This window comes from Poecilia mexicana, unplaced genomic scaffold, assembly GCF_051168715.1.
Source record: "Poecilia mexicana isolate PSO_F unplaced genomic scaffold, ASM5116871v1 scaffold_2, whole genome shotgun sequence".
NCBI lineage: Eukaryota > Metazoa > Chordata > Actinopteri > Cyprinodontiformes > Poeciliidae > Poecilia > Poecilia mexicana.
The window spans coordinates 52906551-53021203 of record NW_028263371.1 but is presented as its reverse complement, the minus strand read 5'-3'; the positions used below and the strand labels follow the sequence as shown (position 1 = coordinate 53021203).

General features: G+C 39.5%; 5 protein-coding genes and 2 long non-coding RNA genes across 7 annotated transcripts; 3 read left to right on the top strand and 4 right to left on the bottom strand.

The window, feature by feature from the left end:
* Window positions 1–4797: 4797 nt before the first annotated feature.
* Window positions 4798–6195, bottom strand: LOC148160943 (uncharacterized). Its single transcript, XR_015762075.1, has 2 exons — window positions 5959–6195; window positions 4798–5385 (listed from the first exon to the last, which is right to left on the bottom strand). It is a non-coding gene; the product is annotated as an uncharacterized LOC148160943 (long non-coding RNA).
* Window positions 6196–10963: 4768 nt separating this feature from the next.
* On the bottom strand, window positions 10964–13642 carry LOC148160942 (uncharacterized). The gene is made up of 2 exons (XR_015762070.1): window positions 13457–13642; window positions 10964–11308 (listed from the first exon to the last, which is right to left on the bottom strand). It is a non-coding gene; the product is annotated as an uncharacterized LOC148160942 (long non-coding RNA).
* A 6584-nt stretch (window positions 13643–20226) lies between these two features.
* Window positions 20227–63076, bottom strand: LOC148160940 (heat shock 70 kDa protein 12A-like). The gene is made up of 11 exons (XM_088002934.1): window positions 62950–63076; window positions 60840–61184; window positions 54910–55254; window positions 49831–49929; window positions 47995–48315; window positions 47207–47474; window positions 40931–40946; window positions 38816–39037; window positions 38574–38745; window positions 21465–21575; window positions 20227–21038 (listed from the first exon to the last, which is right to left on the bottom strand). Exons 1-11 carry the CDS (start codon window positions 62984–62986, stop codon window positions 20404–20406), a joined length of 2571 nt encoding a protein of 856 aa, XP_087859060.1. The 5' UTR covers window positions 62987–63076; the 3' UTR covers window positions 20227–20403.
* Window positions 30479–31936, top strand: LOC148160941 (zinc finger MYM-type protein 1-like). The gene has a single exon (XM_088002907.1). The coding sequence runs from the start codon at window positions 30494–30496 to the stop codon at window positions 31934–31936; it is 1443 nt and encodes a 480-aa protein (XP_087859033.1). The 5' UTR covers window positions 30479–30493.
* An 8681-nt stretch (window positions 63077–71757) lies between the features above and the next one.
* On the bottom strand, window positions 71758–104677 carry LOC106912979 (heat shock 70 kDa protein 12A-like). Its single transcript, XM_088002929.1, has 10 exons — window positions 104560–104677; window positions 102443–102787; window positions 100041–100385; window positions 95215–95313; window positions 93394–93714; window positions 92587–92873; window positions 91157–91378; window positions 90915–91086; window positions 73007–73117; window positions 71758–72580 (listed from the first exon to the last, which is right to left on the bottom strand). The coding sequence occupies exons 1-10, from the start codon at window positions 104594–104596 to the stop codon at window positions 71946–71948; spliced, it is 2574 nt and encodes an 857-aa protein (XP_087859055.1). The 5' UTR covers window positions 104597–104677; the 3' UTR covers window positions 71758–71945.
* Window positions 82333–83790, top strand: LOC148160939 (zinc finger MYM-type protein 1-like). The gene has a single exon (XM_088002903.1). The coding sequence runs from the start codon at window positions 82348–82350 to the stop codon at window positions 83788–83790; it is 1443 nt and encodes a 480-aa protein (XP_087859029.1). The 5' UTR covers window positions 82333–82347.
* Window positions 104678–109844: 5167 nt separating the features above from the next.
* Window positions 109845–111930, top strand: LOC148160938 (uncharacterized). The gene has a single exon (XM_088002920.1). It carries the CDS (start codon window positions 110168–110170, stop codon window positions 110867–110869), a length of 702 nt encoding a protein of 233 aa, XP_087859046.1. The 5' UTR covers window positions 109845–110167; the 3' UTR covers window positions 110870–111930.
* Window positions 111931–114653: the final 2723 nt, after the last annotated feature.

Sequence of the window (114653 nt, the reverse complement as noted above, 5' to 3'; positions counted from 1 at the left end):
TAATGAAAAATAATCCAAAAGATTAAAGGTCAACAAAAAGTGTTTCCTGGACAACTCAGACACTTTTCCACTGAACGGCTCTAACTGGTACCATCCCGTTCCATCCCAGCCAGGTTCATTCTCCATTAGCTAATGAAGCCTGGCTGTTCTCAGATTGTCGTACCTACTTCAGGCGTTGTTCCAGTGACACTCAGCCAGATATGGCACCAAAGCAATTTGACTGACTTGTGATTATCTCACAGCAAACTCCAGAACAATATAATTTAGCTGTGGATTGTGGACAAGCCGTCTGCTGTCAGAGCTGCTCAGTAACGTAATTATGAGCTTAAGTATGAGCAGTGGCAGGAACACAAGCATTAAATTTTGCAGTGTAATGACTGATTTAGCGTCGCTGCTAGAAGCTCGTTCTCCTGAAGAACAGGCAGAAATAAAGGAGAGAGAAACGGTGAAGCTGTGGTCAGTTTTCTCATGAGGCTGCAGTTTTGCACTGACCATGTGAAACACTGGAAATACGTAATATTAGCTTGTGATGTGAATTTTATTTTCCATTTGGATTTTAAAATAAAATAAAGTTCATGTGTGGCTGTTGGTTTAAACCTTTTGACTAAAGTACCTAAATCCAAAAGGCGACACATTTCAAAAAATAAAGTGCCAGAATGTATTTATCTTTATACAGCAAAATAATAAACTGATCTGAGTCATTATCACTGTTTAGGCTAGCAATGAATTTCTATAGGACAAAATTAAATATTTGGGTTTATTTGAGTCCATCAGCGTCAGAACTTCAAGGTTCTCCATTGCTGAGTGTCGCTGCAAACATCAGAGGAGAGTTTATCACAGATGCTGCTGCTCCTGTAGCGTGGAAGAGAGAAGTGAGATATTTTCCATCAACTCGAACCAGGTTGGCCATTCTCTGACCTGTGGCATCAAAAATTGCTGCCCGCTGGATATTTTGGACCATGTAACCCTAGAGATGGTTGTACATGAAAATCCCAGCGGATCAGCAGTTTCTGAAATACTCAGACCAGCGCGTTTCACCAACAACCAGGTCACGTTCAAAGTCACTTAAATCACCTTTCTTCCTCATTCTGATGTTCCATGTAGATGTAATCAATGGGAGCGTTGAATTGCTGTCATTGTTAGAGAGGAAATGCTATTTATTGTTTTGATTTTTGTAAGGGAACTTTTGGCATCCCTCTGGGTCAGCCAGACCCTCTTTCCCCCTCCTGGTCACTGTCCCATGACTTGGAAAGAATGCTGCTTGGGCAGATTAGAACAACAAGTTATAATTGTTATTCGGCATGTCTGAAACAGAGCAGATGTTGATTTCCAGGAAGTCAGAAATTAATTCTTGATAACCCCAATACACTTCCGATGTAAAACGGTGCCAGAAGTTCCTATGCAAATCAAGAGCAGTAACGCCACTGGTCAAAACTTTCCAACACACATCAGTAGAGATGAGATTCTATAAAAAAGTGATGTCAGAAGCTGAAGTGGAGAGATTTTGGATTGCTGTAAAAATGTGTCTATGACGATGTAATTTCTGTAAGATGTGCAGTAATACATCTCTCACCCGCCGGCCTGAAGCAGTAAGAACCGAGTCCTGTGTGTTATTTCTTTACTTTTGGCTGATTCGACATTTGTGTTAATGAGCAGCTGGACTGGTGTAACACCAGTGGCTGGTTGAGCTTGAAAGCTCCTCCACAGGCTCAAAGTCGTTCAGCATGCTGGTTTTATTCTTATTTTTATCATTATTATTTATTTTTACCAACTATCTTGTCAAATAATTTCCACCTTACATTGTTAAATTCTGAGTTGACAGAGTTGTCATGGAAATTAAGTATACATATAAAAATATACAATTAAGAGTAATTATAAATAATTCACTTGTTTCAAATTAGACATTTTGAAATGTCACATTTGACAAAAAAGTCTTTAAAACCATTCAGAAAATACTCAGAAAAGCTGTTTTTTTTTTTTTTTTTGCAATAATGTTGTTGGAACTTGCAGCACTAAAATGTCAATTTCTGCATGTTGTGGTAAACAGAAGATTATTTTTTTAACATTGTAAAAATGGGGGTTGAATAGAGATGTGGTTGAATGTTGACAAAAAGAAACAGTGAGACACTCATGAAAAGAAATCCATAAGGGATTTTTGCATGCAGACCAACAGCCTGTCTGTAGGAAACACTTTGACTCAAGAATTTTTAAGCAACAGGAAACCGATCTTCAAAGGAAGGAATGTGTTTTTAATGCGGCTACAACAGAAGCTCCAGCAGGGAATTAAAAGGGAAATTTAGGAGGAAAATCCCAGAGGCTGATGACTGATTTCTAAGATATATTTTACTGCAGAATCGGTTTAGATAAAACATTGATGTTTCTCTTACTTTATGAGGAAAAAAAATTCCACACAAGGTTGAATCTGGACTAATTAAAAGAGCATCAATAACCAAAAGGAACCTCATTTGTAAGGATTGATGAAGGTGGAGACAAGGAAAAGTCCAAATGCAAACAGCAACATGATATTGCAGATTTAGTTAGCTCAAAGAATTGATATGAGAGTTCACCAAACTACAGGCACAAGATGCACAAGAATCCTGCACCAGAACAAGGCATGACTAGAACTTAAATACAATGTGGGACAAGATAACTGATCAGGTACCCGGTGAAAAACATGAGCTAAATTAAAAGGGAGAAAATAAAGCTGAGAAACTAAAGCGAGTAAAGGGATAAAAGCAAACAATAAATAAAAGTTGACATCTGAAGGATAGCAGAACCTGCTCAACCTAACAGGACTGAAGCATAGGGATAATCCATCCATCCATACATCAATTTTCTTCCGCTTATCTGGGGTCGGATAGCATAGGGATAATGACAGTCACTGATAATCAACTGTGATGATGTGGATTTTTGTGTTCATTTTGTCCCTGTGTCGGCTTGTCTACCCCGTATTGTCCCCAGCTACCTCCTGTTTCCCTGATTACTCCCTTGTGTATTTAATCTCACCTGTATCACCTGCTCCCCACCGGATCCTTATCACTGTCATGTTTTGAATTGTTCTTTTCTCATACTGTTCCTGCGCGAACAGTGTCTGAGTTCTTTGTCTCATTGCCCAGATGTGCTGCCTGGATTTCTGTTCACTTTTCAGATCATTCTTGTTTGTTTTTTTTTCACTACAACCTGAGTCCCACCATGTCTGTCCTCACCAACAACCACAATTTGCGACAAAGACTAGAGACGAGACTGGATATGAGAACTATGTGAGACTAACTGAAACAAAAATCTAATTTAAATAGAAGACAAATAGACAATTAACCTAAAGAAACAAAACATGACACCTGAACAACTATGAATGCAAACCCACAGACAAATATGATGAAGAATAACAAACTATGGAACACAAAACCCCATGATACCCAACACTTAAACATCATGACATGTTTAAAACCAGAGCTAAGGTTGCAGCTGGAATAAAGAGGCTGAAATTAGGGCTGGTTGTGAAAACTGGACAAATATATTAAAACAGCTTCTACATTGTCAGTCTAAATTAGGCAAAGCAATTCATATGGAGGTATAGTTTTTATAAAATTGATTTAGTCTCAGTTCAACTGACATGACTGATGAAGGTAGATTGCTTTTTCCCTAATAAGGTGGGAACTGGGGAGCTGCACAAAACAGCACTATATAATTCCAATATCGCATCTTTCTTAGTTATTTTCTGCACAGGAAACTAATCACCTCCACTTGATGTGCAATATGTAGGTTCAATACTTCATGATACCAGTCCTACATTATTGGTGTTGTCTCTATACAGTACTTTTAATACCTGCACATAGTCTAAAGTCTTAGACCAGATAAACTGTTAACCAGTTTATTCTACCAACTGGGTAAATGTTTCCTAAGGAAATCCAGCTTGTTGCATGTAGTGGTTCATTTTACAGCCACCTACACACACAGGTATTTATGCAGTTCTGAATTATTATAAACATTGAGGAGACATACGTTGGTCAAGTTGGTAAAATAATATTTTATTCCAAGTCTGTCAGGGGGATTAATAATTTTGAGCATCACTGTTGATTGGAGTGTCAATAAAAACCACATAAGACTGTAACTGACACACTAACTTCTCTAAAACTATAAAAAGGTGCTTTAGGAAAGAACAGAAAGGTTTATATTCAACTTTCCTAAAATGCTGCCATGAGAAATTAGATTACAGTTTGAAATCAAAGAGGTGATAATTTAGTTGCTTTTGAGGGACCTGTATGTTGGGTACCAGGTTGTGGGGATGGTTTTGTTTTCCTTTTCAGCATCACCTACTATCCAGAAGAGGGCGCCAGTGGTTCGGGTTTTGTCAGGAGGGCGTGCTGACAGGTTCAACAGGACGCAACTGATGGATATTACCATCTCCCAGGAGGAGTATATAAGCAGCGGGTTTCCAGCACTTCTCTGTCAGAGTGTTGCCTTTAGTGGGTGCCTACTAGTGACTCTGGAAAAGGTTTCCCAAGTCTTCTGGCCTTGGACTACCTTCTTTGAGGATCCCTCTCTAGCTGGGAGCCTGCTCTGCTCTGCTGTTCCTCGGTGCCTCCACTCAGATCTACCTGTCCGCCCTCCAACGCCGTCAGCCTTCCTACGCCCTCTTCTCTAACACCATTACTTGAACCCACTCCCCTCCGCAGATCCAAAGCCTTATACTACAAGTAAGCACCTAACTATATTCCAGGAGTTTTGTCGTTTTCCACCATTATTCAACTCACCATCTCTCTCCCTTGCTTGCAGCCGCTCTGGAATTTCTGGTCATTGTCATCCTTTCAGTAGCTCTGTCAAATCACTTGTACATATTGTAAATAAACTATTGCATTTACTCCTCCTCTCCGTGTTTCTGCATGTGGGCTCGAAACATAAAACCCACCATGACACTGTAGTGTTAAATGTTTTTTCCTATCAGCAAGTGGGAAGCTATGAAGGCTACAGAGTTTCACCATTAAACCTCAAATAGTGACAGTTGTAAAAGACAGGTGTGTTCATAAAAGACATAAAAACAAACCTGCAGAAGGTTTGTCTGCAGGTCTTTACTTTTTCTTACCATGTTAAGGACATCCCTCTTGAAGTTCTCAAAGAAATAATGTTTCTTTGCTTCTCCTCCTCTCATATTATTAAATGCTGTTTTAGCTTCATAACCAAACTTCATAAATTCTTCATGTTCATCAAACAGGATGCAGGTTGGAGTCTTTGGGGTGTCTAGTCCAAGTCCATAACTCCATCTCTTTATCTGGGTCTCTCCTCCTTCCTGTCTGGGTTTAACATTGAAGGCGTAGCCACTGAATCCTGAACCAAAGTCTATGGCTATGATGGGAGAGTCAGCTTGAACTGGATGTGAGTTAGAATCTGAAAAAAAGAGCATTTAGACTTTTTACAATACGTTATATTAAAATAAAACCACAAATATTTGTCCGTATGTTAAAAAATGTATTCTGTCCTTAAAAAACTAAACTGAAACATTAAAGATTAGTCATTTTAAATTTCATGTGCCCAGGCTGTGTCCCCTCTCATTTAATAATTATGTGAAACAGCCGATGAAATTCTGAACGGATAAGTGAATATGATAAATCGGTCGATGAAAGAATGGTGCTGGTACTCCTAAATATTAAATAATTTATATAAAATTATTTTATATAATAATTTTATTATATAATAATATAATAATATTATATTATATATAATATAATAATATAATATTATATTATTATATTACCTTTTGTTACCTTTTGTAAAATACCTTTTGTTTTGTAGCATTTGTTACAAACACTGTTTCCATTTTTATTACATTACTTTCTTTTAGATGATATTTCTATAACATATTGTAATTCTAAACTTCACAATAATTTGGAATAAAGATCAATTCCTCTAGTTTTAATAATTATATTATTAATATGGGCCACAAATATTTACAATACTGACCTTTGACCTGGAGCAGCACTTCCTTTCTCGTCAGGATTTTCCCCCAGTAATCAAAGACGATGCAGCGGTAGGTGTTTCTATCTCTGTCTGTGGGATTCTTGAGGGTCAAACTGAACTCTCCTGATTTTAGATTTTTCTTCATTTCTGTTCTGTCTTTGTAACGACAGTGTGGTGAGCCTTCAGACCAGCTTTGGTTAAACCGGTAACAGCTGTGGACAGTCCTGTAATCTTTGTCGTACCACATCACTATGACTGCATTAGGCAGACGGACTGCAGTTTTAAATGGCAGCAGAACAGACTCCTCTCCTGAATCCACCTCCACCCTGTAGACTGAGAAACAAACAGATGAGCTGCACTGACAGCAGCAGAACTGATGATGTTGATGTTCACAGTGATGGAGCCTCAGTGATAATCCAGGAGAAAAACACCTCAGTCACAAAGTGGAGCTCAGGATTTAGTGACCAGATGCTGACAGAGGATCCATGTGATCTAAACTTCCTCTCAAAGACTCAGAAGAAAAGATTCACTATCATCCACATGTTGATTCATGAAGAGAAATCACTGATATGTTTCTGCTTTTTACCCAACAGATAAACCACATTACAGTTGTTTTCTGCTGACGGTAATGAAAAACAGTTGACTGATGAGTCAGTTGACCATATCGCCTCGTAGTCTCGCATCACGCTGGTTTGAAATTTTATTATATTTTTGTATTATTTTTCTAGTTACATGATGCATCAAACCATATCAAATGTTTTGTCCACTTAGTCAGCCAGAGCTAATGTGCGCCGCTGCGCAAAGATCAGGAAAACTCGTCCCATAAACTTGAACAAACAAGACAGTTTGATTTAAATACAAAATGCAGTTTTTAAATGAAGGTTTTTATTTTTAAGGGGGAAAAAAATCCAAACCTTCATCTTCCTGTGTAAAAAAGTGATTGATTCCTAAAGCTCATAACTGATTGGTCCGACCTTCTATGAAGTGTTTGTGATAACTTATAAAGAGTTTTTTCCAGCTGAAGAATATTTGTCACTCATCTCTTAACAATTGTTCTAATTCAGCTATACTGGAGAATTTTGAGCATGAACCGTCTTTTTCAGGTCATCTTAATAGGATTTGAGTCAGGACTTTGACTAGGCCACTCCAAATTTTTCATTTGACCTTCAGCCATCCAGAAGTGGATTTTGTGGTGAATTTTAGACAGTTTTTCACACAGGGCCTGGTGGGTTTGGATTTTTTATCCATTATTAATAGCAACCTTAATTTAGAAACTGCATCCTGTGTTATAATATAAAAAGCTGTAAGTAACATAATGAGCCTCTTTCTTAGATGGTAAGTATTACAGAAACAATAAAAGAAAAACAAGAGGCCAAAGCACATAAAGACTGGAAACTCAACATGTTGTTCAATCCAACCCATAATTTTAGAATAATTCACATCAAACCATTTTAAAAATCTTCACCTTTTCTGTATCAGCTCATGGTTTGTTGTCTGAAATCGTCACAATGTGTCTGAGGAAAACTAAAACTCTCAGCATGTAAAACATTTCTATTTATTATGTTGTAAAATTAACTTACCTGACATCAAATTAGGGCTGAAACGATTCCTCGAATGATTCGAGTACCTCGATTACTAAAATTCCTCGAGGAAAATTTACCTGCCTCGAAGCTTCGTTAATTTATGTTTTATTAGTTAGCGCACCGTGTTCCGGCCGGGACTTCATTTGCGTTGCGCGGAGCTCTCACTTCCGCCTCTGAGTTGTTGACAAAAGCTAAGTCTCAGCGGCATAAAGTCCAATCTTCAAGATTGGCCCGTGGGGATTTTATTGATTGATGATAATGCCGACTTTTTTATCGTTTTTGGGGAACCAATAAGCATCCTTAAAATGACTGGGGGAATGCCTGGAGTACTGCAGCATTTCTCCTCCGGGGCTGCTGGTTGAAAGCGAACGGCGGGAAGAGCGCTGAGGTGAGCGGATAGACTGAACAGGGCGGGCGGCTGAGTAGCTGATGCTTACCGTGTAAATGTAGCTTTACCGACGAACCGCACAATAAATTTCATATCCCGGTCTGAAGAAACGGGTGGCGGAGCGCATCGTACATGGCTGGTAGATGAGTTTCTGAGTGTGACCAGTGAAGGTGTCGTAAATATCCCGTATTGCTTCCCCCCGTGTTCGTCCCCCGGTCTAACGGTTCGTCAGTCCGCTGGTCTATTTCCTCCCCTCCACCCCATGTTCGTTCATTCGCCCTCTCCTCCCACTCCAGGCGGCATTTCCCGTATTTTCAAACCCAAAGCGTGACAGGTTAGGTGGCAAGGTGAGTTTAATTAATCTATTAAACTCACTGAAGATGAATACATAAACTAAAAGCTGGATTGTAGACATTTTTATAAGCATATTTGTGAGCCTGCCTCTTTGTTATTAAATTCAATATAATTTCAGATTTTTCTATAACTTTTCTTCTGGTTAACTTAGAAAGTGAGCTATTATTGTTACAGGTTAGTTTTCTAAACTACAAAAAAGCAACTGTTAGGGATGCTCAAATATGAAAAATTGGACTGATATTGATATCTGATAGTAACACCGGTATTATGCCAGATTTACCAATATTTCATTTTATAATTTTTTTTATCCGATTACTCGATTAATCGTAAGAATAATCGATAGATTACTCGATTACTAAAATATTCGTTTACAACAGCCCTACATCAAATAATGTCGGAAATGAAATAAAAGGCCTCCAGAAACAGCAAGAAGAACCAGCAGAACCAGCAGAACTTTGGCCCAAGTTGGAAACTTTCTATGGAGAAACATAAAGACCAAACAGATCTAAGACATGGTGCAGTTTTGTTTTTGTCATGATAGTTTGAAGAATTATGTTAATATATCTCAGTTTCCTTTAAAACTTTGAATTTTAACATTGTTAAAATCTTCTGTTCTATTTTCTTAATGTCATTGAGTGAAGTTATTGTTTGTTGCAAGTCTCCTACATAAAGTGCCTTGAAATAAAACATTACATCACAAAAAAACTGTTTACATAATTTTATAGTTAGTGAAAGTTATTTATAGAATATTTGTTGATAATAAATTTGCTTCAAGGCAACTTACCAAAATAATTTTATTCACATACAGGATGGAAAGTCAGTCGGATACTTTATTGTCCATTAAATATACATAATATTTACTTTTCTCTTCCATCAATAAACCAAAGAATAAATCCTAAAATGCATAAAGATGATAGCCAAAATAAATAATTTCAGAATGTAACCCTGAACACACACAGGTTCATATTCAATAACTTTGAATATTTGTTCAAGTAAAACTTTGTCTGGTTAAATGGACCTTTAGGCAAATATTAAACAGTATTTATTAAGCTCCTATTTCTGTATTAAAATGGCTTCTTTGGTTGAATCTAATATTTTAATCATGAACGTGTTTTCATTAACCACGTTCATCAATCATTGCTATTTATAATCAGTAGTCAGACCACAGTTACTTATCGAAATCACTTTGTGTTACTGTGTGTCACTATCTTCTTTTGGAATTGAATTTTATTTACTCTACGCGTCTTGGTGATTGACCACCATTTCTATGCAATGATATCAGCAGCGACAGAAATGTAAACAATGGAGGGAGCAGGGAGATTAACATTTTGTTGGTGGGAAAACAGGAATTATTTTGAGTTTCTGTCTCCAAGTCCAATTATTATAAGTGACTTTGGGCTTTTTTCCTTCTTTTTTTAAAAAGTTGTTTGCACATTTAATGAGTCGCGGGTTGCGCCTTCTGGGCTTGCTTTTGAATATGAAGTTGCTCATTTGGGCTTCAGAAAGTAACCCTGAACACACACAGGTTCATATTCATAAGCGGAGACTCATAATAAATCCCAGAATTCGTCCATCATTATGGTAGTTTTAGTCAGACTCTCCCTGTCCATCATTTCCCAGATGATCCGTCCCGCTGCGTCTTTGTTATTGTGAAGTTAATTTACTTTTAGGGCCCCTTTGAACTGCTTTATATGGTGAGCGGTAGGACTCGACTCGGTTAGTCAAAACTGTTCTTTGTTTTTTATGACTTTGATTGGTAATGAATGTTCTGCTTACATATACAGCTATTGTTTTTTTAATTTAATTAAATGATTAAATTAATTAAATACAATTAATAAATACAATTGATAGAAATGGGTGGATTATTTTTATATTTAATGGTGCATTTTTTTCCTGCTAAAGCAGCTCAAGTCTATTTTTCTTCCATCCATCCATCCATTTTCTAACACCCTTGTCCCTTGTGGGGTCAGGATGTCCTGGTGCCTCTCCAGCTAACGTTCCGGGCGAGAGGCGAGGTCACCTGGACAGGTTGCCAGTCTGTCACAGGGCAACACAGAGACAGACAGGACAAGCAACCATGCACACACACACTCACACCTGGGGACAATTTAGAGAAACCAATTAATCTAACAGTCATGTTTTTGTGGGAGGAAGCTGGAGTACCCGGAGAGAGCCCACCATGCCAGGGAGAAAATGCAAACTCCATGCAGAAAGACCCTGGAATCGAATCCAGAACCTTCTTGCTGCAAGGCAACACTGCTACCAACTGTACTACTTTGCAGCCCATTTTCCCTAAATGTTAATGATGCACATGACACTTGGTAGTAAAGAACAACTTAGTTTTTTTAATTTTTATTTCCATGCATTTGGCATTATTGGAAACCTCAGACACTTTCAGAATCCGTAAATAACTGGGTATTTTGTGGCCAATGACATTTACCAAACAGCACCACTCTTCTCATTAGGATGAAGAAAGAATGTGAATTAAGAAGCTTATGTTTTATTTCAGGTTGCATTTATGACTGTTAAATGAGTTAAATGAAAAAGTGTGGGAAACACTGGCCTAGAGTCATGGATAAGAGTGAATACATTTTCCACATTTTATGACCTGAATTCAATAATCGGTGGCATGACCCAATACCTTCAGCAATATGATGCGTGTGTCTGTGTGTGTGTTGCTGACCTCTGACATTCAACTGAACATTTGACACCATAATTTCTTCTGTTTCCTGATCCAGGCTGCAGATGTAGATCCCGCTGTCAGAAACTTGAGGTTCACTCAGAGTGAGGCTGAAATCACCAGAGTCCAGAGTATCAGGTCTCATTGATGTTCGTCCTTTGAAAAGCTCATTTTGTCCATCCGGGTCGTCTGCTTCTCGCCGTTGATGGACAATGTTGGGATTAAGATCCAATCGGCTCCATTTCACTGTAACAATCTCCTCTAATCTCTGACTGTACTGACAGGGCAGAACGACAGACGGTTCCCAGTCATCAACCTCCACTTTTACAGTCAACACGTCTTGAGAGGCTGGAAGGACAAATAAAGGGAATACATGTTTTAAATCAGTGTGTTAAAATAAATACAAATTTAATCCTAAACATTTATCTTTTGGCCATTTAATAACCAAATAATCACAACTTACTCCCAGTTTTCTGTATTTCTATTCTGTAGTGCCATGGAGGAATAACAAAAAACTCCAGTGATTGAAATAAAAAAGCCTCACTTTTACAATTTCAGTTCAAGTTAAATTCATCTCACTGCAGTTCTTTATGTGAATAATATATATTGTTAGAGACCAGAGGCAGAGAGAACAGACTCATCTGGTATCAATGTTGCCTTTTTCAATTGTAACAATCAACTCCACTGTTAAATTTTGTTTCTACCTCGACTTTCAGGAAGTATCGTGGTGATAACATAGTTGGGTCATCAGGCATGTAAGGACTATATATCCCATAATCCACTGCATCAACCCACTTTCTGCAGCAAGTTAAAGTTTCAGACAGAAGTTCTGATGTGATGGAAGCTTATATAACTGTAGCCATGTTACAACCAAGAAGATGAACAGCTTCCTGACCAACTTTATCACCTGAACTTTACGCCCCACCTCCTCTTTTCTGTATGCAGATAAAGAGACTTTACTTTGAAACCCAACAAGTTTCCAATTCAAATGCCAGATCATGAAAGCTGCTGTCAGAAACTGACACTGATAACCAGAGAAGAAGACAAGCAGCCGACCAGCTGAGCTCCAACGTTGAGATGCAACTTTATCAAATTCCACTGATGCTCAACTCAGAGCTCAGAAGATGTTCCAGATTTCCAGGTTGAGCTGTTAGCCACTGATAGCTGCTGCTAACTCTTCCATTGATTTGTTTATAGGAGAAGATTCTGGATTGCAGCTTTTTCACAGCTGATCTTTTACAGCAGCAACAGTTTGATCAGGATCAACTTAACTCAGAAAGTTATCTGGTTTATATCACCTGTTCTGAAACCAAAAACCTGAATGTCACAGAGTCTGGTAGGTTTATACAGCACATCTGTCTGAATTAGTTAATTCTGCTTTCTGAAACAGGGTAAAATGATCTTTAACTTCAGTTGTCAAGGTCTGGTGTTCTGTAACTCTCAGATGTTTTCCTGGTCCTCCTCAGAGTTCAGTCAGATTCTCCAGAATCCTAATAATAACCTCTTTATTTGACTGAGGTGTGTTGAAGCAGAACATCTAAAAGTTGCAGAAAATCTGACCTTGAGGTTTATATTAGAAGATCCTTGATCAATCAATCAATCAAATTTTATTTGTATAGCACATTTCAGCAGCAAGGCATTTCAAAGTGCTTTACATAATTAAAATAGAAACAGCATGTGACATTGAATAACAGAGATTTGTTAAAAAATAAAAAAGATGAAAGCATTAAAACCTTCACCCCTTTTAGGACTTCAGTTAATCGCCGATTAACTGGGACTCTAACCCTCTAGGAATTTAGTCAAACACAACGTTTGACAAGGACTCCAACCTTTAGGTTTTTCAGCTCACCTCAGAGTTTTAGTTAGAACGCCATCTAACAAGGGTACTCACTTGATATAAGTCTTTATCTAAGTCATCATCAAGTTTTTATGATTAAGGAGAATCAGATTCTGTTCCTGATAACAGTTTTGTCTCCACACATTTCTGACCATCAACCTAGCAAATTTTTCCATCAGTAAACAAATGCAGTAAAATATATAATAGCCAATCAACAGCAGGTCTACTTTGAAGCTGGTGTCATATTTCAAGCAGCAACAAGTGTGGGAGGGGCAGAGAAGGCAGGCAGAAACAGAGGATCCAGATAAACTGAGAGGCTGCAGCCATGAAGGCTTTAGTTTTACAGAGGAAAAAGTTTGAATGTTAAAATCATCACATTTCCTACAGATGTAACACCACATCATTAATTGATGGTTTATTAATTTCAGAACCAAGACAAAAGTTTATATTGATTAGTTTGAACTGAACTTTCTCTGAATGCTTTTACAATAAAGAGATTCTTTATTTGCCTGATTTTATTTAACCTGATCACCATCAAGGTTCTACATTTTAAAATGTTGCTGTGCTTAAATATACCTGGTAGCTACTTTAGTGACTGGAGAGAAAAAAAACAAACATCAGCTGAATAAATTTAAGTTTAGTGAGGAATCAGATCTTACCGTAAAGTAGGAGCAGAAACACAGCAAACAGCTTCATCTTCCTAAAAATAAAAACACCAAAGTCTCTGCAAAGTGATTTCCTCCAAACTCTCTGAAACCGTTTCTGATGACAAACTGAAAGCAAACTGAAAGTTCACTGCTGTTAGTCAAAGGTCGACCAGTAAAACCAGTTTTTATTGTTCCGGGTTGGATCAGAGCAGCTGGTGGAACATTAACAAACCAAGTCTGGATATAAATGTCAGATTAAATGATGGTTAGATCAACTAGTAAAAACTATAACATAGATGTTGGTGCTGTATAGAGAGACTGATTTGAACTGAATTTAATTTCTTTCACCTCCTGATATTCAGATTTCATCCTATGTGGGATAAAAAATGCAGATATTTATAAAAACATTTGTCTTGGTTCTTTGTGAACAATGTTGGCCTCAAGTCACTGCTGAGTTTTAGTCTAACATGGAATCTCAAAACAGTAAGAAATGAATAGTTTATATATATATATATATATATAAAAAATTAAATATTGAACTAACTGGTACAGGTAACAGACTAACCGGTCACCACAGGATGATTTATTACAAACTGAAATAAATTACAGATCCACTCTTTTTACAGAACCAATAAATATGTAACAAGTGAGATTTATTGGAGAACCAGAACCAAACTTATGGAACTGGAACCACCACAATGGAAGAAACCAGAACTGAACAATGGAAACAAAGGAGCTAAAATACTGAGAGTGACATGGAAACCAGGTGAATTTAATCAAAGAGATAAAAAACAGCAGAGAGCAGAAAAACTGATGGAGGGAGACTAATGAACACAGAGGGAGATGGAAATACAACGGATCTAAAAACCTAAAGAAAACAGAGTCTAACAAGAATTTACAGAGAACAGAAGACAAGAAATAAGTAAAAGAAAATACATGACACAGGAGAAATAAAATACAAGACCTTAACATTAATGAACAACCAAGACATGATCAGAAAGGAAATAAATAAAAAAAAACAAACACAAACACCAGCAGATCATAACAGAAAAACTGCTAGAATATTTACACTGGGTTACAAAATAAAAATTTTTTGGAAGTTGTGTGTTTTTCAACTGAATTGGAACTATTCTGCACTGCTGAATCCAAAAATGAATCAGTTTTTGTTCTAATTTTATTTACATCTTCTGACTAAATTAATGACATTTTTGTGACATTATCAGTTTATTTCTGTTAATATTTCTAATCCAGAAAAGATTTTAGGATGAAAAATTGTTTTCTAACAGAGTAATTAAATGTTACAAACTTGGATTTCTGTAAATAATAAACACTGACCAGGGTAAATACATGTGAACTGACCATTACATATTCAATGTGCTAAATTCTCCACCTCTTTTCTGTCCTGATTTCTCCTCCTGCTTTTCACTCATTGATCAGATTCTCAGGAAACTGATCCAGATGTGTGAACTAGTCCTGTTAGGATTCGGGTCAGTGTGAGTGGTCCTCCCTATAGAGGATCTTCGGAGGAGAGCTCTGACAGGCTGGCGCACCGGCAGCTGATTCCGAATGATTGACTGGTGGACCTTTAAGAAGCTGAGGAACAGTCGCTCATCGCTCGATGGTCCCACTTGTTGGTCAGAGTCTACCCGGAAGCCATACTTTAGATGCTTTTAAGATACTTCGAGTAATTATGTGTCTTCTTTCAGAAAACGACGAGCTGTCGGGATCAAGCCAAGAACCACGCCCGGACATAAAGATCGCCCCTGTCAAAGACCGAACATCTCCGCCTGCTGCTCTCCGCTTCCCTCTCCATCATTGGTCCTCAGAAACGCTGACAGATCCTAGCATTCCCCTCCACGCAACCACCATCCGAAAGACAATCCTGAGCTGAATCGCCTAACCATTCTGTGGAGCATATTTAATTGTACAATTGAACAACATTAAAACTTTCACTGAACAGTGTTTCCGGTCTTGTGTGAAACTTGCATGTGGGTCAAGAGACTAAAATCCAACATGACAAGTCCTGCATTTTGATGCTGATGTTGCTCCATAGCTCAGAAAGTCGACCTGATTGAGAAAAACTAACAACTTTTGGATTCAGCTCATAAAAAAGACCCTGAAACAGTTAAAATCCCCAGACAGTTTCCTGGCTGTTGACCAGTTATTGGACAACAAAAGGCATTAAATCCACTGAATATGAAACAATATGGCTAAAGTATTTCCAGGTAAATGTGTTTCTGAAGATCATACAGGATGAGTGATGTCTAGAAGTAAATCAGTTAAAGTTTAGAAGACAAAGATCATCTTAATGACTCTCCTTCATTACTGCTCTGTAAACACATTTTACCTCAGGTGAGTTTCTGGTTTGATTCCAGGTGAGTTTCTGGTTTGATTCCAGGTGAGTTTCTGGTTTGAGTTCTCTGGAAACACAATGAACAGGAAAAAATGCCAGAAACCAGATCAGCAGGTCCAACACACCCACACTCTCTGCTGTTTGCCAAACTATGAGAACCAGATGCCAAACCCTGACTTGGTGAACTCTGACTGAAACCCTCTTCAAAGATTATTTATTAGATGTGATCAAACAGGAAAACACGTTTCTAGACTAAGATTTGTTTAAATCCAAGGAAAAATTAAACTAATTTTGTTAACTGGGTGATTTTTTGCTCTGATGCCTGGATGTAGAAAATACACTCTGAACTTTGAACAGGAGTTCAGGTGATTATTGTTTATCTGTCATTTTTATAGATGATTTCTGCTTTTAAAAAAATCACAAACTTGACATTTTCAGATATTTAAAGATCCACTGCAGAAATGCTGTAGAGTTTATCCTGTTCTTAACTTGGGAAAAATTAGTCTGATGAAAGTTAGAGAGTCAATTATAGGACTGGAAAAATATAAAACCAGCTGTTAATGTGGCAGAATGAGAAAAAAAAAAACAATACACTTTGATCAATGATTTTTAAAAATATTTATTTTATACATTTAACCTCAATAGTGACACCATGTACAGGTACATCTCAAAGATGAAAATTTCATGAATAAGTAAAAAATTTTTGTCTCTTATTTCAGAAAATGACACTAAAATAGATTCAAACAGAGTGAAATATATCAAGACCTTTTTTGTTATTGATTATTATGATCTATAGATTGTGAAAACACAAAATTAAGTTTTTTAGAAAGTTAAAGATCAATAATGAAATGATATTTAAATGATCATGGATCAATGAAGAATATCAGCCTGTGGTTCTGCTGGGATGTTCAGGAAGTCCAGTTGCTTTGACAACGACCTTCAGGTCAAATACATCGTTGGTTCTGGTGCCTCGTCTTCCTGTTGAGAGAAAATTAACTTACTTTATATAACCCTAATATTTCTGCTGAAAATAATATTTTACTGACCTTCTGTAAAATTCAACCTGTGGATTAATTGGAAATTAATCAGATTAATCAGGATGAATCAATTATTTTAAAAATCCACAACTAATTTAGAAAATGAAATGAAGAATTATTAATTAGAACATACAGACAAAAAAAAACATTTGCAGAAAAACAACAAATTCACAGCAGTAATTAGGGTAAAACTTTGCAAAAAAAAAAAAAAAAAAAGAACATTTTCCATTTAAGATGATCCAAAACTCATCAAGTGGCAGTTTTAGCTTCACCTGGTTTAAATCCTGTAAAATAAAATCTCATATTGAACAACTTTTGCTTTCCAATTATGGAAGTAGTCAGCAGATCAGCACAAAATTAAGTTTCTCACTGTATTGATGTTCAGTCAGACAGAGATTCTCACATGTTCATGTTGTATCGTTTTAGCTGCAGATGTTTTATTTGCTATAAATCAGAAAACATTCTGGAGGTTCTTTAGTGAAAGAGCCTCTAAAATGTTTTATTTCCTAAAAACATTTTAGGAAATAAAATGTTATTTTTGATTGTTTAAAATAAATGTAATTATTTATTTGTAACTAACACATTTCTAATATTGCATGAAAAAGGTATAAGTGGTTAAATAAAAAATCTGCAGAATGTTGCAAATTTTAAAAAATCTGATTAGTCATCAGGATAATTGATTTCTAAAATAATCATTAGTTGCAGCTCTAATTTTCTTTTCAGTTTTCTTATGAGTAGCTTTAATTTCTACATGATGATCAACTTGACTAAAGATCTAAACCTCCACCAGCTGCACTGAGTTCATCCTCAGGTTCATCTGAAGCTTTTCTGTCCTGAAAACTTCCCATCATGCTGCAGGTTTTAATCAGAGCAGATTCCTTCCTGTCAGTCGACCGTTTCACAAACATCCTTCACAGCTGAGAGACTCAGATTCTGGTTCCACATTCAGCCTCAGAGATTCACACAGAAACGACACGTTTGATTCCCAGAGAGCAGATCAGAGTCTGAGATCAGGAGGAAACCATCAGGTGATGAAGCTGCTGGTTGATACATGATGTCTGACTGTAAACAGCTTCAGCTGCTGATCTCACTCTGATCAGTGACCAGCTCTGATCTGGTTCTGGTCATCAGCTCAGATTCTGATAGAAACAGCCAGATGAGACACATTAATGTGATGAAACACATTTAAAGAGCCTCCAGGTGATAATTCTCCATCATGTGAGACTGAATCTCATCTCAGCTCTGAACAGGCTGCAGCAGTTCAGTCTGACTGATGATCCTTCATCTCCATTTCTCTGCAGCAGCCAGAAGAAAACAGGAAAACTGAAACAGACTCTTCATTTCATCACCAACATCAGGAGAACATGCAGCAGAAAGGCCATCAGACTGACCTTTGACCTGGAAGCTGAGATAATCTGCAGCTTGTTTTCACACATGAAGACATTAAAGATGAAGGTGAAGCAGCTCTGACTCCGCCCACCTCAGAGGTCGGAGGTCAAAGCAGCTAAAGGTGAAAGTCAGTGAGCAGGTCTGACCTGATGCAGCAGCAGAGGAACCTGATGAAGCAGCAGCAGGAGGAGAACTTCAGTCCTCTGATCAGATCCTGTTCTTCACTCCAACAAGCCGTTCATTCAGCAGCAGGACTCCTCCTCTTCCTCACTCTCTTCCTCCTGCTGCTCCTCTCAGATCTCCTCTGTCTGTCACAGGAGGAAGAGGAGGAGCTCAGACCATGATGAAGGTCTCTGTTCAGACTCAACTTCTAGCGGCTCTGACGTCATTAAATGTGGCGAAACTTAAACCAAACCATCTTCATCTTTTCTGGTTTCAGTGCGCCATCTAGTGATTAAATGTGTTACTGCAGCTGCTGCCTGCAGGAAATGTTGAGTGGAATAAAAATTAAAAATAAATCAATGTTTTCATCTGTGGTTTATGTATTTTTATCTCAATTTTATCTGAAATAATGTTAATGACCAAAGATTACACAATAATTAAACCCATAAGAAAACTAATTATTCAAAAATATTACTTGGAGATTTTAATAAATGTACAACTATATAAAAATAGGACATGAACAATAAACCACCTGAAACTTCTTCAGATGGTTTATTAATCAATTGAAGCTAAAACTTAAGAGCAAATATTAGTTTTATAAAGCTTTCATTGTGTAAACACCTCAATAAAACTTACAGGGTTTTTTAAATATTAACACCTACATTTTGATGCTTAACGTTCAGGTCTAAATTAATCCTGCAATCAGAAATCAAATGAATCAAAATAAATGTAACCCCTCTGGGTTCCCAGAACCATAACAAATGTAAGGTATCTAAATGCATTTATTAAAAAGAATTCATTTATTAAAAAAGGATATAATTCTCGGTTCTTGGGTTAAAAGACTGAAGAAAATAAAGAGTTGATTTAAAAAGACAATAGTTGAAGTAGAATGTGTTAAAATGTGTTCTGTCACTTTAAGAAAGAACCATACTGTGTAGTTTGTCTGTGAAGACAGGTCAGCGCGAGAGTGAGAGACTAGAGTGCTGGGTATTTTCTGGGTTGTTCTGCCCAAGATCGAATTTTATTGGGTGATTGCACTTTTCCTGAATTTGGATTGACTGAGGGGCGGGACGAGCAGGAGTGCCGTGAAAGAAAGAAAAAGAAAAAAAGAAACTGGACGTTTTGTGTGTGAGCTGGTTGGGTGGAGAGAACTGCTGGGAAGGTGCCACAGCCAAGGTGTGCACTTGGACCAGGGGATTGCTGGAGGAGCGAGGTTGGAGCGAGCGGTGAGCTGGACGCTGGAGGTTTTGAACTGGAGCGGTGGAGAGGGACAGACCCGCTACACCTGCACGGGGCCCGCTGTTTGGAGCTAGCTGCGCTTTCCCCGCCTTTGAGAAAGGCACGGAGCAACAAGCTGCTAGAGGAGGTTTGACTTATCTGGACCTTTGCTAAACCTTGGTTGGTGCATCGAGGACCTTGGTGAGTCGTCGATATCAGGCCTGCAACGGGGTAATGACCATAAGGCCGGCTTTTATTTTTGTTAATTTTTGTGGGCCCACTTATTAAAACTTGTATTTTCTTTTGTGTATTTTGGGAAGTCTAATGGACTTTAACATGTTTGGGACTGACTAAAATAAGTTCAGTAAAGGAATATTTAAAGGTTTGAACATACGGGGAAAGACCCTATTCCTAACCAGGTGTCTGAGCCTGTGATTTTCATTTGTATGTTTACTTTTTGAAGTTGGAGTGTTAAATAAAGGGTTTACGTTCATTAAGGTTCATTATTGGAGGGTCAAGTGGGAAGTAGTCGAACCCAGAGCGCTATATCCAACATAGATATAAGAGAGCGCTACATAAAGAATCAGAACCAGAACAAACAGAAGGGAGGAAGGAGAACCAGGTTAAATCAAATTAACTTTTATTTTTAATTCAAATTACAAACTGAAGTCTGTAGAACTGATTTATTGGTTTCTGGTACAAAACAACAAAAAATGGAACATGGAAAAAGTTATTCAATCACAAACAAACAAACAAAAAAACACAAGAAAACTATGTCTGAATTATTAAGAACAAAAATCTCATGAACAACATCTGAACCAAGCTGGACGTTTCCTCTGAGGCTCCACCATCTCTGGGTTTCTCCCCAGCTCTACGGCTCCTTTCAGAATCGCTTCCTGGGGTCTAAGAGGACACAGGACTTTATACTGACGTCCAAACTGATCAGTGATGTGCTGACGTAGAATCTGGCTCTCAGCCAATCCTCCCACTAACACAATAAACCCAATGTTGAGATTTTTGTCTAATATTTCTCTGAGTTTCTTAGTAATGTCCTGCAGACTCTCATCATAGAAAGATTTCAGTTTCTCTCTGGAGATCCTGATAGATCCATCATCCCAGGAAGCTCCTTCCACTGAATCAAAGAAAGTTTCAATCTGTTTCTGTTTCTGAGCCACTATGACCAGGTTACCTGGGCAACTGATCTGAACATCTTCATCCAAACATTTGAGATGAATAAAATCATACATCATCTTCTGAACCTCATTGGGGAATTTCTTCTCATATTCATTCCAGACACCATGAGAGAAGATTTTTCTCAGGAATTGTTTGAATTCATTGTCCACGTATCTTTCTCCCAGCCATATTTCAAAGGTCTCATGCAGCTTCATGTCTCCTCCTTTCAGGACTTCATGAACAGTGAAGTGACTCCATTCATCTGTTGACAATAAGAAAGAGAATAAAATATATTAATAGAAAAATCTCAGGAAACAACTTATCACACATTTTAACTCACATTCTACAAACATTAGTCAAAGAGATTAATTCATCCATCATTTATCCAATTGTCCCCACAGAGTTGTGGGGGACAAACAGAGACCAGTTAACCCAACAGTCATGTTTCTGGACTGTGGGAGGAAGTCGGAGTACCCAGAGAGAAACCAGGCATGAACAGGGAGAACATGGAGACTCCATGCAGAAAGACCCCAGACTGGGATTCAAACCCAGAACCTTCTTGCTGCAAGGCAGCAGAGAAACCAGCTGATCCACCGGGCAACACAACATCACTTCAACATGTTTACTGTGGATAAAAATGGTTTTAAAACTCGTCTTTAAACCTTTAATAACGGTGAGTAACTTTTACCTCCACAGTCGACAACAAGGTACCGTTTCCCGTCTCTTTGGGTCTCCAGCAGGACTTTGGTTTCTTCTGGTTCCACAGTAAACTGTACGACCTCCTGACCTCCTGCTGGATCTGTAGAAACACAGAAACCTCACTGAGCTGCTCTATGAACAATGATCAATGTTTTTACAGGCAGATTCAGGTTTTTAGTTCATTTATCTTCCGTCTCTGTTTCCATGGTGATGCTGGAAATCTCTGGAGAAGAAGTTTCCAGATCAGTGATGATCCAGAGCCAAAGCTCCTCAGACCGATCATAGAAAGAAAATAATAAAAATGGACAGAGAGACTTTAACAGAAATCTGAGTAGAAATGATGATGGTGTCAGGATTCATTGTTACAGGAAGTGATGTCACTGTGATGATGAAGGTCTGAGGTGTTTAGAGTAAAGTGGGCGTGTCTTCATGAAGCATTGGCTTTAAAATGATTTATAAAAAGAAAGATGCTGAAAAAACAACTTTATCTAAATTATACCATCATATTTGATCAGATTATTAGTTCTGATGAGAATAATTTTTCAGATTAGAACCTTTTGAAAATAAAAAGACTAAGTTAGATATTAAAAAGACTTTTTAAGCAAAGTTATACAAAGTTATGTACAAAAAATTTATATATTAAAAATGTTGTTTTCTGGGTCTGATTTGATATTATAATCTTAAATAAAACTTTAAACTTTTCAATAATGTTCTAATTAATTGAATGTGTCTGTATGTAGTTAAATGTTTTAGAGATCATTTTATTTCATCTGAATATTAATTTCTTCATATTGAGATGTTGATTTATTTGCATCATGTTTGCAGATCCTCTGGTAATTTCAAAGTCTGCAGTTATGGGACATCTGACACAATTAACATTTTTATTTCTAAATAACTGAAACTAAACAACCTGAATGTTGATTTATTTCCTTAAACTTAGAAGCTGAGAGGTGACAGTGAGGTTTTCCTCCAAGCAGCAGCTGCCTGAGAAACTCAGAGGTCAGCAGGAGGAAGGACTTGGTCACAGCGTGTCGCTCTGCAGAGCTGCAGGTAGAAGTTAGAGGAGGAGGAGGAGATGGAGCTGGATGCTGCAGTTAAGATGCTGCAGTTAAGATGCTGCAGGTAAGATGCTGCAGGTAAGATGCTGCAGTTAAGATGCTGCAGTTAAGATGCTGCTGCAGTTGAGATGCTGCTGCTGTTAAGATGCTGCAGTTAAAATGCTGCAGTTAAGATGCTGCTGCTGCAGCTAAGATGCTGCAGCTGTTAAGATGCTGCAGCTAAGATGCTGCAGTTAAGATGCTGCTGCAGCAGTTAAGATGCTGCAGGTAAGATGCTGCAGTTAAGATGCTGCAGTTAAGATGCTGCAGCAATTCAGATGCTGCAGTTAAGATGCTGCTGCTGCAGTTAAAATGCTGCAGTTAAGATGCTGCAGGTAAGATGCTGCAGTTAAGATGCTGCTGCAGTTAAAATGCTGCAGTTAAGATGCTGCAGTTAAGATGCTCCTGCAGTTAAGATGCTGCAGCTAAGATGCTCCTGCAGTTAAGATGCTGCAGTTAAGATGCTGCAGTTAAGATGCTGCAGCTAAGATGCTGCAGTTAAGATGCTGCAGTTAAGATGCTGCAGCTAAGATGCTGCTGCTGCAGCTAAGATGCTGCAGTTAAGATGCTGCTGCTGCAGTTAAGATGCTGCATTTAAGATGCTGCAGTTTAGATGCTGCTGCTGCAGTTAAGATGCTGCAGTTAAGATGCTGCAGGTAAGATGCTGCAGTTAAGATGCTGCAGTTAAGATGCTGCAGTTAAGATGCTGCAGTTAAGATGCTGCTGCAGTTGAGATGCTGCTGCTGTTAAGATGCTGCAGTTAAAATGCTGCAGTTAAGATGCTGCTGCTGCAGCTAAGATGCTGCAGCTGTTAAGATGCTGCAGCTAAGATGCTGCAGTTAAGATGCTGCAGTTAAGATGCTGCTGCAGCAGTTAAGATGCTGCAGGTAAGATGCTGCAGTTAAGATGCTGCAGTTAAGATGCTGCAGCAATTCAGATGCTGCAGTTAAGATGCTGCTGCTGCAGTTAAAATGCTGCAGTTAAGATGCTGCAGGTAAGATGCTGCAGTTAAGATGCTGCTGCAGTTAAAATGCTGCAGTTAAGATGCTGCAGTTAAGATGCTCCTGCAGTTAAGATGCTGCAGCTAAGATGCTCCTGCAGTTAAGATGCTGCAGTTAAGATGCTGCAGTTAAGATGCTGCAGCTAAGATGCTGCAGTTAAGATGCTGCAGTTAAGATGCTGCAGCTAAGATGCTGCTGCTGCAGCTAAGATGCTGCAGTTAAGATGCTGCAGTTAAGATGCTGCTGCTGCAGTTAAGATGCTGCATTTAAGATGCTGCAGTTTAGATGCTGCTGCTGCAGTTAAGATGCTGCAGTTAAGATGCTGCTGCTGCAGTTAAGATGCTGCAGTTAAGATGCTGCAGTTAAGATGCTGCTACTGCAGTTAAGATGCTTCAGTTAAGATGCTGCATTTAAGATGCTGCAGTTTAGATGCTGCTGCTAGAAAATAAAACTGAAAGGATTTAAATCCAGATTGTTGGTTAAAAGACTGATGGCTCATCCTGTGTTTAAGTTTTAACACCTTAAATCTTTAAAAATTGATGGATTGACAAACAGGTTATTTATTTTGGTATATTAAATTAATATACCAAATTAAACAAATTGAAACAGTAACATTACATAAGTGAGTAGAAATAAATGTTAAACATGAAATTAAAAATATACAATATATTGCAAATGTTTCCAAAGGTAATTTGTTGCCATTTTCCCTCTGAGAAATAAAACGTTTTATCTCTTGAAATATTCTGGATCAGCACGATTTCTGACTTTCAGAAGAAATTATTACCTGATGTCACCAGCAGATGAACAGAATCTGAAAGTCTTTAGACCTGAATGATCCGTCATCCTTCAACTGATCATCTAGATGGAAAGTTTTCAACTAAAGACTCTTTGGAGATAAAATAGTTTCTGTCTGTCAAATGATTATCTTTGGTATTTTTATAACAAGGTTATTGATCATCACTGATGTACATTTTAACTTCAGGGTTTTTCTGATCAGAGTTCAGAAATAAAGATAAATGTCTCTGAAAATGGTCAGATAGTGAAGGAGAAGACAATGTCATAGAAAATTAAATATTCAGAACTTCAGGTTGATCTTCAGGAATCTTCTAATGTTATCATGACCTCATTATAATAAAGTCTGGTTCTGCTTTAATGATGTATCAATTATTCTGATTGGTTTACAGTCATGTTTAATTACAATGATGGATCCTCAGAAACAACAGCTCTGCTGGTTTTACATGAAGACATTCAGAGTTAGAGCCTTAAATGTATTTTAACAAACCAATAATCAGGTTGATGCTTTAAATGAGAGAACATCCATCAGTTTATCTAGAAAACCTGACTGCTGCTGCTTTTGGTTTCTGATCAAATCATCAGTTTATCTAGAAAACCTGACTGCTGCTGCTTTTGGTTTCTGATCAAATCATCAGTTTATCCAGCTTCATGTTTCAGACTAAATCCATATTAACCATTCAGCAACATTTTAAAAATTCAATTTCAGCACTAAACCCAGATCTGATTACTGTCAGAATCAAGAAATCAGGTAAACAGAACCTGTCTGACAACATGAAGTAGGCGATGTCAAGGTTTATTCTACAGTTAAGAACAGATGAGAAACCAGGTCACTGACATCAGTGTAAAAGTTTTAATTCAAAAATACTCTTTGGATTAAAAAGTGAAATTAAATAAAGTTAGAATAATTTCTAACCTGAGTGAACAAAGTGGAAGTTATTATCTACAAATAGAGAATAACAACAGAGGTGAAGCTTCCCAGGAGAGACTGACCAACCAAAATGACTCCAACATCAACGACTCAAACAGGAAGTTACAGAAGAAACCAGGAAACACATCTAAAGCTCTGCAGGCCTCAGTAAAGGTCAGAGTTCATGTCAAATTTATTTGTATAACACAATTTAAACAACAGCAGATGACCAGAGGTCAAAGGTCAAAGCCACAGGTGAAAAAACCTGAGCTTCATTCTGGTTTATGGAAAACCAAAAGCAGAGGATGATTTAGTAAAGACAGAGAGAGAGAGAGAGAGAGAGAGATTTTAATAGCTCATTTATTTTTCAATAAATAATCGACATAGTATCACAAACTATGTAACAGTGAAAAAAACAAACAGGAAAAACAAAACATACACCACACACAGCATTACATTAACACCCTTCCAAAAATAAGTTCTCCTTCTACCACACTACAAATTACTTCCCCATAACTCCAAGTGTGACAAAAGGTATCTAAATCTGAAACTGATTTATAAAAATTAAATTCAAGCAATAGCCTAGACTTCACCAGGTTAACAAATAAAGAAACCACATTAATATTCAACTCTTCCTCCACTTTCCTCTTTCTGCTTATGTACATTTTAGCCTGTCCTATCAACAAGTTTATCAACTGACATTTGGTCTTTCTTTGGCGTGTAAATTTAACACCACATATAAAACCTGTTTAGTGAAAACTTCACCATATCTGTTGAAAATAATTCTCAAAAGCACAAAAAGAGCTGACAGACGAACACAGTCTAGAAAACAATGAAACACTGTTTCCCTCTGTTCACAACATGGACAGCAGGATTAATAGCAGAAACAAATGAGTGAACAGCTACAATACCATGAAGGATTCTCCACTGTAAATCTGCATGTTTGTTCGGTAGAGGAGGCTTATACAACGATTTCCATTCAGGCTTGATTTCAGGTGTTAAGGAGATATGAGATCTCCACACTGTGTCACTGCGTCCATTCAGTTTGTTCTGATTAAGAGTTTTTACAAACAGCCTACAGATCATTTTCCCAGAAGCTCCTTCTAGGGAGATTCCTTTACTGTCCACCGAATCCAGTAAAGGACCAGAGCAGTTCTTGATCCCAGGAAACAGTCTGATGGATGGAAAAGGGTCCAGATGATTTGGTAACACAGAACCTTCATAATAATCAGTCAAAAGGGAACATTGATGTTCACTTAACTTGTGTTTCCAGTAGCTCAAAAGCCGACCAACAACTCTAACAGATTCTATTCCCAAACAAGCAGCGAGTTCCACAGGATCATCCAGTCGAGGTCCAGTCATCTCTACCACCCTCCCAAGACAATAAACTTCTGCAGTGTGGAGGAGTTTGGACCAGGTTGTTGTTCCCCACACAGGGCAATCCAACAAACTCCTGAACAGAACCGGTTCCTGGAGCAGCCAGTACAGAGACTCAGCCTGCTGCTGCCTCTCCTTCCTCAGCAAAGTCCACACAGAGAAAACGCTCTTATAAAAACCTGGAAGAAGAGAGGAGTTCATTTTGCTGGAGTCAGTCGATCAGAAAGAGAGGCAGATCCAGACCCATGCCGCCAAATCTCTGAAGAATGCAGCCTGATATTCTCCTCCACACAAGGTCTGTGGGTCCTGTGAGCATCTCTGAATGAACTGAAAACAAAAAGCAGCGCCTCTGCTGGCCAGATGGACCAGGCCTTGTCCACCTTCTTCTCTCGGCAGAAAGAGAATACTTTGAGGAATCCAATGAAGTTTATCCCAAAAAAATCCACTAGTGCCCTTTGAACATTTGATAAAAGAGAAACTGGAGGATCAACACACATCAGCCGGTGCCACATGACGGAAGAAACTAAATTATTAATAACAAGAACTCTTCCTCTATATGACATTTTAGGTCAAATCCATTTCCATTTCAAAAGTCGACCCTTAACAATATCTAAAACATTTTCCCAATTTTTTTGCACAAAAATTTCACTACCTAAAAAGACCCCTAAATACTTGAGCCCACCTTTTCTCCACACTAGGCCTCCAGGCAGACTGAGTTGATCCCCCAGCCGACTCCCAACAGCGATAGCCTCACTCTTTCTCCAGTTTATTTTAGCAGAAGAAATGCAGCCAAAAAGAAAAACAGTGTTGACCAAAACATCAATATCTTCCTGCTCGTTTACAAAAACCATTAGATCATCAGCATAAGCTGACAGCTTTAAGGAGACATTACACCCAGGAATAGAAACACCACACAAATCTTTCCTCAGCTTATGAAGCAAAGGTTCAAATGCCAAGGAATAAAGCATCCCTGGCAAAGAACAGCCTTGCCTCACTCCTCTTAAAACATTGAATGGAGCACTTAAGCCTCCATTTATTTTAAGTACACTCGCAATGTCACGATACAAAACCTGGATCATAGCTATGAAACCAGGGCTGAAACCAAAAGCAGTCAAGGTTTGCCACAAATATCGGTGTTCAACCCGGTCAGAAGCTTTTTCTTGGTCTATAGAAATCAGACCAATATCTAAGCCCAATGAGCTGGAGATTTCCAAAACATCTCTGATTAAAGTGACATTGTCACTTATCAGCCTGCAGGCACACAGTACGTCTGGTCCCCGTAAATGACTGAAGACATCACTTCTCTGAGTCTGATAGCCAGAACTTTGGAAAAGATCTTGTAGTCCGTGCAGAGCAAAGAGACTGGTCGCCAGTTCCTTAGATCCTGTAGATCTCCTTTCTTTGGAAGCAGAGTAACGACTGCCCGCCTGCAGCTCAGAGGCAGCCGACCTCTCTGCAGGCTATCTGTGATCACCTCCAACAAGTCTTCTCCGATCACAGACCAGAAGGACTTGTAAAAATCAACAGGAAGACCGTCCATGCCAGGCATAGGCGGATCTACCGGGGTGGCATGGGGTGGCAGTTGCCACCCCAACGGAGAGCCCTGCCACCCTGTTTGCCACCCCCGCTGGACATTACGAACACGAACATTTTTTTCCGACAACATTGAATGCAGCACAATGTAGTCCACACTCCATACCAGTTGGTGGCGGTAATGCTCACCTAACTTTGTAGCCAACTGCCAATAAATTTTAAGAAGAAGAAGCAAAACATTCTGATTGAGCTGACTGAGTGGCGGGAAGTGAGAAATGAAATGAAAAGGACTGAAGATAGTAAGAGTAAAGAGGTAAAAAAAAAAAAAAAAGTATTAAATATCTATGTCCGTTTAGAAAAATTATTGCAGTAGTAGGTAGTGCAAGGTAGGGAGAGAGCGGTTGTCTCTTGTGCAGATGCCAAAGTTGAGTACCGTCTGGCTTTACTGCTATTTCCAACGAAGCGGCTAGCTTTACCACGGTATTCAGAACCAGTCATGGCTGCAGTATTTATCAGAGTAGGTCCGGTAAAGACAGGCGAAAATAGGTCAATAGACATACGGCAATTTTTTGTTCTAACTCCAAGTCGTTTTTGAAAAATTTATGCGGTGTTGCACTCTCAATCGGCTGTTGTTTTTTTTTTGAGACAGTAAAAAAAAATCCTAAATATATGCAGAGTAAGTTCAATGTTTGGTCGACTCGTGGTTTGTGTAAACTGATATCCATTAAATGTTTGAGAGGAAAACATTGTGAAATAACTTCAAATCTTACAGATATGAAGAGGAAAGGTAGCATCGCTAGCTTCTTCTTACCAAAGGCAAAGGCGGGAGACACAGAGACTAACCAGCTGAGTAAGATTCACGGAGGAGATGAGGATAAAAAAGAGGGGGAGAATCAACAGAAATATGACGGAGAGCAAAGCCCAGGTGACCAGGGAAAGGATGTAGTGGAACAGCTGCACAGCAACGAGGAGATGGACGAGGGAGAGGATCACCAAGAAGAACAGGGAGAAAGAGAATTGCTGGACAACATCCAGGGTTCATGCAGTGAAAGGAGAGAGCCTGACACATCAAACACATTTGTTCGAGTTGGTCCACGTGGTATGTAGATATCACTAACTTAGTTCTGAGTTACATCTGATTCGAATATATTTCTAATTTATTCCAATCAGTACATTTAAACAGATATGTCTTTGGTCTCTTCAACTAAATATTTTTGAGTAATCCTCATAACTTGCTTTATAAAACTTGAATAAGAAGACCTGTTAAGAAAATTATAGCACTAAACACTAAATGTGTGCACTGCAAATATTTAACTAAAAAGTCAGGCTAATGAAAATAATTTTCAAAAATAAAAATCTAAAATATTCTCTAATTAATGTCTAAATTAATGTTAAGGATGAACAAAAAAGTTACCATTCAGGTCTGTGTGACAGTAGTGTCAGCTGTCACAGACTTAAATAAAGTTGAACAAATTAACCAAAGTACTGTTTTTATGCTGTATGTTTTAATTAAGCTTGATGGTTAGCTGATAAAAGACTGTTCCAAATTGTGTTTTTACTATTTGTTACATTTTATAAATAGTAGAGCTGTGATCAGAATTTATATATTCACTTTATGTAGACATATCCAAGTCGTGGCGTGAGGACCCAACTCAGCCAAGGCATGAGTCTTTTCCAAGAACCTTCCAAGGGGGAGCCAGAAGGAGCTTCAGAAATGAATGGTACGATGCACACCCTTGGTTGGAATACTCTCATCTGAAAGACTCTGCTTACTGTTTTGCTTGTCGACATTTCTCACTCCCTGACACGCCAACAACAGTTTTTAGCTCATTTGATGGTTACCGCAATTGGAAAAAGGCTACCTTGACAGACAGTGGATTTCTTTGTCATGCTCGATCTGAAAACCATCTGAATGCAATGTTTGCATGGACTGAAAACAAAAAGAGGATTTTAAGAAATACTTCAATGCTGGAAATGATTGACGAACACAATAAAATACAAGTGACTGAAAATCAGTACTACATTAAAACATTAGCTGAGGTTCTTGTTCTAACTGCGACAGAAAACATAGCCCAGCGTGGTCACAGGGAGTCTACCGACTCTGAAAAAAAGGGACTTTTTCTATCTGTGCTAGATTTGCTGGGTAACCATAATGTCGTAATAAAAAAAGACTTGAACAACAAGCTAAAAATGCTAAGTCCACAAGTAAAACGATCCAGAATGAAATACTTGAATGCTTGGCAGGAATGGTTAAAGAGGAAATCATTCAAGAGGTCAAAAAGAGCAAGATGTTCAGAAAAAAGAACAAATGTCCTTTGTCCTCAGATACTACTACAGTGGTGTGGTTCATGAGAGCTTTCTTGAATTTGAAGTGGCAGAACACATGGATGCTGCTGCATTAAGCAACAAGATTATAAGCTTCTTTGAAAGACACGGGTTAGAGTACAAGGAAAATCTGGTTGGTCAGGGCTATGATGGTGCAGCAGTCATGCGTGGGGCACATGCAGGTGTCCAAGCTAAAATCATAGAAGTAGCCAACCATGCCTTCTATGTTCACTGCAGTGCACATTGCTTAAACCTGGTCATAGTGGACTCTGTAAAAAGCGTGACAGATGCTGGGAACTTCTTCTCCTTATTAGAGCAAATGTATGTTTTTATATCTGGCTCTTATATACATAACAAATGGCTGGACGTGCAGCGGAAGATGTTTGATGGTGCACCAAGGGAACTTCATCAGCTAAGTGACACACGTTGGGCTTGTAGGCACATAGCATGTCGCAATGTTATGGACAGGTTGCCTGCAATAGTACAGGTGCTTCAGGAGATTGCTTCTGAGAAACATCCACAAAGAGCTGTTGAAGCCAGGGGGATTTTGGCTCAGATGGATCTAAATTTTGCTGGTTGTCTGGTTCTGTTTCGAAAGGTCTTGAGTGACTCCAAATTTTTATCAGACATGCTCCAGTCTAAGACAGTGGACCATTCTAAGGTGGTTGAACTAATTGAATCACTTAAAGAGATACTGGCTCAGTATCGTAATCCTGACTCTTTTGAAGAAATGTGGCATGAAACACTTGAGTTATGTCAGCGCAGTAACATTGATACAACTCAACAAAACCCAAAGAGGTCAAGACTGACAGCAAAGGTGCTTCAAGAAAGTGTCATTTCCTCCACCTTGGGGCAGCATGTAGTTCCAGATAACAAACATGCTTTCCGTATGTCTGTCTATTATCCAGTTCTGGATAACATGATTGGAGAAATAGGGAGAAGATTTTCTAACACAAATTGCAATATTATGCAAGGTGTGCAGGCACTAAATCCATCTAGTCAAACTTTTTTAAAAGATGAGGCTGTTTTCTTATTGGCTACAGCCTATGATTCAAATATTGAGAATCTCAAACATGAGTTGCATCAGGTAAGGGTGCTGTTGGAGAAGAAAAAGAGAAAAAAGGAATGTCCTACCACTCTGATGGAGATGACCCAATGGTTGGACCAATACCAGGACGTTTTTTGCGAGTTGTTCAGGTTATGCAAAATAGCTGTCGTCTTACCAGTGAGCAGTGCATCCTGTGAACGGAGTTTTTCAACTCTCAGAGTCATTAAGACCTATTTGCGGTCAGTTATGACAGAGACAAGACTCTCAAGTTTGGCTGTACTCAGCATTGAATCAAAACGAACAAAATCTTTAGATCTTGATCAATTTGTAAAGCGTTTTGCTATGCAGCATGGAAATCGGCGTATTAAGCTGATATAGAAATGGCCTTAACCTTTCATTAATCTGCATTCTCAGGGATTGTTAAAGCTCCTAAAATAATAATACATATATACTTACTAAGCAGTTAACGGTTGGTTGGATGGATGATGTATTTTGAGTAAATAATAAAAGTTTCAGTTTTTTTAGTATACATTTTTCTCTACTTGACGCATCTATTCTCACGTTGTTTTAGGAGTGCACAGATGTTAACATGTACATTTTTTTCAGTAGGTTACCTATACAAATGCTTAAGTACTGGACTGTTATGATTTCTGGGTGTTTGATGTTTGATATTTTTTTTAATTGCTTTTGTTTCATAAGTTATTCATAGTTTTGCCTTAATTATATTTAAGTTCATGGTTGGCTTTGTTTCTTGTTGGTTTCTTGTTCTCTTGTTCGTTTTTGGTTGCTTTATGATCTTGTCCATTCTGTGTTATCTCGTGTTATGCCCACACTGTCATTTTGGTTTTTGGGCAATAAAACTTCACCTGTATTTCTGCTGCCTGTGCTTTGGCTGTTGCCACCCCCTGAAACATCCTTGCCACCCTCTTGCCACCCCACAAATATTTTTCTAGATCCGCCCCTGATGCCAGGGGATCTACCACTCTTTAGGCTCATCAAGGCAGTATGCAGTTCCTGCAGCGTGAGTTGAGCCTCCAGCTTTCGATCGGCTTCAGCATCCACCTGAGGAAGTCCTTCGTAGAAACCATCGCTCACATCCGGATTCTCCAAATGTTCACTCTTAAAAAGATCTTTGTAGAAACTGACAGCAAACTTCCTGATCTCAGAAGAACCTGAGATGGTAGAACCACAGTCAGTCTTTAGGGAGTGAACAATCTTCCTTTGCCCATTCTTTTTTTCTAGTCCAAAGAAAAAGTGAGACGGGGCATCCATCTCCGATACACTTAGGAAGCGTGATCTGACCAAGGCTCCTTTGGCTGCTGTGCCCAACAGGTTGGCCAGAACGGCCTTTTTATCTTTGAGGGAAGTTAAAAACCCTCGGTTTCCTGTAGACGCCGCCAAACCCTGCAGCTCTACTACCTGAGTCTCCAAGTCCCTCATAGATCTGATTATGTCTCTAGTGATACTGCGAGTGAACTGTTGACACAACTGCTTAATTTGACATTTACCATAATCCCACCACTGTTGGATACAAGAAAAATCTGATTTAGATTGTTTATGACTGACCCAGAAATATTCAAAAGCTTTTCTAAAAGCTGTATCATTCAAAAGAGCGGTATTAAAATGCCAATAGACACTCTGTATACGGACATTTTTAATAAACACAGAGCAACAAACCAGACAGTGATCAGAAAAACCAACAGGAATTATTTAACAATTTTTAAATATATTCAAATGATGTTTAAAAGCATATATACGATCCAATCTTGCCAAGGATAAAAGATTATCTTTAGAATGACTCCATGTTTACTGTCTCTGATTCCTGTTGAAATCTCTCCACACATCTGAAAGGTCAGAGGTCGCAGTCAGCTGCCTGAGCCTCCGAGAGGATTCAGCATGAGGTTCTAAGTGGTTCCTATCAAGTAACGGATTCTCAGTGCAATTAAAATCTCCACACAAAAACAAATAATCATTATTATCACTACAGTCATTTACAATGTCACCTAAAGTATCAATAATACCATTCTATCAACCCCTTTAGTTGGTGCATACACATTAAGAAAAACTATTTTTCATATTTGGCTTTAACTTTTAATAAGTGACCTTCAATTATTTCCTCTGCTTCACAAGAAACAGGAAAACATTCCTAGAAAACACAATCCCAACACCGCCACTGCAACTGGACTTGTGGCTAAAAAAGACCTCCCCTCCGCACTCCTTCTTCCAATCACACTCATTATCAGCAGTGCTGTGTGTCTCCTGAAGTAACATTATATCAATGTTCTTTAGAGCCATGAGTCTTAAAAACTCAGCCCTCTTTTCTTCATTTCTGGCACCATGTAGATTTAAGGTGCCTGTTTTAAAGTCCCACATTGAAATGAAGAAACAAAAGAAAAGACACAGAGACATGTAAAAAATGTCTCTAAATGTCCTCATCTTCATCAGCAGTGAGTGTCTGACTTTCAAAATCAGTTTCTTTAAGCGATATATTTCCTGATCTGTTAACACGTCATCAACAAAATGTCCAGTTTTCTTTGTTAAAACCCGAGAGGATTCAACAAACAATTTTAGATCTGGAAAATATTCTTCAATTTTTATCATCCTGAGTCCTTTAGTTTTTTGCAAAAACTTCTTAATTTCAGCAGGAGGATACAGATTCTGCTGATCTTGGCTCAAAGAAAAGCTACTATCAGACTCCAAGCTGCTCTCCTGCTTTGTTTGCTCTCTGAGCTCTGAGAGCTTTAGTGCTGCTGTTAGCAGGTTCACAACTTTTCCTTTTCTGAGAGTTTCAGCAAATCGTCATCAAGCATGCTTTCATCTTCACAAAGGTTTTCACAAAAAATTTCATCAGATCTTTTTTCCTCTGAATCTGCATCAAAACTTCGACAGATTGATCATGTATCATCTCACCATCAGTGGTAACAACTTCATTAAAGCGACCACAGAATCGCTCCTCAGGCTGTTCCTCTACAGTTACAATAGAAGGATCACCAGGATCCCCAGATCCAGTAGCATCAAGACCCGCACCGACTACCGCCGGCGCCCAGACCCGCACCGGCATCATCGCGCCCAGCCCCGGCATCATCGCGGCCAGCCCCGGCCGCGCCCCGGCCCGCCCAGGCATCATCGCGGCCCGCCTCGGCATCATCGCGCCCAGCCCCGGCATCATCGCGGCCAGCCCCGGCCGCGCCCCGGCCCGCCCAGGCATCATCGCGGCCCGCCCCGGCATCATCGCGGCCAGCCCCGGCATCATCGCGGCCAGCCCCGGCCCGCCCCGGCGGCGCCCCGGCATCATCGCGGCCCACTCCGGCGGCGCCCCGGCCCACCCCGGCGGCGCACCGGCATCATGGCGGCCCGCCCCGGCGGCGCCCCGGCCCGCCCAGGCATCATCGCGCCGAGCCCTGGCATCATCGTGGCCAGCCCCGGCCCGCCCAGGCATCATCGCGCCCAGCCCTGGCATCATCGTGGCCAGCCCCGGCCCGCCCCGGCATCATCGCGGCCAGCCCCAGCGGCGCCCCGGCATCATCGCGGCCCACTCCGGCGGTGCCCCGGCCCACCCCGGCGGCGCACCGGCATCATGGCGGCCCGCCCCAGCGGCGCACCGGCATCATGGTGGCCCGCCCCGGCGGCGCCCCGGCCCGCCCAGGCATCATCGCGCCCAGCCCTGGCATCATCGTGGCCAGCCCTGGCATCATCGTGGCCAGCCCCGGCCCGCCCAGGCATCATCGCGCCCAGCCCCGGCATCATCGCGGCCAGCCCCGGCATCATCGCGGCCAGCCCCGGCCGCGCCCCGGCCCGCCCAGGCATCATCGCGGCCAGCCCCGGCGGCGCCCCGGCCCACCCCGGCGGCGCACCGGCATCATGGCGGCCCGCCCCGGCGGCGCCCCGGCCCGCCCAGGCATCATCGCGCCCAGCCCTGGCATCATCGTGGCCAGCCCCGGCCCGCCCAGGCATCATCGCGCCCAGCCCCGGCATCATCGCGCCCAGCCCCGGCATCATCGCGCCCAGCCCCGGCATCATCGCGGCCAGCCCCGGCATCATCGCGGCCAGCCCCGGCCGCGCCCCGGCCCGCCCAGGCATCATCGCGGCCCGCCCCGGCATCATCGCGGCCAGCCCCGGCGGCGCCCCGGCCCACCCCGGCGGCGCACCGGCATCATGGCGGCCCGCCCCAGCGGCGCACCAGCATCATGGTGGCCCGCCCCGGCGGCGCCCCGGCCCGCCCAGGCATCATCGCGCCCAGCCCTGGCATCATCGTGGCCAGCCCTGGCATCATCGTGGCCAGCCCCGGCCCGCCCAGGCATCATCGCGCCCAGCCCCGGCATCATCGCGGCCAGCCCCGGCATCATCGCGGCCAGCCCCGGCCGCGCCCCGGCCCGCCCAGGCATCATCGCGGCCAGCCCCGGCGGCGCCCCGGCCCACCCCGGCGGCGCACCGGCATCATGGCGGCCCGCCCCGGCGGCGTCCCGGCCCGCCCAGGCATCATCGCGCCCAGCCCTGGCATCATCGTGGCCAGCCCCGGCCCGCCCAGGCATCATCGCGCCCAGCCCCGGCATCATCGCGGCCAGCCCCGGCATCATCGCGCCCAGCCCCGGCATCATCGCGGCCAGCCCCAGCATCATCGCGGCCAGCCCCGGCCCGCCCCGGCATCATCGCGGCCAGCCCCGGCATCATCGCGGCCAGCCCCGGCCGCGCCCCGGCCCGCCCAGGCATCATCGCGGCCCGCCCCGGCATCATCGCGGCCAGCCCCGGCGGCGCCCCGGCCCACCCCGGCGGCGCACCGGCATCATGGCGGCCCGCCCCAGCGGCGCACCAGCATCATGGTGGCCCGCCCCGGCGGCGCCCCGGCCCGCCCAGGCATCATCGCGCCCAGCCCTGGCATCATCGTGGCCAGCCCTGGCATCATCGTGGCCAGCCCCGGCCCGCCCAGGCATCATCGCGCCCAGCCCCGGCATCATCGCGGCCAGCCCCGGCATCATCGCGGCCAGCCCCGGCCGCGCCCCGGCCCGCCCAGGCATCATCGCGGCCAGCCCCGGCGGCGCCCCGGCCCACCCCGGCGGCGCACCGGCATCATGGCGGCCCGCCCCGGCGGCGTCCCGGCCCGCCCAGGCATCATCGCGCCCAGCCCTGGCATCATCGTGGCCAGCCCCGGCCCGCCCAGGCATCATCGCGCCCAGCCCCGGCATCATCGCGGCCAGCCCCGGCATCATCGCGCCCAGCCCCGGCATCATCGCGGCCAGCCCCAGCATCATCGCGGCCAGCCCCGGCCCGCCCCGGCATCATCGCGGCCAGCCCCGGCGGCGCCCCGGCCCACCCCGGCGGCGCACCGGCATCATGGCGGCCCGCCCCGGCGGCGCCCCGGCCCGCCCAGGCATCATCGCGCCCAGCCCCGGCATCATTGCCCCCAGCCCTGGCATCATCGTGGCCAGCCCCGGCCCGCCCAGGCATCATCGCGGCCAGCCCCGCCTCAAATATTCCACTCACACCGACACTCCCGTCTCCAGCTCTATTCCCTCAGAGAGAGAGAGAGAGAGAGAGAGAGGGAGACTTGGTAAAACTGACCTTCATGGGAGAGTTTAAGACCAGAAACTCTGGTTTCATAAAGACTCGGTCAACAAAAGGTCTGATATCCAAGATTTGTAAGAAAATTTGATGGACTCAAGAAAAACGGAAGGAAACCAGGAAGTCTGCCTCTGATTGGTTAAAATAAAATCATCATTAAGATGCTGAGACATCGTCTCAAACATGAACTAATACTGGAAAACTCTCCATTGTGGCTGAATTAAAATTATTCAGCAATAAAGAGTGAAGCAAATTTCCCCCTCAGTGATTTAAAAGATTTATTCCCAGATTCTGGGCCGAGGTGAAAACAATCAGTTATTAGATGAAGGAGGAAATTAGAATTTGTTAGGTTGGTAAAAGATGTGGTGAAACATTTATGAACAAAAATGTAAAACAGTGATTCTGGAGGACCAAACAGGTCCTATGGATAAAGAACAACGTTTTAAGAAAATATACACAAAATATCCATCCATCCATTTTCTGTTCATCCTTGTCCCTAGTGGGGTCAGGAGGTCATAGTGCCCATCTCCAGCTGGTGACCTGTCAGGGCACCAGAACCTCTGATGACCCCATGACCTCTTCCTTTCTCTTCCTTTGCTAAGAGGCTAGTTAGCTCTGGTTAGCTTATGTTATTCTTTAGTTTTTTCTTCTTTTTATTCCTAAGCTGCTCGTCACAACCATGATGTGTCAACACAATAACTAACAATTTACAAAACTTTGGTGACATTTTGTGAAATAAAAGCTTAATTTTGGTAAAATATAAAGATTTCATGGACCTGATGAGCTACAATATGACCTCCTTCAGAATAACATCATATAAATTGAGGTAGTTTGGCTTTTTGTCAACTCCATCAGTTTTTGTGTCTCTTTCAGTGAAATTGTTGTCAAATCTCACTTAAATCTGCAATTAACACATTTTAATGTATTTTACATAAATTGCATTTCTTCACATGTATCAAGTTTTTATTTTACTCACTAGTTTGTCACCTTCAGTTCTGTATCAACTCCATCAGATGGACTTTTTGTTGTTTGTTTTAAATATTTTATTTGTTTCTTGAGAAGCATTTGTCTTAGTAAAAATATCACTAATAGGGTCATTAAAATAATTTTGTATTTATTTTTGTCAGATGGTGATGACAAAGTTCTGGATCAGGTCCATTAAAAATTTAATTTTCAAAATAAATGTTGCAACTGGGAGCCTGCACCTTAGCATCTTTACATTTCCTAAACATTATTTGTCATATTTGAATACATAAGCTTGAGGAATAATAAAAAATGGGGAAATTTAAACCCATTTTGTCCCTATTCTCAAGAATCAAATACTTTTACATGACTTGCTTCAATTCAATTAGTCCAAACAGATCATAGAGAATCCATTCATATATCACACATATCCTACAAACAGACTAAAACCCGTTAATGTTTGTCTGCCAGACGTTACAGATCCACTCAGTACCGTTACAGCTGGTACCAGGTTCTGCTGCTCCTGCAGGTTGATCCTGTGAGTCTCTGCTGTGGTTCTGTGTGATGAAACCATCAGGTTGAAGCTTCAAACACCAGGTCAAAGCTGCTTCTGACTCCAGAACAAACATCAGTTTGTCTTTAGTGGCGTCTGTTACAAGACCAGCCTGGAGGAGAAACCAGAAGTCTGATTCTGATGAACATTTAGAGATGATGACTCTAAAAACATGATGTTACCTGAACTGCAGCTTCTATTATGGACTGTTTACGATAATCCATCAAGATTTTAGGAACAGTCAGCACCCAGGTGAAGTCAGATGCTGTGAACTCTCCTCCTTCTGGATGAGATCTGATGGTTTTCAGAGCATCGTCCTTCAGGAACCTCAGAACTTCTGTAAAAACCTTCAGGATCGACATCGACTTCCTGTTGGCTGTGGAGATTCTCTCTGACCAGCCGTCCTGTCAACAGGTTTCAGTCTGTTAGTTTGTGTTCATACCAGGATAGTTTATCAAATCTACTCATGATGAACTGCTGCAGTCTTAAAGTCAGTTCAAGCAGAAACTTATTCCTTTAATGAGCTGAACAATAGTTTGATTTAAAGATGAAATAACAGATTTTACTGGTTAAAAACTAATCAGATGTAGATTCTGTGCTTATTTAATTTTAACTGTTGTAAATGGCTTTACAGTTCAATTTTAATTTAAATAATTGTGACTGACTTTTATTTATCAAGCTTAAGTGGTGAAAGTTGGGAAAAGACAGATTAAAAAAACAACACAAAACTGTAAGAAAACCTCATTTATTTATTTATTCTACAATTTTGTTATTGTTGTTTTTTAACAGCAGCTGCCAATAAAAGTGAAAGTTACAACCTGGACATGATTATATGAGTTATTTTACCAAGAAATCAGTCAGAAGCTGTGAAAATGATCAGATCTGCTTCTCTGGCTGCAGTGACGCTCCTGACAGAGGAACAGATTTTCACACAATCGTCTGAATCCGTTAATAAACTTTATTATTCATGAGATAATTTGCATTGACCTTTATGATTGAATATGGGAGAGTAGAGAGCAGAACCTGAGGAGGAACCTTATGGAAACATGGAGGTGCAGCTGTGATTTATAAAGGGACAATTGCTCTGAAGTGTGCATTAAAATGGTTTTATAAATCAAGATTATTATTATTTTTTTTTTTGACATGGGACATTTTTGGATTTTGGGCATATGTTCACGTTTCGTATGATTCCTATGGATTTTTTCTTATGACACCTTAGGTATAAGTTCTGCTTTTCTGTTCAGAAACTATTAAACTAATGGCGTCACCTGGCGCAGTGGCGCCCCCTAGGCAGGTTAAAGACCTCGATATGAACATGAGTTTGAGTCCTCGCTACCTTTGCTGCTTGTCTTTCCCCACTTCCTGTCAGATTAATGTTGAATAAAGATCAGCAGTGGGAAAAAAGACAAAACCTATTAGACTGAAATGAAAGAGATATTAATTAATATCTATATTTATAGAGACCCAGTGGTAAAACCTATTATTATGTCAAACTTTGTTTTATGTCTATCTATCTATCTATCTATCTATCTATCTATCTATCTATCTATCTATATTTCTGAACTGGGTTTGAACCATCAGGTCTCAGTCTGCAGGTCCAAATATCAGAGTTGTGAAAAAACTAAAACTTCACATCTCTGGGATTCTCTCTTTTTCTCCATCTCTGTTAGAGGCTGGTGGATATTAAAAGTGATGAACTTTCATCTTTTTTCACTTCCCTGGACTAGTGAGGGGAGTCATTGCTCCTATTCTTTGGTTAATTTCTTGATAAAATAATAATCAAAATGCATTTTGTTCTTGATTGACTCAGAGTTTCACCTGAAGTAAAACTTATTTATTTCCTTAACAACTTGGTGTCTAAAGTGGTGGAGGCAGAATTCTGACTGAGCAGAGATTGTGACATGTTTATCCTAATCAGTCTGGAAAATGTGTTTTCGAATCTCTGCATGGTCAGTAATCCATACCCGACGTTTTTGTGCTCCGGTGAAACAGTTTTAATTTTGTAATTTCTAAAAGTAAATAACTTTAGGCTGTTGGTGTGACCTCAGGGAAAGAGTCAGTGTTTTGGGTAATCACTGCAAAAGGTGCACTGTTTATCTACTTGGTTGACTTTTGGGAGGCTTATAGGAAGTTTCATTTGTTTAAACTTTTCTACTATGTTGAATTTTGGGGATTCCCTTCAATAGGGAGTCCAGGTGTGTCTTTGCTCCTTCTACGCCGTGAAGTTAAGGAAGGAACCCGGCTTGGAAGACGTTCCAGCTGTATAGTAAGAATCCGGATTCGATTTGCCCTGATACTTTCCCTGACAGTCCACTATCAAGTCTGCAAACAGAACAGCATTTTGGGCCTGTATAGCTTGCATGCATGAACGGAGAGTCCTAACTGAATTCTGGAGATCTGGAAATTTGTGGAACGGTTTGGATGCTTGGCCAGCAAATCCACCTGCATTTTAAACGGGATTCTGTTCGGTTCCACAGTTTCCTGCTTGGCCAGTCTACAAACAAAACATGGGTGACAAAAAGTTTTTGGTAAATCTCAGATGCAAATTTACGTCTAAATAGTAAAAAGGGGGAAACAAACTTAATTTTCAGTTTCTGCATAAATGATTTTGCAAATAAATGTGAGGGAATGAGTGTGTATGAGTGATGTTTGTGCACAAACTGTCTGTGGAGCGATTCTGTTTTAGTGAGGTTTTTTCATAATTAAGTTTTCTAATATTTTACATTTTCATGTCTGAGTCAGAAACCCAGAATCCCCCAGGACTGGATGTGGAGCTGACAGAGTTTGAAGCTGTGCAGAGTCGAGCCGAGGCTCAGAGAAAAGGTCGGACCTCCTCCAGTCCTGGAGGTTCTGGTGAACATGGACAAACTAAGGAATGCTGGGACAGATTTTCCAAACTTGTTACAGAAGGAAGCGAATTAGATCATAAACATAAAAGTATAATCAAAAAAACTGTAAAGGCTTTGGTAAAGAAAAAGAGTTTAAAGAATTAACTCAGTGTAGATGTAGAATAAGGCAAACTGAACATTGATAAAAAGGTTTTTACGATCTCAACATCATAGGAGGACAAATTATGAATAACATAAAAATATATGAATGTATTATTAACAACATAAATACATAAATATATGAATGTATTTGAGTAATTAAGTTCATTCATAGAAACAGGAGTGAGAATTTAAATTAGAAATGCCAATAATATCAGCAAGATTATGTTTAAATTTTAATGTTATGGTGTGTCGACAAAACAGTAAAAACTTGGATTTTGCTTGATTAAACTTTAGTGATTGATGAAACTGTGACAGAGATTCAAACAACTGAGACTAACTTCAGTGTTAAAATGTTGTGATCTTTTGGTGCTCTAACTCTGCTGTTAATATGAATTAATATGAACAAATTGAGCTGAAACATATTAGTCTATAAAACACTTCATTTATGTATTAATAAGAATACAAAACAAATATAATGTTTTAACAAGAAAAGACAAAAGGCTTGTGACCAAGTGGGCCGAGCATTTGGTGAAGGATTGATGATTGGTGACAGGAAATGAGGAGCTGATCAGCTGTGAGGTAGAAAGAGTGAAGAATAGACCTGATGATGTAACTGATTGTGGGGGTGAGTAGAGGAGAGAGGATGGAGAGGATGGAGAGGATGGAGAGGATGGAGAGGATGGAGAGAGAGAAAACAGGGAAGCAGAAAATTATTCTAACTCTGAAGAAATGTCACGCAGTGGAAATTTGTTTTTACTTTTGAAGTGTGGTTTTTGAGTGTTTTCGCTGCATGTTTTGTTTTTTATTCACTGTGGACTCCGAGAACTAATAGCTGATTCCAGTCACCTGCGCGGGGTGGGCGTGCCCGTGGGCAGCGTACCTGGAACCTGCAAGACGCTGGCAGTGGCTTTTAAAAGGCAGAGGACTTCGCGTTGGGGAGACAGAAGAAAAAGGGGAATCCAGGAAGGTTCGTGACGGAGGACTGCGACCCCGAACGAGCCAGTGGTTGGCAGCAGAGGATCCAATCAGTGGGAACGACGTGTCGGACCGTCAGCGGGCAGAGGGGAACTCTGCCCTGGTCAGTAAGTAACGTTTCCAATGATTGTCTGCAGGGACCCTCGCTGGGACAGATAAAACATCCGCTGTTCAGCGATCGCTCTCCTGGCCAGGTGTTTTTGTCCTAACAGGACGGCAGCGGAGCAACTAGAGTGGCTGGAACGACCACAGGAGGCGGCGGCGCTGGGGCCGCGACTACAGGCTGGACGGAGCGCAGGATTCGCCGTCCTCACTGGATTTTGTGGATGTTGGCCCTCTTGGACGATTTTAGTTTATTCTGATTTGGACATTTTAATATTTTTATTGTTATTTTTGCACAAAGAAAGAAAACGGAGCATTTTATTCCGTTGGGAAGGAAAAAAAAAGCTAACTAACTGAATTGTCCTCCCTTGGTGTTGTTACTGTTTCCCTCCTTGTTGTCTGAGAACCCGGGGCTATCAGCTGATGTTAAGCTGGGCTCTGACAGAAACATAAAACTAGTGAGAGAAGAAGAAGTAACTGACAGACATGAGACTGAATTGATAAAACAAAACACACATAATTCTCACACTAGAATGACCAGAAGCACTAAGAAGGGCAGAAGCAGACTCTGACACTAAATAAATAACTTTACCTAGAGGAAGAAATAACCAGCATAAACATAACTAGAAAAACTACAAGGGACTGAAATGAGCAAAGAAACAAATAAAATCCCAACTGAGAGTCTGAACAGGAGCCTCAAACTATCTAAAGTCCAGTAATTTTTCCTTTATATAAAGATTAACTATATAAAGATTCATTTATAAAGATTAATTTAGCAAATTCATCAAACCAGGAAGGTTGTGTAAATTTGATGTTACCTTGGGCAGATTTTGAGTTCTGAGCCTTTTATTTTGAACAAGGAATTTGCATAAAGAAAAAGAAAAACACATGAACTCCCTCTTCATGAGCTGCATCTTTAAAAAGGATCACAGGGTTAGCAAACTAAAATACAGTCATGCTCAGAACAAATTAAGTTTTGAGCAATCTCTCAAAATGCTATTGGATTATGTTATATGTGCCACTGAAAGGAGATGAATGATGATTTTATTAGCATTTAGTATAAAGAGCAATTTCAGGTTTAAAACTCTTTGATGTAACAGATTTACCAAAATGCTTGTGGATTTATGTTGCGTAAAGTAAAGTGGACATTGTGATTGTCATCACGGGAAAAAATCTGATGAGAAATATTATTTAAGACATGCAGAAGTTTGCAAACTAAGATTCTGTAAAACGTTTGAGCTGCATTTAGTTGCATCTACCATCTCTTACTTTTGAATTAAATGAATTTAATGAGTTTCAGATTTTGAACTTAAATGTGAGTTAAAGAAAGATAAACTTAGAGTGATAAGTTGTGTTGACTCTTTAGTCTAAAATCCAAGAGTTGAATAAACCAGTTTTTGAGTGAGTTTAAAAACTGAATGAAAAAAAGACAAAAGTGGGAACTATTTCCCAGAATGCTTTTTGTTTCCTGTGTTGCTCTGAGTGAGATGGACGTGTTACATTGATCTGACTTTATGTTGGAAAGGAAAATGTTTATTTTAAAGCCTGAAGACAATGTCCTGGTTCTCACTGAATGTTTGAGTAGAAATCATTGTGATGTTTAATAAAAAAAATTACCAGGTCAGAAATGAAGTTCATTCAATTTGAAACAGGAGTTTAAATTATTCTGAAGTAAATAAGTCGTTATTTTGACTTGATAATGTGAGTGAAGTAAAAGAGAAAAGTTTTTGTTGCATATTGTGAAGTCATTGTTTAGTTGAATTGAAGCTAAAACTCACAATCAGGATAAATTAACTTAAAAAACAATGTTTGGACATCTTGTCTTTTGTTGAATCAACTTCATAAACTTTTCATTTCTAAGTTAAAACCAATAAATATTTCTTGTTGACTTGAATCACATTTTCAAAGCAGCAGATGAGCTTTCATTTTCCAAGTTAAATCACTTCCAAATGTTTTGCAGTGTAACATAGATGATGTTTATAATTGAAAAGAAAACAGCTATTTTTCTACAAAACTTATGTAGATTTGACTTATGAATGCCAAAATAGTTCTAAAACAAAAGTCTTTTATAACAAGTATTTCATTTACTGCAAAGTTTTTGCTGTTTTTGTTCAGCCTTTTCCATTTGTGTAGAAAAAGGTCAAATGTCTTCAACCTCAAGTCATTTCAAAGTTTACATGGATTTTATTAAACTTGATAACTGTGAGGTTAAAGGATCTGTAAGGTGATTGTTGAAGCATTTATGAAATGATAAGATTGTTCCAACAATTTATGGTTATGAAATTATTCAGTAGAGATTTTGTAGTGATAACTGTTCAGGGTTTGAGAAGAGAAAGTTATGGGAAAAGAAACAAACTGGATTAATTACTGGGAAGAATCAAATCTGATAACGAAGGTTTTGGGGAGGTTTTTTTCTCCCTTAGTGAAACTCCTTTAAACCGGGTTTGGTTCAGGGTCAGAGAGTTTTATTTTTGTACGAAGCCTGAGAGAAAGACGCCTTAGGAAGCAGGAAGCTGTAGATAAAAGAAGAATTGTACTTTTTAAACCTCACCTCTCTATATAACTTGGTCTTTGAGAATAAATGGTTTTCCTATTACTATGATTTTCCTAATAATCTAAAATGACAAAGACTATTTCAGAAAAGGTACTTAATTTAGTGCAAATAAAATTTAATAGACTAAGAATCTGAAGTATTGTTGCTCATGTAATTTTCAACACTTCAGAAAGAAAAATTAGGGGGAAGAACAAAAGCAGTTTGTTTGTTTGGTTTGCAACTAAAGTTGTTTCAGAGGAAAGATGGACAGTAAATTGTTCACTCAGTTTTTCAGTCAAGCATGAAGGTTTTCTCTGTCATGTCAGCCTTTCAGAAACAACACAGGGAAGTTTTCCTTCAAAGGGATTCATTCTTCTAGTGAATGTTCGTCTCAATGGTAGTGAAAAAATTAAAGCCTTGTTTCTGCATTTAGTGCTGCCATGTCAGGAGGAAAACAAGTGAGGCTCAGATTCCTGTTAAAGGGTTTGAAGTTAAATCATTTTTAATAACAATAGTGATAGGAACATTGTTTAGTGAATAAAAACACAAACAAATGGGGGGTTTGAATTGAATAAGGAAAAAATACTGCTTGTGTTCACTGTTTTTTTTAATACTGTTCTTTTAAAATAAGGATTTTATTTCTATTTCCTGGTTGTTTTTCATTGGAACTGCACACTGAACATAGAAGTGTTTCTTTTCAATCTTAGGTAAAATATTTATAGGCTGTCTTAATTTGAATGAACTGACATCATTTTTTCTAGCAGGGTTTATAGTCAAGCTCCTGCTCTTGACCTGATGCTGACCTTTGATGCTCCCACCAAGATTGGTGAGGTTTGTGTGTTCAACAGATGTGTTGTCATGCAGAGATGGAAGTTCACCTTCACGGTCACACCAGTTTCAAACTGGACAGTTATTGCAGGTTGGATAGGAGTGAATGATTTGGAATATCATGTCTAAAGATGACAGGAATGCTTCATTGGGTTTTCCCTGATCATCTCCTGGAAGATGATGAAGCTTCTTCAGTCTCTGTTCTGTTTGCATCAAAGTGTTGAAGCATCAGGTGGTTGAATCTGCTGTGAACTACCTGATGGAGTTAATGAAATATAGTTGGAACTACTTACTATAAAATCATTAAGTTTATTCTGACATTAGTCGTTTTCTTAACTTTCAGTGTCATATTAGTTCCAATAGGAGTCCTTAGGAGTTCAGTGTTTTCCTGTAGACCAATCAGTGTGTGTCCATTTGTTGGAATGGCCTTTTCTACAGGAACTTATTTTACTTAAGTTTGTTTTTTCTTTTGCTTTGGAATTTTTTTATGTTAGTTTTTATATTCATATGTTATGTATCTCCAGAAAACACAAAGTTTGTTTAAGGTGATCCATCATAGGACCAAAGGGAGGAACTGTTATGTCAAACTTTGTTTTATTTCAATCAATCAATCAATCAATCAATCAATCAATCATAGCTATAAAGCATCCTTCATGTGGAGCAGCTCGCTGGAAACACATAATAAAGGATATTTCTGAACTGGGTTTGAACCATCAGGTCTCAGTCTGCAGGTCCAAATATCAGAGATGTGAAAAAACTAAAACTTCACATCTCTGGGATTCTCTCTTTTTCTCCCATCTCTGTTAGAGGCTGGTGGATATTAAAAGTGATGAACTTTCATCTTTTTTCACTTCCCTGGACTAGTGAGGGGAGTCATTGCTCCTATTCTTTGGTTAATTTCTTGATAAAATAATAATCAAAATGCATTTTGATTCATTCTTGATTGACTCAGTGTTTCACCTTAGGTAAGACTTATTTATTTCCTTAACACTATCTACATGTCAGATTTAAAATGTTAGATAATTCAAATAGTGACAGTTTCAAAATGAGAAGACTGGTGTGTTCATAGAAAACATGATAGGATCCAAGAAAGAAGAAGATTTTTCTGTAGTTCTTTACTTTTACTTACTATGTGACGGATCCACCTCTTGAAGTTCTCAAAGAAATAATGTTTCTCAGCTTCTCCTCCTCTCATATTATTAAATGCTGTTTTAGCTTCATAACCAAACTTCATAAATTCTCCATGTTCATCAAACAGGATGCAGGTTGGAGTCTTTGGGGTGTCTAGTCCAAGTCCATCACTCCATCTCTTTATCTGGGTCTCTCCTCCTTCCTGTCTGGGTTTAACATTGAAGGCGTAGCCACTGAATCCTGAACCAAAGTCTATGGATATGATGAGAGAGTCAGGACCAGCTGGATGGAGGAGAGGAGAAAGTTAGAATATGATTAAAGAGAAGTTACTGTTTTATAACAAGTTACTGAAATAAATCCACAGACATAAATAATTGTTTGTATATGTTTATAATTTTATCCCTTTGATAAGAAACTAAAGTGAAACATTAAAGTTTAGTCATTTTATACAGATTATTCTGGTTCCACCTGTCCTGTGATGAACTGGTGACCAGTTTATTCTGAACCCTCCTCACCCAGTGGTTCTAGGAACCAAAACCTCAGTGTCATCCTGAATGGATAAGTTGGTAGGAACAACAGATGGATGAAAGGATGGAAGATGGTAGTTTAAATAGTTAATAATTTTAAATAAAACCCAGAAATGTACTTTTATTTCATAACATCTATTGTAAATAGTCCTGCCATTATTTATTACATCATTTTCTTTATTATTATAGATTATATTTCTATAACATTTATCCTCATTATTCTTTAATGGAGATATTATCAGATATAAAATGTAGCCTATATTTACAGTACTGACCTTTGACCTTCAGCAGCACCTGCTTCATGGTCAGGATTTCATCTGATGAGTCTTTGTAGACGGTGCAGCTGTAGGTTCCTGTGTCTCTGCTTGTTGGTTTCTTCAGGGTCAAACTGAAGTCTCCAAATTTTGATTTCTCTTTAATCTCTGTTCTGTCTTTATAAAGCCAGTGTTGATACCAATCTAAGTCCCCGTCATTAACGTAGACCACTTTGCGATTGTTGTGTCTCCACCTCACTCTGACTCCTCCAGGCAGACAGACTGCAGTTTTAAATGGCAGCAGAACAGACTCCTCTCCTGAATCCACCTCCACCCTGTAGACTGAGAAACAAACAGATGAGCTGCACTGACAGCAGCAGAACTGATGATGTTGATGTTCACAGTGATGGAGCCTCAGTGATAATCCAGGAGAAAAACACCTCAGTCACAAAGTGGAGCTCAGGATTTAGTGACCAGATGCTGACAGAGGATCCATGTGATCTAAACTTCCTCTCAAAGACTCAGAAGAAAAGATTCACTATCATCCACATGGTTATGAATATATTTGTACTTTTTAACCACCTGATAACTGCATCACTGTTGTTTCCAACTAACTGGAGATAAAAACAGTTACTGATGGATCCAAAGCAGAGAAAAGTTTCAATGACTTCATATCATCATCCTGTAATGTGGGTTTGATTTATGTTTAGTGGATGAGAAACAGCAGGAATATTCAGCAGGAAACACAGAAACTCATCAGAACTCTGGATCTGGGAATTTCAGTTTGTCCTTTTATGGAATCGACCCTACAAGGTTAAGGTTGATGTTAGAAAAGTCTTACATTCTAGTTTTCAATTATTAGTAATTATTTAATCATTATTGCATTTGAAGGTTTTGTGCTGCAGTGCATCAACCTTACAGACGTAAATCATTCAGTGAATCATAGAAACGTTTGCTGGTCTGAAGCTGCAGGTCAACTAATCAGACATTTGTCTTTCTTTTGCCAGAAACAGCAGCAGCTTAAATCATTTTATGATGTGCAATGGTAGAGAAAATAAAATAAAAAACAATGAAAATATTTATGTGTAACTTTAATGTTTTAATGTTTTATCTACCATGTTGTTTGACATTATGTAATTTCAGACTCAATCGGAATCGAGTGTTAAATCTCAGTCAGGGATCGGCTATATATGTACGTTTATTCTGTTTATTCTGTTTCTTTGTTCTTTATTTTTTAAATGAATTTTTTTAAGTATCAGATTGGGACTCTGTGTCGGCCAAAACTCAAAATAAAGACTCTGATTTGGGGGCAAAAACCTGATCCGTTTAGAATTTCTGTTATTTTTGGTCTTCAACAGTAGGATTAAGATCAGCAGGATTATAGTTATAATAGTTATAGTGAAACAAAATGCCATAAATCAAAGGATTGTGGAAACTTTTACAAGTTTTCCCACTGGATTTTTCCATTTTGGCTCAGAAAAACCAGGTGAACCTGGAGACTGTTGATGGGAGGAGGAACGCCATGATTTATTTATCTTCATAACAAGACGGATAATTCAACCATTTTGTGTAGTTCTGCAGTACTTCCTATTATAAACTTGTAGATTATTTCTATTCTCATTCACCAACAAACGTATATTGAGTTCATGTGGGTTCAGCTCCTGACCATAGAAACCAGGAAAACTCAGCATTTTATCCATAATCGTAAACAATGAAACCACGACTATGAAGCTTCCTTCATCTTTCTGTATCAATACAGGCTTCATTGTCTGAAATGTTCACAATCTGTCTCAGGAAAACTCAGAAAACCTCAGCATGTTAGACATTAGTACTGGTACTGATGTAAGAGGAACTCACCTGACATGAAATAATGTCGGAAATGAAATAAAAGGCCTCCAGAAACAGGAAGTAGAATCAGCAGAACCAGGAAAATTCTGGCCCAAGTTGGAAAAATCTCTATGGAAAAACAAAGACCAGTTAGAGATTAGATATTTTTCTATTCTGAGATCATTTGTTTCTTTTTGTGGTGGATGGTTTTCCACCCTCCCCACTCTGAGCACCAGATGCAGTCAGAAGCTCATTGCTGATTGGTGGCAGATACCTTCATAGTTGGGCAGGCACTGCAAGGTGTGTGTGAAGCATCAATCAAGGTGTGTGTGAAGCATCAATCAAGGTGTGTGTGAAGCATCAATCAAGGTGTGTGAAGCATCAATCAAGGTGTGTGTGAAGCATCAAGGTGTGTGTGAAGCATCAATCAAGGTGTGTGTGAAGCATCAATCAAGGTGTGTGTGAAGCATCAATCAAGGTGTGTGTGAAGCATCAATCAAGGTGTGTGAAGCATCAATCAAGGTGTGTGTGAAGCATCAAGGTGTGTGTGAAGCATCAATCAAGGTGTGTGTGAAGCATCAATCAAGGTGTGTGTGAAGCATCAATCAAGGTGTGTGTGAAGCATCAATCAAGGTGTGTGTGAAGCATCAATCAAGGTGTGTGTGTCTTTGTTTCCCTGCTAAATGTTGGCTTGTGTTCTTGATCTTTATCTGAGATCATAAGTGGTGTTTTTGCAATCGATGGCTGGGATTATGGTTGGTTTTAGGTGCTGCACCTGCTGTGTTTCTGCAGCGTTGCTCTGCGGCTGCAGCTGCAGGTTGTTGCAGCTTCCAACTAGTCCTGACCTGCTGATCTGCTCCCTCCTGTTCAGGCTGTGTTTCCACTCCTGGCTAAGCTACCTATTAGATTTTAATTTATTTTACCTGGCTGCTCTCGACTAAACCTGTTAACCTGTTGCTGTTGGACAGGCTGTGTGGCTTGACTCCTCTGGCTTGTTGAGGCATTTGAAACTGGACGACAACAATTTGTTCCATTGCTTGAAGTGTTTTTCTTTTACATTTTGTATTTGTTGTGCATTATTGAAATTACTAATGTGTTTGCTTTCTTTTTTTTTTCTTTATTTTCTTTTTTAATAAATGAATTTGTCCTCACCTCATAACTTTTTGTTCAGGGACCGAGTATTAGGCCTGAAGCCATGTTTTTAAAAAGAGAAATGTTTTAAGAAAATTGTTAATAAAATCTTGTGCATTCAGTTTGTGTTCTGGTGCATCTTGTGCATAAAGAATCTCCCCCTGCTGGTCACATGTTGTTTCTCTTTTCTACTTTCCTTTTAGTCATTTAGTTGAAGTAAAAAGCCTCATGTCAGAAAGTTTTGTCCAAATAGTTACATTTTAAGAACCTAATTCAGTTAAAGTGTTGATCCAAAAGACAAATAATTTTTCAGTAAAATTTATGTAGTAAATTAAATCCACTCATGACTAGAAAAGGTAAAATACGTTTGGATAATTCACTGTCCACCTTGCAGGGCATTTTGGCTGTGAAAACCCAGATAAACCTGGGAGAGGAAGAGAGTCATGATTTCTTCATCTTCATAACACAAAATGTTATGAAGATAAGTTATATTTTATAATGCAACTCCAACTTTGTTTTTTTAATGGGTTCTAAAAACCTTCTGTTTAATTGTATGACAGCTGAGTTTTTAGCTTAAAGGGATGGCAAGAGACGTAATCTTTATTCTAATATATGTGATTGACAATAAAATACTTTGACTATAAATGTAGACAAATGGAAATCCTAAAATGTACAAAACTCGTAGCATCAATAAATCAGAAAAGTACATAATTCCAAACAAAAACATACATAGAGATATTCATGTCTGGAAAGAAACTGAGATATTTCATTATTTCCTTCTTTAAAAAGTTACATCTAAAAATTTAAAAATGTTTTTCATCGCAGTTTTTTCAGACCTGAAAATTTTATCTTCTGCCAGATGGAAAAAAGCTGAACTACTGAATAAATAAGAATCTTTATAGACCTGATGACTTTCTTATGTACGTATTTATCATAAAGTAAGAATTGTTTAGAGCTAATCTTAAATGTCTGATTGGCTTTTCAGGACAAAACACTCCGTAAGTAATTTATAATCTATGATCAATGTGTGTTTAATGGCAGTGAAGCTTCCAGTTGTTTCGAGGTAAAAACTTACCATCTTGACTTGAAGTAATAATCTGCATAGAATTCAAGGAGAATCTATTATCCAAAGCTGTTCTCATGTATTCAAAATCAGTAACCTGTTTTACCTGAAGCTTCACGAAAATATTGGACTAATTTCTTTTTTCTTTCCATCCAAGTAAATACATGATAGTCTCAGGTCGGGTTTGACATCAAGACATTTCAGTCTTGAGTTGAGTCCTAAACTTTTAACTAACTTAAAATACAAATCAAGTTGCTTAACCTGTTACATGTCCGTCAGTCAGTTTGTGTTTTCCGTCTCATTTTTAATTCTTCTCAGGTTCAGGATGCAGACTGGAGTCAATTTGGGATTTTGAGTTCTGATTGGATGCAGAACTTGAAAGGAACCAACAGGTTAACTGGTACCATGTTATGTTTCAGTGAATCTTTTCATTAAATAAAAACTGCAGGACCGTGGCCCTTCAGGACTGGAGTTTGACACCCCTGAGTTAAACTGTTTTCCTGTAACAGTAAATTGTTCCTCCACCATTAGCAGATTGAGCAGCGCGTTCATGGGATTGATTGACAGCGCCAAGACCTTCCTCCTGGCTCTGTTTGGTTGTTTTTGACTGAGTGGTGTATTTCTGCAGATGACAGCAGCACAGGGAGGAGGTGGAGGAGGTGATCTTTTCAGATTATCTGTCTTAAACTGTCATGACATGATGACAGTTTTAACAAATATGTAGAAAAACAATTTTTTAAAATAAAAGTTACAGCAGCTTTAAGTATGTTATGAAAATTAGATATTGTTACCTCTCTAGGTTTTTGACCAATTGGTTTTCCTAACAAAAATGTATATTTTTCTTTTCAATTTTGTTAGATTTGGAATAATGAGGAGTTAAGCTGCAAATTAATAAATATTTAACTAATTAAAAAAATATGTAAATGATCACTCAAAAATAATGAGGATCATCTGAAGAACAATATATTTCATTGTAGCTGGCAATTTATATCTTACAAATTTGCATGTGGAAAATAAATACATTTTTAACAGTTACTAAAGTATGACATATGTTTATGATGCATCACACCTGAAGATACAGCATGCATGTTGTAATAACTGTTCTGGTGAACTGCCAGGTAATCATTCTCCTCTGCTGACCTTTCTGCAGCTTCTCTTATTGTTAGTGATGAGAACTAGGTGGACTCAATCTCCTATAATCAGAGTGCAGTACTGTTGGTGTGACTGATCTGTCACTCCTGTTTGAAAAAGTGCCACAGGATGAGAAGCAAACGGTGCAGGTAGCATGTAAAATCAGAAATGTGCAAAAGTTTTCTACAAACTGTGAAGGACAGCCGCTAAGCCTCACAATGCTGCTGCTCATTTCCTGAATCTGATTGGAACAGAACATGGACTCTGATTGTTGTACTGAGCAGTTTTTAATATTATTGAAATCAAAGGAGCAACTTAAAAAAATACACTTGGTGTTTCTTGTTTAAAGTGAAAAAGAATAAATGTTGAATAGAATTTTGACAAAATATATATTTAACAAACTGTTCATAAATATGCAAATTTATTTATTGGTGTTGAATTTTACTATAAAATATTTATCATACTTTTGGAATAATTGGTTTAAAGGGCTGGAAATCTATTTGATTATTTCACAAACTATTTATCTTGTTAATTTCAGAATGTAATAGATGTGTTTCTGTTTCTTCTGAGGTTTTTCACCTATGTGGCCTAAAGGCTACATCACCATGGTGACCATCATAAAAAATAAAGATGGATCAGCTAAATTGAAGGCTCTTTGAGTGACAACCAGTTAAAAGTTTCATAGTAGAGACTATTCCTTTCAAGTGGGGAATCACACAGTAAAGCAAACCTGACAAAACTTGATAACAGGTTGAAAATATATTGGTAAAAAGTGAGGATGCACAGTTATGCATTAGGTGAGTTTTCATTGTAACAAATCTTCTGCTTGTTGTAAGATATCAGAGTTCAAACTGAAGTCCAGCCATGAGATTTTAGTGTGAAAGTCAATTTCACAGTTTTATAATTTGTGACTCCAGTCTGACTCGATCCTAAGACTCATGACTTTAGTCCAGACTTCTGCAAACCACTCAATAATAGAGTGAAAACTGACTCAACACATTCAGCAAACATCTCTAATGTCACTTCAGGATGAATACAACCAGTTTCACCCTGTGTGATCATGCTGGTGTCCAGCAAAGCCCTTTAGCTCACAATCTCAGGAAGACATAAAACAACTGAAGCATAAACCATCAAGAGTGGAGAATCATAAGAAAATCATGATGTGTCGTTCATAACATCCATATCAAAACTCATATCTGGACATCCAGACTTGTGTTGTAAACATTTAGATTGCTGATCTTTTAACATCGGTACATATTGCTGTCTGTCATTCTTAGTCTCTTTCAGTTTATCACTAAAGTAAAACATTTAATAGAGAGAATATCTCAGACTCATTCCACAGGATTCATCCTGTCAGTAACTTGATGTAATCTGCTGGGTTTCCTTAGATAGAAAATGTTTAAACTAATTTGAATAATAAGCTGAACTTAATGAACTGTTTAATATCCAGAATTAATCGGAATGTATGTTTGACTGAATTTATTTATTTTTTTTGTAGAAAACACAATATATATAAATATATAAAACTGAATTGAACCTGAATTAGATCCTGTCAAGATGCCACTTTAGAATCCACTGAACTTCTCAGAGCGTCTTGTTGCTAATGTTGGTTATAACCTGAATGTTTACATGCTGGATTTTATACCTGCAACCAAAGAAGTGATTGAATGATCTGAATTCAATTATTGATTATGACCCACATGGTGGATTACACAATACTTTGGATATATACTGTGTGTGTGTGTGTGTGTGCGTGTGTGTGTGCATACACTAAGGTAGCTGACCTCTGACATTCAGCTGAATGCCCGTCAGCATTTTTTCTCCCGTCTCCTGACGAATGCTGCAGATGTAGACACCGCTGTCTAGAAGTTGAGGTTCTCTCAGAGTGAGGCTGAAATCACCAACATCTACAGCATCAGACCTCATTGATGTTCGTCCACTGAAGAGAACATTTTGAGCTTGTAGGTCGTCTCCTTCTCCCCGTTCATGGACAGTGTTGGGATTGAGGTCAAAGCGACTCCATTTCACGATGAGAATCCCTTCTGATAACTGGCTGTTCTTGCAGGGCAGAACAACAGATGAATCCCCCTGATGAACATCCAGAGTCACATCCAAAGAATCCTGAGAGGCTGGAAGGACAAATAGAGAGAATAAATGTTTTAAATCAGCATGTCAAAATTAATAAATTTAAACATTAGAAACTTTTTTCTTTTAATCAGTTAATCATATAACCCAACCGGCTCCCAGTTCTCTATATTACTACTTTTTGCAGTGTTATAAAGCAACAGGAAAAAACTCCAGACAGTTAATGAAGTCCAGAAAAAGGATCATTTTCACAAATTCATCACATCAATTCTTATGTGAATAACACTAGATAAGATAACAATATGTAGCCCTTTGGAAATGATGGTCAACGCTAACAGAACATTTCCCTTCCAGCCCAGCTTACTGTACGCACTGGAGTGATATTATCATCATTAATATTGATTATTATTTGCTGGATTCCTTTTGACTACCTCTGATGGTCAACAACCATGCTGTTTCTTTTTGATTAAACTCTTAATTTATTCCCTTCCAGTTAGTACATTTGGTACAACTGGAGTGGAGATTACCGTATTTTCCGCACTATAAGGCGCACCTTCAATGAATGGCCCATTTTAAAACTTTTTTCATATATAAGGCACATAGACTAGACTCTTAAGAATTTGATCCGTACTCTTATAACACATCTACATTTATAAATAAGTAGTCTCCAAGTACTTTAAATAGTAATCTGCCTGAGTCATTGTTTCACTCACGGTGTTGGTGTTGTGATATTGTGCCCAACTGCTTTCTGGGTAACACAGACCAACCGACACGCTGCCGCCGCAGTCTCTGTCTCTCACTATATATCAAATCAGTAACAAACTCTACAAATGAAAAGGCTCAAAGGACAATCTCAATATGTACATCTTTGCATGTTCTTATCTAATCACCCCTGGCTGTGTTGCTTGGCTGTTGTACTGTGTTGTATACTTCATTGTGTTGTTTTGATGTATACTAATGTCATTTAAATAAAGTTCTTTAGAAAAAAAAGTCTCTGTCTCTCTTCCCCCGCCCCTCGGCCCCCCTGGCTTTAAATGTATTATCAAACTTTATTAACAAACCAGCGTTCTGACAACTATCCCAGCATGCACCACGCACTTCTTCTTATTCGGGGAAAATGAAGTCAGTGGCTGCTTACCGTAGTTGCTAGACCTGTTGTGGCTCAATATTGGTCCATATATAAGGCGCACCGGATTATGAGGCGCACTGTCGGCTTTTGAGGAAATTGAAGGTTTTTAGGTGCGGAAAATACGGCACACTTTGTCAACCTGAACAGGTTATTTCAACATGCTGGTCACTGGAGACTGAACAGCACAGAGAGGCTCTGCTGTCCTAAGCTGGATGTTGAACAGCTCCATTACCTAATTTATATAATCTTTCACACTAAGCCTAGCTACACTACCAGGTATCTTAGGTAGGACTGGGCTCCCTACCTACAGTGTTGCTTTAGGCTTTTTCCCCAACATGGTAAAATCCAATATTCTTCTCTTTTATTCCACCCTGTTCAGGTTCTGCTCAAAATGAGTCTGAAGTCAACAACTTAATATCATTAGCTGGATATCCTTAGATAAACCTGGTTTCTTTGTTTTCTATCACAACTATAATCTAATTGGACTGTAAATAAATGTCATTGGGAGGAGCTGGAGTTTATATCAGTTATCTTTACTGCTGATGTCTCCATAAGTTCCCACCAGTAGAATCTGATACATTTCAGCCAAAATAAGTTGAATCCACAAATAAGGAAGTGATGAGATATTTAACTAATAGATGATGAAGAATCTGACAGCTGAATTAGTTTATCTGACATCTACAGGATGATTATCAGGACAGAATATCTGTCATTGAATAATTATTGAAAACTGAAAAAATCTATAGAAAAATAAAATGTTTTAGGAGACATAGTTCGGTCAGCTTGATGACTCGACTTTATAACTGTTCTGTAAAACATATTTTTTACTCGGATATGTTTTTTATTTCATGAAAATTATTTGCCAAAACCCTGACCATAAATCAGCTCAGTGGTTGCTGAGTGACCATATTTAACCAAGATTATTTACCATACCATACCATACCAACTTTATTTATAAAGCACTTTAAAACAACCACAGTTGATACAAAGTGCTGTACAATTTAAAAACACAACATAATAAAAAGTAATTAAAAACAGTTTAAAAACAAAAACATACAATTTAAAACTAGATCCCACTGGTGTTGAAAGCCAAGTAAAATAGATGGGTTTTAAGACGAACTTTAAAAGTGGACAGAGAAGGGGCCTCTCTGACCTGCAAAGGAAAGTTGTTCCATAATTTGGGGCCCATAACAGAGAAAGCCCTGTCCCCTCTGAGCTTCCTTTTTGTTCTCGGTACCTCCAAGAGCAGCTGATTTGCTGACCTGAGAGACTGATAAGGTACGTAGGGATGAAGAAGCTCAGAGAGGTAAGCCGGGGCAAGATTATGCAATGATTTAAAAACAAACATAAGAATTTTAAAATGAATCCTAAAATATACAGGCAGCCAGTGAAGTGAGGCCAGGACAGGGGTCACATGCTCCCTCTTTCGAGTTCCTGTCAAAAGTCGTGCAGCAGCATTTTGTACTAGCTGCAGACGTGAGAGCAGCGCCTGACTGACTCCCAGACAAAGTGAGTTACAGTAATCCAATCGAGTTGAAATAAAAGCGTGGATCACTGTTTCAAAATGCTGCCTGGAAAGGAAAGATTTCACTGACGCCAATCGCCTTAAATGATAAAAGCTGGACTTAACCACGGCTCTGATTTGGCTGTCCAATTTAAAATCACTGTCCACCTTAAAACCAAGATCTGTAATAACAGGCTTAAAATAACCCTCATAGGTCCCAGGTCAACAGAGGAGGACTCACAGGAGCCACTGGGTCCAAACACCATCACCTCTGTTTTGTTTTCATTAAAGTTTAAAAAGTTCAACCAAGCTTTAATATCTCCTAGACATGCCAGGAGATGTTTGATTGAATGTACATCCTGCTGCTTTATGGGCAAATAAATCTGACAATCATCAGCGTAACAATGAAAAGAAATCCCATGTTTCCTAAGGATAGAACCCAGAGGCAGTAAATAAAGAGAGAAAAGCAGTGGGCCAAGAATTGAGCCCTGTGGGACACCATAAGGCATTGAAGCAGCAGATGATTTAGAGCCACTAATTTTCACTGAAAATGTTCTCTCCTCCAGGTAAGACCTAAACCATTTAAGAACAGTGCCACCAATACCTACAATATGCTGTAATCGCGATATTAAAATGTTGTGGTCTACTGTATCAAAGGCAGCAGTTAGGTCAAGTAAAATCAGAACAACATGGTTACCAGAATCACATGCAAGAAGGACGTCATTAAAAACTCTAATCAAAGCAGATTCTGTACTATGAAGAGTTTTAAAACCTGACTGAAAAACCTCCAGAATGCCATTGTCATCTAAAAACTGTTTCAGCTGACAGTACACAATTTTCTCTAAAACCTTCGAAAGAAAAGGCAGCTTCGAAATAGGCCGATAATTAGCCAGAACAGTCGGATCAAGGCCAGGTTTTTTAAGCAGTGGCTGCACTACTGCATGTTTAAAACTAGCAGGGACCACACCTGAGGACAGACTGCTATTTATAATTGCAAGAACAGGCTGCCCTATGCTAGGTAAAATATCTTTAAAAAGTCGTGGAGGCACAGGATCCCGGGGGGAACCTGATGGCTTAATGTGGCCAACCACATCCTCTAACAGTGAGACAGTCACAGGCTCAAACTGATTGAAAGCAGCAGAGCAAGGGACTGAAATTGAAGGGTCAGAGTCAGGAGCTGTGATAAGAGCCCTGGTACTACCAACCTTTTCAATAAAGAAACGCATAAAATCATCACACACATCAGGAGAAGCTTCCAAACAGGCATTCTGAGAAATATTAAGCACAAAGTCAATGGTGTTAAATAAAACACGTGGGTTATGACTGTTTGAGGAAATGATATTTGCCAAATATTCCCTTTTTGCCTCTTTAACTGTGCTCTGGTAGAGACGCCAACAGTCTTTTAAAATCTGAAGAGTAACCTGCAGTTTATCCTTTTTCCACCTGCGTTCAACACGACGACATTCCTTCCTTGCAGCACGAGTTCTGTCATTAAACCAAGGCTCAGGTTTAATCCTGGGCTTCCTGGTTTTTAATGGAGCAACCAAGTCCAGGATGGTTTGACAGGAAGAATGGAACCAGGACCAGAGCTCTTCTGTATCAAAGTGGAGGAAGTCAGATGATCCACAGAGTTGAAGAAAAGCAGTAGAGAAATGAGTGGCAGTGGAAGGGTTAATAATCCGACAGCGCCGAACAGCAGCGCGAGTTTTAACTGCAGTAGGTGTCAAACTGACACTGACTAAAACAGGCAGGTGATCCGAGAACACAGAGTCACAGATTTCCAGGTTAGTCACAGGCAGACCACAGGAAATGACCAGGTCCAGCGTGTGTCCATGTTCATGTGTGGGGCCGGATACGGCCTGTACCAGGTTAAAAGAGTCCAGAAGGCTTAAAAAGTCCTTTACCAGAGGCTAATCAGGACAACACACGTGTATATTGAAGTCTCCAACAATAAGAACATGTTCGTAATTAGTTAAAATCCCAGATAAAAAATCAGAAAAGTCGCTTATAAAATCCTTATTATATTTGGGGGGGCGGTAAACAACAGCACAGAAAACTGGGTTTACGTGTCTCATCTCAAAAGACGTAAACTCAAAGCTGGGGAATGATGTCTGTAGAAAACACTGCTTACATTTGTAGTCCTGTTTGTAAACAGTCACTGTGCCTCCGCCTCTCCCCGAAGCCCGTGGTGAGTTAAAATAAGAACAATCCGCTGGTAAAAGCTCAGATAGAGCACTGGACTCACCAACACTCAGCCACGTCTCAGTCACACACAGAAAATCCAGGTTTTGGTGACTAAAAAAGTCCCGAAGAATAAAAGTTTTATTCACAAGCGACCTGGCGTTTACCAGGCCAATCCTGACAGGAACTGGATCCTGGGCTTCGACAGGTCGGGAAACCCGGCACAGCGGTCTCAGGTTTTGGAGACACCGTCGGCGCATGTTGAGCCGGGAAAGGCAGGGGCGGCGGTGTAGAGGGACTTCAACGCCGACCACTGGCACCAAGCAGACATCAACGGGATCCAAGAAACGCTGAGGCACCCGAGAGCCCAGAAACGATCCTTGCGATGATCGAGTAAAAGCAGAACAGTGCGTCATGTAAAACTTCAGCTTCACCAGCCGGCCGCTTCGTCTACCGCGACGACGACGACGTCTCCTCCGTGAAAGCAGCACAGGAACCCGGAACAGGTGGCTCGGAATCTCCGACAGAAGCGGGGGCAAAGATTGTTGGCCCGCAACATCGAATAACTCCATATCCTGGACCAAAGGTTGGAGGTCTAGTAGTGTGTTGCGATCATACACCAGCAGAGACTCAGTTCCGTAGATGACACAGGTCAAAAACAGTATAAACATCAACAAACGTAAGAATGACAGACGAGCAGCCACACACCGGCGCCATCTTGAAACTTCGTCTGACACTTCGTCTGACATTTATTAGACATTACAAACCAGGAAACAACTGGTTTTAATAACTGGGAGGTGTGAAAGGTAGCTGACCTTTGACATGCAGCTGAACGCCAGACAGAGCTGTTTCCTCCTGATTCTCAGTCATGCTGCAGATGTAGATGCCGCTGTCTAAAAGTTGAGGTTCTCTCAGAGTGAGGCTGAAGTCACCAGAGTCCAGAGCATCAGGTATCATTGAAGTTCTTCCTCTGAAAACCTGATTTTGTCCCTGTAGGTCGTCTGCTTCGTCCCGTTGATGGACAGTGTTGGGATTGAGATCAAAGCGACTCCATTTCACTGTAACAATGTCTTGTAATTTATGGCTGATCTGACAGGGCAGAACGACAGACGGTTCCCCCTCCTGAACCTCCACTGTCACAGCCAAAGAATCCTGAGAGGCTGGAAGACAAATAAAGGACAAGTTTTAAATCAGTTTATTAAAATAAATACATTTAAACCAAAGACATGCAGTCTATTGAATATTTAATTTACTATTGATCAAACTGTGTCCCAGTTCTCTGTATTTCTAAGTGCTTTTTCAGTGTTATGAAGACTGAAAAACAGAAAAGGATCATTTTCACAATTTCAGCAAGTTAATTATTTACAATAATCCTGCATTTCTCCATATGTGAATAATACTATATATAACTGAGGATGCAAGAGGCAGAGAGGACAGAATCACCTGCTAACAACATGTAGATCTTTGGAATTAAACTTTTAGTCAACTATAATTTCTCTCCACTTCACATGAAGTAGAGCCGTTATTAACAGCTTCAGGTCTGAATGTCTGCACTTGTTCAGGCTAACATGCATACAACTCTTCTTTGGGCATTTAAAGGTTAAGAGGGTTTTAAACTATATTCTGTAACCGATAGAATCACAGAATATACTTTAAATAGTTTCAAACCTATGAGCTCTTGTTAAGAGTTGAGCTGTAACAATCTGAACAAGCTGCAGACATGAAAGAGAGACCAGAGCCCAAGACAGGCTACGATCACACAGCAGGCAAATACGACTTAAATCCTCTTTTTTTACTGACATGTTGCATATATGTGGCTTTTTCCTGGCAGTCTTAATGGCTCAGTTCCTATTATTTCACCCCCATAAAAATCTGATCTGAGTCACTCAATCCAACACTGTATCTGAATGAGTGACACTAATTCAGATACATATCTGATTGTTTTCAAAGTATCTGCAGTCAAAACGGTCATGTTGCATTTTATGTGACTTTTATGTCATCGATGTGAGACATGCATCATTATTCTGGAGCAGAAAAAGCCAGAATATAAAATTATGATTATTATTATGTAATTATGTAAAGAGGTTGTGTCACTGAAGAGAATCACATCACAATCAAACCACACAGAAGTCTCACTGCAGTTGGGTTTGCTTAACCACCAAAAGAAATATGATGCTTCCTTATAACAGACCCAATGGAAATAAAAGTGACCCCAGAATGAAACCCTGTGGAGCCCTGCATGTAGGTGGTGCTGAAGTGGAGTAAACATGGACAACATTAACACAAAGTGTCTGTCAGAGCAGAACCACTCTAACATTGCTCCTGTAATCCTAATCCAGTGTTGTAACCATGACAAAAGGAAACTGTGACCCCAAGACAAACCTGAGCTACACAGAGCTGCTGATAACTGCAGACCAGGATTAATAATATTATCTACTAATGAGGGGGAAGAAAAACAGCAAAAAAGATTCATTTGTGCATCTCTGAGGCAGACTGATCCACTAAACAGTTTCCTGTTTCCACTATGAACAGTTGCTTTCAGCTCACAGGGAGGCAGTTTGTAATCTACTGTCAATCAGCCGTGCCAGAACTTGTTACAGTAGAGATTTAAATTTTACTTTGACACTATTTGTTATTAAGCTTCTGCAAGGACATGATGCTACAGTGATGCTGTATGTCTCTGGATGATGTATTTACCGTAAAGAAACTCTTTAGTTGCCATAATTTTTATGCTGATTCTGAAAATGACTTCACAATAAACTTGAAAGAATCACATTTTTTTATGAGAAAGATCAAGGACCTACATTTTAAAACATTGCTGTGGCCTTAGTTGTACCTGGTAATTATTTTACTGACCGTGAAGAAGGTAAAAAAATAAAGATCAGCTGAATAAACTTAAGCTTGAAGAGAGGAAAAATATCTCACCGTATAGCAGGAACAAAAACACAGCAAAAAGCTCCATCTTCCTCGATATAAAACACCAAGTCTTCTAAATAATTTCTTTATAACTCTCTGAAATAGTTTCTCTGGACAAACTGAAAGCAAACTGAAAGTTCACTCTGCTGTTGATCTAAGATCTACCAGTAAAACCAGTTTTCATTGTTCCGGGTTGGATCAGACCAGCTGGTACGTAAACAAACCAAGTCTGGACAAGAATTACAGATTAAATGATGGTGAGATCAACTAGTGAAAATCTATGGCAACACAGATGTTGGTGCTCCATTGATTTACTGATTTGAACTGAACTAAAGTGAATTTTTTTAGGTGCATTTTGCTTCCAGCTTCTTCCTATGTGGGCTGATGGATGAAGATATTTGTAAAAACAGTTCTGGCATGGTTTGACCTCAAGTCACTGCTGTAGTCTAGAGTGGAATCTCATTTAGCACATATACCAAAGTTTTAATTATATTATAATAATCCATCTGACAGTAGTAGTTTACCTGCCTAAATACAGGATGATTGTATTTTAAACAAAAAAATAATTATGATCCACTCTTTTAACAGAAAACAAAATAAATATGTAATAAGGGGAGGCTTGTAGAAGGACCAGATGTAATTGAAAGGTAATAATAATGAAAACAAAGAAACTTATAATGGTGACATAAGAACAGGACATGGAGCTGAGACGATCAGGATGGAAGAAACCAGAACTGAACAACGGAGACCAAGGAGCTTAAATACTGAGAGAAAAACTAAAGAGAGTCTAACCAGAATCTACAGAAGACAAGAAATAAGTAAAACAAAGTAAATTAAACTATAAAGTAAGACCTTAAAGACAAACAATAAGGAACAAACCATAAATTATCAGCATAGAAACAAGTAAATAGAATATTTATTGGACACTTAAATCCACTGAATATAAAATAATGTCATGTTAACAGATAAATCAGTTGAAGTTTAGGAGACAAAGATCAGTTTGATGACTCTCGTTTCTATAAAACACATTTTTGCCCTCAGGTGAGTTTCTGGTTTGATTCATAATAAGTTCTCTGGAAATGAAAATAAAAAAAAATGTCAGAAACCGGATCAGCAGGTCCAACACACCACACACACACACACACACACACACACACACACACACACACACACACACACACACACACACACACACACACACACACACACACACTGATGTTTACCAAACCCTGACCTGAGATCAACTCTACAGGATCTTCCTGAAACCGCCTTGAAAAAGTATTTATTAGATGTGATCAAACAGGAAATAACGTTTCTAGACTAATATTTGTTTAAACTCAAGAGAAAAAATTATAATTTTGTTAACTGGGTGATTTTGTTGCTGTGATGCCTGGCTGTAGGAAATACAGACTCTGCATCAGCAGAGGAGTTCAGGTAATTATTGTTAATCAGAAGCAGTTTTACAGATGATTGAGGCTCTGAAAAATCAGCTCTGATGAAGAAACAGTTAACTTTTAACTTTTCTCTGATATTTAAAGACTCACTGCAGAAATAAGTTGATCCTGTTTTTAACTCAGTGGTTGGAGGGTGTGAGGGGAGATGCCAGGACAACTGTTCTGGCATTTATTCTTCAAAACATGAGGAAAAAGTGAACATATTAACTCTAATGAATAATTTTTTAAAAGTATTTATTCTATATATTTAACCTCGAATGTGACACTATATTCAGGTGCATCTCAAAAAATGTAAATTTATTGAAAAAATAACATTTTGTCTCTTGTTTCAGAAAGTGACACTAATATAGATTCATTAAACAGAATGAAATATTTCAGACCTTCTGTAAGTTTGATTATTATGATCTAAAGATCATAATATATCAATATATTAAAAAACCAAAGCACTGAGGTGCAGGTGGGACGATCACGGCTGCCAGAAAAATCCTCAGACCTTGGCATCTTCAACTGTTCCGAATGTTAAAAGCTGGTTGGATTTAATGATGGAAATAGTGGAAATATATGAAGAAATGCTGGTCTAGATAAATAATGAGAGAAAACTTCAGTAAATCCTGGAACTGTTTCCTCTCCTGCAATACTGAGACAAATAAACTCCTTTGATGAACTGCTGCTTTGGAAAATACTGACGAGTGACTACTTCTGTTTAATGTGGTTGTTTCTGCCAACATTGAGGATATTTAATCTGTGAAACTTTCATTGATTTGACATGTGCTGACCTGGTTGTCTTGCTTTGTTTGTGGTTTTTGTTTTGTGAGGGTGTGAGGAGGGTTGAGAGGGATTATGTATTTATATGTATGTGTTTTGAAACAATAAAAACTTTAATAACCAAAGAAAAAAAAGGATTGAGTTGATAAAGTTACTCTGGTTCCAGAAGGAGAGTTTCAGGAAAGAAACTCTGTTGTTGTCATGGGAACCTTTTCTACATGTCAGATTAAGGGGGCAAAAAAATTACAAAATCATTTCTCTTGATCCTTTGAGAAGATTTGGTCTGAAGTCACTGCTGAGTTATTGTCCACAATGGAATCACATAATGTACAGCCAAAAATAAGCAGATAGTCAACCAACAAACTGGTTAAATATATGTAACTAATTGATAATGGTGCAGGTGATAATTATAGAAATTGGTCTGTCTGCTCATTACAGGATGATTTATTTCAAACTGAAATAAAACAGAGATCCACACTTTTAACAGAACAGATGAATATTAATAAAGTTTGTAGCAGGACCAAAAGCAGAGAAATGTAATCAAAAAGGAATAAAACAAAAGAAAAAACTCATAATGATGGCAAAGCAAAAACAAGACAAGTCTGAATCAATATCCAGAGAAGGGAAGAAAAATAAAATTAAATGACACAAAGGAAGTAAACTACAAAAACTACAAAACCTTGTAAACCACAAATTATCATAACAGAAAAAAACCAACACCAGGAGATCATAACAGAAAAACTATCAGAATAATTATTAGACACTAAATAACATTAAATCCACTGCATGTTAGACAATTTGGCTGCAGACTCTGGAAACTGAAGGTGTTTTCAAAAGTCCTCCAGGGTGAATGTTGTCTATAGATAAACATGATTAAATTTAAAAGGCAGTTTGATGAATCTCCTTCATTATGGTTCTGTAAAACACATTTTACCCTCAGGTGAGTTTCTGGAAATGAAAATCAAAAGAAAATGCCAGAAATAGTGAACTTTCTATTGTACAACTAAGCTGTTATATCACAACTGTGCTGATGTGGATGTAAAATAGTTTGAAGTGCAAGTTTGAGATGCAAATGTAACGGTGCATCAAAATGTAGATTTATTGTTCAGAATGAGGCCTGATCTCTTGACATCGATTTGTCTGGCTGAAAACAGATTCTACATTTTTTTAAGTAAGTGGAGCAGAGAAAGGCAGCAAGTAATGACTTTACTGACTGCGAAGAAGGGAAATAAATGAAGATCAGCTTCATAAATTTCACCTTGGAAAGACGACAAAGATCTTACCATAAAGAAGGAACAGAAACACGACAAACAGCTCCATTTTCCTACATGTCCAAATCTGCCATATCCCTGAAACTCACTGACACGACTTCACAGAGAGAACAAACAGAAATCTAAAGTTTTACTCTGCAACAGATCAAAGGCCAGGTAATAAAATGTCAGTCATAAAATGTTGTATAAGTATGGAAACAATTTCACTTTCTATTTCACCTGAGAAATGTTACAAATTAAATACAGAAATTTCAAATAAAACAAACTAAAAAAGAACAAAACACAGTAGAGCTGAAATCGTCTCATTCTTTTGCTTTAATAAAAAACTAAATGTACAGTTTCCTAACTTTTGTGAAAAGAAAATGTTTCCTATTTAGTTGGTCTAGTTAATGTTTATTCTATTCCCAGAATAATGAAGGGGTGTGTCTCTTTAAGCTCTTGAAGGTGTTGATTATTGGGAGTTTCTATGTGATTGGTTGGGTGTTCAGGTTTGGATTTTTATTTGGGTTTTGATGATTTAGTTATTTAATTATGCTTCTATGTTCTTGCTGTCTACAGTTATTTGTGTTCATTATTGTCTTTAAGGTTTTTCCATATTAGTTAATTCCTTTGTGGTTAGTTTCTTAGTTTATTCTTGTCTTTTGGTCTTTGTGTATTTAGATTTAGTTTCTGTAGATCAGTGTTAATTTTCTCTTGGTTTAGTTTATGGCTTCACTTGGATTAATTATTCATCTTCCCTGCTTGTTTGGTTTCATTCAAAGCTCTTCATAATCCTGATTAAATCACCTGCATTTAATGTCATTTCTTAACCCATTACATAAACTATCTGGTTTTTATTGTTTTTGTCTGATTCCTCTTATTTCTCTGCCTGAGCTCCATGTCCTTTTCTCCTTGTGTTCTACAAGTTTTCAGTTTTCTCATTAAATATTATTTGTGTTCCTGTTTGCATTTGATCCAACTCTCAACATACCAAACAACAGCAGCGGTTTATAAAGTTTTACCAGGACCAAAGTTCAGTTTTGATGAGAGCCAAGTGAAGGTTTTTAATAAGGAGCAAAAACTTTAGTTTAAAGAATGAGAAATCAAACTGGCTGCTCAACCTGTACATAATGTGTCTTTAGGCAAATGAAACTATTCTGAATCTGGGTCAGAGAAGAACATGATGGTATTATTTCACATCAGGAACTAATTCAGAAGAACAAAAATCAAGGACTTTATATAGTGGTGAAAAGGTGGAAGATGATCAGATTAGCTTAATCAGAGAATAATGCTGAGCAGCTGCAGAGGAAAGGAGAATAATTAACACAGACTGAGCTTAACTAGAGCTCTATCTGTGTATTTGATATATAAATCAAATGCACAATTATTTGTACAATGAACATAGAAGTTACATCAGTAAATAAATAATGTATGTTTACCTGTTCGCCATCTTGACAAGTTGCCTGAATGGCTTATTTCCTTATCAACAGCTCCCTCTGGTGGTGAAAGATGGTACTAAAATTACAGAACAACAGATCCTGTTTTTGATTCCTGAGGAACATCTCTGAACAGATATTAATGAGGCCATAATCTGATAGGAAAATAATATCATGGTGTGATCAGACAAGATTTTACCACATTATTATGTAATCCAGACTTCATAAAAATCCAGTTTGTTTTTACTGTGATTTTAACTCAAAGTAACGAAAAAATAAAAACATCAATAAGAGACAATATTTAACACGAGGATCAGTTTCGCCATTAAAAATCCATTTGAAATCATGTATTATGTGAAAAACAAATTAACATCTTATATTCTGGATACAGGAGTTATTATTAATACACAGAAAGCATCTTCAATCTCAGCTAACTGGAGAAACCTGATCTAATCCATGAACTCTGGGCAGCAAAACATTTTTATCTAAAGATTAAATCATTTGATAGGAAAATAATTTTTGCTCATAAGACCAAACAAAACTTCTGGTTTAAAAGCTGAGGGACGATTCATTAAATGTTTTCATTCCCAGTTTAGGGACCAAAGATTTCTGTTCCTTCACCAAGTGGAAAAAAATATTAAAGAACAAAGATGGATTTGCTTTGTGGTTTTAGTTTGGGGAGATTTCAAAATTATTTTTATGCTTCTCTAATTTTAAAAATTGCTAGAAACAAGAGTTTATCTGTCAGTTTCATTTTAGTATTTTCATCAATTCTGCCTCATTTCCAATTAGACCAAAGAGCCAATCAGAGAGCAGATTGAGATAAACACTGATGGTTCAGACAAACAGGAGCAACATGAATTAAAGACAAAACCTCCATCAGCTGCACTGAGTTCATCCTCAGGTTCATCTGAAGCTTTTCTGTCCTGAAAACTTCCCATCATGCTGCAGGTTTTAATCAGAGCAGATTCCTTCCTGTCAGTCGACCGTTTCACAAACATCCTTCACAGCTGAGAGACTCAGATTCTGGTTCCACATTCAGCCTCAGAGATTCACACAGAAACGACACGTTTGATTCCCAGAGAGCAGATCAGAGTCTGAGATCAGGAGGAAACCATCAGGTGATGAAGCTGCTGGTTGATACATGATGTCTGACTGTAAACAGCTTCAGCTGCTGATCTCACTCTGATCAGTGACCAGCTCTGATCTGGTTCTGGTCATCAGCTCAGGTTCTGATAGAAACAGCCAGATGAGACACATTAATGTGATGAAACACATTTAAAGAGCCTCCAGGTGATAATTCTCCATCATGTGAGACTGAATCTCATCTCAGCTCTGAACAGGCTGCAGCAGTTCAGTCTGACTGATGATCCTTCATCTCCATTTCTCTGCAGCAGCCAGAAGAAAACAGGAAAACTGAAACAGACTCTTCATTTCATCACCAACATCAGGAGAACATGCAGCAGAAAGGCCGTCAGACTGACCTTTGACCTGGAAACTCAGATAATCTGCAGCTTGTTTTCAGACATGAAGACATTAAAGATGAAGGTGAAGCAGCTCTGACTCCGCCCACCTCAGAGGTCGGAGGTCAAATCAGCTAAAGGTGAAAGTTAGTGAGCAGGTCTGACCTGATGCAGCAGCAGAGGAACCTGATGAAGCAGCAGCAGGAGGAGAACTTCAGTCCTCTGATCAGATCCTGTTCTTCACTCCAACAAGCCGTTCATTCAGCAGCAGGACTCCTCCTCTTCCTCACTCTCTTCCTCCTGCTGCTCCTCTCAGATCTCCTCTGTCTGTCACAGGAGGAAGAGGAGGAGCTCAGACCATGATGAAGGTCTCTGTTCAGACTCAACTTCTAGCGGCTCTGACGTCATTAAATGTGGCGCAACTTAAACCAAACCATCTCCATCTAATCCATCGTTTTTATCCCTGCAAATTTTTCCTTCAACGATACAAAAAAGACATTGACACAAACTGTTCATTTTGCCAACTCTATGAAGAAGATCTCTATCACTTATTCTGGTCATGCTATTTCTCTTGTATTTTCTGGCAAGATATTTGTATGTTTATTTCCCAAAGAATTCTTGATGACTTTTCCCTCACTTATATAAATATGTTGTTTGGATTCTTCTCTTATCCCACTAATAAAACCAAACATTTTTATATTATCAATCTAATTTTATTAATCGCAAAATATCATATACATAAATCTAAATTCTCAAATCAGAAACCTCGCTTTTCAACCTTTAAAGTGGAATTCAAACAATATATTACATCTCTCCAGTATTCAAGGAATAGAAAAGCAATTAAGACAGTGGATATGTGCTCTCACTTTAACATCTTTCTAAGTTAACTTTTTATTTATTTATTTGCTTTTCATTTTGTTTGTGCTTCCTATGTAACACCCTGGCATTGTTGTCTTGTCTGTTTTGTTACTTATTGCGTTGAGTTTGCTATTTTGTAAACCCCTTTATTGTCAATAAAAAAAAAAAAAAAAAAAAAAAAACCATCTCCATCTTTTCTGGTTTCAGTGCGCCATCTAGTGATTAAATGTGTTACTGCAGCTGCTGCCTGCAGGAAATTTTCAGTGGAGTTGGAATTAAAAATATATATTATTTTAAAGAGTGGTTCATATATTTTATCAGCATTTTTTCTGAAATAATGTAGAATGATTATGTACTCATTAAACACACAAGAAAACTATAGTTATTCCAAAAATTTTACATACAGATTCTACACAGCAAATCCAAGTGTTAGATTTCCAGTGTGTTATATGTAAAAAATACAGTGTTAATTCAACAACATGAGTGTGAGTGTTAGTTTCCCTAAAGAGTTCCAAAGAATTAAATAAAAAGCAATTCTGTCCAGTGTTGATTTCTAAATTAACTCCAACAGTCTATATCAACACTCAGTCTGGTGTTGATTTAGAAATCAACACCAGTCAGTTCCTCCCTCAATTGTATCATATTAGTGACATCACTACGAAGGAGCAACAGGTAGGGTGGGGGTTGCGGCAGGCTCTTGCCTGAAACTCCTGAAGAGGATCCAGATGAGGTGCATTCTGGGTAAAGCTTGTCACCAACGTCATCATCATTCACTTCATAGACATAAATCGTAGATGCCTCATAAAGCGGGTCGGCCCGTTGCTGCGATACGTAACAGCGTCCGCCATATTGAATGTGGAATATGTGCCAGTAAGCTAATGCAAGTAAATGGACCGAACTTCAGAAAGTGCCGTTCTACAAAGTATTTTAAATTAATACCCGTCACTGACACATTTTCTCACTGTAAATGTAGAGCCCTCTCCTGATGGAAACTGTGTACCATACCCCAGTAGCTTGTACAGTAGGGTCCCCCATTGCTGACTCATGGTTGCTAAAAACCTTTCCAGACCTTTCCAGACTGACTGATTTTAGTGACATAGTGAGTGTAAAATATACTGCAGCTGCTGCCTGCAGGAAATGTTGAGTGGGAATAAGAATATAAAATAAAACAATGTTTTCATCTGTGGTTTATGTATTTTTATCTCTATTTTATCTGAAATAATGTTAATGACCAAAGATTACACACTAATTAAACCCATAAGAAAACTAGTTATTCAAAAATATTACTTGGAGATTTTAATAAATGTGCAACTATATAAAAATAGGACATGAACAATGAACCACCTGAAACTTCTTCAGATGGTTTATTAATTAATTGAAGCTAAAACTTATGAGCAAATATTAGTTTTCTAAAGCTTTCATTGTGTAAAAATCACAATAAAACAATTAAACTTACAGGGTTTTTTAAATATTAACACCTACATTTTGGTGCTTAACGTTCAGGTCTAAATTAATCCTGCAATCAGAAATCAAATGACTCAAAATAAAGAATCAGAACCAGAACAAACAGAAGGGAGGAAGGAGAACCAGGTTAAATCAAAATTAACTTTTATTTTTAATTCAGTTACAAACTGAAGTCTGTAGAACTGATTTATTGGTTTCTGGTACAAAACAGCAAAAATGGAACATGGAAAAAGTTATTCAATCACAAACAAACAAACAAACAAACAAAAAAAACACAAGAAAACTATGCAGATTGTCTGAATAAGAACAAAAATCTCATGAACAACATCTGAACCAAGCTGGACGTTTCCTCTGAGGCTCCACCATCTCTGGGTTTCTCCCCAGCTCTACGGCTCCTTTCAGAATCGCTTCCTGGGGTCTAAGAGGACACAGGACTTTATACTGACGTCCAAACTGATCAGTGATGTGCTGACGTAGAATCTGGCTCTCAGCCAATCCTCCCACTAACACAATAAACCCAATGTTGAGATTTTCGTCTAATGTTTCTCTGAGATTCCTTGTGATTTTCTGCAGAGTCTCATCATAGAAAGATCTCAGTTTCTCTCTGGAGATCCTGATAGATCCATCATCCCAGGAAGCTCCTTCCACTGAATCAAAGAACGTTTCAATCTGTTTCTGTTTCTGAGCCAACATGACCAGGTTACCCGGGCAACGGATCTGAACATCTTCATCCAAATATTTGAGATGAATAAAATCATACATCATCTTCAGAACCTCATTGGGGAAGATTTGTTCATATTCTTTCCAGAATCCATCAGAGAAGATTTCTATCAGGAACTGTTTGAATTTTCCTTCCACATCTTTTCCTCCCCAATTTATTTCAAAGGTCTCATGCAGCTTCAGGTCTCCTCCTTTCAGGACTTCATGAACAGTGAAGTGACTATATTCATCTGTTGACAATAAGAAAGAGAATAAAATATATTAATAGAAAAATCTCAGGAAACAACTTATCACACATTTTAACTCACATTCTACAAACATTAATCAAAGAGATTAATTCATCCATCATTTATCCAATTGTCCCCACAGAGTTGTGGGGGACAAACAGAGACCAGTTAACCCAACAGTCATGTTTCTGGACTGTGGGAGGAAGTCGGAGTACCCAGAGAGAAACCAGGCATGAACAGGGAGAACATGGAGACTCCATGCAGAAAGACCCCAGACTGGGATTCAAACCCAGAACCTTCTTGCTGCAAGGCAGCAGAGAAACCAGCTGATCCACCGAGCAACACAACATCACTTCAACATGTTTACTGTGGATAAAAATGTTTTTAAAACTCGTCTTTAAACCTTTAATAACGGTGAGTAACTTTTACCTCCACAGTCGACAACAAGGTACCGTTTCCCGTCTCTTTGGGTCTCCAGCAGGACTTTGGTTTCTTCTGGTTCCACAGTAAACTGTACGACCTCCTGACCTCCTGCTGGATCTGTAGAAACACAGAAACCTCACTGAGCTGCTCTATGAACAATGATCAATGTTTTTACAGGTAGATTCAGGTTTTTAGTTCATTTATCTCCCGTCTCTGTTGCCATAGTGATGCTGGAAATCTCTGGAGAAGAAATTTCCAGATCAGTGATGATCCAGAGCCAAAGCTCCTCAGACTGATCATAGAAAGAAAATAATAAAAATGGACAGAGAGACTTTAACAGAAATCTGAGTAGAAATGATGATGATGGATTCACTGTTAGAGGAAGTGATGTCACTGTGATGATGAAGGTCTGAGGTGTTTAGAGTAAAGTGGGCGTGTCTTCATGAAGTTTGTATCGGCTTTAAAATGATTTATAAAAAGAAAGATGCTGAAAAAACAACTTTATCTAAATTATACCATCATATTTGATCAGATTATTAGTTCTAATAAGACTAATTTTTCAGATAAGAACCTTTTGAAAATAAAACCAATAAGTTAGATATTAAAAAGACTTTTTAAGCAAAGTTATACAAAGTTATATATAAAAAATTATATATTAAAAATGTTGTTTTCTGGGTCTGATTTGATATTATAATCTTAAATAAAACTCTAAACTTTTCTATAATGTTCTAATTAATTGAATGTGTCTGTATGTAGTTAAATGCTTTAGAGATCATTTTATTTCATCTGAATATTAATTTCTTCATATTAAGATTTTGATTTATTTGCATCATGTTTGCAGATCCTCTGGTAATTTCAAAGTCTGCAGTTATGGGACATCTGACACAATTAACATTTTTATTTATAAATAACTGAAACTAAACAACCTGAATGTTGATTTATTTCCTTAAACTTAGAAGCTGAGAGGTGACAGTGAGGTTTTCCTCCAAGCAGCAGCTGCCTGAGAAACTCAGAGGTCAGCAGGAGGAAGGACTTGGTCACAGCGTGTCGCTCTGCAGAGCTGCAGGTAGAAGTTAGAGGAGGAGGAGGAGATGGAGCTGGATGCTGCAGTTAAGATGCTGCAGTTAAGATGCTGCAGTTAAGATGCTGCAGTTAAGATGCTGCTGCTGCAGTTAAGATGCTGCAGTTAAGATGCTGCAGCAGTTAAGATGCTGCAGGTAAGATGCTGCAGTTCAGATGCTGCAGGTAGAAGTTAGAGGAGGAGGAGATGGAGCTGGATGCTGCAGGTAAGATGCTGCAGTTAAGATGCTGCAGGTAAGATGCTGCAGTTAAGATGCTGCAGGTAAGATGCTGCAGTTAAGATGCTGCAGTTAAGATGCTGCAGTTAAGATGCTGCAGTTAAGATGCTGCAGCTAAGATGCTGCAGGTAAGATGCTGCAGTTAAGATGCTGCAGTTAAGATGCTGCAGTTAAGATGCTGCAGGTAAGATGCTGCAGTTAAGATGCTGCAGGTAAGATGCTGTAGTTAAGATGCTGCTGCAGTTAAGATGCTGCAGTTAAGATGCTGCTGCAGTTAAGATGCTGCAGTTAAGATGCTGCAGCTAAGATGCTGCAGCTAAGATGCTGCAGGTAAGATGCTGCAGGTAAGATGCTGCAGGTAAGATGCTGCAGTTAAGATGCTGCAGTTAAGATGCTGCAGTTAATATGCTGCAGGTAAGATGCTGCAGTTAAGATGCTGCAGTTAAGATGCTGCAGTTAAGATGCTGCAGTTAAGATGCTGCTGCTGCAGTTAAGATGCTGCAGTTAAGATGCTGCAGCAGTTAAGATGCTGCAGGTAAGATGCTGCAGTTCAGATGCTGCAGGTAGAAGTTAGAGGAGGAGGAGATGGAGCTGGATGCTGCAGGTAAGATGCTGCAGTTAAGATGCTGCAGTTAAGATGCTGCAGTTAAGATGCTGCAGGTAAGATGCTGCAGTTAAGATGCTGCAGGTAAGATGCTGCAGTTAAGATGCTGCAGGTAAGATGCTGCAGTTAAGATGCTGCAGGTAAGATGCTGCAGTTAAGATGCTGCAGTTAAGATGCTGCAGTTAAGATGCTGCAGTTAAGATGCTGCAGCTAAGATGCTGCAGGTAAGATGCTGCAGTTAAGATGCTGCAGTTAAGATGCTGCAGTTAAGATGCTGCAGGTAAGATGCTGCAGTTAAGATGCTGCAGGTAAGATGCTGTAGTTAAGATGCTGCTGCAGTTAAGATGCTGCAGTTAAGATGCTGCTGCAGTTAAGATGCTGCAGTTAAGATGCTGCAGCTAAGATGCTGCAGCTAAGATGCTGCAGGTAAGATGCTGCAGTTAAGATGCTGCAGGTAAGATGCTGCAGTTAAGATGCTGCAGTTAAGATGCTGCAGTTAAGATGCTGCAGGTAAGATGCTGCAGTTAAGATGCTGCAGGTAAGATGCTGCAGTTAAGATGCTGCAGTTAAGATGCTGCAGTTAAGATGCTGCAGGTAAGATGCTGCAGGTAAGATGCTGCAGTTAAGATGCTGCAGTTAAGATGCTGCAGTTAAGATGCTGCTGCAGTGAAGATGCTGCAGTTAAGATGCTGCAGGTAAGATGCTGCAGGTAAGATGCTGCAGTTAAGATGCTGCAGTTAAGATGCTGCAGTTAAGATGCTGCAGTTAAGATGCTGCAGGTAAGATGCTGCAGTTAAGATGCTGCAGTTAAGATGCTGCAGCTGTTAAGATGCTGCAGCTGTTAAGATGCTGCAGCTGTTAAGATGCTGCAGCTGTTAAGATGCTGCAGCTAGGAAATAAAACTGAAAGGATTTGAATCCAGATTGTTGGTTAAAAGACTGATGGCTCATCCTGTGTTTAAGTTTTAACACATTAAATCTTTAAAAACTAATAGATTCACAAACAAGTTATTTCCTTTTTTATGGTATATTAAATTCATAAAGAACAAACTGAAACAGTAACATTACATAAGTGAGTAGAAATAAATGTTAAACATGAAATTAAAAATATACAATATATTGCAAATGTTTCCAAAGGTAATTTGTTGCCATTTTCCCTCTGAGAAATAAAACGTTTTATCTCTTGAAATATTCTGGATCAACACGATTTCTGACTTTCAGAAGAAATTATTACCTGATGTCACCAGCAGATGAACAGAATCTGAAAGTCTTTAGACCTGAATGATCCGTCATCCTTCAACTGATCATCTAGATGGAAAGTTTTCAACTAAAGACTCTTTGGAGATAAAATAGTTTCTGTCTGTCAAATGATTATCTTTGGTATTTTTATAACAAGGTTATTGATCATCACTGATGTACATTTTAACTTCAGGGTTTTTCTGATCAGAGTTCAGAAATAAAGATAAATTTATCTGAAAATGGTCAGATAGTGAAGGAGAAGACGATGTCATAGAAAATTAAATATTCAGAACTTCAGGTTGATCTTCAGGAATCTTCTAATGTTATCATGACCTCATTATAATAAAGTCTGGTTCTCCTTTAATGATGTATCAATTATTCTGATTGGTTTACAGTCATGTTTAATTACAATGATGGATCCTCAGAAACAACAGCTCTGCTGGTTTTACATGAAGACATTCAGAGTTAGAGCCTTAAATGTATTTTAACAAACCAATAATCAGGTTGATGCTTTAAATGAGAGAACATCCATCAGTTTATCTAGAAAACCTGACTGCTGCTGCTTTTGGTTTCTGATCAAATCATCAGTTTATCTAGAAAACCTGACTGCTGCTGCTTTTGGTTTCTGATCAAATCATCAGTTTATCTAGAAAACCTGACTGCTGCTGCTGTTGGTTTCTGATCAAATCATCAGTTTATCCAGCTTCATGTTTCAGACTAAATCCATATTAACCATTCAGACACATTTTAAAATTCAATTTCAGCACTAAACCCAGATCTGATTACTGTCAGAATCAAGAATCAGGTAAACAGAACCTGTCTGACAACATGAAGTAGGCGATGTCAAGGTTTATTCTACAGTTAAGAACAGATGAGAAACCAGGTCACTGACATCAGTGTAAAAGATCTAATTCAAAAATACTCTTTGGATTAAAAAGTGAAATTAAATAAAGTTAGAATAATTTCTAACCTGAGTGAACAAAGTGAAAGTTATTATCTACAAATAGAGAATAACAACAGTGGTGAAGCTTCCCAGGAGAGACTGACCAACCAAAATGACTCCAACATCAACGACTCAAACAGGAAGTTACAGAAGAAACCAGGAAACACATCTAAAGCTCTGCAGGCCTCAGTAAAGGTCAGAGTTCATGTCAAATTTATTTGTATAACACAATTTAAACAACAGCAGATGACCAGAGGTCAAAGGTCAAAGCCACAGCTGGAAAAAACCTGAGCTTCATTCTGGTTTATGGAAAACCAAAAGCAGAGGATGATTTAGTAAAGACAGAGAGAGAGAGAGAGAGAAAGAGAGAGAGAGAGAGAGAGAGAGAGAGAGATTTTAATAGCTCATTTATTTTTCAATAAATAATCGACATAGTATCACAAACTATGTAACAGTGAAAAAAACAAACAGGAAAAACAAAACATACACCACACACAGCATTACATTAACACCCTTCCAAAAATAAGTTCTCCTTCTACCACACTACAAATTACTTCCCCATAACTCCAAGTGTGACAAAAGGTATCTAAATCTGAAACTGATTTATAAAAATTAAATTCAAGCAATAGCCTAGACTTCACCAGGTTAACAAATAAAGAAACCACATTAATATTCAACTCTTCCTCCACTTTCCTCTTTCTGCTTATGTACATTTTAGCCTGTCCTATCAACAAGTTTATCAACTGACATTTGGTCTTTCTTTGGCGTGTAAATTTAACACCACATATAAAACCTGTTTAGTGAAAACTTCACCATATCTGTTGAAAATAATTCTCAAAAGCACAAAAAGAGCTGACAGACGAATACAGTCTAGAAAACAATGAAACACTGTTTCCCTCTGTTCACATCTTTCTTCTACAGCAGGATTAATAGCAGAAACAAATGAGTGAACAGCTACAATACCATGAAGGATTCTCCACTGTAAATCTGCATGTTTGTTCGGTAGAGGAGGCTTATACAACGATTTCCATTCAGGCTTGATTTCAGGTGTTAAGGAGATATGAGATCTCCACACTGTGTCACTGCGTCCATTCAGTTTGTTCTGATTAAGAGTTTTTACAAACAGCCTATAGATCATTTTCCCAGAAGCTCCTTCTAGGGAGATTCCTTTACTGTCCACCGAATCCAGTAAAGGACCAGAGCAGTTCTTGATCCCAGGAAACAGTCTGATGGATGGAAAAGGGTCCAGATGATTTGGTAACACAGAACCTTCATAATAATCAGTCAAAAGGGAACATTGATGTTCACTTAACTTGTGTTTCCAGTAGCTCAAAAGCCGACCAACAACTCTAACAGATTCTATTCCCAAACAAGCAGCGAGTTCCACAGGATCATCCAGTCGAGGTCCAGTCATCTCTACCACCCTCCCAAGACAATAAACTTTTGCAGTGTGGAGGAGTTTGGACCAGGTTGTTGTTCCCCACACAGGGCAATCCAACAAACTCCCGAACAGAACCGGTTCCTGGAGCAGCCAGTACAGAGACTCAGCCTGCTGCTGCCTCTCCTTCCTCAGCAAAGTCCACACAGAGAAAACGCTCTTATAAAAACCTGGAAGAAGAGAGGAGTTCATTCTGCTGGAGTCCATCAGAAAGAGAGGCAGATCCAGACCCATGCCGCCAAATCTCTGAAGAATGCAGCATGATATTCTCCTCCACACAAGGTCTGTGGGTCCTGTGAGCATCTCTGAATGAACTGAAAACGAAAAGCAGCGCCTCTGCTGGCCAGATGGACCAGGCCTTGTCCACCTTCTTCTCTCGGCAGAAAGAGAATACTTTGAGGAATCCAATGAAGTTCATCCCAAAAACATCCACTAGTGCCCTTTGAACATTTGATAAAAGAGAAACTGGAGGATCAACACACATCAGCCGGTGCCACATGACGGAAGAAACTAAATTATTAATAACAAGAACTCTTCCTCTATATGACATTTTAGGTAAAATCCATTTCCATTTCAAAAGTCGACCCTTAACATTATCTAAAACATTTTCCCAATTTTTTTGCATAAATATTTCACTACCTAAAAAGACCCCTAAATACTTGAGCCCACCTTTTCTCCACACTAGGCCTCCAGGCAGACTGAGTTGATCCCCCAGCCGACTCCCAACAGCGATAGCCTCACTCTTTCTCCAGTTTATTTTAGCAGGAGAAATGCAGCCAAAAAGAAAAACAGTGTTGACCAAAACATCAATATCTTCCTGCTCGTTTACAAAAACCATCAGATCATCAGCATAAGCTGACAACTTTAAGGAGACATTACACCCAGGAATAGAAACACCACACAAATCTTTCCTCAGCTTATGAAGCAAAGGTTCAAATGCCAAGGAATAAAGCATCCCTGACAAAGAACAGCCTTGCCTCACTCCTCTTAAAACATTGAATGGAGCACTTAAGCCTCCATTTATTTTAAGTACACTCGCAATGTCACGATACAAAACCTGGATCATAGCTATGAAACCAGGGCTGAAACCAAAAGCAGTCAAGGTTTGCCACAAATATCGGTGTTCAACCCGGTCAGAAGCTTTTTCTTGGTCTATAGAAATCAGACCAATATCTAAGCCCAATGAGCTGGAGATTTCCAAAACATCTCTGATTAAAGTGACATTGTCACTTATCAGCCTGCAGGCACACAGTACGTCTGGTCCCCGTAAATGACTGAAGACATCACTTCTCTAAGTCTGGTAGCCAGAACTTTGGAAAAGATCTTGTAGTCCGTGCAGAGCAAAGAGACTGGTCGCCAGTTCCTTAGATCCTGTAGATCTCCTTTCTTTGGAAGCAGAGTAACGACTGCCCGCCTGCAGCTCAGAGGCAGCCGACCTCTCTGCAGGCTATCTGTGATCACCTCCAACAAGTCTTCTCCGATCACAGACCAGAAGGACTTGTAAAAATCAACAGGAAGACCGTCCATGCCAGGCATAGGCGGATCTACCGGGGTGGCATGGGGTGGCAGTTGCCACCCCAACGGAGAGCCTTGCCACCCTGTTTGCCACCCCCGCTGGACATTACGAACACGAACATTTTTTTCCGACAACATTGAATGCAGCACAATGTAGTCCACACTCCATACCAGTTGGTGGCGGTAATGCTCACCTAACTTTGTAGCCAACTGCCAATAAATTTTAAGAAGAAGAAGCAAAACATTCTGATTGAGCTGACTGAGTGGCGGGAAGTGAGAAATGAAATGAAAAGGACTGAAGATAGTAAGAGTAAAGAGGTAAAAAAAAAAAAAAGTATTAAATATCTATGTCCGTTTAGAAAAATTATTGCAGTAGTAGGTAGTGCAAGGTAGGGAGAGAGCGGTTGTCTCTTGTGCAGATGCCAAAGTTGAGTACCGTCTGGCTTTACTGCTATTTCCAACGAAGCGGCTAGCTTTACCACGGTATTCAGAACCAGTCATGGCTGCAGTATTTATCAGAGTAGGTCCGGTAAAGACAGGCGAAAATAGGTCAATAGACATATGGCAATTTTTTGTTCTAACTCCAAGTCGTTTTTGAAAAATTTATGCGGTGTTGCACTCTCAATCGGCTGTTGTTTTTTTTTTTTGAGACAGTAAAAAAAAATCCTAAATATATGCAGAGTAAGTTCAATGTTTGGTCGACTCGTGGTTTGTGTAAACTGATATCCATTAAATGTTTGAGAGGAAAACATTGTGAAATAACTTCAAATCTTACAGATATGAAGAGGAAAGGTAGCATCGCTAGCTTCTTCTTACCAAAGGCAAAGGCGGGAGACACAGAGACTAACCAGCTGAGTAAGATTCACGGAGGAGATGAGGATAAAAAAGAGGGAGAATCAACAGAAATATGACGGAGAGCAAAGCCCAGGTGACCAGGGAAAGGATGTAGTGGCACAGCTGCACAGCAACGAGGAGATGGATGAGGGAGAGGATCACCAAGAAGAACAGGGAGAAAGAGAATTGCTGGACAACATCCAGGGTTCATGCAGTGAAAGGAGAGAGCCTGACACATCAAACACATTTGTTCGAGTTGGTCCACGTGGTATGTAGATATCACTAACTTAGTTCTGAGTTACATCTGATTCGAATATATTTCTAATTTATTCCAATCAGTACATTTAAACAGATATGTCTTTGGTCTCTTCAACTAAATATTTTTGAGTAATCCTCATAACTTGCTTTATAAAACTTGAATAAGAAGACCTGTTAAGAAAATTATAGCACTAAACACTAAATGTGTGCACTGCAAATATTTAACTAAAAAGTCAGGCTAATGAAAATAATTTTCAAAAATAAAAATCTAAAATATTCTCTAATTAATGTCTAAATTAATGTTAAGGATGAACAAAAAAGTTACCATTCAGGTCTGTGTGACAGTAGTGTCAGCTGTCACAGACTTAAATAAAGTTGAACAAATTAACCAAAGTACTGTTTTTATGCTGTATGTTTTAATTAAGCTTGATGGTTAGCTGATAAAAGACTGTTCCAAATTGTGTTTTTACTATTTGTTACATTTCATAAATAGTAGAGCTGTGATCAGAATTTATATATTCACTTTATGTAGACATATCCAAGTCGTGGCGTGAGGACCCAACTCAGCCAAGGCATGAGTCTTTTCCAAGAACCTTCCAAGGGGGAGCCAGAAGGAGCTTCAGAAATGAATGGTACGATGCACACCCTTGGTTGGAATACTCTCATCTGAAAGACTCTGCTTACTGTTTTGCTTGTCGACATTTCTCACTCCCTGACACGCCAACAACAGTTTTTAGCTCATTTGATGGTTACCGCAATTGGAAAAAGGCTACCTTGACAGACAGTGGATTTCTTTGTCATGCTCGATCTGAAAACCATCTGAATGCAATGTTTGCATGGACTGAAAACAAAAAGAGGATTTTAAGAAATACTTCAATGCTGGAAATGATTGACGAACACAATAAAATACAAGTGACTGAAAATCAGTACTACATTAAAACATTAGCTGAGGTTCTTGTTCTAACTGCGACAGAAAACATAGCCCAGCGTGGTCACAGGGAGTCTACCGACTCTGAAAAAAAGGGACTTTTTCTATCTGTGCTAGATTTGCTGGGTAACCATAATGTCGTAATAAAAAAAGGCTTGAACAACAAGCTAAAAATGCTAAGTCCACAAGTAAAACGATCCAGAATGAAATACTTGAATGCTTGGCAGGAATGGTTAAAGAGGAAATCATTCAAGAGGTCAAAAAGAGCAAGATGTTCAGAAAAAAGAACAAATGTCCTTTGTCCTCAGATACTACTACAGTGGTGTGGTTCATGAGAGCTTTCTTGAATTTGAAGTGGCAGAACACATGGATGCTGCTGCATTAAGCAACAAGATTATAAGCTTCTTTGAAAGACACGGGTTAGAGTACAAGGAAAATCTGGTTGGTCAGGGCTATGATGGTGCAGCAGTCATGCGTGGGGCACATGCAGGTGTCCAAGCTAAAATCATAGAAGTAGCCAACCATGCCTTCTATGTTCACTGCAGTGCACATTGCTTAAACCTGGTCATAGTGGACTCTGTAAAAAGCGTGACAGATGCTGGGAACTTCTTCTCCTTATTAGAGCAAATGTATGTTTTTATATCTGGCTCTTATATACATAACAAATGGCTGGACGTGCAGCGGAAGATGTTTGATGGTGCACCAAGGGAACTTCATCAGCTAAGTGACACACGTTGGGCTTGTAGGCACATAGCATGTCGCAATGTTATGGACAGGTTGCCTGCAATAGTACAGGTGCTTCAGGAGATTGCTTCTGAGAAACATCCACAAAGAGCTGTTGAAGCCAGGGGGATTTTGGCTCAGATGGATCTAAATTTTGCTGGTTGTCTGGTTCTGTTTCGAAAGGTCTTGAGTGACTCCAAATTTTTATCAGACATGCTCCAGTCTAAGACAGTGGACCATTCTAAGGTGGTTGAACTAATTGAATCACTTAAAGAGATACTGGCTCAGTATCGTAATCCTGACTCTTTTGAAGAAATGTGGCATGAAACACTTGAGTTATGTCAGCGCAGTAACATTGATACAACTCAACAAAACCCAAAGAGGTCAAGACTGACAGCAAAGGTGCTTCAAGAAAGTGTCATTTCCTCCACCTTGGGGCAGCATGTAGTTCCAGATAACAAACATGCTTTCCGTATGTCTGTCTATTATCCAGTTCTGGATAACATGATTGGAGAAATAGGGAGAAGATTTTCTAACACAAATTGCAACATTATGCAAGGTGTGCAGGCACTAAATCCATCTAGTCAAACTTTTTTAAAAGATGAGGCTGTTTTCTTATTGGCTACAGCCTATGATTCAAATATTGAGAATCTCAAACATGAGTTGCATCAGGTAAGGGTGCTGTTGGAGAAGAAAAAGAGAAAAAAGGAATGTCCTACCACTCTGATGGAGATGACCCAATGGTTGGACCAATACCAGGACGTTTTTTGCGAGTTGTTCAGGTTATGCAAAATAGCTGTCGTCTTACCAGTGAGCAGTGCATCCTGTGAACGGAGTTTTTCAACTCTCAGAGTCATTAAGACCTATTTGCGGTCAGTTATGACAGAGACAAGACTCTCAAGTTTGGCTGTACTCAGCATTGAATCAAAACGAACAAAATCTTTAGATCTTGATCAATTTGTAAAGCGTTTTGCTATGCAGCATGGAAATCGGCGTATTAAGCTGATATAGAAATGACCTTAACCTTTCATTAATCTGCATTCTCAGGGATTGTTAAAGCTCCTAAAATAATAATACATATATACTTACTAAGCAGTTAACGGTTGGTTGGATGGATGATGTATTTTGAGTAAATAATAAAAGTTTCAGTTTTTTTAGTATACATTTTTCTCTACTTGATGCATCTATTCTCACGTTGTTTTAGGAGTGCACAGATGTTAACATGTACATTTTTTTCAGTAGGTTACCTATACAAATGCTTAAGTACTGGACTGTTATGATTTCTGGGTGTTTGATGTTTGATATTTTTTTTAATTGCTTTTGTTTCATAAGTTATTCATAGTTTTGCCTTAATTATATTTAAGTTCATGGTTGGCTTTGTTTCTTGTTGGTTTCTTGTTCTCTTGTTCGTTTTTGGTTGCTTTATGATCTTGTCCATTCTGTGTTATCTCGTGTTATGCCCACACTGTCATTTTGGTTTTTGGGCAATAAAACTTCACCTGTATTTCTGCTGCCTGTGCTTTGGCTGTTGCCACCCCCTGAAACATCCTTGCCACCCTCTTGCCACCCCACAAATATTTTTCTAGATCCGCCCCTGATGCCAGGGGATCTACCCCTCTTTAGGCTCATCAAGGCAGTATGCAGTTCCTGCAGCGTGAGTTGAGCCTCCAGCTTTCGATCGGCTTCAGCATCCACCTGAGGAAGTCCTTCGTAGAAACCATCGCTCACATCCGGATTCTCCAAATGTTCACTCTTAAAAAGATCTTTGTAGAAACTGACAGCAAACTTCCTGATCTCAGAAGAACCTGAGATGGTAGAACCACAGTCAGTCTTTAGGGAGAGAACAATCTTCCTTTGCCCATTCTTTTTTTCTAGTCCAAAGAAAAAGTGAGACGGGGCATCCATCTCCGATACACTTAGGAAGCGTGATCTGACCAAGGCTCCTTTGGCTGCTGTGCCCAACAGGTTGGCCAGAACGGCCTTTTTATCTTTGAGGGAAGTTCAAAACCCTCGGTTTCCTGTAGACGCCGCCAAACCCTGCAGCTCTACTACCTGAGTCTCCAAGTCCCTCATAGATCTGATTATGTCTCTAGTGATACTGCGAGTGAACTGTTGACACAACTGCTTAATTTGACATTTACCATAATCCCACCACTGTTGGATACAAGAAAAATCTGATTTAGATTGTTTATGACTGACCCAGAAATATTCAAAAGCCTTTCTAAAAGCTGTATCATTCAAAAGAGCGGTATTAAAATGCCAATAGACACTCTGTATGCGGACATTTTTAATAAACACAGAGCAACAAACCAGACAGTGATCAGAAAAACCAACAGGAATTATTTAACAATTTTTAAATATATTCAAATGATGTTTAAAAGCATAGATACGATCCAATCTTGCCAAGGATAAAAGATTATCTTTAGAATGACTCCATGTTTACAGTCTCTGATTCCTGTTGAAATCTCTCCACACATCTGAAAGGTCAGAGGTCGCAGTCAGCTGCCTGAGCCTCCGAGAGGATTCAGCATGAGGTTCTAAGTGGTTCCTATCAAGTAACGGATTCTCAGTGCAATTAAAATCTCCACACAAAAACAAATAATCATTATTATCACTACAGTCATTTACAATGTCACCTAAAGTATCAATAATACCATTCTATCAACCCCTTTAGTTGGTGCTGACACATTAAGAAAAACTATTTTTCATATTTGGCTTTAACTTTTAATAAGTGACCTTCAATTATTTCCTCTGCTTCACAAGAAACAGGAAAACATTCCTAGAAAACACAATCCCAACACCGCCACTGCAACTGGACTTGTGGCTAAAAAAGACCTCCCCTCCGCACTCCTTCTTCCAATCACACTCATCATCAGCAGTGCTGTGTGTCTCCTGAAGTAACATTATATCAATGTTCTTTAGAGCCATGAGTCTTAAAAACTCAGCCCTCTTTTCTTCATTTCTGGCACCATTTAGATTTAAGGTGCCTATTTTAAAGTCACACATTGAAATGAAGAAACAAAAGAAAAGACACAGAGACGTAAAAAATGTCTCTAAATGTCCTCATCTTCATCAGCAGTGAGTGTCTGACTTTCAAAATCAGTTTCTTTAAGCGATATATTTCCTGATCTGTTAACACGTCATCAACAAAATGTCCAGTTTTCTTTGTTAAAACCCGAGAGGATTCAACAAACAATTTTAGATCTGGAAAATATTCTTCAATTTTTATCATCCTGAGTCCTTTAGTTTTTTGCAAAAACTTCTTAATTTCAGCAGGAGGATACAGATTCTGCTGATCATGGCTCAAAGAAAAGCTACTATCAGACTCCAAGCTGCTCTCCTGCTTTGTTTGCTCTCTGAGCTCTGAGAGCTTTAGTGCTGCTGTTAGCAGGTTCACAACTTTTCCTTTTCTGAGACAGTTTCAGCAAATGGTCATCAAGCATGCTTTCATCTTCACAAAGGTTTTCACAAAAAATTTCATCAGATCTTTTTTCCTCTGAATCTGCATCAAAACTTCGACAGATTAATCATGTATCATCTCACCATCAGTGGTAACAACTTCATTAAAGCGACCACAAGTAATAGAAGATCGCTACTCAGGCTGTTCTTCTACAGTTACAATAGAAGGATCACCAGGATCCCCAGATCCAGTAGCATCAAGACCCGCACCGACAACCGCCGGCGCCCCGGCCAGCCCCGGCATCATCTCGGCCAGCCCCGGCCTGCCCCGGCATCATCGCGGCCAGCCCCGGCCTGCCCCGGCATCATGGCGGCCAGCCCCGGCGGCGCCCTGGCTCGCCTCGGCATCATCGCGGCCCGCCCTGGCGGTGCCCCGGCCCGCCCAGGCATCATCGCGGCCCGCCCCGGCATCATCGCGGCCAGCCCCGGCGGCGCCCCGGCCAGCCAAGGCATCATCGCGGCCAACCCCGGCCCGCCCTGGCATCATCGCGGCCCGCCCCGGCATCATCGCGGCCAGCCCCGGCGGCGCCCCGGCCCGCACCGGCATCATCGCGGCCAGCCCAGGCGGCGCCCCGGCCAGCCCTGGCATCATCGTGGCCAGCCCCGGCCCGCCCAGGCATCATCGCGCCCAGCCCCGGCATCATCGCGGCCAGCCCCGGCCGCGCCCCGGCCCGCCCAGGCATCATCGCGGCCCGCCCCGGCATCATCGCGGCCAGCCCCGGCCCGCCCCGGCATCACCGCGGCCAGCCCCGGCGGCGCCCCGGCCTGCCCCGGCATCATCGTGGCCAGCCCCGGCCCGCCCAGGCATCATCGCGGCCCGCCCCGGCATCATCGCGCCCAGCCCCGGCATCATCGCAGCCAGCCCCGGCATCATCGCGGCCAGCCCCGGCCCGCCCCGTCATCATCGCGGCCCGCCCCGGCATCATCGCGGCCAGCCCCGGCGGCGCCCCGGCATCATGGCGGCCCGCCCCGGCGGTGCCCCGGCATCATCGCGCCCAGCCCTGGCATCATCGTGGCCAGCCCCGGCCCGCCCAGGCATCATCGCGCCCAGCCCCGGCATCATCGCGGCCAGCCCTGGCATCATCGTGGCCAACCCCGGCCCGCCCCGGCATCATCGCGCCCAGCCCCGGCGGCGCCCCGGCATCATCGCGCCCAGCCCTGGCATCATCGTGGCCAGCCCCGGCCCGCCCAGGCATCATCGCGCCCAGCCCCGGCATCATCGCAGCCAGCCCCGGCATCATCGCGGCCCGCCCCGGCATCATCGCGGCCAGCCCCGGCGGCGCCCCGGCCCGCCCCGTCATCATCGCGGCCAGCCCCGGCGGCGCCCCGGCATCATGGCGGCCCGCCCCGGCGGTGCCCCGGCATCATCGCGCCCAGCCCTGGCATCATCGTGGCCAGCCCCGGCCCGTCCAGGCATCATCGCGCCCAGCCCCGGCATCATCGCGGCCAGCCCCGGCCCGCCCCGTCATCATTGCGGCCAGCCCCGGCCCGCCCCGGCATCATCGCGCCCAGCCCCGGCGGCGCCCCGGCATCATCGCGCCCAGCCCTGGCATCATCGTGGCCAGCCCCGGCCCGCCCAGGCATCATCGCGCCCAGCCCCGGCATCATCGCAGCCAGCCCCGGCATCATCGCGGCCCGCCCCGGCATCATCGCGGCCAGCCCCGGCGGCGCCCCGGCCCGCCCCGTCATCATCGCGGCCAGCCCCGGCGGCGCCCCGGCATCATGGCGGCCCGCCCCGGCGGTGCCCCGGCATCATCGCGCCCAGCCCTGGCATCATCGTGGCCAGCCCCGGCCCGTCCAGGCATCATCGCGCCCAGCCCCGGCATCATCGCGGCCAGCCCCGGCCCGCCCCGTCATCATTGCGGCCAGCCCCGGCCCGCCCCGGCATCATCGCGCCCAGCCCCGGCGGCGCCCCGGCATCATCGCGCCCAGCCCTGGCATCATCGTGGCCAGCCCCGGCCCGCCCAGGCATCATCGCGCCCAGCCCCGGCATCATCGCAGCCAGCCCCGGCATCATCGCGGCCAGCCCCGGCGGAGCCCCGGAATCATCGCGGCCCGCCCCGGCGGCGCCCCGGCGGCGCCCCGACCCGCACCGGGATCATCGCGGCCAGCCCCGGCGGCGCCCCGGAATCATCGCGGCCCGCCCCGGCGGCGCCCCGGCCCGCCCCGACCCGCACCGGGATCATCGCGGCCAGCCCCGGCGGTGCACCGGCCAGCCCCGGCGGCGCCCCGGCCCGCCCCGGCATCATCGCGGCCCGCCCCGGCGGAGCCCCGGCGGAGCCCCGGCCCACCCCGGCGGCGCCCCGGCCCGCCCCGGCATCATCGCGGCCCGCCCCGGCGGAGCCTCGGCCCACCCCAGCGGCACCCCGGCGGCGCCCCGGCCCGCCCCGGCATCATCGCGGCCCGCCCCGGCGGAGCCCCGGCCCGCCCCGGCATCATCGCGGCCCGCCCCGGCGGAGCCCCGGCGGAGCCCCGGCCCACCCCGGCGGCGCCCCGGCCCGCCCCGGCATCATCGCGGCCCGCCCCGGCGGAGCCTCGGCCCACCCCAGCGGCACCCCGGCGGCGCCCCGGCCCGCCCCGGCATCATCGCGGCCCGCCCCGGCGGAGCCCCGGCCCGCCCCGGCATCATCGCGGCCCGCCCCGGCGGAGCCCCGGCCCACCCCGGCGGCGCCCCGGCCCGCCCCGGCATCATCGCGGCCAGCCCCGGCGGTGCCCCGGCCGGCCCCGGCATCTTCGCAGCCCGCCCCGGCGGTGCCCCGGCCAGCCCTGGCATCATCGCGGCCAGCCCCGGCATCATCGCGCCCAGCCCTGGCATCATCGCGGCCAGTCCCGGCCGCGCCCCGGCCCGCCCAGGCATCATCGTGCCCAGCCCTGGCATCATCGCGGCCAGCCCCGGCCCGCCCCGGCGGCGCCCCGGCATCATCGCGGCCCACTCCGGCGGCGCCCCGGCCCACCCCGGCGGCGCACCGGCATCATGGCGCCCAGCCCTGGCATCATCGTGGCCAGCCCTGGCATCATCGTGGCCAGCCCTGGCATCATCGTGGCCAGCCCCGGCCCGCCCAGGCATCATCGCGCCCAGCCCTGGCATCATCGTGGCCAGCCCCGGCCCGCCCAGGCATCATCGCGCCCAGCCCTGGCATCATCGTGGCCAGCCCCGGCCCGCCCAGGCATCATCGCGCCCAGCCCTGGCATCATCGTGGCCAGCCCCGGCCCGCCCAGGCATCATCGCGCCCAGCCCCGCCTCAAAAATCCACTCACACCGACCCTCCCGTCTCCAGCTCTATTCCCTCAGAGAGAGAGAGAGACAGAGAGAGAGAGAGACTTGGTAAAACTGACCTTCATGGGAGAGTTTAAGACCAGAAACTCTGGTTTCATAAAGACTCGGTCAACAAAAGGTCTGATATCCAAGATTTATAAGAAAATTTGATGGACTCAAGAAAAACGGAAGGAAACCAGGAAGTCTGTCTCTGATTGGTTAAAATAAAATCATCATTAAGATGCTGAGACATCGTCTCAAACATGAACTAATACTGGAAAACTCTCCATTGTGGCTGAATTAAAATTATTCAGCAATAAAAAGTGAAGCAAATTTCCCCCTCAGTGATTTAAAAGATTTATTCCCAGATTCTGGGCCGAGGTGAAAACAATCAGTTATTAGATGGAGGAGGAAATTAGAATTTGTTAGGTTGGTAAAAGATGTGGTGAAACATTTATGAACAAAAATGTAAAACAGTGATTCTGGAGGACCAAACAGGTCCTATGGATAAAGAACAACATTTTAAGAAAATATACACAAAATATCCATCCATCCATTTTCTGTTCATCCTTGTCCCTAGTGGGGTCAGGAGGTCATAGTGCCCATCTCCAGCTGGTGACCTGTCAGGGCACCAGAACCTCTGATGACCCCATGACCTCTTCCTTTCTCTTCCTTTGCTAAGAGGCTAGTTAGCTCTGGTTAGCTTATGTTATTCTTTAGTTTTTTCTTCTTTTATTCGCTCGTCACAATCATGATGTGTCAACACAATAACTAACAATTTACAAAACTTTGATGACATTTTGTGAAATAAAAGCTTAATTTTGGTAAAATGTAAAGATTTCAAGGACCTGATGAGCTACAATATGACCTCCTTCAGAATAACATCATATAAATTGAGGTAGTTTGGCTTTTTGTCAACTCCATCAGTTTTTGACTCTTTCAGTGAAATTGTTGTCAAATCTCACTTAAATCTGCAATTAATTCATTTTAATGTATTTTACATAAATTGCATTTCTTCACATGCATCAAGTTTTTATTTTTACTCACTAGTTTGTCACCTTCAGTTCTGTATCAACTCCATCAGATGGACTTTTTGTTGTTTGTTTTAAATATTTTATTTGTTTCTTGAGAAGCATTTGTCTTAGTAAAAATATCACTAAAAGGGTCATTAAAATAATTTTATATTTATTTTTGTCAGATGGTGATGACAAAGTCCTGGATCAGGTCCATTAAAAATGTAATTAAAACAAAAATGTTGCAAATAAGTAAAGTCTGAATGCTTTTCTTGGCTGATTTTATGCTCCGTGTGTCAATACAAATTATGATTCATCGATTGAGACTCTCGTTCTCAACAATTTCCAAAACATTATTTGTCATATTTGAATACATAAGCTTGAGACGTTACAGATCCACTCAGTACCGTTCCAGCTGGTACCAGGTTCTGCTGCTCCTGCAGGTTGATCCTGTGAGTCTCTGCTGTGGTTCTGTGTGATGAAACCATCAGGTTGAAGCTTCAAACACCAGGTCAAAGCTGCTTCTGACTCCAGAACAAACATCAGTTTGTCTTTAGTGGCATCTGTTACAAGACCAGCCTGGAGGAGAAACCAGAAGTCTGATTCTGATGAACATTTAGAGATGATGACTCTAAAAACATGATGTTACCTGAACTGCAGATTTTATTATGAACTGTTTACGAAAATCCTTCAAGCTTTCAGGAACAGTCAGCACCCAGGTGAAGTCAGACGCTGTGAACTCTCCTCCTTCTGGATGAGATCTGATGGTTTTCAGAGCATCGTCCTTCAGGAACCTCAGAACTTCTGTAAAAACCTTCAGGATCAACATCCACTTCCTGTTGGCTGCTTCGATTCCCTCCGACCAGTAGTCCTGTCAACAGGTTTCAGTCTGTTAGTTTGTGTTCATACCAGGATAGTTTATCAAATCTACTCATGATGAACTGCTGCAGTCTTAAAGTCAGTTCAAGCAGAAACTTATTCCTTTAATGAGCTGAACAATAGTTTGATTTAAAGATGAAATAACAGATTTTACTGGTTAAAAAACTAATCAGATGTAGATTCTGTGCTTATTTAATTTTAACTGTTGTAAATGGCTTTACAGTTCAATTTTAATTTAAATAATTTGTGACTGAATTTTATTTATCAAGCTTAAGTGATGAAAGTTGGGAAAAGACAGATTAAAAAAACAACACAAAACTGTAAGAAAACCTCCACAAAACCTCATTTATTTATTTATTTTACTATTTTGTTATTGTTGTTTTTTAACAGCAGCTGCCAATAAAAGTGAAAGTTACAACCTCGACATGATTATATGAGTTATTTTACCAAGAAATCAGTCAGAAGCTGTGAAAATGATCAGATCTGCTTCTCTGGCTGCAGTGATGCTCCTGACAGAGGAACAGATTTTCACACAATCGTCTGAATCAGTTAATAAACTTTATTATTCATGAGATAATTTGCATTGACCTTTATGATTGAATATGGGAGAGTAGAGAGCAGAACCTGAGGAGGAACCTTATGGAAACATGGAGGTGCAGCTGTGATTTATAAAGTGTGTGGATGTAAATTTAAATCAAGATTAAAACTTTTGGTTTTATAAATGCAAAAATTTACAGATTTAGTATAATTGCTAGGGATTTTTTTTTTTTTTTGATAAATGAGACCATAGGTATAAGTTCTGCTTTTTCTAAAAGTTCAGAAACTATCAGTCTAATGGCGTCGCATGGTGCAGTGGCGCCCCCTACAGGCTATAGACCTAGCTACAGCCATAATGAGTCTCTTTGCTGCTTGTCTTTCCCCCCTTCCTGTCAGATTACTGATGAATAAATGACCCCAGTGCAAAATAATCTGCTAGACTACAACCTGAAATGAAAGAGATATTATTATAATTAGAGACCCAGTGTTAAGACCTTTCTACTGACAGCAGGAGAAAAACTGTGAAGGGAACCGAGTTCAGGTTTAAAATATGTTAAATTCAAATATTGACTCAGTTTCAAAATGAGAAGGCTGGTGTGTTCATAGAAAACATGATAGAATCCAAGAAAGAAGATTTATTTGTAGTTCTTTACTTTTACTTACTATGTTAAGGACATCCCTCTTGAAGTCTTCAAAGAAATAATGTTTCTTTGCTTCTCCTCCTCTTCTCATATTATTAAATGCTGCTTTAGCTTTATAACCAAACTTTATAAATTCTTCATGTTCATCTAACAGGATGCAGGTTGGAGTCTTTGGGGTGTCTAGTCCAAGTCCATCACTCCATCTCTTTATCTGGGTCTCTCCTCCTTCCTGTCTGGGTTTAACATTGAAGGCGTAGCCACTGAATCCTGAACCAAAGTCTATGGATATGATGAGAGAGTCAGGACCAGCTGGATGGAGGAGAGGAGAAAGTTAGAATATGATTAAAGAGAAGTTACTGTTTTATAACAAGTTACTGAAATAAATCCACAGACATAAATAATTGTTTCTATCTGTTTATAATTTTATCCCTTTGATAAGAAACTAAACTGAAACATTAAAGTTTAGTCATTTTATACAGATTATTCTGGCTCCACCTGTCCTGTGATGAACTGGTGACCAGTTTATGCTGAACCCTCCTCACCCAGTGGTTCTAGGAACCAAAACCTCAGTGTCATCCTGAATGGATAAGTTGGTAGGAACAATAGATGGATGAAAGGATGGAAGCTGGTAGTTTAAATAGTTAATAATTTTAAATAAAACCCAGAAATTTACTTTTATTTCATAACATCTATTGTGAATAGTCTTGCCATTATTTATTACATCATTTTCTTTATTATTATAGATTATATTTCAGTAACATTTATCCTCATTATTCTTTAATGGAAATATTAACAGATATAAAATGTAGCCTATATTTACAGTACTGACCTTTGACCTTCAGCAGCACCTGCTTCATGGTCAGGATTTCATCTGATGAGTCTTTGTAGACGGTGCAGCTGTAGGTTCCTGTGTCTCTGCTTGTTGGTTTCTTCAGGGTCAAACTGAAGTCTCCAAAGTTTGATTTCTCTTTAATCTCAGTTCTGTCTTTATAAAGCCAGTGTTGATACCAATCTAAGTCCCCGTCATTAACGTAGACCACTTTGCGATTGTTGTGTCTCCACCTCACTCTGACTCCTCCAGGCAGACAGACTGCAGTTTTAAATGGCAGCAGAACAGACTCCTCTCCTGAATCCACCTCCACCCTGTAGACTGAGAAACAAACAGATGAGCTGCACTGACAGCAGCAGAACTGATGATGTTGATGTTCACAGTGATGGAGCCTCAGTGATAATCCAGGAGAAAAACACCTCAGTCACAAAGTGGAGCTCAGGATTTAGTGACCAGATGCTGACAGAGGATCCATGTGATCTAAACTTCCTCTCAAAGACTCAGAAGAAAAGATTCACTATCATCCACATGGTTATGAATATATTTGCACTTTTTAACCACCTGATAACGGAGAGAAAAACAGTTTACTGATGAGTCCAAAGCAGAGAAAAGTTTCAATGACTTCATATCATCATCCTGTAATGTGGGTTTGATTTATGTCTAGTGGATGAGAAACAGCAGGAATATTCAGCAGGACAGACAGAAACTCATCAGAACTTTGGATCTGGGAATTTCAGTTTGTCCTTTTATGGAATCGACCCTACAAGGCTAAGGTTGATGTTAGAAAAGTCTTACATTCAAGTTTTCAATTATTAGTAATTATTTCATCATTGCATTTGAAGGTTTTGTGCTGCAGTGCATCAACCTTACAGACGTAAATCATTCAGTGAATCATAGAAACGTTTGCTGGTCTGAAGCTGCAGGTCAACTAATCAGACATTTGTCTTTCTTTTGCCAGAAACAGCAGCAGCTTAAAGCATTTTATGATGTACAATGGTAGAGAAAATAAAATAAAAAACAATGAAAATATTTATGTGTAACTTTAATGTTTTAATGTTTTATCTACCATGTTGTTTGACATTATGTAATTTCAGACTCAATCAGAATCGAGTGTTAAATCTCAGTCGGGGTCGTCTATATATGTAAGTTTATTCTGTTTATTCTGTTTATTCGGTTTCTTTGTTCTTTATTTTTGAAATGATTTTTTTTAAGTATCAGATTGGGACTCTGTATCGGCCAAAACTCAAAATAAAGACTCTGATTTGGGGGCAAAAACCTGATCTGGACGCCTGTAATAAATGTTTCCAATTTAGAATTTCTGTTAAGATCAGCAGGATTATAGTTATAATAGTTATAATAGTTATAGTGAAACAAAATGCCAAAAATCAAAGCATTGTGGAAACTTTTATAAGTTTTCCCAATGGGTTTTTCCATTTTGGCTCAGAAAAACCAGGTGAACCTGGAGACTGTTGATGGGAGGAGGAACGCCATGATTTATTTATCTTCATAAGACGGATAATTCAACCATTTTGTGTAGTTCTGCAGTACTTCCTATTATAAACTTGTAGATTATTTCTATTCTCATTCACCCACAAACGTATATTGAGTTCATGTGGGTTCAGCTCCTGACCATAGAAACCAGGAAAACTCAGCATTTTATCCATAACCGTAAACAATGAAACCACGACTATGAAGCTTCCTTCATCTTTCTGTGTCAATACAGGCTTCATTGTCTGAAATGTTCACAATCTGTCTCAGGAAAACTCAGAAAACCTCAGCATGTTGGACATTAGTACTGATACTGATGTAAGAGGAACTCACCTGACATGAAATAATGTCGGAAATGAAATAAAAGGCCTCCAGAAACAGGAAGTAGAATCAGCAGAACCAGGAAAATTCTGGCCCAAGTTGGAAAAATCTCTATGGAAAAACAAAGACCAGTTAGAGATGAGATATTTTTATATTCTGAGATCATTTGTTTCTTTTTGTGGTGGATGGTTTTCCACCCTCCCCACTCTGAGCACCAGATGCAGTCAGAAGCTCATTGCTGATTGGTGGCAGATACCTTCATAGTTGGGCAGGCACTGCAAGGTGTGTGTGAAGCATCAATCAAGGTGTGTGTGAAGCATCAATCAAGGTGTGTGTGAAGCATCAATCAAGGTGTGTGAAGCATCAATCAAGGTGTGTGTGAAGCATCAAGGTGTGTGTGAAGCATCAATCAAGGTGTGTGTGAAGCATCAATCAAGGTGTGTGTGTTTTAGTTTCCCCTGCTACATGTTGGCTTGTGTTGTTGATCTGCTCATCTGAGATCATAAGTGGTGTTTTTGCAATCTCTGGCTGGGATTATGGTTGGTTTTAGGTGCTGCACCTGCTGTGTTTCTGCAGCGTTGCTCTGCGGCTGCAGCTGCAGGTTGTTGCAGCTTCCAACTAGTCCTGACCTGCTGATCTGCTCCCTCCTGTTCAGGCTGTGTTTCCACTCCTGGCTAAGCTACCTATTAGATTTTAATTTATTTTACCTGGCTGCTCTCGACTAAACCTGTTAACCTGTTGCTGTTGGACAGGCTGTGTGGCATGACTCCTCTGACTTGTTGAGGCATTTGAAACTGGACGACAACAATTTGTTCCATTGCTTTAAGTGTTTTTCTTTCACATTTTGTATTTGTTGTGCATTATTGAAATTACTAATGTGTCTGCTTTCTTTTTTTTTTCTTTATTTTCTTTTTTAATAAATGAATTTGTCCTCACCTCATACCTTTATGTTCAGGGACCGAGTATTATGCCTGAAGCCATGTTTTTAAAAAGAGAAATATTTTAAGAAAATTGTTAATAAAATCTTGTGCATTCAGTTTGTGTTCTGGTGCATCTTGTGCATAAAGAATCTCCTCCTGCTGGTCACATGTTGTTTCTCTTTTCTACTTTCCCTTTAGTCATTTAGTTGAAGTAAAAAGCCTCATGTCAGAAAGTTTTGTCCAAATAGTTACATTTTAGGAACTTAATTCAGTTAAAGTGTTGATCCAAAAGACAAACAATTTTTCAGTAAAATTTATGTAGTAAATTCAATCCACTCATGACTAGAAAAGGTAAAATAAGGTTGGATAATTCACTGTCCACCTTGCAGGGCATTTTGGCTGTGAAAACCCAGATAAACCTGGGAGAGGAAGAGAGTCATGATTTCTTTATCTTCATAACACAAAATGTTATAAAGATAAGTTATATTTTATAATGCAACTCCAACTTTGTTTTTTTAATGGGTTCTAAAAACCTTCTGTTTAATTGTATGACAGCTGAGTTTTTAGCTTAAAGGGATGGCAAGAGACGTAATCTTGATTCTAATGTATGTTATTGACAATAAAATACTTTGACTATAAATGTAGACAAATGGAAATCCTAAAATGTACAAAACTTGTAGCATCAATAAATCAGCAAAGTACATAATTCCAAACAAAAACATACATAGAGATATTCATGTCTGGAAAGAAATTGAGATATTTCATTATTTCCTTCTTTAAAAAGTTACATCTAAAGTAAAAAATGTTTTTCATCGCAGTTTTTTCAGACCTGAAAATTTTATCTTCTGCCAGATGGAAAAAAGCTGAATTACTGAATAAATACGAATCTTTATAGACCTGATGACTTTCTTATGTACGTATTTATCATAAAGTAATAACTGTTTAGAGCTAATCTTAATTGTCTGATCAGCTTTTTGGGCCAAAGCACTCCGTAAGTAATTTATAATCTATGATCAATGTGTGTTTACTGGCAGTGAAGCTTCCAGTTGTTTGAAGGTAAAAAACTTGCTGTATTGACTCTAAGTAATAATCTGCATAGAGTTCAAGGAGAATCTATTATCCAAAGCTGTTCTCATGTATTCAAAATCAGTAACCTGTTTTACTTGAAGCTTCACGAAATAGAAAATATTGGATTAATTTCTTTTTTCTGTCCATCCAAGTAAATACATGATAGTCTCAGGTCGGGTTTGACATCAAGACATTTCAGTCTTGAGTTGAGTCCTAAACTTTTAACTAACTTAAAATACAAATCAAGTTGCTTAACCTGTTACATGTCCGTCAGTCAGTTTGTGTTTTCCATCTCATTTTTTCTTCTTCTCAGGTTCAGGATTCAGACTGGAGTCAATCTGGGATTTTGAGTTCTGATTGGATGCAGAACTTGAAAGGAACCAACAGGTTAACTGGTACCATGTTATGTTTCAGTGAATCTTTTCATTAAATAAAAACTGCAGGACTGTGGCCCTTCAGGACTGGAGTTTGACAGCCCTGAGTTAAACTGTTTTCCTGTAACAGTAAATTGTTCCTCCACCATTAGCAGATTGAGGAGCGCATTCATGAACTTGACTGACAGCGCTAAGACCTTCCTCCTGGCTCTGATTGGTTGTTTCTGACTGATTTCTGCAGATGACAGCAGCACAGGGAGGAGGTGGAGGAGGTGATCTTTTCAGATTATCTGTCTTAAACTGTCATGACATGATGACAGTTTTAACAAATATGTAGAAAAACATTTTTTAAAATAAAAGTTACTGCAGCTTTAAGTATGTTATGAAAATTAGATATTGTTACCTCTCTAGGTTTTTGACCAATTGGTTTTCCTAACAAAAATGTATATTTTTCTTTTCAATTTTGTTAGATTTGGGAATAATGAGGAGTTAAGCTGCAAATTAATAAATCTTTAACTGATTAAAGAAATATGTAAATGATCACTCAATAATAATGAGGATCATCTGAACAACAATGTATTTCATTGTAGCTGGCAATTTATATCTTACAAATTTGCATGTGGAAAATAAATACATTTTTAACAGTTACTGAAGTATGACATGTTTATGATGCATCACACCTGAAGATACAGCATGCATGTTGTAATAACTGTTCTGGTGAAATGCCAGGCAGCCACTCTTCTCTGCTGACCTTTCTTCTGAGGTTTTTTACCTATGGGTGAAAGGCTACATCACATCACCATGTGACCATCATAAACAATAAAGATGGATCAGCTAAATTGAAGGCTCTTTGAGTGAAAACCAGTTAAAAGTTTCATAGTAGAGACTATTCCTTTCAAGTGGGGAATCACACAGTAAAGCAAACCTGACAAAACTTGATAACAGGTTGAGAATATATTGGTAAAAAGTGAGGATGCACAGTTATGCATTAGGTGAGTTTTCATTGTAACAAACCTTCTGCTTGTTGTAAGATATCAGGGTTCAAACTAAAGTCCAGCCAGGAGATTTTAGTGTGAAAGTCAATTTTACAGTTTTATAATTTGTGACTCCAGTCTGACTCGATCCTAAGACTCATGACTTTAGTCCAGACTTCTGCAAAACACTCAATAATAGAGTGAAAACTGACTCAACACATTCAGCAAACATCTCTAATGTCACTTCAGGATGAATACAACCAGTTTCACCCTGTGTGATCATGCTGGTGTCCAGCAAAGCCCTTTAGCTCACAATCTCAGGAAGACAGAAAACAACTGGGTAACACTTTATTTGAAGGGGGGTGAATAAGACTGTCATGACACTGTCATAAACATGACATAACACCTGTCATGAACATGAATAAGCCTTCATGAATATTTATGACTGTTGTCATAAAGCGTCATTCTGTAAATTATGACACTTTTAATACAAAGTTGACATTATTCAAAATGCCTTTGTTATGACAACTTGACATTAACCAAGAAATCATTACTGATATAAATTTGTTATAAAATAATTACTGATTTTACTTTAAAAATTAGGTAACTTTATGTTATTAAAGGTAAAGTTTGAACAGTAATGATTTATTGGTTAATGTCAAGTTGTCATAACAAAGACATTTTGAATAATGTCAACTTTGTATTAAACGTGTCATAATTTACCGAATGACGCTTTATGACAGCAGTCATAAATATTCATGAAGGCTTATTCATGTTCATGACAGGTGTTATGTCATGTTTATGACAGTGTCATGACAGTCTTATTCACCCCCCTTCAAATAAAGTGTTACCAAAAACGGAAGCATAAACCATCAAGAGTGGAGAATCCTACAGAAATCATGATGTGTTGTTCATAACATCCATATCAAAACTCATATCTGGACATCCAGACTTGTGTTGTAAACATTTAGATTGCTGATCTATTAACATCGGTACATATTGCTGTCTGTCATTCTTAGTCACTTTCAGTTTATCACTAAAGTAAAACATTTAATAGAGAGAATATCTCAGACTCATTCCACAGGATTCATTCTGTCAGTAACTTGATGTAATCTGCTGGGTTTCCTTAGAAAGAAAATGTTTAAACTAATTTGAATAATAAGCTGAACTTAATGAACTGTTTAATATCCAGAATTAATTGGAATGTATGTTTGACTGAATTAAAATTATTTGTTTTTGTAGAAAACACAATATATATATATATATAAATAAATAAACTGAATTAGATCCTGTCAAGATGCCACTTTAGAATCCACTGAACTTCTCAGAGCGTCTTGTTGCTAATGTTGGTTATAACCTGAATGTTTACATGCTGGATTTTATATCTGCAACCAAGGACGTGATTGAAACATCTGAATTCAATTATTGATTATGACCCACATTGTGGATTACACAATACTTTGGATATATACTGTGTGTGTGTATACACCAAATTAGCTGACCTCTGACATTCAGCTGAATGCCCGTCAGCATTTTTTCTCCCGTCTCCTGACGAAGGCTGCAGATGTAGACACCGCTGTCTAGAAGTTGAGGTTTTCTCAGAGTGAGGCTGAAATCACCAACATCTACAGCATCAGACCTCATTGATGTTCGTCCACTGAAGAGTCCATTTTGAGCTTGTAGGTCGTCTCCTTCTCCCCGTTGATGGACAGTGTTGGGGTTGAGGTCAAAGCGACTCCATTTCACTGAGAGAATCCCTTCTGATAACTGGCTGTTCTTGCAGGGCAGAACAACAGATGAATCCCCCTGATAAACATCTAGAGTCACATCTAAAGAATCCTGAGAGGCTGGAAGGACAAATAGAGAGAATAAATGTTTTAAATCAGCATGTCAAAATTAATAAATTTAAACATTAGAAACTTTTTTCTTTTAATCAGTTAATCATATAACCCAACCGGCTCCCAGTTCTCTATATTACTACTTTTTGCAGTGTTATAAAGCAACAGGAAAAAACTCCAGACAGTTAATGAAGTCCAGAAAAAGGATCATTTTCACAAATTCATCACATCAATTCTTATGTGAATAACACTAGATAAGATAACAATATGTAGCCCTTTGGAAATGATGGTCAACGCTAACAGAACATTTCCCTTTCAGCCCAGCTTACTGTAAGCACTGGAGTGATATTATCATCATTAATATTGATTATTATTTACTGGATTCCTTTTGACTACCACTGATAGTCAACAACCATGTAAACTCTTAATTTGTTCCCTTCCAGTTAGTACATTTGGTACAACTGGAGTGGAGATTACGATTACCGTATTTTCCGCACTATAAGGCGCACCTTCAATGAATGGCCTATTTTAAAACTTTTTTTCATATATAAGGCACATAGACTAGACTCTTAAGAATTTGGTCCGTACTCTTATTACACATCTACATTTATAAATAACTCGCCCCCAAGTACTTTAAATAGTAATCTACCTGAGTCATTGTTTCACTCACGGTGTTGATGTTGTGATATTGTGCCCAACTGCTTTCTGGGTAACAGACCAACCGACACGCTGCCGCCGCAGTCTCTGTCTCTCACTATATATCAAATCAATAACAAACTCTACAAATGACTCAAAGGACAATCTCAATATGTACATCTTTGCATGTTCTTATCTAATCACCCCTGGCTGTGTTGCTTGGCTGTTGTACTGTGTTGTATACTTCATTATGTTGTTTTGATGTATACTAATTTCATTTAAATAAAGTTCTTTAGAAAAAAAAAGTCTCTGTCTCTCTTCCCCCGCCCCTCGGCCCCCCAGGCTTTAAATGTATTATCAAACTTTATTAACAAACCAGCGTTCTGACAACTATCCCAGCATGCACCACGCACTTCTTCTACGGGGAAAATGAAGTCGGCGGCTGCTTACCGTAGTTGCTAGACCTGTTGTGGCTCAATATTGGTCCATATATAAGGGGCACCGGATTATAAGGCGCACTGTCGGCTTTTGAGGAAATTGAAGGTTTTTAGGTGCGGAAAATACGGCACACTTTGTCAACCTGAACAGGTTATTTCAACATGCTGGTCACTGGAGACTGAACAGCACAGAGAGGCTCTGCTGCCCTAAGCTGGATGTTGAACAGCTCCATTACCTAATTTATATAATCTTTCACACTAAGCCTAGCTAAACTACCAGGTATCTTAGGTAGGACTGGGCTCCCTGCCTACAGTGTTGCTTTAGGCTTTTTCCCAATGTGGTAAAATCCAATATTCTTCTCTTTTATTCCACCCTGTTCAGGTTCTGCTCAAAATGAGTCTGAAGTCAGTAACTTAATATCATTAGCTGGATCTCGTTAGATAAACCTGGTTTCTTTGTTTTCTATCACAACTAGAACCTAATTGGACTGTAAATAAATGCCATTGGGAGGAGCTGGAGTTTATATCAGTTATCTTTACTGCTGATGCCTCCATGTAATAAGTTCCCACCAGTAGAATCTGATACATTTCAGCAAAAATAAGTTGAATCCACAAATAAGGAAGTGATGAGATATTTAACTAATAGATGATGAAGACTCTGACAGCTGAATTAGTTTATCTGACAACTACAGGATGATTATCAGGACAGAATATCTGTCATTGAATAATTATTGAAAAGTGACAAAAATCTATAGAAAATAAAATGTTTTAGGAGACATAGTTCAGTCAGCTTGATGACTTTATCACTGTTCTGTAAAACATATTTTTTACTCGGATATGTTTTTTATTTAATGAAAATCATTTGCCAAAACCCTGACCATAAATCAGCTCAATGGTTGCTGAGTGACCATATTCAACCAAGATTATTTATTAGACATTACAAACCAGGAAACAACTGGTTTTAATAACTGGGAGGAGTGAAAAGTAGCTGACCTTTGACATGCAGCTGAACGCCAGACAGAGCTGTTTCCTCCTGATTCTCAGTCATGCTGCAGATGTAGATGCCGCTGTCTAAAAGTTGAGGTTTCCTCAGAGTGAGGCTGAAGTCACCAGAGTCCAGAGCATCAGGTTTCATTGAAGTTCTTCCTCTGAAAACCTGATTTTGTCCACGTAGGACATCTGCTACGTCCCGTTGATGGACAGTGTTGGGATTGAGATCAAAGCGACTCCATTTCACTGTAACAATGTCTTGTAATTTATGGCTGATCTGACAGGGCAGAACGACAGACGGTTCCCCCTCCTGAACCTCCACTGTCACAGCCAAAGAATCCTGAGAGGCTGGAAGACAAATAAAGGACAAGTTTTAAATCAGTTTATTAAAATAAATATATTTAAACCAAAGACATGCAGTCTATAAATATTTAATTTACTGTTGATCAATCTGTGTCCCAGTTCTCTGTATTTCTAAGTGCTTTTTCAATGTTATGAAGACTGACTGAAAAACAGAAAAGGATCATTTTCACAATTTCAGCAAGTTAATTATTTACAATAATCCTGCATTTCTCCATATATGAATAATACTATATATAACTGAGGATGGAAGAGGCAGAGAGGACAGAATCACCTGCTAACAACATGTAGATCTTTGAAATTAAACTTTTAGTCAACTATAATTTCTCTCCACTTCACATGAAGTAGAGCCGTTATTAACAGCTTCAGGTCTGAATGTCTGCACTTGTTCAGGCTAACATGCATACAACTCTTCTTTGGGCATTTAAAGGTCAATAAGAACATTTTAAACTATATTCTGTAACCGATAGAATCACAGAATATATTTTAAATAGTTTCAAACCTATGAGCTCTTGTTAAGAGTTGAGCTGTAACAATCTGAACAAGCTGCAGACATGAAAGAGAGACCAGAGCCCAAGACAGGCTACGATCACACAGCAGGCAAATACGACTTAAATCCTCTTTTTTTTGCTGACATGTTGCATATATGTGGCTTTTTCATGGCAGTCTTAATGGCTCAGTTCCTATTATTTCACCCCCATAAAAATCTGATCTGAGTCACTCAATCCAACACTGTATCTGAATGAGTGACACTAATTCAGATACATATCTGATTGTTTTCAAAGTATCTGCAGTCAAAACTGTCATGTTGCATTTTATGTGACTTTTATGTCATTGATGTGAGACATGGATCATTATTCTGGAGCAGAAAAAGCCAGAATGTAAAATTATGATTATTATTATGTAATTATGTAAGAATGTTGTGTCACTAAAGAGAATCACATCACAATCAAACCACACAGAAGTCTCACTGCAGTTGGGTTTGCTTAACAACAAAGAGAAATATGATGCTTCCTTATAACAGACCCAGTGGAAATAAAAGTGACCCCAGAATGAAACCCTGTGGAGCCCTGCATGTAGGTGGTGCTGAAGTGGAGTAAACATGGACAACATTAACACAAAGTGTCTGTCAGAGCAGAACCACTCTAACATTGCTCCTGTAATCCTAATCCAGTGTTGTAACCATGACAAAAGGAAACTGTGACCCCAAGAGAAACCTGAGCTACACAGAGCTGCTGATAACTGCAGACCAGGATTAATAATATTATCTACTAATGAGGGGAAAGAAAAACAGCAAAAAAGATTCATTTGTGCATCTCTGAGGCAGAATGATCCACTAAACAGTTTCCTGTTTCCACTATGAACAGTTGCTTTCAGCTCAGAGGGAGGCAGTTTGTAATCTACTGTCAATCAGCCGTGCCAGAACTTGTTACAGTAGAGATTTAAATTTTACTTTGACACTATTTGTTATTAAGCTTCTGCAAGGACATGATGCTACAGTGATGCTGTATGTCTCTGGATGATGTATTTACAGTAAAGAAACTCTTTAGTTGCCATAATTTTTATGCTGATTCTGAAAATGACTTCACAATAAACTTGAAAGAATCAAATTTTTTTATGAGAAAGATCAAGGACCTACATTTTAAAACATTGCTGTGGCCTTAGTTGTACCTGGTAATTATTTTACTGACTGTGAAGAAGGTAAAAAAATAAAGATCAGCTGAATAAACTTAAGCTTGAAGAGAGGAAAAATATCTTACCGTATAGCAGGAACAAAAACACAGCAAAAAGCTCCATCTTCCTCGATATAAAACACCAAATCTTCTAAATAATTTCTTTATAACTCTCTGAAATAGTTTCTCTGGACAAACTGAAAGCAAACTGAAAGTTCACTCTGCTGTTGATCAAAGATCTACCAGAAAAACCAGTTTTCATTGTTCCGGGTTGGATCAGATCAGCTGGTACGTAAACAAACCAAGTCTGGACAAGAATTACAGATTAAATGATGGTGAGATCAACTAGTGAAAATCTATGGTAACACAGATGTTGGTGCTCCATTGATTTACTGATTTGAACTGAACTAAAGTGAATTTTTTTAGGTGCATTTTGCTTCCAGCTTCTTCCTATGTGGGCTGATGGATGAAGATATTTGTAAAAACAGTTTTGGCATAGTTTGGCCTCAAGTCACTGCTGTAGTCTAGAGTGGAATCTCATTTAGCACATATACCAATTAAGTTTTAATTATATTATAATAATCCATCTGACAGTAGTAGTTTACCTGCCTAAATACAGGATGATTGTATTTTAAACAAAAAAAATAATTATGATCCACTCTTTTAACAGAAAACAAAATAAATATGTAATAAGGGGAGGCTTGTAGGAGAACCAGATGTAATTGAAAGGTAATAATAATGAAAACAAAGAAACTTATAATGGTGACATAAGAACAGGACATGGAGCTGAGACGATCAGGATGGAAGAAACCAGAACTGAACAATGGAGACCAAGGAGCTTAAATACTGAGAGAAAAACTAAAGAAAAGAGTCTAACCAGAATCTACAGAAGACAAGAAATAAGTAAAACTAAGTAAATTAAACTATAAAGTACGACCTTAAAGACAAACAATAAGGAACAAACCATAAATTATTAGCATAGAAACAAGTAAATAGAATATTTATTGGACACTTAAATCCACTGAATATAAAATAATATCATGTTAACAGATAAATCAGTTAAAGTTTAGGAGACAAAGATCAGTTTGATGACTCATTTCTATAAAACACATTTTTGCCCTCAGGTGAGTTTCTGGTTTGATTCATAATAAGTTCTCTGGAAATGAAAATAAAAAAAAATGTCAGAAACCAGATCAGCAGGTCCAACACACCCACGCACACACACACACACACACACACACACACACACACACACACACACACACACACACACACACACACACACACACACTGATGTTTGCCAAACCCTGACCTGAGATCAACTCTACAGGATCTTCCTGAAACTGCCTTGAAAAAGTATTTATTAGATGTGATCAAACAGGAAATAACGTTTCTAGACTAAGATTTGTTTAAACTCAAGAGAAAAAATGATAATTTTGTTAACTGGGTGATTTTGTTGCTGTGATGCCTGGCTGTAGGAAATACAGACTCTGCATCAGCAGAGGAGTTCAGGTAATTATTGTTAATCAGAAGCATTTTTACAGATGATTGAGGCTCTGAAAAATCAGCTCTGATGAAGAAACAGTTAACTTTTAACTTTTCTCTGATATTTAAAGACTCACTGCAGAAATAAGTTGATCCTGTTTTTAACTCAGTGGTTGGAGGGTGTGAGGGGAGATGCCAGCACAACTGTTCTGGCATTTATTCTTCAAGACATGAGGAAAAAGTGAACATATTAACTCTAATGAATAATTTTTTAAAAGTATTTATTCTATATATTTAACCTCGAATGTGACACTATATTCAGGTGCATCTCAAAAAATTAAAATTTATTGAAAAAATAACATTTTGTCTCTTGTTTCAGAAAGTGACACTAATATAGATTCATTAAATAGAATGAAATATTTCAGACCTTCTGTAAGTTTGATTATTATGACCTAAAGATCATAATATATCAATATATTAAAACACCAAAGCACTGAGGTGCAGGTGGGACGATCACGGCTGCCAGAATAATCCTCAGACCTTGGCATCTTCAACTGTTCCGAATGTTAAAAGCTGGTTGGATTTAATGATGGAAATAGTGGAAATATATGAAGAAATGCTGGCCAAGATAAATAATGAGAGAAAACTTCAGTAAATCCTGGAACTGTTTCCTCTCCTGCAATACTGAGACAAATAAACTCCTTTGATGAACTGCTGCTTTGGAAAATACTGACGAGTGACTACTTCTGTTTAATGTGGTTGTTTCTGCCAACATTGAGGATATTTAATCTGTGAAACTTTCATTGATTTGACATGTGCTGACCTGGTTGTCTTGCTTTGTTTGTGGTTTTTGTTTTGTGAGGGTGTGAGGAGGGTTGAGAGGGATTATGTATTTATATGTATGTGTTTTGAAACAATAGAAACTTTAATAACCAAAGAAAAAAAAGGATTGAGCTGATAAAGTTACTCTGGTTCCAGAAGGAGAGTTTCAGGAAAGAAACTCTGTTGATGTCATGGGAACCTTTTCTACATGTCAGATTAAGGGGGCAAAAAAATTACAAAACATTTCTCTTGATCCTTTGAGAAGATTTGGTCTGAAGTCACTGCTGAGTTATTGTCCACAATGGAATCACATAATGTACAGCCAAAAATAAGCAAATAGTCTACCAACAAACTGGTTAAATATATGTAACTAATTGATAATGGTGCAGGTGATAATTATGGAAATGTGTCTGTCTGTTCATTATAGGATGATTTATTTCAAACTGAAATAAAACAGAGATTCACACTTTTAACAGAACAGATGAATATTAAGAAAGTTTGTAGTAGGACCAAAAGCAGAGAAATGTAATCAAAAAGGAATAAAACAAAAGAAAAAACTCATAATGATGGCAAAGCAAAAACAAGACAAGTCTGAATCAATATCCAGAGAAGGGAAGAAAAATAAAATTAAATGACACAAGGGAAGTAAACTACAAAAACTACAAAACCTTGTAAACCACAAATTATCACAACAGAAAAAAACCAACACCAGCAGTTCATAACAGAAAAACTATCAGAATAATTATTGGACACTAAATAACATTAAATCCACTGCATGTGAAACAATTTGGCTGCAGACTCTGGAAACTGAAGGTGTTTTCAAAAGTCCTCCAGGGTGAATGTTGTCTATAGATAAACATGATTAAATTTATAAGGCAGTTTGATGAATCTCCTTCATTACGGTTCTGTAAAACACATTTTACCCTCAGGTGAGTTTCTGGAAATGAAAATCAAAAGAAAATACCAGAAATAGTGAACTTTCTATTGTACAACTAAGCTGTTATATCACAACTGTGCTGATGTGGATGTAAAATAGTTTGAAGTGCAAGTTTGAGATGCTAATATAACGGTGCATCAAAATGTAGATTTATTGTTCACAATGAGGCCTGATCTCTTGACATCGATTTGTCTGGCTGAAAACAGATTCTACATTTTTTTAAGTAAGTGGAGCAGAGAAAGGCAGCAAGTAATGACTTTACTGAGTGCGAAGAAGGGAGATAAATGAAGATCAGCTTCATAAATTTCACCTTGGAAAGAAGACAAAGATCTTACCATAAAGAAGGAACAGAAACACGACAAACAGCTCCATTTTCCTACATGTCCAAATCTGCCACATCCCTGAAACTCACTGACACGACTTCACAGAGAGAACAAACAGAAATCTAAAGTTTTACTCTGCAAGAGATCAAAGGCCAGGTAATAAAATGTCAGTCATAAAAAAATTTCATAAGTATGGAAACAATTTCACTTTCTATTTCACCTGAGAAAAAGTTACAAATTAGACATTTTAGGAATTTTAAATAAAGCAAACTAAAAAAGAACAAAACACAGTAGAGCTGAAATCGTCTCATTCTTTTGCTTTAATAAAAAACTAAATGTTCAGTTTCCTAACTTTTGTGAAAACAAAATGTTTCCTATTTAGTTGGTCTAGTTAATGTTTATTCTCTTCCCAGAATAATGAAGGGGTGTGTCTCTTTAAGCTCTTGAAGGTGTTGATTATTTGAAGTTTCTATTTGATTGGTTGGGTGTTCAGGTTTGGATTTTTATTTGGGTTTTGATGATTTAGTTATTTAATTATGCTTCTATGTTCTTGCTGTCTACAGTTATTTGTGTTCATTATTGTCTTTAAGGTTTTTCCATATTAGTTAATTTTTTGTGGTTAGTTTCTTAGTTTATTCTTGTCTTTTGGTCTTTGTGTATTTAGATTTAGTTTCTGTAGATCAGTGTTAGTTTATGGCTTCACTTGGATTAATTATTCATCTTCCCTGCTTGTTTGGTTTCTTTCAAAGCTCTTCATAATCCCCTGATTAAATCATCTGCATTTAATGTTATTATTTCTCAACCCATTACATAAACTATCTGGTTTTTATTGTTTTTGTCTGATTCCTCTTATTACTCTGCCTGAGCTCCATGTCCTTTTCTCCTTGTGTTCTATAAGTTTTCAGTTTTTTCATTAAATATTCTTTGTGTTCCTGTTTGCATTTGATCCAACTCTCAACATAACAAACAACAGCTGCGGTTTACAAAGTTTTACCAGGACCAAAGTTCAGTTTTGAAGAGAGCCAAGTGAATATGGAGAGCCATTTCAGCCAAAATTAAATAAATAAATAAATGGGTGAAATAAATAAAAAATGAGTAAAATAAATCAAAAAATGAAGAAAATGAGTGAAATAAAAAAAATTGTTAAATAAATAATTTAGCTTTTTCATTAAACCAATTTTTAATTTATTTATTTTTCGTATTATCAATTTCCCAATCTATTTGTCATTTATCCCTTTATCTATTTACCCATTTTTCATTAATCTATTTTTTAATTTAACCATTTTTCTATTTCCTTTTTCCATTAACCCGATTTTCTATTTCCCAGTTTCATTAATCAATTTCTCATATATCCCTTTTTTTATTTACCCATTTTCTTTTATCTATTTTTCATTTAACATTTGTTTGAAAAAATTTTTATTTTCCTATTTTCCAATTCCCCTTATTCATTTAGTATTTCCTTATTTTCTTATTTATCACACTCTATTTCCCCGCAAAACTTAGGAAAAAATAAATGCAAATGAGGAGAGGCACGTCATCAGGCTACATCTGAAAAGGACCACAGGGACGACGAGGTGCAGTGTGTTTGTGTTTAGCCGTTTTGTTACCGTTCACTCAGTGACGTAACACTCGTAACACCTGCCAACACTGAGATTCCTCTGGAGACACGAAGACCGTCAGTGGTGAGAAGAAGAAGAACAGACGACTGGTTTATCGTTTTGTTTTTACTGTGTGGCGAAAACACCTCATGTTGGAAGAAAATTAATCATCCAGTGATCCAGTCTATCGTGGACGCCGCGAGGCCCAGCTGTCCGTCACCGAAAACAACGGAAAGAAAACATATCATCAACATCGACAAGACGGCGAATGAGGACCTGAATGATGCGGAGAGAGCCGTTTAACTGCTCAGCGTGATCGGTGAGGAGAAATGCTTCACGGAGCGTTTTCGTTAAAAGTACAGCGATCCGAAGCTAACGGAAGCTAGCCTGTAAGCGGTGGGAGCTAACTGGAAGCTAACTGGAAGCCGGTAGGCAGTGGAAATCTGGAAGGTAACTCGTAAGCAGTGGCGAGGAATTTTCATTGGAGAAGAAATAAGTAAAAATAAAAAAAAAAGTGAAATTGAAAGAAAATGGGACTCAGAAAGACTCCAGCTTCAGAGGATCTGGATGATATCAAGAAATCCTTGGATTTTCTCTCGGAGGAAGTGACAGCTATACGGCTGCACCAAAACAACATGTTGGACTTAGTGAAAGAAGTGAAGTCGTTGAGACTTTCTAATGAGGAAAAGGATAAACGAATCGCTGCATTGGAGAACCGAGTGGCCGAATTGGAACAGTACAGTAAGATAAATGATGTGATCATCACGGGACTTAGAGTTAAGCCCAGTTCGTATGCCAGCGCTGTGGCTGCAACTAGTACTGTTGGTGACCCATCGGTCGAAGTGCTTGACTCCACAGAGAAACAGGTGACTTCTTTCCTCCGGACCAAGGGGATAGAGGTGGACTGTGACACTGTGGAAGCATGCCACCCGCTTCCGAGAAGAGGAAAAGATGATAAACCTGCCATTATCATGAGATTCACAAAGAGGAAATACAAGTTTGCTCTGTTAAAACAAGGCAGATTGCTGAAAGGATCTGACGTATTTATTAATGAGCACTTGACCAAGAAGAATGCTGATATCGCCAGAAAGGCTCGGTTTCTGAGAAAACAAGGAAAGATTCAATCAACATGGACAACAAATTGTAAGGTTTTCGTTAAACTTAATGGAACTCCAGAGGAGGCAAAGGTTCTGGTTGTTCGGGACATCGCTGACCTGGATAAGTACAATTGAATGTTTTATGTTATATCTGGGATCTTAGATGATTGTATATGACACTCAATCACCATGTCTCAGTTAAACAACATGTTGTCCTCATCGGCTATGGATACAACATTAACACCTCGAACTAAAGCAGATTACCCTGAACTGAAAACTTTTGACTACACTGAATATAAAAGTCAGGATAAGGAAAAGGACTTGGACCCAGAAAACAACTTTTTCTATAATAATGGGAATAACTGTTGCTACTACTCGACTCAACAATATAATATTACAGTTAATACAGACAATAAATTCTCCATAATACACTTCAACAGTAGAAGTTTATATGCGAACTTTAACCACATCAAGGATTGTTTAAATCAATTTAAACAGCCTTTTAGTGTCATTACTATCTCAGAAACCTGGCTTACTTCGAATAAGGGAGCCGATTTTGAATTAGAGGGTTATGAATTTAGTTATATTAATAGAGAAGGAAAGATTGGTGGAGGAGTTGCTGTATATGTGGACAACAATTTCAGATATAAATTAATTGAAAACATGACTAATGTGGTTAAAGATCATTTTGAATATTTAACAGTTGAAATATATATGGAAAAAAATAAAAATATAATTGTTAGCTGTATATATAGGGCTCCTGGTTCTAACATGAACCTTTTCATAGAATGGTTTGAGAAAACATATACAGCTATAAATTCAAAGAACTATTTTATTTGTGGGGACTTTAATATTGATCTGCTAAATGTCAACAACCACAAATTGACTGAAGAGTTTATTAATACCACATGTAGTCTGAGTCTTTTCCCTCAAATTACGAGACCTAGCAGAATCACAGCTAATACAGCTACATTAATAGATAACATATTTACAAATTTAATAGACAACACCATAAGTGGATTGTTAGTTCATGACATCAGTGATCATTTACCTGTTTTTGTTGTTTGTGATATCTGCCACAAGAAAGTAAAGACTAAAAATAATCCAATTAATAAAAGATTAAGGACGGAAAAATCTATAAATGCATTCAAAGATGATTTATCTAAACAAACTTGGGAGTCAGTACTAAAAGAAAATGCCGTGGATAAAGCATATGATAATTTTCTGAATATTTTCAAATTATTATACGACAAAAATTGTCCAATTGTAGAGTTTACTTCTGAAAACAAATATTCTGATCATCCATGGATCACAAAGGGATTGCAAAATGCCTGTAAAAAAAAGAATAAGCTATATAGAGATTTTATAAGGCATAGATCAGCCGTGGCAGAAAATAAATATAAGAAATACAAGAACAAACTGACTGCTGTTTTAAGAAAAGTAAAACAAGATTACTATAGTAAACAGTTGGACAGAAATAAAAATAATATTAAAGGTATTTGGAATATTTTAAACAATGTTATTAGAAAAAATGTCAAACATGTTAGTTATCCACAAAACTTCACAAACAATGAAGATAAACATTTAAATAATATGGAAGAGATAGTTCATAATTTTAATAAATATTTTGTGAGTGTGGGCCCAAAATTGGCTGAGGAAATACCACAGGACATGAAACACTAAATGACGCATTAGTTAGAAATCCGGTTTCCATGTTTCTTACAGCTGTGGAGGAAAACGAAATTATAGATATAGTAAATAAATGTGAAAATAAAAGGTCAACTGATTATGACGGCATCGACATGATAATAATTAAGAAGGTGATTGTGGAAATTATTAAACCGCTAACATATATCTGTAATCTGTCTTTTCAAACAGGAATATTTCCAAAAAAAATGAAAATTGCAAAAGTTATCCCACTATATAAATCGGGGAATAGACATGACTTCACAAATTATAGGCCTGTTTCATTACTTCCACAATTTTCTAAAATTGTGGAAAAAATATTTGTTGTCAGACTAGAAAGTTTTCTTAGTAAACATCATCTACTGACGGACAGTCAGTATGGATTTAGGTCACAAAGATCCACAGCAATGGCAGTTCTGCATTTAATGGAAGAGGTGACCAGTGCTTTAGATAAAAAGAAACATGCTGTTGGGGTATTCATTGATTTGAAAAAAGCATTTGACACAATTGATCATGATATACTACTCAGAAAACTTGAGTGTTATGGTCTAAGAGGAGTAGTGTTGCATTGGATGAAAAATTATCTCAGCAATAGGCAACAATTTGTGCAGTTGGGTGATTTCCAATCCTCATGCTTGGATATTGTTTGTGGTGTCCCCCAGGGCTCGGTATTGGGGCCAAAATTGTTTATTTTGTATATAAATGACATATGTAAGGTATCTAAGAGACTTAACTTTGTACTATTTGCTGATGATACAACCATTTTTGGCACGGGTGAAGATTTACGAAAGCTGTTGCTTGAAATGAATCAAGACTTATGTAAACTGAAGGAGTGGTTTAATATTAACAAATTGTCACTAAATTTAGATAAAACAAAGTTTATGTTGTTCGGTAAGTGTAAAGAGAAGAATGACTTAATACAAATTGATAATATGACTGTGGAAAGAGTGACTGAAATTCGGTTTTTGGGAGTACTGATTCAAAACAAGATCTGTTGGAAACCTCATATAAGATATGTCCAATCTAAAATGGTAAGAAGTATTGCAGTTCTTGCTAATGCTAGAAAATATTTAAACTCCTCTGCCCTATACATTCTGTACTGCTCACTTATTTTACCTTACCTAAGTTACTGTGTGGAAATTTGGGGCAACACTTACAGAACGTTACTACAACCATTATGCACATTACAAAAAAGAGCCATTGGTTTAGTTCATAAGGTTGATTTTTACTGTCATACCCACAATCTATTTATAGATTCTTATTTATTGAAATTTACTGATTTAGTAGAGTTTCAAACTGCACAGATCATGTTTAAAGTCAGAAACAAAATATTGCCAGAAAAGATTCAACAATTATTTTCCGATAGAGTGGGGGGATATGACTATAGGGAAAACCTTAACTTCAGAACTTTGAAGGCTCGTACAACAATGAAAACATTGTGCATTTCTGGTGTTGGTGTGAGGATCTGGAATAAACTCTAAAGAGCTGAAGCAAAGTCCAAGTATGAGACATTTTAAGAAAGGTCTCAAGACAGCTATTATTCAAAGTTATAAGGAAGAACAAGGGGGATAATCCTGGTTGGAAATTAAAACTTTAAGTATGATGTCATCAAGTAGGTGGCATGTCGGCGCAGGTGTGGGTAAATATATAAAGGTATGTAAATAGCTGTGTATTTTGTCTATAAGCAGATGGGAGTGTATATGGGTGTATGTATGTATATATGTTTGTATATGTAAATATGTATATATGTATGTGTACAGATGTGTATGTGTGTGTGTGCACTATTTTCATCTAGCTGAGGAAATTTTATTACACTTATTATTTCCTTTGTCAGAAAGGATACTGGATATTGAAAATACTGTGATAAATTACAGCTGGAAAAGGGGTATGATTACATAAGTTATACTTCATCATACTCCTTTTCAGACTCATAATCACCGATGTGATGTTTTTTTTTTTGTTTTTTTGGTGTTGTTTACACTGTCGGTGAAAGGTTTGTCTGAAATAAACTAAACTAAAACTAAACTAAAACTAAAAAAAAAAAAATCTTCCCCAATTGGTTGGTTAGCGTCACCTGTACTTTGCTTCAAGAAAGATGGCGACCTACTACCGGGTTATCAATAAGCTGAAGCTCATTAACTTCATTAGAAAATAGTGTTATTACTCCTGACTTTATTTTTGGTGTGGCCGCTCAGACAGAACGTGTTTCAGCTGGCGGCTCTCATGGCTCAGA

Bases quoted from the DNA above. Each gene is read 5' to 3' on its own strand.
- LOC148160941 (XM_088002907.1), top strand. From the start codon at position 30,494: ATGTCCTTTGTCCTCAGATACTACTACAGTGGTGTGGTTCATGAGAGC.
- LOC148160940 (XM_088002934.1), bottom strand. From the start codon at position 62,986: ATGGAGCTTTTTGCTGTGTTTTTGTTCCTGCTATACG. The intron at 55,255-60,839 runs GTCAGCTACCTT...TTGTCCTTCCAG, and splicing joins CGTTCAGCTGCATGTCAAAG to CCTCTCAGGATTCTTTGGAT. The intron at 49,930-54,909 runs GTCAGCTACCTT...GTTTTTCCATAG, and splicing joins CATTCAGCTGAATGTCAGAG to AGATTTTTCCAACTTGGGCC.
- LOC148160939 (XM_088002903.1), top strand. From the start codon at position 82,348: ATGTCCTTTGTCCTCAGATACTACTACAGTGGTGTGGTTCATGAGAGC.
- LOC106912979 (XM_088002929.1), bottom strand. From the start codon at position 104,596: ATGGAGCTTTTTGCTGTGTTTTTGTTCCTGCTATACG. The intron at 95,314-100,040 runs GTCAGCTAATTT...GTTTTTCCATAG, and splicing joins CATTCAGCTGAATGTCAGAG to AGATTTTTCCAACTTGGGCC. The intron at 73,118-90,914 runs GTACTGAGTGGA...GTGTTTCTACAG, and splicing joins ACCTGGTACCAGCTGGAACG to ATCCAGCAGGAGGTCAGGAG.
- LOC148160938 (XM_088002920.1), top strand. From the start codon at position 110,168: ATGGGACTCAGAAAGACTCCAGCTTCAGAGGATCTGGATGATATCAAG.